We start from the raw sequence: 121,896 nt of genomic DNA, 5'->3' as shown, positions 1-121,896 counted from the left end.
TACTTTCTCTTAAAAGGCTTTTTAAAAAAAGACAAAAAGGACACATGACAACTTCAGTGAATTTCAGATGTCAACTGCAGCTCACAGTTAAAGGTATTTCTCTGTGTATCCATTAAGATCTTGGATTTTACACATATTATTAAATATAAATAAAAGAAAGCTTCTGAGTCTCACAATTTTTGTGTAAATCCAGATAAGACTCCTTTGATGAGCTTAGCATTTCCTTAACAGGAAACTCTTACAGGCGAGAGGAACACTAAAATTATAATTCTTTGTTTCCCTTAATTAGACTAGCACTCCCCATAGATCTTGCTGAAGCTGTGAGAAAATCCAAGCACTAATTCACCTTGTCAGGTCAGCAGAAATGGGCATGGGGTTCAAATATGACTGAAAGATTTGCTTAAGTGATCTATCTGTGAACAGAACAGCTCAGAAGAGGTGCACAGTCTTCATCTGAAATACACCCTCTGAAGATGCTGAGCACAAAGAGCAATGAAAATAAATCCCAGCAAGATTCTTATTCCACCTTTACAGATATCATTCCAGAGGAAATATATAAATCACATTAACACCAAATGATGTGGGGCACTAATTAATAAGTCCCATTAAATTGTGGAGTAATGACATTTAGCATCTAATGATGCCTCATAATCTCTTGATCATTAATATTTCATAGCATAAGAACACAAGAATTGGTATCTCTGGGCTCATGCAGCGTAGTTTTCTGTCTCGGACATGGCCCCAAGGGCATTAAGTGGCACAAGGGTATTGCACCTCTGTTGTAAGACTACACAAGGGCAATTAACTCTTTCAGTACCCCAGGTCCTAACATGTCCTCATTTTAGAAAAAATGGGATTTGCCTGCCTTTCTCAGAATTAACATCTGTAACTGCTGGGTGCTCTAGCAGAACAGAAGGGAGCTGAGATGTGGACTTTGTTGTGTAGCATTGCTTTGTTGTTGACCCTTCCAGCCCATGCATGAAACTTCTGCAGGAGAAAATCATTACTTTGATTTATTACTGGGACTTTCTTTATTCAGAGGCAATAATCACTTGAGGTGCCATCGCAAGGGTTTATTGATCCTATGCTCTTCTAGAAATTCCAGGGGGCCATCACTCTGGAGAGACAGAGGTGGTCAAAGAAAAACAAGTCTGTCTCGGTGCAGGCTGAAGGGAAGTGGGTGAAAATCTCGGGTCATCGTTCTGTAGTGACAATCGGGTGCCTTTTCTTTCGGAAGAGCTGGAGCAGAGAGAACGCTTAGAGGTTGCAATGGGCAAGTGAGAGGGAAGAGCGTCCACACAGAGAGCTGCCAAGGGATGTAAGAGGCTGCATCCTTCAGGCTGCAGGAGCATCGGTCTTCAGCTCCACATCAAGATTCCCAAGAGTTAAATACTACCACGCAGCCCGACCTAGATGGGATTTGCTTCTGGATACAAAACGGGACACTGATCGGAATCAACATGGACAAGTGACAAGACTGAATCTGATGCTGGTGGATAGGGCAGAGGACGGGACTGTGCTCGCGGGTAGATGGAGAAAAGCATCGAGTCCAGGGCACGGATAAAAGGGATACTCAGCCGGGAAACAGAGGCACAAAATGAGGGAGAGAGAGAGGAAGAGTTGAAGTAAAGTAAGGGGAAAGTAGGGACAGGATTAAGGGGAGGAGGATAGGAGAGTGAAGTGAGGGCGGCGAGGAGGGATTCAAAAGGGAAGGGGGCCGCCGAGAGGAGGACGGGCGGGTTGACTGGGAGGCGGGAGGTGGCGAGGGGAGCGAGCGGGCCGGGGGGCAGAGAGCGAGGCGAGGGGGCTGGGGAAGACGAGGGGCAGGAAAGTGCGGGCGGCGCGCGGGTCGGGGGCAAGGCCGGGCGGCCGGGAGGGGCGGGGGCGCCGGGAGGGAGGCAGGGGAAGGGAGCGAGCCGGGCCCGGCGCCCGGGGCGGGGAGGCCGCGGGAGGGAGTGGGGGGCAGGAGGGGGAGCGCGGGAGGGAGCGCGGAGCAGCGCCGAGGCCAAGCGCATTGTGTCTGGCGGCGGCGCGCGAGCCCAGCGGCGGCTGCGGCGGGGCGGGAAGCCATGGGGCCGCGGGCGCTCGTCACCGCGCTCAGCCTCGGCCTCAGCCTCTGCTCCCTGGGGCTGCTCGTCACGGCCATCTTCACCGACCACTGGTACGAGACCGACCCCCGGCGCCACAAGGAGAGCTGCGAGCGCAGCCGCGCCGGCGCCGACCCGCCGGACCAGAAGAACCGCCTGATGCCGCTGTCGCACCTGCCGCTGCGGGACGCGCCCCCCCTGGGGCGCCGGCTGCTGCCAGGCGGCCCCGGGCGCGCCGACCCCGAGTCCTGGCGCTCGCTGCTGGGGCTCGGCGGGCTGGACGCCGAGTGCGGCCGGCCGCTCTTCGCCACCTACTCGGGCCTCTGGAGGAAGTGCTACTTCCTGGGCATCGACCGGGACATCGACACCCTCATCCTGAAAGGTGAGCGGCAGGCGCGCCCCGCATCCCGGGCGCCCGCGCGTCGAGCGCAGCCCGCGGCTCCCGGGGGCGCTGCGGGCCCCGCGGCCGCCTCCCCGCCGCGTCCCCGCGCCCCGCTCCCGGCACGTTCTTTCTTACCCCCCGCCGCCTCCTCTCTTTCTCCCCCTCATCCCACCTCTCTCGCGCGCCTCTGGCTTTCCAGAACTCTTCTCATCCCGCGCTTCCTTCCCTCCCGCACCCCCCACTCCCCACGCCTGTGCGTTAGCCCCCCGCTTTTATCTGCTTCTTCCCCTCCTTCGCCTCCTTTTCCTCTCCTCTCGCCCTCGCTGCCTGCGTACACCTGCCTGACTTGGCATGCCTGGACGCTGCTCCCATGAGGTTAACAATCGAAAAGACCCCACTTTCCCCAAACCGGGCCCCTTCCCTCAAGTTCAGCTTGCCCTTAGAAATACCATTGGGAGAAAAGTGGTGCGAGCCTCAGATGGGGGGCAAAGGGGCTTTCTTGTGTACGGTGCTGGTGTTGGTACCGGACGGAACTGGCGCGGTCATCCCAGGCTGGCAGGCTAACGGGAAGCTAAGGAGGCCCTAGAAACCACCGTTCCTATCCTCAAAGTGCAGGGCTGGTGTAGGTGAGACCTCAGACACCATGAATTCGTTGGTGGGGGCAACCGAATGCACACAGGACACCTACTTTTTTCCAGCCTTCCTGGTCACTGGGCACAGCATCCTCAGCGTCTAGGCACACCAGGGCCAGGAGACAGACCTTCCAAGCCCTTGAATGGAGAGCTCCTCCGAGTTGCACATGGAGTCTACATAATCGCGCCCTCCCGTTGTTGATGCCTTGTAAGGTTGTTTATGTTGTTGTTTGGTTTTTTTGGCACCGAGTTGTAGAGCATCAATTTGCTCTTCTGAAATCCATGCAACACCTGGCTCTCCTGCACGTAATCAGATAGTTGGATTTTTTTTGTAATCTCATTCATGTAAAAATACTCAATGAGACAATCATATTGGTGAAGCTTCTTTCTAATTTTCATAGTTCCACCCTTAATAGAAATTATTTTTCTCTGAGATGAAAACAAAACAAAACCAAACAAACCTTCTTTCCCGTGGACTCATTATTGCAAAACAGAGAAAATCAGTACATTTTAACATTTAGTAGTTCTTCAGAACAGCAAATGAACAGGCTTGTGTTATATTACAGTTTGGAAGGAAATTACACAGAAAGGAGGGGGTTAATAACATGGCCTTCAGAGTCTTGTTAGTTGGCATAGTCTGCATTTCTCAAACATGTCAACTTCCTCCTTCCCATGGCTAGCTCAGCTGGGGACCGTCATCTGAAATCTGCCCTCGCAGGGAAGGACTCTGGCGCTTTTGGGAGGAATAAGATACAGTAACCTTTCTATGGGAAGTGCACCTTTCCCTTTCCTCTTCTAACTCACATTGAAATCTGATTTCTTCCCATGAAGATGCTGCATAATTAATTCTGATGGTCGCATAGTACATGAACAAACTGTAAAAGCTGAATTTGGAGGCTCAGTTATGGAATGCTCATTTAGGCAAGGCAATTTTGAAAGCTAAGCAGTGTAGTGTGTCTTTGGAAATGACGGAGCTGCATTGCCTCACACTCTTTCTATGCCTGGTGTATTTGATGGCATGTAAGTGGGATGTAGAATAATGCCTGAAGCAGCAGGGCAGCATGTAAGCCACCCACAAGAGAGGGACTCTACAAGACAACTGCACATTCCCCACGTCTGAAGGGCCACTAGCTGAGGTGTCCAGCTCCTGGGCCATCAGAATCAAATATCCTAGAAGTGGAAGGGACTTGAGAGGTCAACTAATCCAACTTCTCATTCATTGTTCAAAATCTCTTCTGCAATCTTTCTGACAAATGGTTGTCCAGCCTAGTACTTCCATATAACTGAACTCATAAACCGGTTAAAAGAATGATTATTTTTCCAGTCATGAATGTGATGTTTTAGATTACAACAATCTCAGATTTGTAATATTGATGGTGTTTAACTGGCCCTTTGTGCAAAACACGGAAGAGCTCTAGGTCATAATCAGAAGGCATGGGCTCCATTGCTGGCTCTGCTGCCGAATTGCTGTGTGTCCTTCAACAAGTGTCCAGGCCTCCGAGGCCTTCAGTTTTCTTGTCTGTAGTGTTAGGCAAGCTGTCTCGTCTTCAGGGGACTTTCTAGTTATAAAATTCATCATTGCTGTAATACAACAATGTAAGTTTAGCTTCCTGGGAAGTTAATGAGCTGACTTTATTAAGACATGAGGAGTTTGGAGAAAATAATAGACATCATTTATCAGATCACAATTTGTTGTTTGGGAGATGGCCAAAAATGCCTCAAGTACTTTCAACATTGCTACTAACCTAGCTTGGGCTAATTAAGTAACTCTTCTGGATCTCAGTTTTATCATCTGTGAAATGAATGGGTGAACTAAACAGCTTTAAAGTTCTATGATTCTGTGAATAATTTGAGAAAGGAAAATATCACCAACATTTTCCTTCTCTCAAACATATGATTTTGGTACCCATATTGGTAAACATTATTACCTTTGTTTTGGCATCTGACATTAGGGGCTGAGGTGTGAATTTCTTAAATGAGCTATATATAACTAGCAATTGACATCACATCTAATTAAAAAATTTGAATAACTAGGGTCCCTGATTCCATTCTTTTTTTCTTCTCTGAATTATCTTGCTTAAGTGTCCTAACATTTTGAAATTTTAACTGGAAGAAATGGAAGAAAGTAGACTCAGATGAGAGAGTGGGGAGGGGCTAGAAAGGGCCACAAGAACTGCCTGGAATATTTAGTGAGTTTTTGAGAGGAAACCCATGTGGAAACTCAAAACTCGTCTTTCTTTATGCGGATTTAGAAGGTAAAGCCTGGAGATGAGTGAAAGTTGTAGAGGAATGTGTAGAACTGATAGTAAGGAAAACAGTCTCATAATTGGGATTGTTTGCACTTCATGTTCCTGGAGGCCAGGCAAGTGAGTATTTCTGAGAGATATAGAGGAGATAGAAACATTAAATGAGAGATGAATTTAGAAATGACTTGTGGTGAAGGTCTACATTGGACCTCCATCTGGGACCTTCAATAAGGATGGAGGTAAAGTTACTGATAAGCCATCAAGAACCAAGACTCTAACCCTGATACTCTACCAGGTTGACCAAACAACCATTAACCAACTCAGTTTGAATACAGTTGTTTATCCAGCAGCAAGTCCTCTTACTAGCACTGTATTGTTCAACCCACACTTCACTATCTTGTCTGCTGGGATAACATGGGAATGTACAGGTGCTTTAGATATATTAGGTGCACAGTATATTTCATAGTTTACTATATCTGATGCAATAAATGCCCATGGAAAGCCTACTTTATGCAAGGTAATATTAGGAAGATTTTGGCTACTCACATGGGTTCTTTTGTGTTTGAATTGGTCAGTTGATTCTAAGTTGTTTTTCCATATAGGCCATTCTGGCAGGTAACTATTGATGCCAAGGAAGCTTTGCTGGTCAAAGGGCTGCCTCAGTAAGTATGCAGAAGTCATCCTCAACACAATAATAAAGGGTAAAAAGTTGAGGGAGCCTAGGGGTAGGAACTTGAGAGAATGAACTTAAAGCGCTGAGCCTCAGGCCCCTCCATGTCAAGGGGGCTGTTAGATTTGAAAGAAGCCTTTATATGTAAAAGTCATAGAAAGCTAGTAAAGCAGGTGGGCAGGGCATGGATTATGTAAGGAGCCCAGGAAATGCGAGGAGGTGACCTAAATCTAGGTCCTTCATTCATTCATCTAATTTATTCACTTAACCAATATATATTGAGCATGAGGTATTGTTCTAGGTGTAGAAGATTCGGGAGTGAATAAAATGGATGAGAATGCCTGCCCTCATAGAGTTTATATCAAGTAGTGGAGTTGTTTTCTAGTGGATTAAACAGTAACTACTCTTAGTAGGTTATGGGAAGAGCACTTTGGGAAAGCTGCTAGCACTGGTAGGTAAATGACAGAAAATTCAGTGCCAAAGTCATGGAGTGCTGTGCCGTTTGGGGGATGCCTGGGAATTCTGTTCCAAGTGCAGTTCTTACATTTAAACTACTGGATGAACAGTAAAACAGGAGGACAACTGGAAGGAGACTCAGTTGGAAACATTATATAATGCTTCTTTCAGTTACTGAAAACACTGACTTTAATAAATAAACATTGATGAGACTTGTGAATACATCATGTAGAACTTTGGAGAAATTAATTTTGAATAGGAATTAGTCAATGAAATTATACAAAAAGTTCCAGCTGATCTTACTAGCCTTAACTTCAATTAAAAAAATTCTGAGTTAAAAATATTCATTAAAAACAATTAACATTACTTTTCAAATATATGTACCTTGTTTATATAAATCCAATCTAATATTAGATATTACCTACGATAAATAAAAGGAAAATTAATGTTGTAGTGTTTTGTTTTTATGAAATTAAAAATGATAGAATTTCAGAAATGTGAAGATAGTAATTCTGTGTGCATAATGTTAACTTGTATAGATCATTTGGGACTGAATTCTTGAAACTTGAAATAAAACATCCTTGTGGTTTCAGAAGCATTTTTCCTCTAACGAGATAAACAGAGATATCAAAGACAGTGAGACATAAATACTTTGTCATTTTGTTCTCTGCAAGAAAATGAAAGTAGAAAAATTGGTAGGAATTCATTGGGGCTGCTCTTTACTCTGCTAATGATTTATTTGTTTTTCCCATTGCTTATTTTCCATGAAATTAATAGTCTGTACAGGACCCACCAAGTTCTACCTGACACAGAAATAGATTGATGATTTTCTTTAGCTCACTTGTAGACCAAAGTATCATTTGTGTTGGAATAATTATCTCCCAAGAGCAGATATATCTAGGAAAGCTGAGAGGCTAGCATTCTTTCTTTTCCCTGACCCTGTAGCTCACATATCATTCTCAGACCTTCTCTTGGATGAGAAGATGCTGCTGGCAAAGGGATTCATCAGGTTTGGGGGCCCTGGTTATATCATTAAGACTTCCTTCTTCCTTTATATCTCAAGGCAAGTGGTCTCCACGAATGTTTTGGAACACTACTCTATATAATTCATATTTTTTTCATTTCTAAATGACATGCATGGGCTGTACTAACATATACATTATAAAAGAGACAAATGCAAATTTTGAAGGCATGTGGCAATGAACATATATAACAGAAGTTCAACTCTTTTCACCCCACATTCCAAAGGATTGCCTGTGTACCCCTGGCATGTGCACACTCCACTTGGAAGACTGTTCCTCTCACTGCTCGTTAGCAGAGGCAGGTTTCTCATCTGGGTAGGGGAAGGAGTGATTTTTCCTATCATGGCTCAAATTCATGGTGAGTCTCCCAGGGACACACATTCACTTTGCATGGGGAGGGAACAAGACACATTTTATTTCTGTATCATCTTTGAGGTTAGGCACAGTATTAAATGAGCTCTTTTTGATTAAACAACTGGCAGCTCATACTACACAACTCTTAATGACTAGATTTGTAGTTTTGTCCCACAGTGTTTGGAGGCTGACCGTACCCAAGTGTGATTCTGTGTTTCAACACATTCTAGTGTTAACACTCCTCAAGCTTATCTTGAACAGAAGCTAAATTCTTACTTGCCACTCTGCTATCAAAAAAATACTTCCAACTTTTCCATCTGCACATAGGAATTTTCTTTTAAAAGTAATTTAGAACACAAAAGTGGATGATATTTTAAGTGGCTTGTGATCAAAATTGCCTGAATCAATGACATTTGTACCTTCCATGTCTCGTGGATAACATTTAGCAATGGCTTTGAGGAGAAAAAGAGTTCTTGCTATGTCATGGAAAGTGCACATACAATTACACCCGAGTCACTGTGATTTTTTTCCCTCAGCTACTGATTTTTCTTCTGCAAAGCTCAAAAAGGGCCCTCAAACCCTTGAGAAGCCAGGCAGACTTCTCATAATTGCAAGGTTCTTGATTGCCATAGAAGATAAGCTTTTGTTGGGAGAGCATCTGGGCATTCCATTCCATTGCGGAAGTTACCAAGACTCCCAGGGTCAGTGCCAAGTGGGGTGGGATCACTGGAGGATTTAGGCAGGTCATAGGGTTTTCCCAACAGTTACCAAGAGTGAACTCTCCTTTTCTCTCTGTGGGTGCCTGAAGTGCAGTGGACCCAGATTATTGATCTGTGACCTCTGCCAAGCAAACCATGACCTTGGATTGCCTGGCTCCTCACCCCCTGAGCCCATCTTTCTTGAGTCCAGCATATTTCTTAGGCAGATTCCACTATTCTCTGATACTCAATTGTATGAACATGTGAGTTCCATTGTCTTGTATTATTTGGTTAAAAAAATAAAAATAATGATATTTGATTCTCCTCTTCACTTCCCATCCCCTTGCAAAAGTGGGGAAATTGAAGGGAAAAGTTGGAAACAACCAAATTGGAGGGTTCGCAAATAGTGAATGTGTCCCCTTTGGAGTAAAACATGAGCTTAGTATTTTGGGGTGACTCAGGTAAGATCATTTTAACCACGTAGACTTGTTTTAGGTTTTTAAAATATGTTCTTTAAAAAAAATCACCACACCATTGATATTGTCTAAAGCTTTGCACAACCAGTTGTCAAGATTTTTATCAAAATAAAGGCCTTTCTAAATAGAAAATGGACTTTCTCTTCAAAACCTGGTAAAATTTATGAGTTTATTTTTTTCACTTTCTTACAGAGTTTCCCTGTTGTTAAAAGTGATTGCAGTGATTAATCTGTTTTATTGCAAGTTTTAACTAAAAGGATGTAATTGAACTTTTGGAGCATGAGAGAATCGGTATCACTGTTCTGAGGCTGGCAGCCTGTGTTTGCTGCAGAGCAACGGGAAATTCTGTGCTGCAGTCCATCTTTGTTGTAATTCAGCCAGATAAGCTGACTCTGTAGACCAAACAATAATGTTGGGGGGACACCCATCAGGGAATGCATTAGCAAGTGAAAAATGGGGAATGATACACTCTGTATTTTGGTTTCTGCTCTCTTGAATTACTACAGGCATACTGGATTAGTTTCTGTAACTTGCTGGATGGTCCCCAGTGTTCAGACTTCCTAATATTTTTTTCATAGGTAAAAATCAATCAAGTAATTTCTCCTCTAAGGAGCTAAAGGATGAAATATGTTCCCTTTCAGTTTCTCTAAGTTGTTTGATACTATACAGGTAAACAGGGGAGAAGGAGATACCAGATATGTAAGTGGGAAATTCGGAATGTATAGATAATTCCAGAAGGCTTAATTAGTCATCCCTTTACAACAGGTCACTCAACCGCAAATCAAAGCTGACGCTTCCATCTGCCCTGCCAATAAGCACTGACTGGCAGACTTAGGGGCTCTAACCCCGGTGGAACAGTCAGGGTAGGGAAAGTGGTGAGTAAGGGGTGGGAGGCTGAATTTGGCTTGGATCTCTTTTGTCCACATTAAGAAACTTTTGTTTAGTGTAGGGGTATTTGTATTTGTGTAATAATATTTGTAATAAGTATATGTTTCACTCAATAGTCAACAAATATTGCTAAGTGTTGAAAAGGAAATGCTTTTGAAAATAAGAGGCTGCTTAGTGAAAAACATAGGTGCCCTGTTCTCCTTGACCTGTGCTTTTGTGCTTTCCCTCATCACACCCTGAGTAGTGAGGAAGGTAGTCTCAGTAGGTGAGGGGTGGGCTGTTGGTTAGTTTGAGTGCCATTTTGTAAGTTCTCATAATTTTGAAAACTGCTTACAGTAATGTGTACAGCTGTCATGGAAGGTTAAGCACATGGGTCTTGTTAAATGGTACTCAGTGACATTATCCTGAAAAACAATAGAATTGATCACTTATCACCTGATTGAAAAATCATGAACCAAATCATCAGAGAAGAAGAAACCAAAAATATGATGGGAGACAATTGACTCCAGACCGATTGGAGCTTAGTATTTGTCTTATGCCACTGATACTTAAGAATCACTTCTTCCAGGTGATTTAATCCTTCACCCCTAACACACTGTAGGGAAACTGTTTGGTGTTCACTTAATGGGAATACTGGTTGCAGTAGCTAAAACTAACAAGGACTAGAAAAATAGAGAGGAGCTGGGCTAGAGAGTGGCAGGAAAAGCGACAGTGACTGCTAGCATCAATGTTTCTGAAAAATACTCTTTTTGGTGCAGATGTTTGAAACACACCAAACAAAAGATACATAGAAACTGTTTACTATTCAGCAGTAAAATATAAAATCCAGCCAGAAGATGTCCCCTGAAGGAGCATCAAAGTCATGTTGTATTTCTTTCCTTTTTTTTTCTCAAGGGTTACCTTTTCTTTCTGAAAGAAACTCGAATTGGTAGGAAGAAAATGGGGAAGCACATGTAGAATCAAAGATTCACAGAGTTGAAAGGAACTTTGAGCAGTGATCCTCACCTGTTTTTTTTTACTATGATGCCCTTGATAGATGATTTTCACGTGTGCTACCAATGCCTGTCAGTTATATGCACTTCCTAGCATACCAGCTCGAACTCCCTCCTTTTCTCTCTGAAAGCATATCATCAGAATGGCTGCGAAGGAGGGGATGTTGTTATCAGCATAATTTCAAATCAGTTTTAACTTACAAAACAGAGTCAATTATTGGAGGGGAGTGTGGGGAGGGGTCCTTCAATCTTGTGTAGAAAAGGTTTAGAGACAGTAGTCTGACTGGCATTGGCCAGGAGGGCTTTTTCCAGACTCTGTATTTTTTAGAGGCAGGGGTTGGAAGGGGAGCTGATGGATATTGTGATCATGGGTGCTTCACTCCCCCCAAGTCATCCCCAGGTACCACCACTGATCTGGAAAATTGGGAGCTGTAATAAATAACTCATTACCTGTAATCTTCTGAATTGTTTTCAACACACCTGATGTGAAAAAAAAAATTTTTTTAAGAAGTGACAGGAAAAATCACAGAAGGTCACAGTTTTGTATGCCCTCCCAATATGACAGACTTATTGAAATAAACATTTCTGAGAGCCCCTGAGAAGCATTTCAGCAGAGCAGGTCCCTATTCTCTAAACTACACAGGCAGATGATTCTGGATTAATATTTTGATTATGCCATGGGGGAAAATGAGCGCTTCCTACAAATGGGTCCCAGTTTTCCTTGTGGAAATTTGTGGCATGGGTGTTTTTTAGAACACGTTTTTATTTCTAGATTATCAGAGTTCTTCTTCTAGCACTCTTCCAATTCTATTTGCAGGTTAAAATGGCAGACCTTTTTGTCCCCTGGCCAAGTATTTTCCCACATCTGTAGTTTCCTGGAGTTGTTTTTATTTCTGAAAAGATCAGGTACACCAGCATTTCTGATTAGCTATGAAACAATATAATTTGAGTTGTGAGTCTAATTTTTAAAAATGCAATTAATAAAATACTTAATAAACAATTAAGCACTCATGTAGGTGGTTTTATCAGTTAGGAATCTTTTAGTGCCAAATCATAAAAAGCCCCCCCCAAAATGACTTAACCTGCAAGGAAAATGTATTATCACCCATAGGAAGAAATATGGAGGAGGCCTGTTCCAGGGCTGATTAAAGATTCAGTGCTCTTGAACTTCAGCAGGAGTCCCAACATGGGGGATTTTGCTTTCTGGCTTGTCTCTTCTGGTCACAGCAGTGCCGTGAGTCATTTCCTCACCCAGCAACAGTTCAAAAGCTAGGAAGCAAGGAAGGCTATGCCCCTTTTTTGTGAGCTTCTTTTACAATAAATGTAATTTCCCAGAAATTTCCCAGCTGACTTCCCATAAGTCTCATTGGTCAGAATTATGTCACATGACCATTCCTAAACCAATCCCTGACGAGTGGAATGGAATGATCATCATTCCCTTAGATCAATCAAGTTTCCCCCCTGGTGTTAGGGAAGGGCCTAGTTTCTCCAAGATGCACTTGGCTGCCTGGTACCTGAACGAAATCTGGCCTCTGTTAGGTAAGGAAGAGTGGCTGTTGTGTACACAACCACAGTGCCTGCCACAGCAGAGAAGTTCAAATGGCAGTCCTGTCCACCTGTGGTCATTCTATAGGTAGGACAGAACTGGGAGGAGAACCCAGATTTCCTGCTAACTCTTCCAGCTTTACTGTGTTCTCTGTCCACTTCTCACCCTCATGGGCACAGCGGAGGAAAGAACATCTTCTTCCCTCCACACTTCTAGGTTCTCTGGCTAGGGCCCTATAAACCAGACTCACAAAAGACAGATTACCAAGAGAAAAGCAGAAGTTTAACATGTGCATTGCGCATATACATGGGAACACTCAGAGAAGTAGCTCAAAGTGGAGGTTAGAACTTGAGCTATGTAGCATTAAACAAAAGAGCAATAAATTTTTAGACAAGTGACCATGCAGAGGAAAAGAACTTTGAATTTCCAGGGCTGGCAAATAATGGGAAGGCAAATACAGGTGGAAAACTAATGCTGGCTAGGGACTAGTTCTAGCAATAATTTTTATATAGATCCTTGTGGCATTGTCTCTGGGTTGTTAGGGTCTAGAGTTGTCTCTGGTGATTAACTTCTATCCTTCCTTTTAGAGAGGGGAAGGAGGGGGGTACTTTTATATTTATGTCCTGCTTTTAGACAAATAGGAGGAGGGCAGAGAGCTTTTTTTGTATCCACTTCTTAGCAGATAGCTCACAATAATCCTTAGGCCAAAGTGGCATATTTTGGGGTGGCATATTCTGCCACCCTTCATGACAGTCTTGTGCTTTGCATTTTGAAGTGCTGTTTGTGATTCTTTCATCTCTTGTGACCCAGACACTACATGGTTGTTTCTAAGGAGGCTTATTTAAAATTGCCCTTTAAAAAAATGGAACATAAAGTGTTCAAAATTGTGCACTTGAGGGGATGTAAATGCACTCCAAGATCTGATAGTGCAGTTGCTATAAATGTAATGCATACTGGTTTGGGGAGGCCAGTGTTTCAGTGCTTCCCAGATACACAGCCTCTGTCCCCATCTCCATTTCCCCCACAATATGACTTGTTTTAATTTCTTGTAGGAAAATAACAACAGGAGCAACACATTTCATTCCCATCCCTTGACTGGTAACTGAGTGACCATCACTACAACTTCCAAGCGCATCTGTCACTATGACAACTTTGAGAAAGAGAATGAGCAATTCCCTCTGCTATTGCCTATGTCCTGATGCGCTGATAGAGGCAAATATTCAACATTTGAGAAACCAAGCAATGCTTTATTCATGTCTGTGTTGGGCTTGAATGTCCTTGAAATTCTGTGAAGAACTGTTTGCTTTCAAAATTAGAAACCCGGGAGGCCACCCGAGGAAGCGGTTGTTTGGCCGCGAATGATCCTGTGTTTGGAGGAGTGGGTGGAGGGAAAGGGTGTTCACGTGGAGCCCAGTCATCTTGGCAGGAATGTTCGAGACCAACCACTCCAGTGCACCTCATGTTTCCTGATGGGACGGTTATGCTCCTCTAGGACCTCTCATTTGAAACCAAGAGAGACCTATTTATTGAAGCATTAATATTTATTAAAGTATCTAAAGATACTTCTTTAGAGCAGGAATTTCAAAGCAAGAAAACAATCTGAACCGTTGCATATGGGCTGAGCCAGCAGAATTTTAGCACAGACGCCTCAGAAGATGGTTTAGAGTCACAAGGTATGTGGGTGGACATATATTTGGACCACCAGATTGTATTCCAATTTGTAGGTTTGAAAAGAAAAAAAAGGAGAGAGCAGGCAGGAAAGAAAGGAATGTAGGAAGGAGCAAATGAATAGCTATTTGGTGGATCTTTGAGGAGCTCTGTATGATCTTGTTTCTTAAATATCTATTCAGTACATTTATCTTTCCAAACTAAAATCTTATTCATGCCTTTTCTTCGATTAAAGATCTGTCTGATGGATTCCTCAATATGTTAAACATTGAATTACCAAATGTCCCAGCAGTTCCACTCCTAGGAATATATCCAGAAGAGTGAAAACATACTCAAACTAAATCTTCATGAATGTTCATAGCATCACTATTCGTATTAGCAAAAGGTAGATACAACCCATATGTCCATCAACTGATGACTGGATAAACAAAATGTGGTGTGTCTGTATAATGGAACATTATTTGGCCATCAAAAGAAAAGATGTGCTGGCATATGCTATAATATAGATGAACCATGAACACACATTAAGTGAAAGAAGCCAGACAGAAAAGGCAATGTACTGTATGGTTCTATTTATAGAAATATCCAGAATAGGCCAAGCTATAGAAACAGAAAACAAGGAGGGAGGAATAGGGAGTGACTGCTTAATGAGTCCAAAGTTTTCTTTTGGAAATAGTTGGAATGGCTGCACAACACAATGTACTAAATAAAATTGAATTACACAGTTTAAAATGGTTAAAATGGTTAAAAAAAAAACCACCCAACTCTGATGATTTCCCACTGCCGATAGCTACAAATTTAAACTTCTCAGCAGGTCATAAAATAGCCTTCAGCATGTGAAAGGGGCTCCAACTACTTTTCTGATTAGATACCCAGTCACTTCTCCATGAAATCCAGGACCAGGCTACACCGGCCTGATATTTGCTATTGTCTCAGTGCATACGCCCTTCACTCTCTACGTCATTGTATATCCTCATTCTTCTGCCTGACATACCAACCCCTTGTCCATCTGGCCATTATTCCTTGAAAGCACAACACCATTATTACTCCCTCTGTAAATTTCCTTGACTCTACCTTTAGCCCCTCATTCCCTCATTCAGTGCTTTACTATCTGGAACCCCAGTGCTTTATACATATCTGTAATACAGTACTTTCTACATTATATTGTGGTTTGTTTCCTCATCTATTTTCCTCCCTACCGTAAGACCAGGGACAGATGCCACCCAGCTCAGTACCTGGCACATGGCGACCTTTCTACAGAACGGTTGTTGAACAAATTCCATTGGATTGATTTCAATTGCAGTCATTTTGGGTCCCTTCTCTTCTCACCCACTCCACTGTGTTTCATTTAATTCAAGAACAAGGAGAAGGTAGAATTATTCCCAGTTTTTAAAGACTAGGAAACTAATAATTAATTCAAAACAGATAAAAGTACTTTTTCGCATTTAAAAAAATAGCAATAGTAGTAGATATAAAAAGAAAATCACGGATGCTGTTATTTTTGAAGTAAAATTAACAGAGTGCTTCTTTATGGGAGATTTTCTTTGCAAAATGTTCTTAATCCTTAATTTAAAAATTATATTATTATTGAGGTTTTCTTGTTTTTTTGCTTATCCCCACAGGAAGTCCCTACCCTGTTCCTTCGTCTCTGTTCTCTCACAGAACATAGTAGGGTGGTTTTCAAATACTAGGAACTAAACACACTGGCAGTGTCCCATCAAGTTTATTCTAAGTATCTCTTGGTACAGTTTTGGTGTACTGACTGTTGTTTTTTCGAATAAAATTGTTGAAAGTCCAGTTACAGACTTCCTTTGGCCAGAAAGCAGAATATCTGGAATAAACTGCTGAAACACTCTTGATTGCTGCCCTCCCTCAGGCTGTCAAATGGGCTGTTTGCCTCTGTGTCAGAGCTGCTGGGATGGGTGCCCTCCTAGGCTAGAAAAGCCTGCAGGGTCACGTGGGGTGCAGGAGTGAGCTTCGGCCCCTCCTGGCAGAGGGGACTCTCCCCGGAACTGGTGGCTTTGCTGGTATTCTTTTTTTTTTTGTAGATAATTATTTTTTTATTGAAGGGTAGTTGACACACAGTATTACATTACATTAGTTTCAGGTGTACAACATAGTGATTCAACATTTATATTCATGACAATTCTAGGTACCAGCTATCACCATACCAAGCTGTTACAATATCTTGACTATATTCATTACATCCCGGTTACTTATTATTTTACCATTGGAAGTGTATACATTTTTTTTTTTTTTTTTGTGAGGGCATCTCTCGTATTTATTGATCAAATGGTTGTTAACAACAATAAAATTCTCTATAGGGGAGTCAATGCTCAATGCACAATCATTAATCCACCCCAAGCCTAATTTTTGTCAGTCTCCAATCTTCTGATGCATAACGAACAAGTTCTTACATGGAGAACAAATTCTTACATAGTGAATAAGTTCTTACATGGTGAACAGTACAAGGGCAGCCATCACAGAAACCTTCGGTTTTGCTCACGCATTATGAACTATAAACAGTCAGTTCAAATATGAATACTCATTTGATTTTTATACTTGATTTACATGTGGATACCACATTTCTCTCTTTATTATTATTATTTTTAATAAAATGCTGAAGTGGTAGGTAGATACAAGATAAAGGTAGAAAACATAGTTTAGTGTTGTAAGAGAGCAAATGCAGATGATCAGGTGTGTGCCTGTAGACTATGTGTTAATCCAAGCTAGACAAGGGCAATAAAACATCCACGTATGCAGAAGATTTCTCTCAGAACAGGGGGGGTGAGGTTCTAAGCCTCACCTCTGTTGATCCCCAATTTCTCACCTGATGGCCCCCCTGCGACTGTGCCTGTCTTAGGTTGTTCCTCCCTTGAGGAATCTTACCCGTCTCTGGCTAACCAGTCATCTTCCGGGGCCATGCAGGGAAATGTAAAGTTGGTAAGTGAGAGAGAAGCCTTATTGTTTGAAATGGTTAGCTTTTTATTTCTTTGCATATTATGCCCTGTAGCTTCTATGCCCAGCATTTGTCTTGAGGTATCTTTACCACTTGGAAGAATTATGATACTCGGTAAATTTGATATGAGGCACGAATTCTATTTAAGGGTTGTAATTAGGAAGGAAGAAGAAAAGCTATAGAAGTAGCAGGCGGGAGAAAACATGGGAAGATTGATTATTTCTTTGACATATCTTCTTGTAGAGTAACTTCAGCATATATAGGTTTTAAGCTACTACTTAAATTGCACACACACATTAACATAATAGGAGTATAGTTACCTAACCAAAGCATACCTGTAATTACCAGCCATCTCCAGTGAAACCAAGAAAACCAGTTAGGCACCTTAGGCATTTGTGAAAACTTATCTATGATATGGTGGATATTGTCCAACTGAACTTCAACAGTCTGAGAGAAATCAGACAAATTAAAACAACCCATTCCTGGGGACTGTTCACATGCCATATGTTCTTTTAACAGTAAATAGTCTGTAGTTGTAAGACTTTGGAGCGCTACAATTTGCACTTCTCCAAATTCTTGGTTGAGTTCCAACAGTATAGATCCAGTCAAATTTGTTGTTTTACTGTATGCACAGGCCAGCTTAGATATCTCCTTACTCATTCCCATGGCAAGTCCAGGAACTGGTGGGATGAGTGCATCTACAGCTGTAGCAGTGCGTGGATCTTTGTTGGGGTTTTTTGATGATCATCTTCTGGCATGAGTCTTCCAGAGAGTACAGATGTTGGAAGTTCTTTTTCATATCGTATCTTAGTTCATTTTTGGGGTAGCCCAATTAGGCTTTGATCCTCTGTATAAACACAAACAGACCCTTTGCCTACACTTTTATATGCCCTTTATACCCTTGTGTAGAACTCGTTGGAGGTTACCACACAGGAACTGCCCTTTTTTTTTTTTTTTTTGCTTTGTTTTTGGTATCACTAATCTACACTTACATGACGAATATTATGTTTACTAGGCTCTCCCCTATACCAGGTCTCCCCTATAAACCCCTTTACAGTCACTGTCCATCAGCATAGCAAAATGTTGTAGAATCACTACTTGCCTTCTCTGTGTTGTACAGCCCTCCCTTTTCTCCTACCCCCCCATGCATGCTAATCTTAATACCCCCCTACTTCTCCCTCCCCTTTATCCCTCCCTACCCACCCATCCTCCCCAGTCCCTTTCCCTTTGGTACCTGTTAGTCCATTCTTGAGTTCTGTGATTCTGCTGCTGTTTTGTTCCTTCAGTTTTTCCTTTGTTCTTATATTCCACAGATAAGTGAAATCATTTGGTATTTCTCTTTCTCTGCTTGGCTTGTTTCACTGAGCATAATACCCTCCAGCTCCATCCATGTTGCTGCAAATGGTTGGATTTGCCCTTTTCTTATGGCTGAGTAGTATTCCATTGTGTATATGTACCACATCTTCTTTATCCATTCATCTATCGATGGACATTTAGGTTGCTTCCAATTCTTGGCTATTGTAAATAGTGCTGTGATAAACATAGGGGTGCACTGATCTTTCTCATACTTGATTGCTGTATTCTTAGGGTAAATTCCTGGGAGTGCAATTCCTGGGTCAAATGGTAGGTCTGTTTTGAGCATTTTGATGTACCTCCATACTGCTTTCCACAATGGTTGAACTAACTTACATTCCCACCAGCAGTGTAGGAGGGTTCCCCTTTCTCCACAGCCTCGCCAACATTTGTTGTTGTTTGTCTTTTGGATGGCAGCCATCCTTACTGGTGTGAGGTGATACCTCATTGTAGTTTTAATTTGCATTTCTCTGATAATTAGCGATGTGGAGCATCTTTTCTTGTGTCTGTTGGCCATCTGTATTTCTTTTTTGGAGAACTGTCTGTTCAGTTCCTCTGCCCATTTTTTAATTGGGTTATTTGTTTTTTGTTTGTTGAGGCGTGTGAGCTCTTTATATATTCTGGACATCAAGCCTTTATCGGATGTGTCATTTTCAAATATATTCTCCCATACTGTAGGGTTCCTTTTTGTTCTATTGATGGTGTCTTTTGCTGTACAGAAGCTTTTCAGCTTAATATAGTCCCACTTATTCGTTTTTGCTGTTGTTTTCCTTGCCCGGGGAGATATGTTCAAGAAGAGGTCACTCATGTTTATGTCTAGGAGGTTTTTGCCTATGTTTTCTTCCAAGAGTTTAATGGTTTCATGACTTACATTCAGGTCTTTGATCCATTTTGAGTTTACTTTTGTATATGGGGTTAGACAATGGTCCAGTTTCATTCTCCTACATGTAGCTGTCCAGTTTTGCCAGCACCATCTGTTGAAGAGACTGTCATTTCGCCATTGTATGTCCATGGCTCCTTTATCACATATTAATTGACCATATATGTCTGGGTTAATGTCTGGATTGTCTAGTCTGTTCCATTGGTCTGTGGCTCTGTTCTTGTGCCAGTACCAAATTGTCTTGATTACTATGGCTTTATAGTAGAGCTTGAAGTTGGGGAGTGAGGTCCCCCCTACTTTATTCTTCTTTCTCAGGATTGCTTTGGCTATTCGGGGTCTTTGGTGTTTCCATATGAATTTTTGAATTATTTGTTCCAGTTCATTGAAGAATGTTGCTGGTAGTTTCATAGGGATTGCATCAAATCTGTATATTGCTTTGGGCAGGATGGCCATTTTGATGATATTAATTCTTCCTAGCCACGAGCATGGGATGAGTTTCCATCTGTTAGTGTCCCCTTTAATTTCTCTTAAGAGTGACTTGTAGTTTTCAGAGTATAAGTCTTTCACTTCCTTGGTTAGGTTTATTCCTAGGTATTTTATTTTTTTTGATGCAATTGTGAATGGAGTTGTTTTCCTGATTTCTCTTTCTGTTGGTTCATTGTTAGTGTATAGGAAAGCCACAGATTTCTGTGTGTTGATTTTGTATCCTGCAACTTTGCTGTATTCTGATATCAGTTCTAGTAGTTTTGGGGTGGAGTCTTTAGGGTTTTTTATGTACAATATCATGTCATCTGCAAATAGTGACAGTTTAACTTCTTCTTTACCAATCTGGATTCCTTGTATTTCTTTGTTTTGTCTGATTGCCGTGGCTAGGACCTCCAGTACTATGTTAAATAACAGTGGAGAGAGTGGGCATCCCTGTCTAGTTCCCGATCTCAGAGGAAATACTTTCAAATTCTATATAATGTTGGCTGTGGGTTTATCATAGATGGCCTTTATTATGTTTAGGTACTTGCCCTCTATTCCCATTTTGCTGAGAGTTTTTAACATGAATGGATGTTGAACTTTGTCAAATGCTTTTTCAGCATCTATGGAGATGATCATGTGGTTTTTGTCTTTCTTTTTGTTGATGTGGTGGATGATGTTGATGGACTTTCGAATGTTGTACCATCCTTGCATCCCTGGGATGAATCCCACTTGGTCATGGTGTATGATCCTTTTGATGTATTTTTGAATTTGGTTTGCTAATATTTTGTTGAGTATTTTTGCATCTACCATCAGGGATATTGGTCTGTAGTTTTCTTTTTTGGTGGGGCCTTTGCCTGGTTTTGGTATTAGGGTGATGTTAGCTTCATAGAATGAGTTTGGGAGTATCCCCTCCTCCTCTATTTTTTGGAAAACTCTAAGGAGAATGGGTATTATGTCTTCCCTGTATGTCTGATAAAATTTCGAGGTAAATCCATCTGGCCCGGGGGTTTTGTTCTTGGGTAGTTTTTTGATTACTGCTTCTATTTCGTTGCTGGTAATTGGTCTGTTTAGATTTTCTGTTTCTTTCTGGGTCAATTGTGGAAGGTTGTATTTTTCTAGGAAGTTGTCCATTTCTCCTAGGTTTCCCAGCTTGTTAACATATAGGTTTTCATAGTATTCTCTAATAATTCTTTGTATTTCTGTGGGATCTGTCATGATTTTTCCTTTCTTGTTTCTGATACTGTTGATTTGTGTTGACTCTCTTTTCTTCTTAATAAGTCTGGCTAGAAGCTTATTTATTTTGTTAGTTTCTCGAAGAACCAGCTCTTGGTTTCATTTATTTTTGCTATTGTTTTATTCTTCGAAATTTTATTTATTTCTTCTCTAATCTTTATTATGTCCCTCCTTCTGCTGACTTTAGGCCTCATTTGTTCTTCTTTTTCCAATTTTGATAATTGTGACATTAGACATTTGGGATTGTTCTTCCTTTTTTAAATATGCTTTGGATTACTATATACTTTCCTCTTAAGACTGCTTTTGCTGTGTCCCACAGAAGTTGGGGCTTAGTGTTGTTGTTGTTGTCATTTGTTTCCATATATTGCTGGATCTCCATTTTGATTTTGTCATTGATCCATTGATTATTTAGGAGCGTGTTGTTAAGCCTCCATGTGTTTGTGAGCCTCTTTGCTTTCTTTGTACAGTTTACTTCTAGTTTTATGCCTTTGTGGTCTGAAAAGTTGGTTGGTAGGATTTCAATCTTTTGAAATTTTCTGAGGCTCTTTTTGTGGCCTAGTATGTGGTCTATTCTGGAGAATGTTCCATGTGCACTTGAGAAGAATGTATATCCTGTTGTTTTTGGATGTAGAGTTCTATAGATGTCTATTAGGTCCATCTGCTCTACTGTGTTGTTCAGTGCTTCCGTGTCCTTACTTATTTCCTGCCCAGTGGATCTATCCTTTGGGGTGAGTGGTGTGTTGAAGTCTCCTAGAATGAATGCATTGCAGTCTATTTCCCCCTTTAGTTCTGTTAGTGTTTGTTTCACATATGCTGGTGCTCCTGTGTTGGGTGCATATATATTTAGGATGGTTATATCCTCTTGTTGGACTGAGCCCTTTATCATTATGTAGTGTCCTTCTTTATCTCTTGTTCCTTTCTTTGTTTTGAAGTCTATTTTGTCTGATATTAGTACTGCAACTCCTGCTTTCTTCTCGCTGTTGTTTGCCTGAAATATATTTTTCCATCCCTTGACTTTTAGTCTGTACATGTCTTTGGGTTTGAGGTGAGTTTCTTGTAAGCAGCATATAGATGGGTCTTGCTTTTTTATCCATTCTATTACTCTGTGTCTTTTGATTGGTGCATTCAGTCCATTAACATTTAGGGTGACTATTGAAAGATATGTACTTATTGCCATTGCAGGCTTTAAATTCGTGGTTACCAAAGGTTCAAGGTTAGCCTCTTTAGGATCTTACTGCCTAACTTAGCTCGCTTATTGAGCTGTTATATACACTGTCTGGAGATTCTTTTCTTCTCTCCCTTCTTGTTCCTCCTCCTCGATTCTTCATATGTTGGGTGTTTTGTGCTGTGCTCTTTCTAGGAGTGCTCCCATCTAGAGCAGTCCCTGTAAGATGTTCTGTAGAGGTGGTTTGTGGGAAGCAAATTCCCTCAGCTTTTGTTTGTCTGGGAATTGTTTAATCCCACCATCATATTTGAATGATAGTCGTGCTGGATACAGTATCCTTGGTTCAAGGCCTTTCTGTTTCATTGTATTAAATATATCATGCCATTCTCTTCTGGCCTGTAGGGTTTCTGTCGAGAAGTCTGATGTTAGCGTGATGGGTTTTCCTTTATAGGTGACCTTTTTCTCTCTAGCTGCCTTTAAAATTCTTTCTTTGTCCTTTATCTTTGCCATTTTAATTATTATGTGTCTTGGTGTTGTCCTCCTTCGATCCTTTTTGTTGCGGGTTCTGTGTATTTCCATGGTCTGTTCAATTATTTCCTCCCCCAGTTTGCGGAAGTTTTCAGCAATTATTTCTTCTAAGATACTTTCCATCCCTTTTCCTCTCTCTTCTTCTTCTTCTGGAATCCCTATAATATGGATATTGTTCCTTTTGGATTGGTCACACAGTTCTCTTAACATTGTTTCATTCCTGGAGATCCTTTTATCTCTCTCTATGTCAGCTTCTATGTGTTCCTGTTCTCTGGTTTCAATTCCATCAATGGCCTCTTGCATCCTATCCATTCTGCTTATAAACCCTTCCAGAATTTGTTTCATTTCTGCGATCTCCTTTCTGGCATCTGTGATCTCCCTCCAGACTTCATCCCATTTCTCTTACGTATTTCTCAGCATCTCTGTCAGCATGTTTATGATTCTTATTTTGAATTCTTTATCAGGAAGACTGGTTAGGTCTGTCTCCTTCTCTGGTGCTGTCTCTGTGAACTTTGTCTGCCTGTAACTTTGCCTTTTTGGTGATAGGAATAGTTTGCAGAGCTGGGACGAGTGACGGCTGGAAGAACTTCCCTTCTTGTTGATTTGTGGCCCTCCTCTCCTGGGAGAACAGCGGCCTCTAGTGGCTTGTGCTGGGTAGCTGCGGGCAGACAGGGTTTCTGCTTCCTGCCCGGCTGCTATGGAGTTTATCTCCGCTGTTGCTGTGGGCGTGGCCTGGCTCGGGCAGCTACTCCAAAGTGGTGGAGTCGTGTTGGAGGGAGAGCGGCAGGGAGGCTATTTATCTCCGTAAGGGGCCTCCGTGCTCCCTGCAGCCCAGGGGCTTAGAGTGCCCAGAGATCCCTGGATTCCCTACCTCTGGATTAAGTGTCCCGCCCTGCCCCTTTAAGACTTCCAAAAAGCACCCGCCAAAACAAAACAACGACCACAAGGAAAAAAAAAAAATTTTTTTTAATTAAAAAAAAAAAAAAGTGTCCGCTTGTTCTTCTTTATTCTCCTGCGCCAGCCTCAGGCATCTGCTCACCGGTCTTGCTGCCCTGTTTCCCTAGTACTGGGGTCCCTATCCCTTTAAGACTTCCAAAAAGCGCTCGCCAAAATAAAACAGAAAAAAAAAAAAATGGTCGCGCGCTTTTCTTATGTCCTCCGGCACCCAGCCTCCAGTGCCTGCTCACTGTTCTTGCTGCCCTGTTTTCCTAGTATCGAGCGCCCTGCACTCTGGCCCGGATGGCTGGGGCTGGGTGCTCGGCAGCCCTGTGCTCCGTCTCCCTCCCGCTCTGCTTATTCTTCTCCCGCCGGGAGCTGGGGGGAGGGGCGCTCGGCTCCCGCGGGGCCGGGGCTTGTATCTTACCCCCTTCGCGAGACGCTGGGTTCTCTCAGGTGCGGATGTGGTCTGGATATTGTCCTGTGTCCTCTGGTCTTTATTCTAGGAAGGGTTGTCTTTGTTATATTTTCATAGATATATGTGGTTTTGGGAGGAGATTTCCCCTGCTCTGCTCATGCCGCCATCTTCCACCCCAGGCCTTTGCTGGTATTCTTAAGTGACCTCCCTCCCAGCAAGTCTGTTGTGTAGTTTTTGGCGTGACAGGAGTCAGGAGACCTGGAGCATCATCTCCACTCTGCTGTTAACTAGCCATATGACCTTGGGCAAGTCAGTTCACCTCCCCGGACCTACATTTTCCCTGTGTAAAGATAGAGGTTGGATCAGTGTAACCTGTTGGGTCAGCAAAGTGTAAGGATAGAAAAAAGTCCGTTCTCCCTAGAAGCAGATAAGTGTTAGGAGAATCCAAATTTTAGAGCCTTTTCCTGTTTCAAATTGTTCACCCACATGTCTTTCCTTTGCTCCTTTGAATGTGACATGCTTTCTTAATGCTAATTTCCTTTTTCATTTTCTGAGGGTTTCAAAGGAGAAAGCAGGACTTTCTCTATTGTTTTAGGAATTCTCTTCCATGGGAGCAGTGTTTGCCATTTGGTTGGAAGGACTCAGCTGTGTAATTTTTTTCTTCTTAGATGATTTCATAAGGAATTGGTAATAGTAAGCTATGTCTGGTTTTAGGAACTGGAGTTAGATTCAATAAGGAACAAAAAAGAAGTACCCTTAAGAAAATTGCATTGTAATTTAAATTTGGCCCTACTTGTTTATTTTACATTTCTTTGGAGAAGTTTTGAATAAATTTTGATGAAAGAAAAAAAATCACCTTTCCTTTGTTACTATAGCAAAACATTCTAGGGTTATTCCTTCTTTGCTTCATTAGAGTATTGAATACTCATAATCCACATGAAGTCAATGGAAAGTATACAATGTTATGCTTCCTTTTGGTCCAAAGTTTTAGAGATGTGCTTTCTGAATTTAATAATGCACTGTGTTAAGTACCTGGAAGTTATAGTTGATTACTTTAATTTAGTTCATATTACAGATCTTGTTGCCTTATTTCAGTTTCTGTTTTCCTTGAATGATATTTTAGGTGACTTGCCACAGGCTGTAATTGCCATAATAGCTAACTTCACTGGAAGCCATATTCAAAAAATTTGAACATGATATGACTTTCCTTGACCCCGAATTTCCTCCTTTATGCAGAGGAAGGCTATACACCCAGGTAAACTCTTCAGTCACCCATGGCAACGATTATAATGGCCGACCTGCGGCTCACTTCTTGTCCTTGATAGGACCAGTTTTTACTTAAATCCTTCCATACAAAGCAGAGATTAGATAGATAAGCCAATCATTTGTATCGTGCACATCAGGGTCAGTCTGGATCTTTTGAGAGAGCCGGCATGTGATTCCAGAGGACAGACTGTGCATGATGGGGTAGGGTATTCGACACATCACCTCACCTTCGGCTCTGCCGTATGCATTTTGGTTTTGGTCCTTTGGAGGACTTAGTGAGAAGATTATCTAAGAGGAGGAAAATGAGCCTGTTGAAGGAAGGTTAACTAACCGACATTTAGCAGCGGTAGGGAGGATGAGGGAAAGGCTACTCCGCGGAGAACGAGAGGAGAACCATCACATCATGGCCTTAACTTTGGTCTCTTATTTGGGACTATTTCTCAGGAAGTTTCTTCATTCTTTATTTCCTTGTACAAACAGTAACACCATGGAAGAGTCTTACAAAATTCATGGGAGATTATGATCTAGAAAAGTGAAATTACTCTGTAACAGCCATAGATGACGAGTGCCGTTCTCCTGGGATACACGAAGAAAGCAGCTTAAATGCACACAGCACATTCTTTTCACAAAACTCAGAGCAATTTTTTACAAGGAGAAAAGGGAGGCATGTTCTCTGACTAAGCAGATGTTATTGAGGAGAGCAACACAGGAACTGCTGGTAATTGCTATTTGTATACAGAGGGGATGTGTCCACAGAGAGATGGTGGGGAAGATGAGGAGCCCAGGCTACCAGGCGCTAGAGGCCTGGTCCTGGTTCTTCCTGCTATATGTAGGGCTTTGGCAAGTCATTTTAATGTCTCCAGACCTCAGTTTTTCATTTTCAGAGTGAAGAGTCAAATTTCATGATTTCTAAGAGATTTCCAAATTATTACATTTTATGGTTTATTTAGAACATCGGAGGCAAAGGGTGAGTTTTCCAGACAGCTAAAACCTACCTTTCTGTGGGTCTTGTTTTTATCTATTTGGATATGTTTATTGAATACCTTATGCATATCTCTGCCTTCTGAAATGGAGCACTGAATTTAACTTTTGCTTAATGACTTTAGGTATCATTATGAACTATGGTGCAATACTTAGGTACCCTGAGGGAATACAGAGCTGTGTAGAATGATTTGCCTCATAACTAAATAGCAGTCTACTATCCTTTAAAAAAGAGATTGTGCTTGTTTTAAACTTGCTGATTTTCTAAATATCACCTCCTCCTGCTTCTGTTGTCTGCCTCCAGCTGTCCTTTTTATATTCCGCTTCACTGCTTCTAATGGGCCAGGAACAGGGGGCCATAGATGAAGCAAGTGGGTATTAGGTCTGAACTTAGAGCAAGTAAGTAGTCTCTCGGTGAGGTTTCAGGAGGTGCTCCTGCAAATGAAGACTTTGGGACTTGTCACTGCTTGATGCCTTTGTGGGTGTTATCTGTGGTATAGTAAGTGAGCCTTGGGTAAGTACGGTATCCAGGTATGTGGTACTTCCAATTTATGGAATGTTGTAAAGTTTGTGGCCGTTCTTCCTAGGGGAGAAAATGAGAATGAGAGCAGGGCAAGAATGATGCAGCCTTAGGGACTACAAGAGGGCCCAGAAACAGGAAGGGGCTCCTGGGAGGGTGGAGAGGCGGGCCTGGGAGAGTGTCCAGATGATTGACAGGCATGGTGTGGTCTCATCTGTAGGCCTTGCCACACAGTCATCCTGTTCACCGCCTTGGCTTGCCAGTCATTTGCAGCCATGACAGCCCATTACTACCTCCTTTAGATAAAGCAGATAATACAGGAGGCTTGGCAGTGGCAGGGTTGCATTTGCGCTTATGAATGCTGAACGTCTAGTTCATTGTTATCCTATTGATCCTGAAACCACTTGCAGTAGATTAAGAAAATGTAAATTGGTTATTCATTTTCTGTGTATTTACATGAAAATGCCACTTTATTAGCTTGGAAAATACAGTATCTTCCATTTTGGCATAAATGTGGACACTGACTAATTCGCACTTGTTTAATCTGCAAGCTTGGCAATTTGGGGAAGCCTCTTACCTCTTTTGTCCTGCCTCCTCATAGTCTCACCTCACCAGTCCAACAAAGTCAAGAATGTTATTTTAGGCTATTGGAGCCATATTAAAAAGTACCACTGGTGTCTCTAAACTTCTAGAAGCTTTAAAACAAACAAAGGAGTGTCACATAGGTCTGTCTCTGGTGGGGCTCTCTTTGTTGTGTTTTCTGGGCATATCGTCAGAAAAGCAGTCAGAGCTGGTGCTCTCCTGGGACCGCACCTCCCCTGCCCAGAAGTGGGGCAGGAGTTCAGTCTAGACAAGAGGGAGCTAGGAGGGCCAGTGTCTATAGCTGTGGCTTCTGCAGGATTGTGTTTATGTAACTCCTGAGTGGGGATGGGGAGGTGTGGGGGATAAAAAGATAATCAGTAACAAGAGAAATGGGACTGCATGTAGCACCCCTTTTGGCATGAAGGTTAAGTGTGCCGTGGCTGTGTACCACCGGTATTAGCTTTTTCCTCCCTTTGAACAGTCAGCATGGGTGACCATGGGCATAGCATGGAAGTAACTTCTGCTTTTTTCCCTTCTAATGCTGGCCCCCTCCTCACATCTAGAAAAATGCCGTCATAGGCTCCAGATTTTAGAATTATAGTCCCTGTAGCAGGTGTAGCCTGTGGCCTTATTTATCCAAGGCTTTGGATTGACTTCTTCTTTATTGATTTGGGCTGATAATCACGTAGTCTGTTGGGCTGCTTCTAATTATTTTGGCTACCTTAATTATTGGATTGTGCATGATATGTTCTGTTCAAATAATTTCTCAGCAATAAGAATCAAAGCAGCTGAAGAGTGCATGCATCCACCTAGTTGCTATCTGCTTCTGCCTCTAGCCCTTTGTGTCATATGAAATGAATCATTTTGCTTCCCTGTTTTTCATTTTCCTTCCTGGGAACCTAGAGAGAATGATATTTATCTTGTGGCTTAAGATTTAGGGTGACTAAATATCAGGCACTAGCAAAATGTAAATAAATTGTTGCTATCAGTTTGATAAGACAATTCACACTGACTTCATGTAGTTAAAATCTTTATTTTCTTCTAATTATAAAACTTTCATAAACATTCTCCTTGTAGAAAATGCAGAAAGCTGCAAAGAAAACAAAAATCATCTATAACCCTGCAAATTAGTTATATAACTCTGTTAAAGTTTGATTTATTTTCATCCAGTTTTCATGCAAATTATACACAAAGACATATCTGAGATATGATACCTACTGCTTTGCATCTAGCATTAAGCCACAAGAATTTTCAGATTTTCATCATTTTAAATATCTGCATAGATTTTGATGTGTGGATGCAAAGCCTTCCAGTTAACTAATCTTACTGACTCCTATATCACCTCATATCCCTTTTTTTGCCCAGCTGACAGAATCAGCTATCTGAAATAAAGCTTGATATATCACTTTCCTGCTTAAACCCTTCTGTAGCTCCTCATGAGGCCTTGCAGTGAGGGATTAGGAGCTCTTCCTTGGTCTCTGCCAGCCTCCTGTCCTACCTACTATTCCTCATCACCTGCACCTCCAGCAATACTGAACCTCCTGTCCATCAGTCCCTGGACACACCCCTTGCCTCTACACCTTCACTTTTGCTGTTCTTCTGTCTGGAACGTCCATTCCATCCCCTAACCATCGTCCTTGACCTGGCTGACTTGGACTCAGTTTTAAAATTCACTCTAGGAGGGCTGACTTCCACTCACTAGAAACCTGTTTCTCGGGGCAGTTCCGCAGTGGCCTGCTTGTATCTCCATCACTTACATGAGGGCTGACCTCCTCGAGTCCACACTAGGACAAGAATGAAGTGTTTTATGCTTCTTTGTTTTAAAAAACCAATTCTGACCAAGTCATCAATCCTGATCATTTTCAATCCACATTGACTTCATTGCTGCTCACATAGGGACCAAGTCTCAACCCTCCTTCAGGCCATCCATGGTCTAGCAACATCTTCCTTGAACCCCCTGACCCTCTGAACCCCAGTCCTGCAGGCGTTCCTCTTCATGCCCTTCCTTCTGCCCCACAAAGGCAGGGCTGTTCATCCTTGGACCTCCATCACCTTGGACTGCCTCCCCTTTCCCTCATAGCTCAGGCACTTTGTTCCACTTTGGTCTCAGAGCACTGTGTGCTTCTCCTTTATGTCAGGGTTGTAATTTTATATCTATTTGTGCTATTTCAGTAGTGCCAGCATCTTTCACTAGCCTTAAGCTCCCTGAGGGTAAGGCCTGTGTTATTTTTGTTCACTTTATAGATAGGACTGGATTGGGGGAAGATTTAATAGTTGAGGTTAGACAAGCTTTTCAACAATCAGGCCAGATAAGACCCCTTCAGTTAGATGTGACCAGGTGACAATACGGAGTGTGGATTAAAGCTGCTCATGCATAAAGCATGCCTGGTCTCTTATAGTCCTTCTAGTACCCTATTATATTAATATTATCAGCTCCATTTTACAGATTAAGAGAATTTCATAAAGGTAACAGGTGGTAGGAACATGATCTAATGTTAAGCTAACCTCTGGGATAGGGAGGCGATGTGGAATAAAGAATGTGCTGGTCCAGATTGTCTGGTAGGAAGTGATGGATTGTAGAGCCCCATATGTTTGTTTGCGAGTCTCGGAATGTGTTTTGGCAGCTGGCTGGCTCATTGTGTGGTCTTATACCAGCCAGGCAGAGAAGGGGGTCAGCCAGAAGCAGGGAGTGCTGCGGAAGCTGACTTCATCTCTGCACATGCATACTCCCAATGATGGTGTTCTCTGAGACCTTTGCGTTGTTCTACACAAGTGGGGGCAGCCGCTGGCCAGGCTGCCAGGGTCCTCAGAGGGCACTGTGTAAGTCCCAGGGAAGATGACACCAGGTGCTTGGACTTCGGAAAATAGGTACTTCTGAGCTCTGCCAGGCAACAAAGGTGGGCTTCCCGCTGTTAGTCCAGGGCTTTTGGTTTCCCCTGGAGGAGGCTGAGGACTGTGGGATGTCCTGGGACATTGGCCATCTAGCCCCAGGCTTCAAAATCCGACAAAAGCACCACAGAAATATTCTGCTAGAGAATAATCCATAAAGGATGTTGTTGTCAGAGAGTTTAAAAGATTTTCTTAAGAATTTTCTTAAATTAGGTTCTTCCTTTAATTACCTAGTCATCCTTCAGAAACTTGGAAGAGTCCCATTCCTTATCAACATATTCCCCGTCAATTATGCACAGGCTCAGGCTTATGGCGCCCAGGGTGATGCTTAAGTACCAGGCAGCTGGAAGTTGTTCCTCTTGGGCTGGGGGCAGTGACAGGAATGCTAATATGCTGCAGCCTGGGCTGAGAGTGAAGGAGAGGCCTCACTGAGCACAGTGGGGGACAGGGTGGGGAGCAGAAGAAAGGCTCCTTCCCCGGGCAGGGACAGGGTGAATGGGGACGGGTGTTAACCTTTACATTTGTGGTTCTAATAAACTCTGCCTACTCTCTGACCTCAAATAGCTGATTAAAGCAATGCTTAGCAAAACTGCCTAATGGCACTTACCCACCCCCAGTTGTCTGTCAATCAAGCTACTTGACATAAAATTAGGGCTGGAAATATTTTGTGTGCATGTTCTGAGGAGATGTGGTCAAAATGTGGTGGGCTGTGTGTGTGTAAAAAATGCAGTGAGAACAGTAGAAAGGTGCATTATTATGGATTATATGCAAGTTATCTTGTCCTCTCCTTGTCCTCTGACAAGGGCTTCTTAGAACTACATGTGATAAGCACAGGTGGTAAACAGGAGAATTACAGCTCGGTTTCACACTGTCATTGCAACTGGACCAGAAGTACATTTATATTGCAGGGGCACACACCTGATGGTTGTTTTGACTGTTTGAACCATGTGGGTAGGTGGGTGAGTTCTGGTAGGTGGGAGAATGAGACCAGTTTGGAGCAAGCAACTGCCGGGCGGGCACTGTTCCCACACATGGAGAGATCCACACAGGAGATGGCAGCTCCACTTGGACAAGGGTGACGTTTTCCCTTTGGTTCCTCAGTTTAGGTGTTCAGTCCCCCCATTGTCCCCCAACCTGGGGCTCATGTGTGTCTGGGATTCTGGGCTTACAGAGGCAGGATCTCTCTCCCAACCCTGCCATGGCCCTCCTTCCTCTCCCATCCTTCCCACACCTTCTTTGCTCTCCTCAGTCACTCATGTGCCCCTTCTCTTGTTTTAACTTGGCTGCAGTCAGTGGTTTCAGTAGCTGAAAACCTGCTCATAGGCAGGGAAAGAAATCTGCGTGCGGTTTTGGATGGTGGTTTCCTGGAGTCTTTGTTTCTGCTTCCTTGTGGGTAGAGGGCAGTGTGAGAGCAAAGGGGATGGAAATACACAAATAAATATTATGATAAAAACAATGCTACCCATTAATGCCTGCCTGCCTGCTTTGTCCTTGTCCACGTAAGAGGACTAATTAGGCATGATCAGATGCAGTCATAGTGATTCTCATCTGGCAAAGTCTGTTAAGATATCTAATAACTGGTTTTGGAAGCAGATGCAAATTCAATGCCAACTCTGTCACTTGTTAGCGATGGGACTCCATGCAGATTATTTAACCTCTCTGAGCCTCAGTTTCCTCCTCTGTAAAACAGAGGTAATGATAGAACCTGTCTCTAGGGGGAAATGTAAGTAGAGCTGTCAGCTAAAGCCTGGCTGGCATCGGTAGATTATTATCATTACCATGTAGTTATGTGACCAATCGTAGGCTGGCCACTTAAGTGGTCTGTGCCTTGTTCTCCTAATTTGTAAAAGGGACAGAGTGTCCAATTTATGTAACTTGGCAGGGATGTGTGAGAAGGCACTTTGAATGCAGTGTAACAGGGTATATATAATAAAAGCATGGTTATCATTTTCCTATAATTACAGTAAAGCAATTATGGTGGTCTCAAAGTGTACTATCTGGTTGCAGATTTATGTCATGATTTAGAGATTCCCCTGGAGCTGCTGGAGGAACCAGAACACATGGGAAATGGTGGCAAAAACTGCCCTGGCATTTTTGCCACCCTGACTCTCATCTTCCTGCTGCCGCAGCCAATGGTTTGGGTTCTGGCTTCTTCCTTTCATGAGGTTTTGCCACTGGAAGGTGGTGGTGCCATCCTCAGTTCTTGCTGCAGTGAATCCTTGAGAGTTCACTCAATTTGGAGATTTTATTGCTCCTTTACTTCTTGTCTCCGGTACCCACCAGGCCACCTAGCTTTGGAGGGGTGGGGCATAGACGGAAAAGGCAACGAAACTCAGGCTTGTCACTTGCACTTGATTGTTGCTTAGCCTTGATCATCACTTAGAACAATTTGAAAATATTGTTGAAATTCAGCTTATATATATATTTTTTGAAACTGATTTCAATAACCTACCCAAGCCCAAGAGTGCAACTCTATCAGTTGTTGAGCCAGCACTAGGACAGGCTCTCTGTTTAGGTCCTGAAGGCTGGCTTTAGATGGGGCTTCTAGTTTCCATTTATCTTGATGTGTCTCTGTGACACATCCCGTCATAAATCCCACAGTCCATCTGGTGAAGGGGACACAAGAACATTGTTCACACTGGCAAATATGTTTAAAGTTTTCACAGTCTGTGTGGAGTTACTGCCCTTGTCTGCATTTTCATAAACTAGCTCCACCAAGCGTTGCTTTCCTGATCTCCATGTACAGTGGTAATTCATCAATTCAGCTTGATCCAGGGCTCATCTTCATGAAGGCAACAAACTTCTAAAAGGATAGCTTGATTAGGAAGATTCTATCAAGGCACCTGGAAGGGGCCAACAATATACTATTTTTAAGGATAATTTGCCCTGGATCACGGCCAATCCATTCTAAAATGGACAGCCTTTCTCCAGTAAGTTGCTCTTTCCTGAGTATTTGGAAAACTGCTCAAGCTAGCTGTCAGTGTTCACTGGTCACTATGTGGCAGGTGGGAGATCTCTCTGCTCCTCTCTCTCCCTCTCTCTCCCTCCCTCCCCACTCCTCATTTCAGAGTTATAGTTATTTTGCTTTGTTGGTTTGTTCATTTTCATGGAACCATAGTCTAGATTCAGAAAGTAGGTCTTCCATCTAAAAGGCACTTGCCAAGTAAATTTTTGTTGAACAAATGAATAAATAAATGAGTGAAGGAAAGAATAAATGATGGAATGACTGACCTTTGATGGCAGAAGGTAGTGACTGACACTCAGCCACTGATTTTTTCCCAGATGCTGGAGATGAAATGAGAAGTACTACGGCCCCTCTGGCCAGGGCTCACATTCACCTCTCCTGCTTACTAAGGGGCTAGGGGAGAGAGGGCGGACTCTGCCCTTCATCAAGCATCAACTGTGGGCTAGACACTGTTAGAAGGCATTTTATATATTATCTCATCAGAGCCCCAGGACAGTTCTGTGAGACTGTATTACCCCTCTTTTACAAATGGGGAGATGGGAGCTCAGAGGGGTGGAGTTCCTTGCTCTAAGTCACACAGCTGGTTCCAAAGCCAACATTCTAGTTTACACTCTTGCACACAGCTTTTTATACATACATATTAAATGCAGGAAAAAACCCTCTTTGCCCAAGTCTCTCCCTATATTTGAGAGTACACAGGCTTAACCTCTCGATTAAAAGAATTATATTCATTGATCTTCACACTAACTGCAAAAGTCATACTGGAGAGTGAAGAAAGCTTAAAGAAAGCTCAGGTTTGTTTGGATGCCTTCCTGAGTTCAGATTTTAACTTCAGGTGTGTATTAACAAGAGCTTTTGTTCAGACTTGTATCCTTCTCCCTGAGGTTGGCATGCTGTGGCCAGAGCAGGGTGACTCGCAGCCACTGCTGGCCTGTCCCTGTAACACAGTGACCCCCACGAGAGGGCAAATGCCAGGGTGCTGTGCTGGAGTGCCCACTGAGTCGATGACTGTATCCGTTTCACATGAGATGGGGCTCCGGGTGGTGGTTCTTGCCTGTGCCTGTCCTCTCTCCAATGGCACAGTCATATCTCCTTTTCCCACTTTGGCAACTCTGAGACAGAGAAAAAAAATAGGACCTGTCTCCACGTTGTGGTTCTCCTGTCTCCTGCTAGAGAGAGAAGGTAAGGGGAAGGAGAGGAGGAGAAGGGGAAGGAGAGACAGGCAGAGGGTGCTCAGCTGGGCTGAAATCCCCCTGAAGCCACATAAAATCACATCCTCTCTTTTGTCTCCAATCATGACTCCATGAGGGTTCTGAGAAGTTGAGAATCCCTGGTTTTATTTTTTAAGAATTGCATTACCTTTTATTGCAGATATAACATGGTAATTATATTAAAGGAAATTTAAGAATTAATTCAACAAACCAGTGGTCATCTACTATTTCCACTTTGCACTGGATTATGCCTATTAAACACTATTATTTCTGGTTTGCTCCACCATCACTTTTTTTTAACTTCCTGTGATGATGTTTACTATCACTTGAATCAGTCAGGCTTGTCATAGAACCTGTTCTCTTTGGCCCTTAGAGATCATGTGTTTTCAGTTCAAGGAACCCACCAGAGTTCTACCTTTAAAGAATAGTCCAGTTGTCTGGGTTTGTTCAGGTAAATAAAATAGCAGCAGCAATAGTTGTGGTAGTAATAATAATAATAATAACAATAATGGAAGGTAATACTAATGGTATTGCATGTATCTTGTCTAATCCTCCTATCACACAGATGGACTATCACAGTCCACATATTACAGCCAAGAAAGCTCATGCCCAGAGAACTTAAGTAACTTGAAAGGGTGCACAGCTATTAAGTGGTGAAGCCAGAAGGCATACTCAGCGTTTCTTGCTCCAAGGTTATAGAATGAATGCAAATATAATTCCACACTGCTCACAAGTCAATTCTCCATCGGTAATAAGAAACAGTTATACAGAGGGATTAAAGATGGGGACCTGAGAAGTGAGACAGAGACTTCCTTCTAAAACTGCATATGATATGAAAATATAATTAATACGACTAATCCTGAAACAGCAATAGGAAAGAGGGCTGCACCAAACTGCATACACCTGGAGAAAAGAATAAACCTCATGGAACAGGGTAATGTACCAAAGCCGTGGCCCGGCTGGACCCCAGCCCTTCCCCCACCCCAGCTCACTGGCAGGAGAAAGAGAAATAGAGCAGGGAGGGAGTGGAGGCCTGAGACTGATGAATACTTAACTCCAGAGATTTGTTCTGGGAGCACAAACCTACACTTCATGGTGCTTTCATGGTACACTCATGATGAGGGGGTTGGAAAGCTAAGACAGGCAGAATACCTGGAGAGACTGAGATTCCAGCCACTTGTGGAAAGCAGGGATCCATATCCAGCTGCTATGGGACACTTGTGGAAAGCAGGGAACCATATCTGGCTGCTTTGGGACCAAAGAAAGGCAGGCAGTATGAGAGACTTCCTAACAGCAAGAGGGCTGCTAAAGGGGCAAGGATTTCACAGAGCTTACTGCTCAGGAGAAAGGACAGGTAGACAAAATTGTCTGGGTGCACTCTGCCCAGCAGGTTGGGAACTTTCTTGATCTTCAGGCATTCCAGCATCCTGGCTGGCTACACAGCTTGAAGGACCCCCTCTGTGATATGCAGCCTCCTGCGCCTTTCTCCCAGCCATCCCCACCTGGTTCGCAAACCGGCAAACCCTACCCTGGTGTTAGGCCAGCCAGAGGGAAGCTCCGTCTACAGCAACTAGAAACGCAAAGCATAGAGGCTTATACCTGTGTGCTCGGCCCACTGGTTCTGGCAGTAGAGGCAGACATAGCAGCTGGAAAGCAGGAAACAGCTCTTTCCTCCCCCACAGGCACCAATACTGCTCCCCTGTGACCCCCAACATTGATTCAGAGACTGAGCAGCTCCAGAGAGAAGAGCTTCTGGGCACTAGAGGGCTCCATATACAAATATGAAATGCCAAAGAAACCTGGTTTAAAGTAAAATTATGGCTACATCACTTGAGAAAGATTCAAATGAAATCAACCTCATGAATCTTCCTGAAAGGGATTTCAAAATAAAAATGATTAACATGTTCATGGAGGTACAGAAAAATATTCAAGAACTCAGGAATGAATTCTGGTCAGAGATCCAATCAGTGAAGAGCACAATGGAGGGTATTAAAAGCAGATGAGATACGGTGGAGGAGATGATAAATGAAATAAAAATTAAAGAAGCTGAGGCACAGAGAGAAAAAAGGATCTCTAAGAATGAAAGAATATTAAGAGAACTGTGTGACCAATCCAAATGGAACCATATTCACATTATAGGGGTACCAGAAGAAGAAGAGAGAAAAAAAGAGATAGTGTCTTTGCAGACATAATTGCTGAAAACTCCCCCAATCTGGGGAAGGATATAGACTCTCAGGCCATGGAGGTGCACAGATCTCCCAACACAAGGGACCCAAGGAAGATAACACCAAGACATATAGTAATTAAAATGGCAAAGATCAAGGATAAGGACAGACTGTTAAAAGCAGCCAGAGAGAGAAATAAGATCACATACAAAGGAAAGCCCATCAGGCTATCATCAGACTTCTCAGCAGAAACCTTACAGGCCAGAAGGGAGTGGCATGATGTATTTAATGACATGAAGCAGAAGGGCCTCGAACCAAGATTACTTTAACTGGCAAGATTATCATTTAAATTTGAAGGAGGAACTAAACAATTTCCAGATAAGCAAAAGCTGAAAGAATTTACCTCCCACCAACCATCTCTACAGTGTATTTTGGAGGGACTGCTATAGATGGAAGTGTTCCTAAGGTTTAATAGCTGTCACCAGAGGAAACTAAACCACAGTAAAGAAGATAGAGCAGTTTATTACTAAGCAAATACAAAATTAAATTAATTATTCCCAAAATCAATCAAGGGATAGACAAAGAGTATAGAATATGATACCTAATATATAAAGAATGGAAGAGGAAGAAAAAGGAGAAAAAAAGAACCTTTAGATTGTGTTTGTGATAGCATATTAAGTGAGTTAAGTTAGACTCTTAGATAGTAAGGAAGTTAACCTTGAACCTTTGGTAACCACAAATCTAAAGCCTGCAATGGCAATAAGTACATACCTGTCAATAATCACCCTTAATGTAAATGGACAGAATGCACCAATCAAAAGACATAGAGTCACTGAATGGATAAAAAAACAACACCCATCTATATGCTGCCTACAAGAGACTCACTTCAAACCCAATGACATACACAGACTAAAAGTGAAGGGATGGAAAAAGATATTTCATGCAACTCATAGGGAGAAAAAAGCAGGAGTTGCAGTACTTGTAGAAGACAAAATAGACTTCAAAACAAAGAAAGTCACAAGAGACAAAGAAGGACATTACATAATGATTAAAGAGTCAGTCTAACAAGAAGATATAACCATTATAAATATCTATGCGCCCAACACAGGAGCACCTACATGTGTGAAACAAATACTAACACAATTAAAAGGGGAAATAGAATGTAATGCATTCATTCTAGGAGAATTCAACACTCCACTCACTCTGAAGGACAGATCAACCAGACAGAAGACAAGTAAGGAGGCAGAGGGACTGAACAGCACAATAGAACAGATGGACCTAACAGACATCTATAGAACTCTACACCCAAAAGCAACAGAATACACATTCTTCTCAAGTGCACATAGAACATTTTCAAGAATAGATCATATACTAGGCCACAAAAAGAGCCTCGGTAAATTCAAAAAGATTGAAATTGTACCAACCAGTTTCTCAGACCACAAAAGTATGAAACTAGAAATAAATTATGTAAAGAAAATGAAAAAATCCCACAAACACATGGAGGCTTCACAACATGCTCCTAAATAACCAATGGATCAATAACCAAATAAAAACAGAGATAAAGCAATATATGGAGACAAATGACAATAATGATTCAACACCACAAAATCTGTGGGAAGCATCAAAGGCCATGCTAAGAGGAAAGTATATTGCAACACAGGCCTACCTCAGGAAAGAAGAACAATCCCATATGAACACTCTAAGCTCACAGTTAATGAAACTAGAAAAAGAAGAACAAAGGAGGCCTAAAGTCAGTAGAAGGAGGGACATAATAAAGATCAGAGAAGAAATAAATAAAATTGAGAAGAATAAAACAATAGAAAGAACCAATAAAAGCAGGAGCTGTTTCTTTGAGAAAACAAACAAGATAGATAAACCCCTAGCCAAACTTATCAAGGAAAAAAGAGAGTCTACTCACATAAACAGAATAAAAAATAAGAAAGGAAAAATCACTACAGATACCACAGAAATACAAAGAATAAGGAAAGAATACTATGAAAAATTATATGGTTACAAACTGGATAACCTAGAAGAAATGCACAACTTTCTAGAAAAATACAACCCTCCAAGGCTGACCCAGAAAGAAACAGAAAATCTGAACAGACCAGTTACCAGCAACAAAATTGAATTGGTAATCAAAAAACTACCTAAGAACAAAATGCCTGGACCAGATGTCTTCACTGCTGAATTTTATCAAACATTTAGTGAAGACCTAATACCCATCCTCCTTAAAGTTTTCCAAAGAGTAGAAGAAGAGGGAGTACTTCCAAACTCATTCTATGAGGCCAGCATCAAAACCAGGCAAAGACACCACAAAAAAAGAAAATTACAGACCAGTATCCATGATGAACATAGATGCAAAAATACTCAACAAAATATTAGCAAACCAAATTCAAAAATACATCAAAAAGATCATCCATCATGATCAAGTAGGATTTATTCCAGGGATGCAAGGATGGTACCACATTCGAAAACCCATCAACACCATCCACCACATCAACAAAAAGGAGGACAAAAACCACATATCATCTCCATAGATGCTGAAAAAGCATTTGACAAAATTCACATCCATTCATGATAAAAACTCTCAACAAAATGGGTATAGAGGGTGATACTTCAACATAATACAGGCCATATATGACAAACCCACAGCCAACATTATATTTAACAGCGAGACGCTGAAAGCTTTTCCTTTAAGATCAGGAACAAGACAAGGATGCCCACTCTCCCCACTTCTATTCAACATAGTTCTGGAGGTCCTAGCCATGGCAATGAGACAACACAAAGAAATAAAAGGCATCCACATTGGTAAGGAAGAAGTCAAACTGTCCCTGTTTGCAGATGACATGATATTGTACATTAAAATCCCTAAAGAATCCACTCCTGAACTACTAGATCTAATATCTGACTTCATCAAAGTTGCAGGGTACAAAATTAATACACAGAAATCTGTTGTATTCCTATACACTAACAATGAACTAGCAGAAAGAGAAATCAGGAAAAGAATTCCATTCACAGTTGCATTGAAGAGAGTAAAATACCAGGAATAAACCTAACCAAGGAAGTGAAAGACCTATACTCTGAAAACTACAAGACACTCATGAGAGAAATTAATGAAGATACCAATAAATGGAAATACGTCCCATGCTCATAGATAGGAAGAATTAATATTGTCAAAATGGCCATCCTGCCTAAAGTGATCTACAGATTCAATGCAATTCCTATCAAAATACTAACAGCATTCTTCAACGAACTAGAGCATTCTAAAATTCATATGGAGCCACAAAAGACCCCGAATAGCCAAAGCAATCCTGAAAGGGAAGGATAAAGTTGGGGGGATTAAGTTCCTCAACTTCAAGCTCTACTACAAAGCTACAGTAATCAAGACAATTTGGTACTGGCACAAGAACAGAACTATAGATCAGTGGAACAGACTAGAGAGCCCTGATTTAAAACCAACCATATATGGTCAATTAATATATGATAAAGGAGCCATGTACATACAATGGGGAAATGACAGCCTCTTCAACTGGTATTGGAAAACTGGACAGTTACATGCAAGAGGATGAAACTGGATTATTGTTTAACCCCATACACAAAAGTAAACTCGAAATGGATCAAAGACCTGAATGTAAGTCATGAAACCATAACACTCTTAGAAGACAACATAGGCAAAAATCTCCTGAATATAAACATGAGCAACTTCTTCCTCAATGCATCCTCTCAAGCAAGGGAAACAAAAGCAAAAATGAACTCATGGGACTACATCAAACTTAAAAGCTTCTGTACAGCAAAGGACACCATCAACAGAACAAAAAGGCATCCTACAGTAAGGGAGAATATATTTGTAAATGACATATCGGACAAGGGGTTAACATCGAAAATATATAAAGAACTCACATGCCTCAACATACAAAAAGCAAATAACCCAATTAAGAAATGGGCAGAGGATATGAAGAGACAATTCTCCAAAGGAGAGATTCAGATGGTCAATAGGCACATGAAAAGATGCTCCACATCACTAATCATCAGGGAAATGCAAATTAAAACTGCAATGAGACATCACCTCACACCAGTAAGGATGGCCAGCATCGAAAAGACTAAGAACAGCAAATGCTGGTGAGGATGTGGAGAAAGGGGAACCCTCCTACACTGCTGGTGGGAATGTAAGCTTATTCAACCATTGTGGAAAGCAATATGGAGGTTCCTCAAAAAACTAAAAATAGAAATACCATTTGACCCGGGAATCCCACTCTTTGGAATTTACCGAAAGAATACAACTTCTCAGAGTCAAAAAGACATATGCACCCCTATATTTATTGCAGCACTATTTACAATAGCCAAGAAATGGAAGCAACCTGTATCCATCAATAGATGAATGAATTAAGAAGATGTAAGGTACATATAAACAATGGAATGCTATTCAGCTGTAAGAAAGAAACAAATCCTACCATTTGCAACAACATGGATGGAGCTGGAGGACATTATGCTCAGTGAAATACGCCAGGCAGAGAAAGACAAGTGTCAAATGATTTCCCTCATTTGGAGTATAACAATGAAGCAAAACTGAAGGAACAAAATAGCAGGAGACTCACAACCTCCAAGAAGGGACTAGAGGTTACCAAAGGGGAGGGGTCTGGGAGGGCGGGTCAGGAGGGAGGGAGAAGGAGACTGAAGGGTACTATGTTTAGTACTCATGGTATGGGGGGTCACAGGGAAAACAGTGTAGCACAGAGAAGGCAAACAGTGAATCTGTGGCATCTGACTACACTGATGGACATTGTCTGCATTGGGGTGTGGGTGGGGACTTGATAATATGAGTAAATGTAGTAACCACATTGTTTTTTCATGTGAAACCATAAGAGTGTATATCAATAATACCTTAATAAAAATTTTTTAAAAAAGAAAAAATTATAGTAGAACAAGCCAGTATGTTGTGGAGAGAGACTCTAAACCAAGAATACCTTTCATCTCTCTCAGGCACTTTCTATATCAAACACTTTTCTCAGTTCCTTTTACTTTACTTGGAGTCTTATTTACCTTGGTCTGGAAATCTCTCTCCAGTACAGTAGCCACCAGCCACAAGAGACTGTTGAGCGCTTGAGAAGACACTTGTCTGGATAGAGGTGTGCTATAAGAGGAAAATACCAGATTTCAAAGACTCAGTGTGAAAAACAGTATGTAAAATATCTTATTAGTGAATTTCAAAATATTGGTTGCATATTAAATTAAAATATAATAGAGTAAATCATACCTGTTTTTGTAGTGTGACTATTAGAAAATTTAAAAGTAGTTATGCCTCATATTTCCACTGGACAGCTCCATTCTAGATTTACTAATTTTGCACCTCCCTCTTCTCAATTCTGGAGACTTGATGATGGGTTTGCCCTCAGGGCTTGACCTTCAGAACTGGTTTTGGCCATTCAAGGCTTAAAAGCCAGTGTTAAGTCACTAAACTTACTGTGCTTGGTTTGTTTATCTAAGTGAGGGCTTTTCATACTCATTAAAGAGGGTGACCAGGGAAACATTTTCTTTTGTCCAGTTAGCACCTGATTCCCTTCGAAATTAAATCTCTCTGACCAGAACATGGCAGCCAGCCTGCCCTTTGACCCTACAAATTATCTTTCTGTTCAAACTGGGACATGTGCAGGAACAGCTGGGGGGTAAAAGTTCTTTCTATTTCTTCCCATGGGGCAGTTATGGAATTCCAAGTTGCCTTTCAAATGTTTTAGGAAACGATGCAGACTGTACACTGACCCTGTCATCTGCTAGAGAACCTGACCCATTAATCATACTGCCGTTATCGACAACTGTGGCTGACATATCTCTAAAATGTCATGGAGCCAGAAAGAAGCCACAGCCTCAGCTTTTAAGGCATTTGGGACATTCAGAGGGAGGCAGATTTTCTGATCTCCTAGGAAGTGATGAAGACTGAGTAATCAAGAGCCAGATTGTGTGGCTCTCACATCAAAATAAAGCTAGAGGAGGGCCTGAGCAACATGGACTGTAATGTTCAGGGAGGAGACTTTCTGAGTGCAGGCAGGGGGCCTGAGGGCTTAGTAGGTGTGGGGTTGTTCTAAGGTAAAGGCTGTAGGTGTAGGAAGAAATGGCACAACACTGCCTGGGGGCGTATCTGGGAAGGGTGGGGACAGTCACAGGTTAAGTGTAAGTGAGGCAGGGGATAAGGATAGATGGCAGAGCCCAGAGCCTGGCTTTGATTCAGGGGAGACCCCATGGTGTGTTCTGGGCGGGGGCAAGACAGAGCTGTGTGGTGAAAACCTCAGGCTTATTGCTTTCAGCGTCCACTGGAGATTTCTCATCTCTTTCCCTAAGTGTGGAAGTTGGCACACTGGCACAGCATTAAGGCTATTTAATAAACAATTGCATAGTACTTACTGTGTGTCAGGCACTTTATTTTTAAATAAATACATAATTATGGCAAATAAAACTGTATCTCACTTGTAGTAATCAATTAAAAGAAACATATTAAGTTAATGACATTCTAAAAGGCAGGTGCATATTGCAAAAACCCTAAAGGTTTTCATATTCTATATTACAGATGGGTAACTGAAGCTCCAGAGGCCCCAGACAGCAGATTTGTCTAATAGTGGTCTGCAGTGTAGGTCAGAGGAGAGCAAGGAGGCCAGCCAGTCATCTCTTGTGGAGTGAAGTGTTGGGAGTCTTACACCGAGGTGGCAAGCATGGGAGCTGCTGGATAGCCCCTGTTCAGGCAGCTGTTGCCCATGTCTGTTTTCTTTCTGCATACTTGTGTTAACCTGCGATGCCCTTTTAGGGTACAGACTCCTACTGCGGCAATCGTTCTGTATGGGGAATGTGAGCCAGTGCCAAGAGATAGCTCATGATCAAATTCTGACATCTGTTAACTGCTTAGAGTGGGCCACATCTTATGCTAAGTCCTTGAGTAACCTCTTTCATTCCTCTTAATAACCCCATAAGGTATCTGCCATTATTTCCCCTCTTTTACAGAAGAGGGAAGGGAGGCACAGAGAGCTTGTAATTTGCCAAAAGTCACACAGCTGGGATTCAAATCCAAGGCTGTCTGACTGCAAGGCCTTTAGCCCCTACATATACTTCCTCATCATTGACTGGTGCTAATAACTTCTTTCAGCATCTTCTGCTGTTTCTGACATTTCTTTTTCATTTAACCTAGAGTATGGGTTTCTATGACTTAGCTTTGAATTTGATTCCTCTCTCTAAGCACCAGAAATAACAGAAATTCACCAGCCCTTGAGCCCCCTTCCTAGCCCCTGTGCAGCAAATTTTTATATCTTACTTTGTGATTTATATCATCATTAAAGTGAATCTACTTGGCCCTTTAAGAAGCTAATCAATCACTAAATATAGACCACAACTTGTTCTTTCCAACCCTCTGCATGTTTCTTCCCCCCGTTGTGTGATGCCATCTGGTGCAATGAGCTCATGCTTTTTGTGTTCCTTTTCAGAGAGCCAGATTCATTGCTCTCTAAACTCAGAAAGCCAGTTAATTTCAAAGTTTGCACGCATGGCTTTGAAAACATTTGAATCTAATGCCTCCTTGTGGATGTTCACAGTATCACTCTCTAGTGTAACACCACATGGACCTTTGTCTTTACCACCGTCTATGTATATATGTACACTTACCTTTCTATCAAAAGGACCTTTTCTGTCTTTGGCAAGCCATCAAGCAACTACAGGTCTTTTCCTATGTGGTTTTTATCAAGTTTCATTTTGTCTGTTTCATATGTATGCTGTAGGAAGCCAAACCTTAATAACATACTTTCCCTTTCAAGTCTGTTTGACTTTCTGCTATGACAGTGGAACAAGTGCTTCAGAACAAGGGAATAAAATAGCTAATGGCAGGCCTCTGACACTGCTGCTCATCTGTCCTTCACTCCCACTTGCTCTTGTAATTCTGCCTGACGTCTCTAATCACCTTCCAAAAGAGTAGAGTGCCGGGGCTGTAGCATATTTTCTTGCAAACTCAGCTGAGATGCTCTGGGCTCACCACCAGATGCGCAATCACCGGGATCTTTGAGTACTACTTTTACTGTCCAGGCCAGACCTTGCCACCCTCCTCACCTCCTTTCTCTTCTTATTTCAGAATTCTGGGCAGTTTAAATTTAGCTTGAGAGCCTAGTGGGGAAGGAAAGGTAATTTTGGTGATGTGTGCACTGTTACCTCATTGTGGGCACACACCAGACTCTCCCCGGGGAAGCAGGAGAGCACTGGGCCAGCTGCCTACCTCCTTTCTGCAGCTCTCCCTACCCATTGGGGTCATGCCATTCCCAGCAAGAGACAGAGGAGGAGATGGGTCTGAGAATATTTACAGAAATCTAAAAGGATCCACGGATTCCCCTGGCACACGAGTTCTAGGGCCAACCCTCTGAGTCTGTGAGCACAATGTCTTTCCAGTCCACAGCTCATTTCCAGCCTTAAGCGGCTTCTGTGAGGTGCGGGTATGATGAAGTCATTGAGTTAGCCATGCAGCCAATCCAATCTCCAAATGACATGTATTGAAAGGTATGGATAACATAAAATTAGGTATCAGCTTTGTTTCCAAAAGAATATATGTTGGCATTAAGCTAAAAAAAAAAAGTGCTTTTCACTTCAAATTGATAGTTTAATAACTATAGTTCTAACCACCCATAAGATTAAGATGCATTTCTAAACGATTAAGGATTTCTAACTTCCCTGAATGAGCAGTATACAAAGTTTGGGTAGCAGCATGTATGTTAAAGCTAGGTTACTACTTTGCACTGTGGCTTTGGGCTAGTTGCTCAACCTCTCTGAGCTTCAGATTTTTCTATCTATTAAACAGAGCTAGTAACACCTATTTTCTGTCTGGCTGATAGGGTTGTTGATGAGTATCAGATGGACTTTGTCAAATGCTTTTTCTGCATCTATGAGATGATCTTGTGGTTTCTGTGCTTTATTTTATTGATACGGTATATTACACTAATTGATTTTTAAATGTTGAACCAATCTTGCATTCCTGACATAAATCCCACTTGGTCATGATGTACAATCCTTTTTATTTTTGATGAATTCAGTTTGCTAGTACTTTGTTGAGGATTTTTGCAAACATATTCATAAGGAAAATTTGTAATATTCTTTCCTTGTGATGATTTTGGTTTTTGTGTCAGGTTAATACTGGCCTTATAAAATTATTTGAGAATTGTTGCCTCCTCTTTTTTTAAGAGTTTATATAGGATTGTTAATTCTTTAAGTATTTGGTAAAATTCATCAGTGAAGATACCTGGACCTGGCATTTTCTTTGTCAGAAGTTTTTTAGTAACTTAATTACTAACTCAATCTCTTAACCTATGATAGATCTGTTCAGATTTTCTATTTCTTCTTGAGTAAGTTTTGGTAGTTTGTATCTTTCTAGAGTTTTCCATTTCATTTGTATAATTTCACAGTATTTTCTTATATTCCTTTTTATTTCTTTAAGATTGTTAGTGATGGCCTCTATTTTAGTTTGACTCAATAAGACTTGAGTCTTCTCTTTTTGTGTCTTGGATAGTCTATCTAAGGATTTGTCAATTTTATTAATCTTTTCAAAGAACTGATTTTTGTTTGTATTTTTTCCTCTGTTTTTCTATTCCCTATTTCATTTATTTCCACTGTAACTATATAATCTCCTTCCTTCTGTTTGGGGTTTAGTTTGCTCTTCTTTTTTTAGTTCCTGAAGGTAGAAAGCTAGGTTATTGATTTGAGATATCTTCTTTTTTAATGTAGTCATTTGTAGGTATAAATTTCCCTATAAGCACTGCATTAGCTGAATCCCATACATGTTGGTATGTTGTGATTTTTTTTCATTAATCTCAAAGTGTTTTTAAATTTCTCTTGTGATTTCTCCTTCTACCCAATGGTTATTTAGGCATTACTTAATTTCCATAATTTGTGAATTTCTCAAATTTCCTTCTGTTACTGATATCTGATTTCATGGTATTATGGTCAGAGAATATACTTTGAAGGACTTTAATAATTATTTTAAATTTACTGAGATTTGTTTTATTGCTTAACGTATGGTCTATCTTGGAGAATGTTCTATGTGCAGTAAAAAAGAGTATATATCTGGCTGTTGGGTGAAACAGAGATTAGAAAAATAGAGAAAATAATAGGTGTCTATTTGGTCTATTGGTTTATATTTTTGCTCAAGTCTTCTGTTTTCTTGATCTGTCTAGTACTGAAGTCTCCAACTGTTATTGTTGAAATGTCTATTTCTCCCTTCAGTTTTGCTTCATGTATTTTGGGGACTTGATTAGTAGGTAGGTGCAAATATATTTATAATTCCTATAAATTCTCAATGTAGTGGCCCTTTTATCATTATAAAATCTCTTTCTTTGTTACTAGCAACAATTTTTTTGTCTGAAAGTCTATTTTTTTCTGATATGAGTATAGCCATTCCATCTCTCTTTTGATGAGTGCATGGTATACCTTTTTCCATCCTTTTACTTTCAACTTCTTTGTGTCTTTGGATCTCAAGTGTGTCTCTTGTGAATGTCATATAGATGGATATGTTGTTTTATTTGCAATGCCAATCTCTGCCTTTTGATTGGAGTGTTTGATCTACTTAGAGTCAATGTAATTCCTGATAAGTTAGAATTTATACCTGCCATTTGCTGTTTGTTTTCTTTATGCTTTATGTCTCTTTTGTTTTTCAATTCCTCCACCACTATCTTCTTTTGTGTTAAAAAGATATTTCCTACTAATATTAATTCCCTTTTTGTTTTGTTCATTATATTAAAAAAATTATTGTCTTAAATCGTTATCCTGTGAATTACAATTAACATATTAATTTATAAAAATTTAGTTTGGATTAATCCCAACTGAATTTCATTGGTATAAAAACTTTGATCTTCTATAGCTCCATTCCCTCTCCTCTTCTTTACAGTTATTATCATACAAATTACATTGTATGCCCATCAACACAGACATATAATTATTGCTTTGTGCCTTTAAAATCAGGTATAAGAAAAAAAGTTACAAAATACATTTATATTGTCTTTTATGTTTACTCATGTCATGACCTTCACAAATGTTATTTCTTCATGTAGATTCAGCACCTGTCCTTTGATTTCAGCCTGAAGGACTTCCTTTAATATTTCTTGTAGGACATGCCTATGAGTGAGAAGCTCTCTCAATTACTGTTTAATTGAGGAGCCTTAATTTTTCCTTCATCTCTGAAGGATGACTTTGCTGTGTAAAGAATTCTTGGTTGATAATCTTTCTTTCAATGCCTAGAATATTTCATCCCACTCCCTTCTGGCTTCCATGGTTTCTGAAGATAAGTCAGTTACTAATCTTTTGAGGATCCCTTATATATTACAAATTGCTTTTTTCTTGCTGCTTCCAAGCTTCTCTCTCTCTCTCTGGCTTTCAATAGTTTGGTTATGCTGTATCTGGTGTAAACTTCTTTGAGTTTATCCTATTCAGAGTCATGAAACATCTTGGATATGTAGATAGATGTTTTTTTAAATCAAACTTGGGAAGTTTTTGACAGTTATTTCTTCAATGATTCCTTTTGTTCCCTTCTTCTCTCCCCCTTTCTGGGACTGTCAAACTTATATTGGTATGATTTATGGTGTCTCACAGATTTCTTAGGTTGTGTTCATTTTCTTCATTCTTTTTTTCTTATTTTTCTCAGACTAGGTAATCTTAATTCACCTATTTTCAAGTTTGCTGATTTGTTCTTCTGCCTGCTCAAAATTCTGTTGAGTCCCTCTAGTGAATTTTTCATTTCCGTTATTGTACTTTTCAACTCCAGAGTTATTATTTGGTTTTTCTTTTTCTTTTCATACTTTCTATATATTACTTATATTTTCTATTTGATGAGACATCATTTTCTTACTTGCTTTTAGTTCTTTGAACATATTTAAAACAGCAAATTTAAAGTATTTGTCAGGTAAGTCCAATGTCTGGGCTTCCTCAGTGACAGTTTCTACTGATTGGCTTTTTTCCCCTGTGTATGGGACGTATGCTCTTGTTTCTTTGTATGTTTTGTAATTTTTTGTGGAAAACTGGGCATTTAAAATCATATAATGTAGTGTTGCTCTGGGAAAAGGGGGTTCCTTGCCCGGGCCGAATACCTTATGAATGCAGTGAGACCAAATAAAGGCAAGGGCAAGAAGTTGGGAGCTCGAAGGGGGTACCACACTTAGTTTCACAGCAGTAGGTCTTGGTCTCTCCTGACTCCGGTGCTGATGCTCCCTCCTGCTCCCCAGCTTGGGCTTACTCCTCTCCTAGCACTGGGGCTCCATGGCTTCCCTCCGCCAGCCACTGTTCTCTCCTATTTCTCCCTCCAGGACCCCCTGCTGGCACTGCTCTCTCCCTGCTCTCCTGGCTCTCCCACTTACCTGGCAGCCCTCCACTTCCTCACTTCTAGCACCAGGAGGAAGTCTGTGGGCAGGTCTCTGGTGATTGGCAGATGCCTGACCAATTATGTCCCAGGAACTGAGGAGAGGAGAGAATGAGTGTTTCCTCTCCACATATACAGTGGGTACAGTTAAGACTACGTAGGAATTCTGGTCAGAAATTTCCATTTTCTCCACATGTAGCAACCCTAGAAATAATTTTCTTCCTCCTCCACAGAGTTTGTTATTGTTTTTATGTTGTTGCTGTTTGTTTCTTTAGTGACTTTCCTGAACTAATCTGTAAAGGCCATATTCTTTGTCATATGTGGCCTCTGAAGTCTCTTTTTGGTGGGCTTAGAGGGAAACTATTGATTGGACAGACATGCCCTTAATTATATGGACCCAGTAAGTCTCCCAGCCTTTGCTGACGGGCATCTATGTGTGTGTGTTGGGGCACGCCTTCAACTCTGCTTTAGCCTTCACTGTCTGCTTACACAGAGCCTCAAGGTCAGCCTGGGGATGAGTAGCAAGTGGAATGATAGTTTTGAAAAATACAAATGTAAGCTATTAAAACATTTGTAGTCTGTTATCTTTTACTATTCTCCTATCAGATTGTTTGCTCTTTGTTAACAGGCATTTCTGATTTATAAATGTCTGACTTACATGCCTTAGACCTCACAACCACTGCCATGGGCCCATGCCGAAAAAACAATGAGAAAAATAAAAGAGCTTGAGTTTTTGGAAAATCTGTGATTTCGTAAGAAAAAAAAACTTAGAAAAGCAGAGATAGTCTTAGGCAGTGTATCTCAAAGTGAGATTCAAGGGGTGAATGCCTCACAATTATTTGGGATGTTTATTAAAATTCAGGTTCCTGGCTCCATCCCAAATCTTGATTTAGAATACCTTGGTTGAGGTCCAGGAACCTACATTTTTAACTAGCATGCCCAGGTGATTCTTAATGCATGCTAATGTCTGAGAAATGCTTTAGAGATGATCCTGAAGGTACCTTCACATCAGGGACTGACTGGCTCATGATACAAACTGTGCTCAAATATTAATCTCTCCTCTTCAATGCCGGATTTTTAAAAAATCACTCTATTTTTATTCTTTTTCAAATTCCACCAACTAGAGATTTACTTGCATCGATGAGAATATTTTTTAAGCAGCTTCCAGGGTCTTCATGGGATTCAGAAGATTTTAGGGGAAAAATAGGCCTGTATTAATTTATACAATAAAAATATGGGTTTGGAGGGATGGTAGAAGAAGGTACTAGATTTCAAGATATTGTGCCTGTGCTGACCATGCAACCAAAAAAGTGAGAAAGTTTTTTTTTCTTTCTCTTCTCTACTTTCAATATTAACCTTTCTCTCAGGACCCAAAATCTAGGTCAGTAAAATTCGTGTTAAGTAATTACATCAGCTGCCCTGGGTTAAATAAGCTCTTGTGGGTTGTCTAATCACTACCTAAACCACAATGTAGAAAGTAGTTTTTCTGCAAAAATATCTTCTGGTCCAAATAGCACACTTCCTAATCAACTTTTTGATGCAAGCCATTTGAGGGTTTGAGAATGGGTCAGTTTCAGACACATGTAATTTATTTTAAAAATTCCAAGTTGATTTCTCCCAACCATCTGTAATATTTTTTAGGCCATTTCTCCTTGAGGAGTTTTGTGTTTAGTTCATACAAACTCCATTGAAAACAATTAGGGGATTTTAGGCCCTTATAATTTAATACATTCAAAAGTGAACATGTTTTTAAACATTATTTCATGTTTTAGGTTTTCACTGCTCTGATTTGCTTCTATTAATGAGAGTAAATCAAGAGCTTCCTATCCCTTCCTATTCCTTCCTGTCCCATTCAGTGCAGTTTTGAATACACTTCTCTGCATTTGGTCTCCAGGATTCTATTACATATGCATAGACCAGTAAATTGCATTTCGTATTTCCTTCAAGGTATTGCACAGCGGTGCACAGCTATCAAGTACCACTTTTCTCAGCCAATCCGCTTACGGAACATTCCTTTCAATTTAACGAAGACAATACAGCAAGATGAATGGCACCTACTTCGTGAGTATTTCTGGGAAAGGGTCAGAGGGAAATGATGTCTTTCTGAACCAAAAGTATTCCTATCAGCCCTCTCAGGTTTGGACGGAAAGATGCTGCACCGATTATATGTGGGCCCTTGGGCCCAATACAACTTGATCAGAGACTTAGAGAGTCATTTCACTACACTGTGGTTACAACCTGTTTGCAAATCAAATGTCTGAAAATAGGCAGGAGGCTTTATGAGACAGTGTAGTGTATGTGTCTGCCCTGGTGACATCTGTGCATAAGTGGCCTCCTGAGTCCTTTCTTTACGAAGTCGTGGATCACAAGGAACTGTGCTGCCACTTATCTCAGTAGACCAAGGAGATTATACCTTAGGTACTTACTGTTGTTTTGTTTACACAATATTCATTTTTGCTACTGTGACTATCTCAGACGTTGGTATTTCTACTAAAGTATCTTTATGAGTGTATGTCATAATTTTCTCAGAGGTTGTCTGTTACCTCTACATCTCGATGTAGGAATTGCTGTTTTTCACTGTCAGGAAAATGTGAAACTCTAAAGGGGATCTTGTGATGTGACACTAAAGAGGCCTGATATTTTCCTGAAAACTGTTAATACATAATGCCTGGTGACAGATAACTTAGGAAAGCAAAAACTAGACCAAATTCTTTGCAGTGTTTACCCTAATTAGAGGTTGACATTTTCATTATCCAACAAAATGAGCAGCAAGGACTTCATCAGTCTCGTTTGGTGACCAAAGAAAGCCACCGCAGAAAACCAAGCAGAGTCTCCCTTTGTAAGTGAATCTTTCTGCAGATCAAAAGACTCTGTTTTGAATTGCAAACATGTAAATGGAAGCTCTTATGATATTGCCACAGCAGTGATCTAATATTACAAATATTATGACTGGCAAATTAAGGGCTTGGAGTGTCATTGGTTGAAATGTGGTTTATTTCTTAATAGTATGGCTTCTTGAGAATTGTTCCCGCTGGCTGACCTTAATGATTATTTCTCAGCAGATCTGAGAGCCTTATCTAAGCATTCTTACATCTGCATTCTTTGTGAACTTGTTTGTAGTTCTTTGCCTTAATCATCTGTCCAGAAAGCCACAGAGCCCCTGGTTTCAGTCAGGAGAGGGAAAGCCAACACGGGATCCAGAAAAAGACCCTCATCTCTTTAAGAGTTTGTACCTTGTTTTGTCAAGCAAGATGTATTTGAGTGTTCTCCTCTTAAATCCTTTTTGAGATTCTCCTGGAAAGAGGCTTTTAGCAGCCTCCTGCATGGCTCTTTCTTAGAAAGTCACACCTGGCAATCTGTGCTATGTTTACCAGGTAAGCTTAATATGTCTGGTACAAATGCAAATGCCGTGTGGATTATATCTGAATATGGTATCTATTAATGATCGTAGATCACTTAAACCACAGGGAATTTAAGGGGTTGTGAGAAACACTGACTGAACTACTACATTTCCCCTGCTCAGATGTGGCTACCTCAAAATGACTTATACCCTTAATATTAAACTCAGCCCTTTAAAATTATCACTTCCTCCAACCCCTCCTCTGTGATGTCTATATTTCCTCTTCAAGGCAGCAATGCCAAGCTTTGATTTAGGTGCTCTGAGCTGGAAATAAGAAATCCCTTTAAAAGAAAGGGGTGGTCCACGTGTAACCAAGAACAATCCTGGAGGCTACTGTAAGCCACCCTCTGTACAGCACCTGTAGGATGTCCAGGAGCCACATGAACATTTAATGAGGTGGCAGCCTTCTGGGCACTTCTACTGTAGGAGCAGCCCAACAGTGGGGCCCGTACATGTGCATAGGAGTGCATGATTCACGTGCACTTGTCCAGACCTGCTGACTGGCCTCAGAGGCTACAAACCTATATCTGGGATCTACCATTTTAAGAAGGATCATAGAAATTTAACTAACAATTTTTAAAATTGTCCAAATAAATAAATAAATAAAAAGGAAGGAAGGAAATAGAAGAAGTAAAATAGCAGGAGGGTGGCAATCAGAATGCTACCAGAGGGTAGTGATCAGAGTGAAGGTATGTTCAGGTACATGTAGTCAGTCCAGCTCTTGGTTTTGCCTAGAACGTTCCGGAGGGATGAGGTCCTGGCCCAGTGATCACAACTTAATTTTTACGTTGTGACCTAACCTGACAGTTGTGTGTGCAGTGGACGCTTGAATCTTGGAAACAGTCGTCCCTCCTTAACCTGGGTAAACGGGTATGTGGGTTGTGGGACATATGATCAGGGGAGAGGATGTTTATGAACAGATGCCTTGTATGTAAATTTGGGGCCCATTTCAGTCACCATGGTTGCTCTTACTTTCTCAAATCCTTTTTGAAAATAGGCAGTACATGTAAATGAAACATTAAATAATTGGCACCCATGGTGTTCAGGTAAAACCGTATTTCACTATAGCTCACCTTTCAGGCAACTTCTCCAAAGCCAGATTAATTATACCACTAGAAGGTGGTAACCTACATTTATATTGCTCTTTTCAAGGTTAATAAAGAAATGTCTCAATTCTACCTCACTCTCAGTTTACTAAATAACTGGCTGCCTTGAACCCAAGTTTACCCTGGCCGTGTCCCCTGGTGTGTTCTCTCCTCGGTGTGGGCCTCTCCACAGACCCAGAGAGGGTAGACTCTGGCCCTCGGTTTGTTGTACCCCATCTGTCCTCTTAGGACGTATCTGGGGAGAGAATTCCCTAAACCACTTTGGCCCTCTAGGCCCTAAGCCTGCCCGTGTAACTTAACTGATTTTCACAATGCATATGACCTCGTCATTCTCTAATTCTCAGTAACTTTCCTGCTTATCACTTGGAATGTCTGTGTTCTGAGACTAGACCTGAGGAGAATCACTGCCGGCTTCCTGGGCATGGCTGTGGCCGTCCTGCTCTGCGGCTGCATTGTGGCGACGGTCAGCTTCTTCTGGGAGGAGAGCCTCACCCGGCACGTGGCCGGGCTCCTCTTCCTCATGACAGGTATGTGCAACGGCTCACGTACTTCTCCCGGCAGGAGTGAAGGCTGCTCTCTAGGTGGCTAGCTTCACTTTGTCATCTCCCTGTTGATTTTGTCTTCACTTGTGAGAAAAGCAACCAGAAGGTCCTCTGATTTTGGTGGATAATACAGAATTTAAAGAAAACACCGGTATGAAAAATATAGCCCTGATTTCTCCATTGTTGAAAGGTTAGGTGGAAATGTCTTGGGTTTAATCTCCATGTGAACCAGCTCTGCTTTTTCTGTCCCATCTTTCATACTATGCCCCTAACCCTGGCCTGGACTCTAGGCAAACATGGCCCATTGCTTATCAGGAGCCCTGGAGGAGAGAGGATGATAGATCACAGTGTGGCCTACATGTGGGGCTAAGGTCAACTCAAAGTGCATCTCTTAGTGCTGGTGTCATTGTGTCCTTTTTACACACCAAACATTTATTCATTTCCCTCCACAGATATTTTTTGAGGACATACCATATACCAGGCCTTGCTCTAGACACTAGAGCACAGGGAATAAGGCAGACCAAACCCCTTTCCAGATTTTGTGGTGGGGAGACATGAACAATGGCTGTGATAGTGATAAAAGCTGTGAGGAGATAAACACAGCGAACTAGGGGACTCAGGGAACCTCTTGCTGAGGCAGCAGTTTGTGAGCTACAGGTGACAAGCAGTCAGCCCGGGAACATGCTGCAGGCGGAGGAGGCCGAGACAGCCAAGCCTGAAGGTGGGGGTGGGTGGAAAGAAGACAGAGTGGTTGGAGGGCAGGCCAGGAAAAGATGGTCACTTGAGGTGGGAAAAGCAGGCAGTGGATTGGACTTTAATCTAAGGGGAGGGAAGCCACCAGAAGGTTTTCAGCAGAGTGGGTTGATCTTAAAGCAGGGAACTGGGAGGGGGTGTGTGGAGACATGACTGGTCTTTTTCATTAGCAAATGAAGGATATTTTTGTTTTAAAAGGAGTCAGGAGCTGAGTTGACAGGTAACACTGACTGAAGGTAGCTGCAGGGCAGAAATCTTTCCTTCCCTTTGCTTCTTCACAACAAATTAATATTTTAGTGATTAGTGAATGCCAAATTAACAGTTTCACCAAGTATCCTCACTGTCAGAACTAATGTCACTCTGGATGGAATAGCCTGTTTCCACTTCCCTGGAGTTCAGTTCCTCAAGTGTCCACACCTGGGTTTTCCAGCATTTCTCACTGCAGCGGTCACTCACTCAAACCCGTGCTCTGGAGGCCGCGTACCCCTCTGGGTGACACCACTTTCTGTCTGTCTTTCGGGGCTGACAGGCAGGGGCTGACAACACTGACAAGCTGCTTCTGAGGCTTAGAACCGAACAAAAGTGTTAGAATGAGTCATACTGAACATTTATATGTCCTGAGAGAGAGGTGGATGTGTCCTCTGAGGGAGGACACATGTTTTCAGGCGGGGTCATCCTGCTGCCTAAATAAGCCAATTTGCAGGCAGAGGCCCCTCCTTCCACCTCACACCCACCCCTTTGCCCCTGTCCCCTCTGAAAGTAACATGGGCTGTCACTGTGAGCATCCTGGCAGAGTATTCAGATGTCACAGGGTCTCTGAATAGTTCTGAGCAGGAAACCAACAAGTTTTCTGGATTTTGGTGCATGTACCCAAATGGAATAGCTATATTCCTATACTACTGCAGCACAAGGAGGCTAAAATTCTAGCTCCTGAGGTTTTGGAGGAGGATTTGAACTATCAAGACCAGCTGTGGGATGCCCACCTAAGGGGTTCATTTAAAATCCAAATTGTAGAATGAGCAGGCCAAGGCAGCAAAGGATCAGAGAGGCCTGCATGGCCTGGAGGATCCCGGAAGCTGAGCTTCGTGGCCATTAAAATTCTCCTCCATCTTCTTCCCTCCCTGTATTAGTTGAGCTCCCATTTTTTGACTCTTGTCTCCAAATACATGAAAGAGGTACAGAGTTACTTCTCCCCACCCGAGACAGGCTTGCATCACATCCCCTTGTCAGGAAGATATGCAGAACTGTGGACAACAAAAGCTTCAGTAGAAGTAGTATTTAAAGGACACTTGTGATATGGATACTGCATGAACAGTTGGGGATGCTCTTAGATATAAAACAATTGCAGGCCATAAAAGCCAGGCCTAGTGAGTATTCCTTGGGAGGCCAAAGAGTGGGTTTGGTTTTAAATGAAAGGAAGGTGGGGGCTCAGGTCCACAAGTGGCCTGCAGCTCCTGGCCAGGCTGGCTCAGGGGCTCAGGGTATCCTGCTGAAAGTGCACTTGTTAGATGGAAACAAAACAAGCAAAGGCAAACCCCACCACCTGAAAAACTTGAGGTTGGTGACACATTCCGAAGGACTAACAGACACCATAACACTGTTATGTTTCTTTGCTTTTGGTTGTCCAGATATTTTTTGGAGTAAAGGGAAAATCCATGTAGAGATCCTGCCACTTGAAAAATTAGGTTTTTAAGTATTTTCCTTATCCAGATCGAGTCTTGCCCATGTTGTCTCATTAAAAAAAAAAAAAAAAGAAAAAGAAGAGAAAAATGGTTTGTGACCATCATCACACAGAAAGTGTTTAGTTTTTCTGGGCTTCCATTTAACATTATACCATAAGCATTCCCCATGCACTACACTGTTCTTCTGCTCAGTTTTTAATAGTGTTTAAAAGCTGTATGTTCTTCCATGGAGTGGATCTGCTGTGTTGTGTTCATCTGTTCTCTTACTTGGGTTTGGGGAGGTTTGTTTTATTTTTGCTCCTTCAAATAATGCCTTCATAGTGCCTTTGTAAATACCGAGATGTGTAATTATTCTGAATGAGATAAATTAGCTGTAGGACATTCACTCGTAGCAGATAAGAGCAACTAAGGGTTAAAAGTATTGATTCTAATTAAGCAGAAGTGTCTTCAGCAGCCCTTGTCAGCGTCTCCCCTACAGATTTTTGATGCTAAACATAGCCCCTTCTAATGTGCCAGCATCTTCATTCTCTGCCTGAACTTATTAGCCAAACCTTCATTGAAGAGCATCAGTGATGTGACAATTTGAGATGTTAAAATGGAAACTTTGAAAAGTCTTTCTCCTTCTGCCTTACTGCACACAGACAGCTCTTGATTGCCACATGTGGAACAGGAGTGCTGCCAATTGTCAGTTTGCATATGGGAGCCAGGTTCTCCTCTGTCCCCTTCTGCTTCCCTGGGGCCTTTCAAAGGGCCTTCCAGCAGGACCAGGGGCAGGCCTCACATCCTCCACGGATCCCAAATGCAGCCTTTTGACTTCATGCCTCGGACGTTACACACAGGGTCAAAGAGGCTCATACAGAGGACTGAAGTAAGACACTCCTCTTCCGGCTGTAGTAGCTGCCCGGTACTGGACCACACCACTCTGGGGGCACTGTGATTGAGTATCTCCATCAACAACCAGCAATTCATTTTGTTAGGTTGCTATAGGGGTAGAATTTAGTGATTATAATTTGTTATACAAATTTGAAAGGGTCAATTTATTCAATGCAAACATTTTTTAACTACAATGTTTATGTCTCTGCTGTAGGGTTTTACTATCTTTGAATATACTAGGAGTCTCAAAATTGGATAAAGTTTGGGCCTCCCTTGATGGGGGCCTCACTGTGTACTGTATCCATTCCCTTTCATAAGCTGTGCTCTGAGGCAGGGCCTTCCAGTGAGTGTTGTGATAGCAGATAAAAAGGAGACAGTTCCAAGGCTGCCCCAGCAAAGCTCAGGGACACTGAACAACTGTGTTGGTTATCCACTCCTTTGCTTCAGTGTATTCAAATGAAAAAAGACTCTACTGTAGTAGATGAATTATCGGGTTATCCATTGACTATGACCTCAAACTACAGATTCCTAATACTTTATTTGAAACCCTTAGAGCCAGATATGTTTTGGAATTCAAGAATTTAAAGTTTTGTTTTAGAAAGGTAATATGGTGCATATATCTTATGTCATCTAACACCCTTAGTGGGGTCTGAAATCAAATACATTAACATTTCTGCAACAAAACATATGAATATTCACACTGATTGGGATCAATAAGGACTATAAATAGCCTTATGTCACATCAGGTCAGGCTTTGCCATTTAATGAGATTACTGCAATCTTTCAGAAGATTGGACTTTTTTTGGATTTAATAATTATAGATGTTGGGTCTTTTATTTTATTTTATTTCTTGAAGTCTTACTTGTCTCTATTAGTCCTGCACAGTCATTTAGTGAAGACAACTTAGGAATGGCTTTTTGAGCAATCTCTGTGAAAAGTAGCACAAGGCATTTTGGCTTGAAGAGCAGAGATCAGAATGATGGGCAGGCCATCTTTTGAAGGAGTGGGGGAAAAAAAAAATCGATGTTTATGCCTTTGGGTGTTGCAGTATGTTATTTATCAAGCAGGCTAACCAGGATGAAGTAACTTTCAGTCCTTTCATCCTCTTAAGCACATCAAAGGAGGACAGTCAAAAGAGTGGGTCCAGTGACCCTAATTACATCTTACCAGTGAGCCACAGGCACCACAAGATTTTAGGGAGGGAAATTAGGTTGGTGATCTGGGATGGCAGCATAAATTTATTTCTGTTCTAATCCGAAACTATCCCCTCCAGCCTTGTAATTCTGTGATTTGGTATCTTCCAATTAAGAGTATTGGCAGAAAACCTTTTAATATTTTATAAGAAAAATAGCTGCGCCTAGGGCTTTTCAGAACCAGTAATTATTCACTTTTTTGAAGCTGCTACCAGCAATAGTCAGGACCAACCTTGGGACTCAAAAGCCTCTTTCTGCTGGTGCCACCAGCTGGGCTGAAGAGTCTCAGTGGTCCTGGTCAGGGAAGAAGTAAAAGGGAAGAGAAATCCCAGGAGAATGGAGAGGCGACCTCTCTCCCCATGAGTTTTCAGAAGGACCATTAGATGTTGAACTTTCTGAATGCAGGGATGGTACCTTATTTATATTTTCGTACCTCTGGCCTTTCATTAACTAGACTGCTACTGACAAAAATACAGCAGTATCTGAAATGACTTGCTAAATAGGTAATTCCCACAAGGGTACTTTGGGATGAAGTGGTTCTTAGGGTGACAGAACTGTGTATTGCAGAACTCAGTTTCATTCAATATGTTTTACTGACTTCATGTGCTCAGCTCTGCTAGATTCTATGAGGAACTTAGAGGAAGTCTAGGAGGTCTCTGCTATCCTCCCCTGAGATGCACAGTGGAAAGTGGAATGGGAAGAACACTTGGGGTTCCTAGTCACATCGACTTCAAACCGTTTCAAATCTCTCTGTGACCAACGAGAACTCAGTAAACTACCTCTAAGATAATTGGAACTGGGTCTGGGACATGCTTGATAAATAATTGTTGAATAACTGATTAAATAATATTTAAGGTAGTAAAATCTTGCTAAGACCTATAAAGGGACCAGAAATATACTTTGTACGTTGAGTACACATACATACACACAAGATGTTAGGGTTGAGTTGTATCCCCCCCAAATTTGTATGTTGAAGTCCTAACCCCCAGGACCTCAGAAAATGACTGTATTTGGAGACAGGGCCTTTAACAAGATGATTAAGGGAAAGTGAGATCATTAGGTGGGCCGATCCTGTAGTACGACTGGTGTTCTTATATGAAGGGAAAATTGGGACACAGCCACAAAGGAAGCACCATGTGAAGACAGGGAAAAGAGCTCCATCTACAAACCAGGGAGAGAGGCCTTGGAAGAAACCAACCCTGCGAGCAGCTTGATCTGAGACTTCCAGCCTCTAGAACTGTGAGAAAATACATTTCTGTTGTTTCAGACACCAGGCCGTAGTACTTTGTTACTGCAGCCTGAGCTAAGTAATACAATACAATACGAGTATTGTAAGGTATGTGGATGGCACTCAAATAGTATCAAACTGACCTTAGACTAATAATCCAGCTACAACAAAAATGTTCTCATCACTTAAACATTTTTTCTTGGTATCTTTGAAGTTAGGAGGGTCTTTTTTTGTCTTTCCTTTTTAAAGTCTCTTGAATGGGTTAGGCCTCTCTTACAAAAGCTTGTTGGAAAAGCTGGAAACAGTTCATGGTCTCCTCCAGTGCATTTCCTTATGATAATCAGGAACAGTCATGCATATTCTATGAAGAGTGGTGGCAGCTATATATTTGCAAACTTTTTAGAGAGGTGAGGGTCTGAAAAGGAGGAACTCTTAGATATGTTCTGTTGTTTATCTTTGCTTTCCTCTCACTCAGAACAACTTCAAAAGCATCTTGGAAGGGGGAAAGATGTCATTAGGCAGCCCCTGGGAGCATTTATGGGGAGGGGGAAGGGCAAATGGTGGCATATTTGTGGGCTCAGAGTAACCCTATGAGTAAAGGCAGAAAATAAAACAGGTTTCAGCAAGTTTCAACGAGTGCCCTATTTCAAAAGAACTTAAGTGGCACACAGATGCATATAATATTTCACGAAAAAATTAATGCACATAAGTAATAAGAATAAGACAAAGGAGCAATCAGGTTTGCAAAGCAAAATGGATCCAAGGTGAGATCAGTAGCCAAAGGCATGATATGAAGTCTCAGACTTCTGCCCATGGGGGGCCACTGACGTAACTTTAGGGAGTTTCTGCTTTCTGGCATTTCTATTCAATGTGAACTGGTAGTGTTATGCTAAAATTTACTACACCAAAAGCAATTTTATGAAGTTGGTAGGAGAAAGGTGCTAATAAAATCAATGTGTAGTATAAAATCAAAAAGAGTATGTACAGAAGAAAAATCCCTGGCATTCTATTTTTTATTTAGTTGCATAACACTGAGTACTAGATTCACTAGGAAGTTTGGGGCAATGTTGTTGCTCCCTGTCTTGTTTTGGAATATCAGAATCACAGACATTTGACATTATCACAGACTTCAGTAACCAAGTCCCCTATTGTTTTCCCAGATGAAAAAATTAAGGTTCAGAGAGGTCAGGCAATTTCAAGGTCACACAGTGATATTTGTAGGTTTGGGACCAGAATATACATTTCCTGCTCTTCAATCAAGTGCATTTGAACATTAAAGGATGCTTAAAAGTCTTAGGTTGAAGTCAAGTTTTCAGAGGCCATTAAAACTATGTTACTTAGAAAAAGCCTTGGGTTTAGGTATCCAGCTGTGTGCAGACAGTTAAATAAAGAATAGAGTTGTTTTTCCCGTGAATTGGTCATTGTTCTATTATTATATTTTACCTGTTGATACTCCAGAGATCAATTTTTTTCTGGCTGCCTTAATGTTGTATTATCACCATTCATTAGAAAGACCTTGTTATATATAAACACTGTCTTTGTTTTGGTGCCAGTGAAAACATTCATGTGGAAGTAAGAACAATTGCTCTTCGCAAGGTTGGAAAAAAGCAGTATTCTTTTCTGACTGATCCATTCCATTCTGAAAGAATTATTCCCATCAGGATTTTTCTTTGAACTCAAAGTGATGTTTGCTGAAGCAAGAAGTCAGAAGATAAGACTTTATCCTTTTTAGAAAACAATCACTTTAGTTTAAAAACAGAATTAGGCAAAAGGTAGGAATTATCAAATTATCTCAGATCAAGTGTCCTTTTTAATTTAAAACATTCCTTTTCTAAAGGCACATTTGCAAAAGGATTCAGGCAATGTACCGTTAGTTTTCAAGTACAGGCAGACTTGTAGCACTTAAAAAAATGACATTAAGGTGAACCTTATTTCGTTCCAAATATTGACTGCTTTGAGTTTATTTTTCTGCTAGTGTTTCTGATCCCCAAAGCTCTATCAAAAAGGGGCGGGGGATTTCGTTACTTTCAGCCGTCTCTTGTCAGTCCTCAAATCTGAGTCTTGTTTTCGTATGGAGATGCTGAATATATCCCTCAGATTACCAAAGCAATTTTTCCAGCAAATAGATGCAACCCCCACTGCACACAGGGATCAAGCAAAGTAAGAAGAGATGTATAGGACTTGCAACAGAACAGGGACACTCCCATACTTCACTGGGTGTCAGTTTCTGTTTTCATTCTCTGTCATCAGCTAAGCAACTGCCTCATTCTGACCTCCCACCCATCCAAAAGGAGCATCCTTGGGGTCCACTGTGGTAGAAAGAAGCCTCTACATCCTTGGAACAGCATCTGAGTACTAAAAATTCTGTGCGTTGAACATTTGTATCAGACTCCTGATTTTAGTGTCCTGGAAGGACAGTTATACATACATGTGTTGATAGAAAAAAGTAAAATTTGGGGTCTGTCCATTTTCTTTATGTCACCCAAATCACCCACATTCTGAGTGGGTGAAGTATATGACCTCCTTACTCAGCTATTTCACATCTATTCCAACTTCCTGGATTTAATTTATATTATTTAAAAGCTCTTACTCATTCATCACAAAAACATTTTAAAAACTGCATAATTATTTGTTGAGGTCCTAGTATGTGTCAGGCTTTGTGCCTTAAAATATGATTTAGTACTTGAAAAACTCATTTAAAATATTATTTGCAGGCAACATGATAAATACTAATGATAATGGTAATTGAAAAAGAAATATATCTACCATTCAAGCAATTGTGAATAGTTCCAATTATTAGAATTTTCCTCTGCGCTCTTGCCCAAGTTATCTCCAATACCTTGCATACGGTCTGGCATGTCAAGGTTTTGCCAGTGTTTGTTGAATGAAGTAATTCAAGTGAAAGAATTATAGATCCTTGATTAATTTTGGAGTGATCGCTTCATTGGTTGATCTGATTTTCACAAAGGCCTGTCTGGCATTTGCCTTGCAGCAGGCCAACTGTAACCAATTATTCTGTTCTTTTTGTATTATTTATAGGGATATTTTGCACCATTTCCCTCTGCACTTACGCTGCCAGTATCTCGTATGATTTGAACCGGCTCCCGAAACTAATTTATAGCCTGCCTGATGATGTGGAACATGGCTACAGCTGGTCCATCTTTTGTGCCTGGTGCAGTTTAGGCTTTATTGTGGCAGCTGGAGGTCTCTGCATTGCTTATCCGTTCATTAGCCGGACCAAGATTGCACATCTAAAGTCTGGCAGGGACTCTACAGTATGACTGTCCGCATTCAAGGCCACTTCTCGGTGACCAGTCCACAGTGCAGATGACTCCTGAGGGAAACAGAGCCGAGTTTGAGTCAGGATCCCAAGCACAAGACAGTCTTTTACATTCCAACCTGTTGCCTGCCAGCCCTTTCTGGATGATGGATATAAAATCATGCAAAACCTCCAGACCTTTATAAGGACAAGACTACTGTGGATTCAAGTGCTTTAATGACTATTTATGCTTTTACTGTGAGACTGAGGGAGCAGTGCCATGGAACATTTCTAGGTTTAGGAAAAGAGGAAATTGCAATGGAAAAATTTGTATGATGCCATTATTTCAGAAAGTTTGTAAATAACAATTACCTGAGAGTCATTTCTATTTGCAAAAGGATTCCTAACAAAGCAAGTATAATTTTCTTGTCATTGTACCATGCTTGTTAGATTTTAATGCAGCATCTTTGGAACTTGTCCTGAATGGTGTCTTTGTCGTGTCAGCACCAAATATTTGTGCATTACTTGTGGATGTTCCTTGTCACAGGAAGATTCTTCTTCTGTTGCCTTTTTTTGAAAGTCCCTTCTCTGTTTTTGTACTGGAATCAAAATGATTAGAAAAACAGATCAACCGTGTAAGAGCTAATCTATGACACTATGCAGTATTGTTTGGAGTCCTATCTGTTGTTCAACCTCTGTCTCTTTATGTTAATGGATTTCTGCATTAAATGACTGCCCCTTGTTAATCGGCGTGTGTTTTCCTGTCTTTCAGCTGTGGTAACAGGTCTCCTTAGTCATATGGGCAGATGAGAACTCTGTTGTTTTAATAAGGTTCTTATTCAGCCTTACTAATTGTTTCATTTCAATTAGGTTGGTCATTATTATTTATCTTTTGTAGCAACCACACAATTGCTATTGACAAAAGATGTTATTCAAACATCTTTTAAAACCTTGCCATAGTATTATAAGATTTTTCCGTGCCCATTGCTCCCCCACAAACCCCTGCTCCATTCCCCTTTACCATCTGCCTGGTATCTAGCCAGTACTAAGAATACATGGTCTCTGCCCTTGTCCCTGGACCTCCTAGGCCAGGGGTTTTGACCTTGGCTACACATTAGAATCCTGGTGAATTCTTCAACTGTACCTAAACTGGCCCCACCCCAGACCAATCGACTCAGAATGTCTGAAGCTGGGCCTAGGCTTGAGTAGTTTTGAAAAAACATCCAGAAAATTCTGATGTACAGCTGGGATTGAGAGCCACTGTGTTGGGCAAGAAATGCAGTAATCTCCTTAGTTGCTAACATTTATTTAGCACTTACTGTGTGCCAGTAACTGGGCTATGTTTTTTCCAGGTATGTTTTATTTAATACTCTTCAAAAGATCTATGAGGTAGGTACTATTTTTCCATTTTACTGATAAGGAAGCTGAGGATCAGACTCAGAACATTTGCTTTATTTTTCTCAAGCCTCTTCCTATGTGTGGGTATAGGACGAATGTTAAAATCCTTTCATTGTGTTCCATTATCTTTAAATGCAAGGGTGGGCACTAGCTAACTGAAGCTTTTCCTTTTAACTCCAGTTTTATTCTGTATTCTACACACAACATGTGATAAAGATGCTCTGTAAAATAGGAGAAGATGCCAGATCCAGAAATAAGGCACTGTTTCAGAATTTAATTCTGTAAAAGATACTTGCTTTGCTATAAAAACTGACTTGGTACTCATAAAAGGATAATGATAATCTACCCCCATCCCCTCAAATAAAGCCTGATTGCCAAGTGATTGTCCACATTTTGTCACCAGTCCTTTAGGAAGAGTCAGCTGGTCCTGGTGGCCACACAAGCTCTTGCTGAGGCCTGTGGGTATATTCCCTAGCAATCTCTCAGGCCTGTTTAATAAACCTGTCCCTCTGGATGAGATCAGAGACCCATAGAAAGGGGAATTATTCTCATTTATTACTTATGTGGGAAATTCTCAAAGCAGGAGAGCTGTTTCTTTGAAGTCTTCTTTAAAGATTCTTGTATTAAATGTCAAGACTCGTGAGCATTTATATTCCAGCCACCAAAGCAGTATCTGAGTGAGTGACTTTTGAAGTTTCTGAGAAGCTTCTTAGGGGTTTGAGGTGAGAATGGAAAAAAGCCGCAGAGTGACAGAAGGTTGAAGGGTTCACGTACCAGAAAGATTTGCCCAGCAGCCAGGGGAGTTCATTTAGGATTCAAACATGTGCTGGCAAGAATAGAGCCTTCCTGCTTTCCAGCCAAAGAGAACTCAGAGCAAGGAGCACCAGTGCCCAAGGCCCTTCACTTTCTCTCATGGGAGTGTAGCAAATTTTGCCGAAGATGGGCATTTGGCCCCCAGTCCTTGGGCCTCTAGTAAGGGTGTTTTCTTAATTGCCTTGTGCATGAGGAATGATTGACATGGACACACAGTACTGCAGGGGGCAGAATAACTTGTTGAGACCATGTGCTTGTTTATCCTGTGTCCCTCTGTCCCACTTCTAGTTGCATGCTTGCAGCCAGACTGTATTTCCTTGTCTCAGAGATTTTTTGCAGGGCAGAAAGCAGGAGTGGCTGAGTTCACTGAAGTGAGACTGCAGTGGGTCCAGAAGGGAGCACAGGCCAGAGGACTGACTTCAAGGGCCAGAAGTGCTCAAAGGCATCCCAGAGACTGGAAACATGACTGGATGACAATCACATGATTAGCTGGGCTGCAACTCACTGAAGGTACCAGGACCTCAGATAAGATGGCTGTGGGGCACACAGGGATACTGGGGCACTTAGCACAGTGGATCCCATACTCGGTCAGGGTTTCAGAATAGCAGCATTGGGAGGCACCAAGCCCTGGAAAAATGGGCTTCTCAGTGGTAGCCAGTCTGCCCCTTGGAAGGCCCAGGGTCATGGGCACAACTGTGTGTGTGTGTGTCCCCAGTAATGACTGAAGGCAAATTCCCCCCAGTCTTGTAAGACAGGACTTTGAATAGAAAGTAAGTGAATTTACAGCACACCTGGTATTGGAGACCAAGAGTCATGTCCATCTGCCACATAGAGGCAACATTTACAAAAAAAGACAGCTTTACCCAAGACCTGGATGAGATAACCACAGGCCCTATGCACCCCCACCCCCCACCCCACCATTTGCAAAGTCTATTTGCAATGTTAGAGCCATTGCTGCCCACTGAAGGAACCCCACCACCTCCTTCTTTGAAGAGCCACGAACTCTTGAAAGTCAAGAGTTTAGGATGTAGGAAACTTACACAGAATGTAATTCCTCCATAAAAGTCATTATATCTTTCAAAAAATATTTATTGAATGCCTACTATAGTCTAAGCACTATGTGGGGACATTTAGGAATACTGGGGCCCTTGGGAAACAATGTGCCGCCTATTCTAGGCACTTGGGAAACATTAACCAAGCAAAATAGACAAGGTTCTTGCCCTTCTGAAGCTCACTCTAGTAAAATGCAGTAAAATACAAGTAAAAAATTAGTTACCCTTTCAAACCCGAAGTGACTTAATAAATCCAGGATTAAAGTAATTCAATACAGTTATTAAAATAAGTTTCTTTTGAATTACATTTTCATTGGTTGTCCATTTCACTTCATATCATTCTTTTGAATCTCTCTTCAGTAACATAAAAGACACATTGTTGACTTTTTGGGGTGGAGGGGGAGGTTGCTTTTCAAAGACTTCCCATTTGAAACTTAAATCTGAGAATGACAAAGGTATGCCTCAGTTATCTGAGCTAAGGAACCTGGGTTCCTGGGTTCCTAAGGTTAGCTGAGCTAGGAATGAAGAGGAACCTGGGATCCTGGAAACTCAGAAGGCCACAGGGTCCAGATAAATTCCACAGTGGAGGCCAGTGCATGTGGGATGCTAATGTTGCCTGGTCACTCCTTCCAGATCTCTGCTCAGGCTATTTCCTTGCTGGGGATGCCCACTCACACTCTGTCTGGCTCACACTGACTTTACCTTGTGTCTCAGCTTCAGCATAACACTCCTGGAAGCCTGCCTTGAACACGCTGCACTGCTTGAACCCTGGTCCTCACCAGTGACCCTCTGCATGCTAATCACCTGTTCACTGCTAACTGGATCAGAGATTCTTGCAAGGTGGAAACCGTGTCTTGTTCGTGCTTTGTCTCCAGTACTTCGCCCCAGAACATAATAATAGATGCTCATAAATCTTTGTGGAATAAATGCATGAGTTCAGAGTCACAAAGATAAACTCTCATTTTCCCTGGACAGTACTGACTCTTTTAGCACTCACTTTAGGAAGCCCATAAAAAAATATGCAGTAGTGTAATAGGCTAAATGGAATGAGAATATAGCTTGGCAAGCAAGTAAGCTTCATTAGAAAAATTAAAGGGACTATTAACCCAGACTAACCCAGATATAACTTGAAATGTCTTATGAACCAAGTACGATGGAACATTTATTTGATGGCTCAAACAGTATTAAGTTAGTAACCTTAATATGGCTCTACACCTCAATTTAAAGCTTTCCCGTTTATGTGCGGGGATGTTTTAAATCTCTAATTGGAATTCTGAAAGGAATGCTTCAAAAATGACATCCTTTGAATGCAAGTAGCTCTTCTGACCAAGAACCCTGTTGAACTGCATTATTTGAATTTCTTTGGGGCCCTGTCCCTTGGCAGGAAGGAGAGGAATTTCTCCTGGCTGCAGGACAACCACAAAGCTTGGAGAGGCACAGGCCACCCCACTGAGTACTGGGAATACGGTTATCCAAAATACTTCCTCTCTGGATACAACCTATGTTTTGCCAGCCTTCAAAGCAAGATTTCTAATTGTTTGAAGCCTATCAGAATATGTCTTTTTGTAGCCTCTGTTAGAAGAAAACAAATTGGTTGGCTATAAAATAAGATGCTTTCTGGCTCTGTCGTCATCTACTGTAAAATACTGCCTGCTATGTAGAAGGCCTCGGGCTGTGCAGGGCCGTCTGCAGACAGGAGCCGAGAGAAGACTGAGGCTGGAGTGGCAAGAGCCAGGGGCCAGTGGTGCTGGTGGGACTGCCAGGATAGGCCGAGCCTCTCTGGCCACGGTGTGGAGGCGGGCCTCATCCTGGCTACGGAAAGCAATGGAAGCATTTAAGGAAGGACAATGATGTGATCTGGTTTCCACTTCAAGATTATCAGTGTTGCTGCTGGACGGAGAAAGGATTGGGAGGAGCAGAGACGAGGAAGAGAAGCCAGCTGAGGAGGAGGGTGCCGTGGGGTCCGGGTGACACTGTGGACCTGGACAGAGAGGGTAGCCAGGAAGGTGAAGAGAAGGAGGCATGGATATTTTAAAGATGGGATTGACAAGACTCGATGGTAAATTGGATGGAGAGGGAAAAAGGAAGGGACGTTATCAAGGATGACAACTAAGCAATTCTTAGAGTTAGGTTATTTACTAAGGAAATTATGTTTTCTGTGTCAAAAAGGAGACACGCATAATTTGAAAAAAAGGAAAAAAGAAAAATAATACTAAGTTTCGTGGTAAACCCAGTGTCACATAGGAGGCATTTATCCTTAACTGAGTGGGGCCCAGGATTAAAAAGCTGTATGTGGATAATGTGGTCCAATGACCCCAATGTGCCAAGGTTGCAAATAGGATTCAGTTTGCATGTGAACTTGATCAATTAGTGGTAGCTGGGAAGATTTCAGTCCAGCCACAAGGGGAAAGAATGAAGTGGTTGTGAGTGAATGGGAAAGGCAGACGTCACATGCTGGCCACCCCCAGCTGAAATCACACCTGCTGGACTATTGACCTGCTTTCATTAAGCCCCCATCATGCCTTTGGGCTGGCATGGCAGACACTCACAAATGCCCCGTGACCTGCTCATTTTGGGTGGCCTAGACTCTGATGACGCCTTGAGCATGGGCTGTGAGGATGAACTGCACTCTCAGGTTCTTTAGGAAATGTCCCAACTCTACACAGGCCTTTAGAGGTAAATTCCCTCAATATCTGCATTGGTATGGAGTGACATTCTCTAGGAATTCCGGAAAGTACACGGAAGCCTTGTGAGAGCAGGGGTTCACGGAGGCTCTGTTACATCCTGAGAAGTAGGGCCTGGGACTCCATTGACTATGCTCCTAGGACACAACAGGTGCCTCACAATCACAGACAGTTGTCAACTCAGAACACTGAGTTCTTGAATCGTAAAACACCTTTTACTTTTATCCTCTTGGCTTTGCCTGTCAGTTGTGTTGACTTTGATGAGCATATAAATACTTGCTTTAGGAACTTGCTTTACTGAGCTGAACTTTAATCAGCTGTGGCTTCAGTGGTCTTCATACTCATTCCCCACATGTAAAACACATCACTTCTCATCATACTGGTTGAAACTGTTAAGCATAAGAATGCAAAACCTAGAGACCTGCATAAATTGTTGAAGTTTTTTCATTTCTCCCTAAGCCCTGGTTTTCCATTTGTTAGTTTTAGACTCTACTGAGGGCTCAAAAATCATCTCTCTTTTTCAAAGCACTTGATTCTAAGAGGATGGTGCTGGAGTTCCATTCCTGTTCATTCTTAGGTCTCCTATATTCTTGTAAATGTCAGATGTAAATAAATAAGTAGAAAAGAAAGCTCTGATTCTCAAAGTCTTCTTCCAAACTGTGTCTGAGATGCTAAAAGGACTGAGTCAGCATTTCCTTAGTGAATGTTCCAGGCCAGGCCCTTTACAAACTTATATATATTATTATTGCCCCTAATTTATGGATGGAGAAAATCAGACTCATAGAGGTGAAATAACCTTCCCTAAGGTACTGAGTGGCAGAGCCAAGCTTGGATTCTGGCCTGCTCACTCCAAAGTCATTATTCTTTCCACTTTCTCATGCAGCATTCCCATCACCTACCCGAGACCCAGCACAAACACCAATAGTGCATTTTTAGCCATATCTGAGCTTATTTCCCCAAATTATATACATCTAGATAGATTCATATTCCCCCATGTTTTTCATGGTTCCCCTTGGAAGTTACTCCTCTGCAGTTTTTAATCAAGCTGCTGTATTTCTAAACCAGAGCTCACACTGTCCTTTGTAATTCAATAAAGAATGCCAGACCCATTTTTAAAAGCATAGAACCTCTCCTCACATGATTGACCTTCAGGAGACCCTGTCCTCTGCAGTAGCCTAAAGGTATGACAGCAATTTTAATTACTTTCTTGGAACTGCCCCCAGAAAAGATTTTGAGAAATCCCTATTTCACCAAGGCTGTTCAAACAGTAATATTTAGGTGGGTAGCTCCTCCTTATTTTGTCCTGTGAAAGCACCCCTGATGACTTTTTAAAAATTATTAAATGAAAGCAATTACTGAAAAAAGGGGGCTACATAGTTTTGTGGTTAGAGATAGGATAGGAACTCAGAGACTCATGCCTTTGAGTCCTTCTTTTGTGACTGGCTGTGTGGTTCTGAAAGTCAACCATCTCTTCCGGACTTCTGGAGACATTCATGAGCTGATACCCTTTCCAAGGATAATGACAATAAGCCACACATTTGAGAAGCTCAGGAAATACCTTGAACACTTCTAAAACTGTTATTTTCTTTATTCAGGTTGAATGTGAACTAATTATTTTTAATGTGAACTAATTTTAAAAACATAGCATGTAAATTACACAAACAATAAAATAAAGCCATCTGATGTTGAATCAATACAAGGAGATTTTCCAAGTCTTTTATTACTCATCAAAGTACTTCATTTTAATTTTTCTTTTTGAGAGGTTGGTCACTGTGCAGTGACTTCAAAACAAAACGTCAAGACAGCTTTGGGAGGTATATGAAGGCTCTGACTGGCACTGCTGTGGACAATAGAGAAACTGACACTCTGAGCATTAATCCAAGATCTCAGCCAGTCTCTCTAAATCCCAGTAAATGAGCTGATGAAGTTTCGGGGTTGACGTATCGGTTGACGTATCTGAGTAAGTATAAGTATTTCTGCAAACATGTCGATGGAGCGTTAGCCTCAGCTTTCTCTGCTTGTGCTATGACTACAGTAAATCGCTATCACGCCAACATGTTTCTCAAATAAAATGGACTCGGGAATTGAAACCAAACCAGCTGTGAAAGGTAATCTGGGGAAGATAACACGAGTGATTAATGCAGTATTGATTCAAAGGATGAGCCAGTTCTTAAAGAATTTTCCAAATAAAGTAACAGTATAAAGAATGTTCACAGGAATGTGGAAGGTTTCCAAGAGAACTGGAGTGTGAGGGAAGATGTGGGAGGGCAGAGTGAGGCGGGTTGAGGGGCAAAGGTCCACGTGGAGCTGCGCCAGGGGGACATGGGTAATGCCCTCTTCTCCCTCCCAACCTTGTCAAAACAATACCAGTTACTGCAGGAGCCAGATGAGTGAAGAATGCAATGGGTTAAGATGAAATTTCATTATTTCTTAAAGCAATCAGCCAGTGGGTCTGTGATACGCCTACATAATCAAGAAGGGTGTCACAGAAAATGTCAAGCTCTTACGTAGGAACGATTGAGCAGTTGCTTCTGTGTTGCATGATTCCATATATCCCAGTGTCACGAAGGAAAAAAGGAAAAGTCTTCCTTCAAGGAATAATGGTGGAACATGTTTTGTTTTTTCCTTTGTGACACTGGAATGCATGCTGGGTCAAAGCAAGAGGGAATTTGGTCTAGCATCCTGGGACTTTCTGGCTCTGCTCACTTGGTTGGCAGATGGCCACAAAGAGTAACTTGCATGTGGTCATTGGTTTATCTGATCTGTACTGAGTGCCTATTCTGTGCCAGAGCAAGTCCACAAAGCTACTCCCCTAGGAGGTCTCACTGGAATGGCCAAGAGAGACAGTGAGCAAGTATGTCATTTATCCTGGGAATAGGTGCTCTGAAGAGAAATGGGGACAGGCAGAATAGAGTGTGAAGTTGAGGTGGTGGCTCCTTTAGATAGGGAGGCCAGGGAGGCCTTGCTAATAAGGTGACACTTGAACAGACAGCCTGAGCCAGAATAGGTATGTGGGGAAATGTCCAGGGAGAGGTGACAGTAAGTATAAAGGCCTGAGATGGGACTGAGCTTTGCATATTCCAGGGTCAATCAGGGAGCAGAATGAAAAGAGAGCATGCTACCGATGCTGTTAGAGGTGTACAGGGGCTGGATCAAGACTTTGGGTTTTATACAGAGTAAAATTGAAAATCATTGAAGGGTTTTTGAACAGGAGAATAATATAACCTCACTTAAATGAAAACAAAAACACAGACTCTCTGGTTTAGTGAATTAATTTTCCTTGGTTCCATGTTAATACCCAGAGGCCAGTATTGGAACTTGGGGCATGAAGCAAAACACATGGCTAATATGCCTACTCTTCCAAGGTGAACTCAATCTCATTAGTGTAGACATATCATGGGCATGAATCACAAAAGGGCAGCCAGAAGGGTGACCACTCAGTGTAGAAGCAATGAGTAAGAGTGAGGGCGGCAGGCAGCGAGGGGACCTGGAGTGATTGCTCTCATTTGTTCCACCCCCGAGGAGGCAGTTACTCACTGAAGGAACCTGATGAAAATGGCAACGGTAAATGATTGTGGCATTCAGTTGGCAATTCTACTTCAAATCTCCTGATCTCTTGACTATCACAAATTCATGGAGTTTAACTAAAAGACAGAGCTGCCCTTTTCCTGTACCTAGGCAAGTTTTCAGTCATGTCTTTAAACTCCCCACAAATCCATTACTTTTCACTCTCAGATTATTTTCCTGGGCTCTGTTCATCTTTCTCTCTCTGTCAAGCTTTTCCTGAGAGTGGTTTCATTCCCCCATTTCCAGCGGTGAGGGAAAATCCTCTCTCTCATAAATTTGGACTTCTGGCTGGCTGCTTACCTTTCTTTCCAGAGGACTGTCATAGCAGCATCTCAGGCAAGGCCAGTTTCCCAAGGAGCATGCCCAGCACCTGACACATACCAAGTACTCAGGAAATAGCAGTCACTGAGCTTAATACCTGAATAAATGAATGAATAAACAAATGAGTAAAAGAATAAGAGAACTGAGAAGGCTACAAACAATACGGGGAAATAGTGGTGGTATAACGTGTGCAAAAATGTTCACTTGAGACTTCTTAATTACCAGGATTTCTGTGAGGAACTTCCCTCTCACCTAATTTTAATCTGAAGGCTTTCTTACACAGCTCCTTAAGCAATCATATTTACCTGTATCTAAGTGAGCTGGTCTTCTCGAGAAATCAATGAATTTTGAATCCCTGATGGGAGTTAGCTTTCTAGGTTATGTAGGAAGCAGGTGTCTCTCCTGACAGCTGTCTGTCTCTTGCATGGCTCTGAGTGTCCCTTTGATTTACTGGCCTCAGATCCACAAGCATTTTTTTCTTCCTTTCTAACAGGAACCCATTCAATTTCATTTAAGAAATAATCATTGTTCTTGTGTGCCACATCCTGTGCCAAAGGAAAAAGAACTACCATAAAATACTCCAACTTGAAGACATCCTCAAATTTTGGAAAATTCTCAAAAGCTTTATTGTGTTATGCATTTGATAGTAAAGATAGTTTAGCAGAAACTGAAACCATGATTTACTTCTGCAAAGTACACTAATTAGAACCACTGCCTCTATGGTCTCCACCACCATCATTCAAGTCAGTGAAGCATTTTTCTAACAGCCATTTGCTGCTTCTGGTTACATATGCAAAGATGTCCATCCCACACATTTTTTTTATCTTCTAAAGATGCAAGTAAGGCATAGAATGAAAAAGGCTGTATTGTTCAAAATCTTTGAGGGGCTGAAATATTAAAAGTAATTCTGTGGGGAGCGGGGTGCTGCAAAAAAATATAAAATTGAGACCTGGACAATATGGCAGAAAGGAAAATGGGAAACAGGGGAGTGCTCCACTGAGAATGAGCGAGGTTGTGCCTGGACCACAGGAATGTGCTTCAGTAATGTAGGTGTGTGGGACAGGGTTCCCAGCTGCCATCAATAGAAGCTACTCTAAGTAGTTTAGCAGAAAAGGAGCTTATTACAAATATATTAAGGTGTTTAAGAGGGCCATAATATTAGTCTGGGTGACTATACAACCAGCAACACCATCAAAACCATAGGACGGGACTGTTGCTCCATTGCAGTCTCTGCAAGGCACCCACATGCAGCTTGCAGTCCTGCCCTCTGTCTCTGCTAATCCCTGAGGCCAGAGGCTTCTGCTGCCAACCTTCTAGAAGGTTGGGTTCCCTTATGGTGCCTGCTTAATTAGAGGTGCTTTGGCTGGTAACAGGTATCCCTCCCACTTTCACCCATTGGCCCCTTTATTCTGACGTTGGGAGAAAGAGCACCATCTATTGTTCACTGGTTCATAGCAGCCTGTAGGAAGGCATCTCACCCTCCGATTCTGTCTCTGCTGGCACAGTAATTGGGTGTTCAATAGGCTGGTCCACCATGCCATAGGCGTTCTGTATCAGGTGATGGGGGACATGGTAAGACTAGATACCCTGTGAGCACAGGTCTATTGTCTCACTCACTGCACTCTAACTTAACTCTGAGAAGCACAGTGGCCATGGAAATACATGATGGTGAATAAGGCAATTTGGTTAAGTCTGTGAAAGTTGCTGCTGGCCTGAATATCCAAATCCAGAATGAGTAGTTACTCCACTGAGGAGAAACTACTGCCCTCTTCCCAAAGGAAAGGTCACTATGATAATGCCTCTCCTGGATGTGGTTGTAACATGTGTCAGGGTCGGTCACTGCTGATGAAAATCAGTCAGCTGTGACAGCAGGCATACCAGCCTTGGTGAGAAGTCCTGTCGGGCCAGTGTGTTATCTGTATCCCTGAAGCCATGGCTACTTTGTCTGTGAGGCCACTGAGCAGGGGTGGCTGGGGATGGGGAAGGCACCAGGTGGGTCATCTTCCCCCAGCATACTTAGGACCTTCTCCACAGTGGGGACTCCTGGCCACCCCAGCGGGACACAAATATTCTCCCATCCTGGGACCTGTTCTGAGACGTCCATCCATAATCCTCTTCTCCACACCACCTTTCATGTCACTGACAGTCCTCTCAAACTGGTAGCTCCTGCCCGTGACATGGTGAGCATATATGCCTCACAGGCCATCTCTCCTTCCAGGTGCCATTTCAGGTCTTGCTCCCTGGGAGGGTTTTTCTTCCTACTGTCCCTTGACCCTAAGTGGGGCCGAAATGCCCCAACAGTTAAATTCCAGCAGGTGCACGCTGAACTTGCAGAGTCATTGGTAAACCAGGTTTGACTTTTTTCCATTTTGGTGGGCTGCTCATTGGAAATGCCTCATGGGACCACAGTGGTGAGGGAGGGAGGCGGTGTGGCACCTCGGCCTGATGAGGTGTGTGTTGCTAGGCTGGGCCCACTGAACTCTGGCGTGGTGGGTCAGATCACTCCCAGTTCAAGATGGGCCATTTAGGTCACATGGTCAAGCCTGTGGGGTGTTCTGTGGTCAAGCCCTCAGTAGCAAGCCAAGAGTTATTTCTGAAATGAGAATAATGACTTGTATAAGAGAGCTTGACTTTGCTCCAAAAGCTAAGAGGCTGTGATTGTACTTCTGTTAGGAGTCGCTGCAGGCTGTCCACAGCATCCAGGTCAGCCTCACACGCTCTGAGCAGTTAGATCTCCTGGGCCGTAAGGGCAGAAATGCAGAGCTGCTCACAGGGGGCCTGGGCCAGCTGGAGGGCTGTCTCTTGCTCAGGTGTCCAACAAAATAAATGAGCCAGAGCAGCAAACCCAGAGGTGACATAGGTTGCCTTCAGATGCCAAAGAATTCTGTCAAGCATCTGTGCCTCCTTTTCCTTGGTGGTATCAACAGCTGCAGTTCCTACAAAGATACTGTATTGCTTTCGCTTGGTGGTGGGAGGGGGAGCCCAGGCAGTGTGCCCGGGGCCCTCCTGTAACAGACACCCTTACTCCGTGGTTTGGAAGCTTCCTGGGGGTTCTACAGTCGCTAAGGGAGCTATTCCAACTCTAGACTAAGGAACTGGGGAAGTTAGCACGTTACTATTCATGGAGAAAACTGAAGCCTTCAGCGGGGAACTAACTCCCCCAGTCTACCAGCACCACACCCAGCCCCCTCCAGCAGCTGCTCCCACTTGCCAGCTGCCCTACAGTGTTTCTGGAATGGGCACTAACACAAATACTATCACTAAGTCGAGGGATGATGTCACTAGTGTGAACACTGGGTCGGTTCCTAGGTGATGCTCCCCCCCAGCACATGAATATTTGGTGCCACCAGGTAAGAGTAGCCGAATGTGACGGATGCCAACGGAATGAGCTGAATGTGCAAAGGCTGCAGGACGATGAGGTACTTCACATTATGCCCTTCAGTGGGCCACAGATGGTCTCGGGAGTTGCTTATTGAATAACTCAGCAACTTCTCCCCTTCCACCAAGTTTAACAAGCTGCCTTTGCTTTGTTCTGGGAAAGGCGAAATGCTTTATTTACTAATGTATTTATTTATTAGGAATATAGCTTATTTTTAAAAACTATGTTAATTGGTGTTTTCTTTAATGTGCAGGTTGCAAAGTTGAATAGGCTTGAAATGGCCTGCCCCAACCCTATTTTCCCCACAAATTCTGTTATTTTTAGTGCATGAATTTGAGAATGAAAAAATTTCAGGAGCACATTTATCATGTTATTGCAGAAGTGCCTATATACTGCATTCCCACTTGTAACCATGGAGAAACATTATTCACGCTCTTATCTAAAGCTAATTCCTCTGCATGTGGACTGCATTCCATCCCTTATTCAAGGGTAGGACACTGCTCCAGTGTTTATCTCCCTTTTCCTACCTCATCAGTTTTTCGTCTTTCCTGAACATTCTCTTTAGCATAAAGAACATGCTGCTACTTCTCCCAACTTAAAAAAATCCTTCTCTCGATTCCTTATCTCCGAACAACCTACTAACTCCATTCTTAGCTCCCTTCTCAGGGAGTTGTCCATACTCACCACCTGCAGCTCTTTTACTATTTCCTCTTAACCCTTTCCAGTCTGGTTTTGCCCCTGCTCTACCCACACTCCCACTGTCAAGGCCACTAAGCAACTCCAGGGTTAATCCAGTGCAGCATTTGGTAACCGATCACTGCCTCTTCTGCACTCTTTGTTCATTTGCCATCCAGGCAACCACTCCTGTATTCCTCCTACCTCACTAGCTGTTCCGTCCTAGAGTGTGTCAGTCCTATGTGGACATCTTTGCTTGGGTGCTCCGAGGGCTTAGAACAGCGCCTTGGCAGACAGCAGTATGAAGCAGGTATTTGCTGTGTGAATACAGGATAGGCACAGGTCCCACTGGGCTTGCGGTGAGGTGCTCACAGGTAAAAATTCTCCTTGTGCCCCACTAGCTCCACTCTGACCAGTGGCCCTAGATACTGGGCCTAGGTTACACGCCACTCCCCAGCTGGAAAACAAGCTCTCTGTTCTATTTTACAAAGATGGGGCTTACAGGTGAGAAGTTTCCCAGACATGGAAAGGCTATTCAAATGGAACTAAAGTAGTCCCAAAGCTAAGTCACTACACTAGGCCACTGAAAAACTGAGATCATATTTTCATCAACTTCCTGTTTCTTCTCAAATAGTGAACACAAGGAATGCATTTAAGTAAGAGTGACAGTTTACTAATGCTTTCAGAATAAAAGCAAACCTTTATTTTCCACCACGTTGGAGGATATTAGTTTAATTCATATTGTTATGTTCCCATAAATGTTTTTCATAATATGGAACATATCAAATGTACCACAAATAAAAATCATTTTCATCCCAATGGAGAAGAAAATTACGGGTTCCATAAAACCAAGTTTAATATCAAAAGAAGTAACATAAAAATTTCTGCATTCAAAAAAAATCTGATAGCTATCATGTTACCAACCTTGTGAGGACTGCCATACATTTTCTGTGATCCCTCATAGTTTACGTGAAAACTTTTGTTTGGAGTTGAAGCTTCTGCTCAGAAACAGTGGGGGAAGAGCAGAACTTTCCACATTCTGACAGAACAGAAAGTTGACGAGTCCTTTCGTTTAAATATCCACTAAATGTCCTGTGTCAGAAACATTAAGCCCTTTTAAGTATAAAGCAGAAACTCTAAAGCACCTGTGGCCCGCAGCCATGCCTCCCGTCTTCAGGGGCGTTTACTTCAGAGACGGCCACCTTCTGGGGCCGTGCAGCTGACACAGGATCGCACCTGGCGCGCAGCGGCAGCCCTGCTAGCGCGCACAAGAGTGGGACTTCTTATACTTGTATATGAATGCGCCTGTTTTCCCAAGGCTAACTTTGTAGCGCTCCACTGGCACTAACGAGCCAAACGGAGGCATTCTGTCGAAGCGTTCCTGGTTACTGGCTTCAGATGAAGGTGACACTGACTCTGACGGACCGGCATTCTCTTTAGGAGTCAGGCACTTCTCAAGGCCAGGCTTCTTCTCTGTGTGGCTGCCCTTGGAAGTCAAAGGGATGCTTCCGTCTTCACAACCTTTAAGGCACCTGTCGTGATCTTCGCTAAGCAGCAATACAATCGTCCCACCAATATGAAGCACCCTGTGACAAAAAGTACTTGGTATGAGGGTTTCTTTCTTTTTGGACAACAAACGATTCCACTTGATTTAAAATATTTGGTGTTTTAATTTGAAATTTAATTTTATCTATTTAAACACAAGGATTTTGATAATTAGGAGGTATGTTCTATAATGCATATTCATTATAGTAATTATGGAATCACTAGTACAAATCTGCTTTAATTATCTATTTTTACTCTACTTAAAAGGCAAGCCTCAAAGTAATTTGTAGTCACATTCTAACATGACTGAACAAAGGAAAAGGCAAATGAAAGGATCCTAAAGCATCAGCGCCTAATAAAGGCAGTTGGCTGATGGCAGAAGAAAGTCACCAGGAAAGAGTGGGGACATGAGATAGGAATGGCAAAAGGGAAGATGAGAAAAAGAGAGAGAGACCTTGAAGTGTCAGCTTGCTGAGGAGAATTCACTTAATCATTTGACTAAATTCTGTACAGCACTTCTGTGGAAAAAGTGATGAATCACACACAGTCCTCTGAGTTGCTCAAGAGATTACTGAGCAGGTGGGGAGAGGCAAGTAAAGAGGTGAAGAGTTTGGCAATCCACCCTCCAGGCAAGTATGAGGTGCTGGGAAACACACTAGGTGGGTCCCCAAGCCAGGAACAGGAGAGCAGGGGGATCCTGGCAGACGAGAGCTCCTGTACTGAGGTAAAGACAGGCGAGAGTGGGCAGGCTGCGTGGAGCGACGCGCCGGAGCAAGGCGGGGTGCTGGTGGCAGAGAAAGCAGCTGACGGGAAGCGAGGGGGAGGTGGCCCTGGAAGAAGTTCAGGGCAAGGGTGAGTCAGGGTGGTGGTGGGCGGAGTTCTGTTTGCAACGGCTGAAGTGCCCGAGGAACTCGTGGATCCCGGTGGGCAGCTGGAGCCGCGGCCTGGAGATAATGAGAAAGACTAGGGCTCAAGGGAGAGATTCCAGTTTTCAACAGATGTGGCTGTATGACGAGACATAAACAATACAACACACAAATCTCTCTAAAAAAATAGAAGAAAATATAATTAAAATAATGACTTACAACTTTTTACCTACCATATTAACAAAAATAAGGATTGCCATACTAAGGATGGCAAGATTTTGAGAAAATGAATACTCCTAAGATGAAAATTGGTGTAACTTTGTTGGGACAGCAATTTAATAATAACATATTAAAAATTTGACATGTATATAGACTTTGAATCAGTAATTTTAATTTTGGGAAATTATCCTAGAAGATAAAACAGTAGATATAAAAAGATACAACAGTAGAAGTAGTAGTAATGGAGTAATAGTGACAATGGTAATGCCAGATAATACTTATTGAGCATTTATTATGTGCCAGGCACTCTTTTAAATGCTTTCTATTATGTCACTTAATCCCCAGGACATACATTGTCATTTTGCCAATGAAGAAACTGAGGCATTGTGGTTTTAAATAAGTGATACAGTAAGTTTGAAAGTCATATAATAAGTCTGAAAACTGTACAAGGATGTTCAGAGCATTGTTCTTTACTAAAATGAAATATTGGGAATTGTCTAAATGCTCATCCATAGGTATCAGTTACAGAATGGTATATACACATAATACTGTATCCACCACTGAAAATTATAATGTGCAACTTATCAGAAAGGAGAGTCATGGCATATTGTTGAGTGAAGAGAATAGGTTACAGTAAATTAAGGATTATTATATTTATGAAAATTGAAAACATGTATCCATTTGTATATACACACATGGGAAGATGCCTAGCAGGATACTCACCAAGTTACTTGTTGTAATTTTTTTTCAAATAATGGAGAAAATAAGAAACTAAAAATCACCTGAAATCCTGATATTCAAAAATGAAAGTCTGAAAAAAATGTCTTTCTAGGCATCTTTCCATGTTCATATACATATTAATTTTGTACAAGAAAGCTATTCAGAAATTATAAAGCAACATTTCCCAAATTATCTCTCTGAACACCACTGTAGTATGAGATATTATTTCTTATTAAAAGAATTCTGTCATCAATAAGTTGGGGAAACTGTATCAAACAACATAAGGATTTCTTTTCTATATGTCAACTTGCAAGACTAGGGATAGATGCTATAAGCAGTCCCAAATTATTTGACCTTGGAACACATTAGGCCTTTACCTTCTACCACCCATCTCTGTTCCAAGCAGGCTGGTGTATTCATTGTTCCTGAACAATGTTTATTTGATAAATAATTACTGAATATCTGTGTATAAAACATGCTGTGGTCTCCTTTTTTATTTTTTTCAAATTTCTAAATTTCACTGAAATCCTACTTTCTCAATGAATCCTCTTGAACACAGAGTGACTTCTCTCAGCTTAAGAAGACGAATTTCTAATTTTGTTCACATTTTATATGGTTATACTTGGGAGGAAAGCTCAAATATTTTACCTCTCTCAGTTCCTCACAATGCTCTGTACTCATGAAATGGAGATGCTAAGGCAATGTAAAGGAGGAAATAATTGAGCTGAAAGTGCATAGCTCATGCTACCAGAGCAATCATTTGTTTGACAGACAATCTTTAATTCTGACTTCAAGTTCTTTCTCAAAGAATCCAATTCTGTATTCCATTCAGTACCAACTATTCCCATTTGCCTATTGTGTACATGTTTACTGACCTCTTGTATTTTCTCTTATTTTTACTTTGACAATTTCCCTTCCCTTCCATTTTTATTTAGAGCCATTAATTATTCATAAGCCAGTGGGAGAAAAATTATGTATATTTAGATATGTTCATATATATTCTCACCTACTTCCCAAAAGGATTTGGAGTGTTTTACACTTAAAAATCAGGTAAGAGCTAATAGCTATTGAGCACTTTCTAGGTGCCCAGCACTGTTCTAAGAGTTTTAAATCCACTGAATTCTCAGCACAATGCCACGATGTGGGTACTTACTTAAAGATGAGGCACCAAGTGGTTAAGCAATGTGCCTGTGACTGAAGAACTATGAAGTGATAGAGCCAAGATTAGAACTCGGGTATTTGGGCTTCAATGCCTGTCCTCTTCACCTGACACTGCTTGCATAAAACCTCAAACCGTAAAAAATGAAAAGTCAAACCATAAAGGCTGTGGGCAGGTGGCAAGGAAGTTCAGTCACAGGAGAAGTTCCTTATGTCCAAAATACATACACTTCCACCTGGTCCTACTGAGGCATACGAATTATGTGGGACATCTTGAATATTTTCGTAATTCTTAGGTACATATTTAAATTTGCTGCTACCATGTGAAGGCAGTTGTATCTATTACTGTCTTATTTTCAATTACTTAAAATAAAAACCAAAACTAGCCTAGAGAAAGTTGGGCTGGTACAATCTTACTAGAACTGAGAGAACTGTCTTCTCCAAATACTGTCCTTCACTGTCTGGTGGGGATGTCTGAAATACGCAACAGTAGATTGTCAGGTTAAGCCATTACTTTGGAAAGTTTCAGGTTATGTGTAAGTCACGACTCACACATACCAGTATCCCCCATGGGTTGGCTGCTGAGTTAACTAGTAAGGTGCACAGGCCATGGCTATTAACCCTGGCTGTGCAACAGAATCCACGTTGGGAGTGGTTAATAAACACTGACCCCAGTCAAATCGGAGCCTCAGTCGGAGGGGTGGAGAATGGGCATTAGTGCTTTTCAAAATCTCCCGAAATGATTTTAATATGAAGTCAGGGTTGCAAAATCTGCTTGAGGACAGGCAGGAGGAGGACAGGAGCTCAGGAACTATCTGAGTTATAGGTGCTACTTAGGCAGAGATATTAGGCAATATACCAAGACTTAGGTAACTGCCTATCAGGGGAAGTTGTTTAGAAATAAGGTAATCCCAAGAGAAGTGTGGAGCACCCAGTTCACAGGATGGAGGTGAGGTGGCTCTAAGTTGGGCTCAGACTTCATGTCAAGCTTTCATTTTCCTTACAGGATCAGGCTTGACACTGAATTTCCTCCACCCAAGACACATGGCTCATTTCTTCAATTGGTGACATTATCATAAATAATGTTTTCCTATTACACAGGTTTTTGAACGTTTACATTGTCCTGCTCTATCAAATGAGCAGCTGTGAAATTTTAATTTGAACTGACCTCTTATTTGTGTCTTCCCCCAAGCATTCTATGTTCGCTCCTTTATCAACTTAAGTGATCAGAAAAACATATACTCAGGCCTTACTGTTGGAACCTCTCCAAGAAATGCTTTCACTGAATCATATTCCCAGAGGTCAACTTTAGATACCATAACATGAAGAACACTTCTGCATTTTCATTTCACAATCAACATCGAAGCTGCTGTCCATTCTGTTACTCAATGTTCCTTATGTGAATTCTGTTCTGTTGTTAAGCTGTGTGAGCTTGAGAAAGTTAATCTTTCTGGAGCCCAGTTTTTCATCTGTAAAGTGTAAGGGATTAACATGTAGGGTTTTTTTTTTTTGTGAGGATTAGAAGCAAATATGTATTCAAATTTCAGGCAATAATTAAACATTATTTTTTTTCTGAATAAGACATAATATAAGATGATAGGGAGTAATTTTTTTTCAATTACAAACTTCTGATTTGAAACCTTAGAAAATGAAAGTACAAAAACTCTAAAATACTAGCAAAAGGTAATCTAATCTTAACCAAAGAGCTATGAAACATTTTGGTTAAGTTCCCAATAGCTCAAAATTATAGAAACAAATCCAACAGTTTACCTTTCCATTTCTTGTAGAATGCTTTTGATGTCTTTTCCTAACTTAAACTTTTTCCCGAATGGAATGTCAGAAATAATAGTGTTGACACTTTCTGAAGGTAATGGCAATTCTGAAATACAGAAATCAAAGAACCCTATTACAGTAAGCTCAAATATTTACAACATAAATATGACAAAATTGAACTGTATGGGATTATTTTTGCATGTTAAATAAAATCTGGGGGTGCTAAATAGTTTCTAAAGAATTACAAGTTCCTGAAAGGCTTTCAGCGTCACTAAAGATAAAGGGTACAGTCATTGTATTCTGTTCTTTGAACACTGGTTTTTCAGTTAGGATAAAATATGAAATGAGGAGAATTTAAAATTAACCAGAAAATTCAATTCTCTAAACATATTACATGAATAGGAAGTTGGCAGATGTAAGAAGAAATATTTAGTTGTCTAGAAAGACCTTTCACAAAATTATATTCTGTAACTTTCATTTACCTTTCATAGTTATATGTAAAGGTCTGCATGTGTAGATCTATTTGTTTTTAAGGAAGATGACCCATAGCTTTTACTGAATTTTTAAAGGGGTATATAATCAATAGTCAACAAAATGAAGAGTATCACTAAGCAAATTTCAATACACTGTGTGATTACAAAATTTAAATTTCTTTCTCCTCCTTACATTTTTATAAGGTCATACACCCAATCTTAACTTTGACATTTTCTGAGTATACTTTCCACTTTCTATTTATTATACTGTTTCCCATCATCTAAATTTTGATATTGATAATTTAGAAAATGTCCCAATCTTCATTTTGAATAGTATCTAATTCTGTAGAAATGCAAAGAAATTTAAATAATCTTCACTATCCTAAATACCATGTAAATTTTTATTGGGAGGAAATTTAAAAACAAAATAAAAAATCTTGTTATCTGGTTAAGTCTAAGGAACACTTGATAATCCCAGTTCTAACCTTTACTTAAGATTAGTAGAGAAAAGGAGTAGGTTGTTAGGGAACAAAGTAACAAGATAATAATTCTTTTAAAGGTAGGCAGTAATTCTTTTTTGGCAAGCCATGTTTTAACTTGATGTACTTGGTTTTAGGGTGTTGATACAGGACACATCCATTTGAATACTATTTTTCTACTTTTTGAAAAACTACTGAAGACAATGAATAGACAATGAAGGCAAGCCTGGTTATCAAATGTTTTTTTCTTCATGAGGATCCATGCAGTAGTTTACTCTTTAGTTTGGGCCTAAGGCTTTTCTTCTGCCTTATACCCACATACTCACGAATTAGCTGCCCAATTTGTTCAGGTTTGGTAACCATGTTTTTTTTCTACTTTTATTAGCAACTTTCCTACTCTACATTATATAATTTGCTAAACTGCCTTAAATAATTTTAGAAGTTGTAGGCACAAACTCACATAGAATAGTATTTTGGAAGTTTTACCACTAAGCAGTGCTGTCTCCCCACAGAGCATACAATGAGCTTTATTGAAAGCTTTAGTGCAGGCTCTCGTGTCAGACAGCTTGCACTTGGCTCTGCCACTCACCAGCTATGAGACTTTGGGAATGACTGCTTCATTTTCCTCATCTGTAAAATGGGATGAGAGCACCTGCCTCAGAAGTTATCAAGCGAGGTCATTATGGAAGCATTTAGAACAGTGCCTGGCACACAGGGAGCACTCGGTAGTGGTTAGTTGTGGTTATTATTTACAATGTCCTTTCCGATGTGTACAGGGAGATGACAGCCAGGTCTCCACCTGGGCCAGAATCCCTCAAAGCAGCTCTGCAAATCATGGTATTTCCCTCTTGTGGCTCCTTGAAGGCCAGGCAGGGCAAATGCCTGCAGGTGTGGCTCTTTTCTACTCTCCTTTCCTCTAGGAATGGTTTGTCAAGTGCAGCCTGCAAACCGGCAGCTTCACCTGCCAAGGACAAGTGCAAATTCATGCCCCTCGCCCCAAACCTACTGCTTAGGGTGTCATCACAATCAATTGAAGGGCTTGGTGAAACATACTGCTGGCCCCACCTCTAGTCTCTGAGGCAGCTTCTCTATCCCTTAGTTTATTCACCTCTTAAATGTTTGGATTTTATTCATTTTCCCCAAAAGGCCTTATTAGTGAAACATGGCCTGAATTTTTTTATTTGAAAAGGTCTCTGTACTAAATGATAACGTGATGAGCATAATATTTTTGGGTCACGCTTGGCCTCAGCAACCTTGAGAAGAGCCACTGTTCTTTGACCACTGCTTCTGTTTCTTTCCATTGTGGCTGTACTTCTAGGTTTACTGCATTGGATGCTCTTCCCTTGTTTGGTTGCTGCTGGTGAATTTTTTTCCTTCCATTTTTCCTTTTTTTTTCTTACTTCACTACATTTAGAAAACTGCAAATCCTTCAAATGAAGCTTCAATCTGTTGTCATAATCCAGAAGTCCATAATTAGTCTTAAATATGCAAAATGTATTCGGCATCTGGATCTGGTCACCATTCAATTTGTAGTCTAAACAGGAACACTTTTGAGAACAAGGGAGTTAGAATTAAGATTATAAACTTTTTGAAATATTTATTATCTGACAAACTAGTTTATAATTTATGGTAGACCTAAGAAAAACACCTGTGCACACTGAAGATTTTTTTTTTAAAACCCACAAACTTTCAAAATGTTAACATCAAAACAAGTGAAAGGATTTTTTGTGATGTGTATTCTTATAATGATCAGTTTCTTAAATGTATCAGTCTCTAATTCCATGTCATCACTGGTATTTTTCTGAAGACTGTAGTATTTTTTAATATGGATTTTGATTATTTTTCATGAAATTGCCTGCATCATTCTTGAAAGTTTTCATGTTTATTAACTTTTCTGTATTATAATATGTTACCTTAAGAAAATGCTTTCTCTATAGATGCTAAAGTAATAGGAGAGCTCAGAGCAAACTGCTACATGGAAGATACTCTCAGCTCTATTTCTTTCATAGGGAAAGTGTAAATATTTCAGACTTCCATCTCAGTCTCTCCATTCAGAGTGCCTCTGACAAATACTTTCACAGGACTAAACTCACATATGTTCTCCCTTATTCTTTTAATTGTTATATGAAATTTAGAGGCAGCAAAAATCTAAGCCCTTCTAACTCTGATTCCATTCCATTCTAGGATATACATTTATCTCATTAATGTAAAGAAAGCCATTAGAAGATTTTTCCCATAAGATATTCAAGGTGTATTTACAAAATTTCAGAATTAAATCTTGTGCATTATTTAGCTCTCACTGTTTTCATTTGTTCGTCTCTTCCTTGGTGTTTTTTAGGGATTTTAATGCCCTCCTGTTGCTAGCTTTGTTTTCAATAACTACAACTCATCAACAGTTTAAAATACTTACCTGTTCACACCATGTCAAAAGAATACAATTTTCTTAGCCGGAAATTAAATGTGCTCATTTTTAAGGGAGAAAGGTATACTAAGGGAAGGGGAAAGAAATAAGGAATGTAAGTCTTTTCTAAAGTAGTCTAAACACCATGAGTCTTAGGGAAGTATTATTTTGACTGGACTCAGTAGACCTGATTCTTAGTCATGTTTGTGACTGCTGATTCCCCATAGTAAACAAGGGGTAATGGTTTCCCTCTGCCTAATGGGGTGGCCACTGTCCTGGTTTGCCCCAGACTTCCCAGTTTGAGCACTGAAAGTACTGGTTTAGTAAACAGGGATAGTTGGTTTCCTATATATCACAGGAGTAATGCCCAGTGTAAGCCAAGGGGAGGGTAAGATAATTCAGAACACTTCATACAGTTTATCTGAAAGAAACCCAAAAAGTTTTATTATTATTATTACACTGTTCTCTGTATTTTATGCTTATATTAAGTGATCACTCATTACAAAATGAGAAATAGTTCAGAAACAAGAAACGCATCTTAAAAAGGCAGGCTTTTATTTAAATGCTTAAGGAAACTATAGAAATGTTGTTCCCAATCATGAATCTTTTGAAAAATAAAAAAAGCATAATTAAAATACTGGAAGCAAACTGACATATTACAGCGTATAAATGATTTAACCTTTATGTATGAGAAATGAGTCTTGTTTTATATATGATTCTAAAAATATTTACATATGTTCATTTTTCCAAATGTTTGCATTTTTAGTATCTTACCTATAACAGAGACCTTGAGTAACTCAATTTTATCCTTGAGGCCTGCAGCTTTCAGATTGTCAGATGCACCTTGCAACTGTGAGTCACTGACATCAGCACCCACATAATACACATCCTATGAGGAAAGAAATTCATATTTTAAGTATAAGTAAAACCATCAGATATTTATGCAGTTAAGAAAACTTACTTTCATTTTCTCAAATTGTGAAAATGAAATTAATAGATTTGTTAATTCACGTTAAAACAAACTATAGTATTTCTTTAAAATGATATTCAATAGCAAAAAATTAAAGTTTCGAATCACAATTTAAAAACTGTTAAAAATATTTTACGATTACAAATGCCAAAAGAATTTGGGGAATAGCCTAATCCATCATGACTAATTATTGGAATTATTCATATTTTCCTACATTTATCATAAAGTTTTCAGAAATAACATAGTAATTTAATTGACCCTTCATAATCCTTTTTGCCAACAGTAAATAGCAGCTCAAATGATTAAGAATAACAACTCCCCCAAAGAGACTCTATTTATAAATAACTGGAAAGTAAATATTTTGCTTGGTTTACCAAATTTTAGAACTTACTGGCCATTCTTTAGCAGCTTCCAAAAGTATTGTTCCAAGTCCACACATTGGATCTAAAAGAAATGCACCAGCCTATAGACAGAAATACTGATTGAGTGTTATCAAGTTTATTATATTATAAAAGAAAATGAAAACTTGAGGAATCAATATTTCAAGAGTAAAGATTCTTCTTTACACTTTACTAGGAATTTCAGGTGGTTAAAGCTCCAGGAATGAGACCAGTATAGTCAAAGCAGAATGAACAAGGGGGAAAGTTGGTGGTGACATGAGAGAGGCAGCCTGGTGAGTCTATAAGAGGCACTGGGGTTTATACCATGTGTAGTGACAACCCCAAATCTTAAAGGTTTAAAACAACACATGGCTCATGCTACATGAAAGAGTGCCTAAGATAGAGAAATAATAATTTTTATAATTACTATATATTCCAAATAATTATTATAACTATTATTATTATTACTACTACAGCAGCAGCTAATACACATTTTGTATATGACAGGCACTGTTCTAATCACTTGGATTTTAATTTACTTAATTTATAATAATCTCATAATCTACATGACTATATGAGATTATTTTCATTTTGCAAGTGAGAAACTGAGGCACAGTGATGTTAAGTCAGTTTGCCAGCCAGTAAGTGGTGGGGCCAGAATTAGAACTCAGGTAGTCAGACTCACCAAATTCTGGGCTGAATAGAGAAGACACACACATGAGCAGATCAGGGTAATATTCCTGAACTGGGATTAAAGAAAAAAGTCTTACAAGCTTACAAGCAGAAAGAACCAGGGAAATATAATGGAAAAGAAAAATCACACTGGCATGTGCCTCATGTTTATACTGCTGGAAGCTAAAGACAGTGGGGTAGCATCCACAGAGCTCTGAGAGCAAAGGAAAGCAACTCAGGAACCTTACACCCAGTCAAGATGGATATGTACAACCAGGATGAAAGGAACGACTTTGAGGATACATAGGAATTCAGACTGTGTATTACTTAGATACCACTTTGAAGAAAAAAACCTATGAAAAGACTTTAACCATGCAACAAATAAATCAAAGTAGAGACTTCAAATGGGGAAAGAGAAAGTTGAAGAACAATGGTGAGGAGTGACACAGTACACCTTGCAATATACCTCTGTGTGTTTACACAGAAGTATGTGTGTTATATACAGTTAAATCTTAATGATTAAGGATAGGTAATATAAGTGCTGAGTAAGAAATTTTGAAAAAAGGAGGGACATACTTTAAGGGAAATTCTGATAGATAATAATTTAGTTCGGTCTCCAAGTTGGGGGTTGAGAGTGGAAGTAGGTAAAAATGTTTCAAAAGTCTCACTGTAGGGAGGCGGAGTAAGTGTAGGGGTGGAGAAGAGGCAAAAAGCACTCTAAAGACTTCATCTTCTGATAGGGAAGAGGGGGAAGATTAGAGTGCCTTGGTGATAAAAACTGTCTTGATGGAGGAAAGAATTGGTATCTTATTTTAAAGTAAGAGCAGAATCCTATGGGTTTAATTAACAGAGCTGGGGAAGGGAACCATTAATTGAACAGAACAATAAAGTAAAATCAACAACCTCAAGGAGAGCAATGAAATAATTATCAAGTAACTTGATCAAACTGGTAAAAATAAAAAGAGGAAACAATGTAAGGAGTTATAAACAGTAAAATAGGAGGAATACAATCAAGTGTGTCTGCTAATACTGAATTCTCTCATTGAAAGAGACCATCAGAGCAGGATGAAAACAGAGCTGTGTGTCTGTAAAAAACACACTGAAAATGAAGTAAAAAATAAAGCAGTGGCAAAGAAATCTTAGGCAAATGAGAGAAAAGAAAGGAGAGACAATACTGATGAGAAATGGTGAAGTTTAACTTTAAATTAGCTAATCAAGATGAAGAGATATAATAATAAAAAGGATACAACTCATGATGAGGCAATAGCAGGCAGAAATGTGTGTACACCAAACTAGACAGCAGCTGAATAAGGCTAATAAAAACATAAAAACTTAAAAATACATAAATAACATAATAATATAATGAGATTTTGAAATACCTTTTTCAGAATTGAGCAGGTAGTAAAATAGCAAGCAAAGATACAGCGGAGATTTCTTGATTAGAAAATAAATTATTTTCTTATGTCCATGGGACATATATGAAAATTAAGAGCTTGGTCACAGATAAAAACTTAAATTTTAAGAAGTAAAGGTTTTTTTTTTCCTATTAATGTGATATATGTGTTTTTTTAATTAAAGTATCACTGATATACAATCTTATGAAGATTTCACAAAACAGTGGTTTCAACATTCTCCCATATTATCAAGTCCTCACCCCTCCCATTGCAGTCACTGTCTATCAGCATAGTAAGATGAGTCGTTACTTGTCTTCTCACGCTGTACTGCCTTACCTGTGACCTACCTATACTGTGATTGCCAATTATAATGCCCCTTAATCCCCTTCTTCTGACCCACATACCCTTTCCAACCCCTCCCCTTTGGTAACTGCTAGTCCCTTCTCAGAGTCTGTGTGTGTGTGTGCTCCTATTTTGTTCAAGAAGTAGAGGTTTTATAGGATACCTGATCATGACACAAAAAATTAGAAATAACAAAATACAGCTATCTTTGACTCAGCTTTTTCATGGTCAAAATACTTTCAGAAGCTCAACAATATATAAAAATATATCACTGCAGTTCATAAGTGTGATGCCAACAACAACAAAAAAGAGCAAAGAAAAGGATAAAAGAAAGAAGTGAAAAGATTCCCTTTGATAATTACAGAAAGGTCCTTGCTATTAATAAGAATTAAAACATTTTCCTTACCTTAATTTCAGCAAGAGAGGCCATTGCCCATGCTATGGTGGATCTCAGTCCTGCTGTCTTGATGTAAGCTCTGCTGGCTAAAGGAACCCTACCAAGATACAAAGATAAAAGATATCCTCTTAGTTAGAGAATATTTTAAACTTATTTCAAAAATACCTTCTCTAATTGGCAATTGGCACCTTGTCTAACCAGCCAGTGTGGTACTTTAGAAAGGTCAATTTTTCAGACAAATGAAATTTAAACACTTAAGGGTTTAACTTATAAAAATCTAATAATTTATAGAGAAATCTTTTTCAAATTTTTAGATACTTCCCTGTCCTCTCATACAGAAAGACCTTTTCTTGCTGATCTGGGGTCATCAAGAAGAACATGCTGTTTATGATTTAGATGTAGCACTGGAAATAGGGCTGAATAAATGCTAACCCTTGAAATCTATTTTCTAGAAAAAGTCCCTTTGTATGTTTGCTTTTCTGCTCATTTGCATCTTTCTCAAAAGATTAAATGAAGCATGACATTGCATTGTCAAAAATAATTTATGGAATTAAGGGTTAAAGCAGACATCTCCCAAATGAGTTCACTAGCCTCCATTATGTATCACTTCAAATTTTATCTGCCACCAAGGGTTTCCAGACTTGACAGAAATTTTCAAAACATTATTTCTACCTTTCTAATGCAACACACAAGCATTTCTTTGGAAATTTCAATGCACTTTTCTGTTTTATTTATACTGTTTGTTGGTAAGATACGAAGATACAATTTCAAGGATTGGTGCAGTTGATTGGGCCAGACTTATTCCAAAACTACTAAGAGGGTTTTTCTATGAACATTACACAAAGGCACAGTGTTTTCCAGATGCTATTTCTTTCATCTTTCACTGCCTTTAAGTCATAAGGGAACTCTGCCTGGTAAACCCACGGAGTTTGTTTTTTTTAAAGGATTTTTTAGGAAATAAAAATTCACATTGTAAATAGTACTATATCCATAGATTGGAATCTGGGGTATAAACTTTGCAAGGGGAAGACTATAAAAATATTTTGTTCTCTGAACCTTAATTCTACAGGCTAGTTTCGACAATCATCTTGTTACAAACCACATTAGTTAAAACCAGAACTGGGAGATTATTTTTTACTCTAAATACCAAAAAAAAGAAGCTTGGTATGGAAAACTGTCTTTGCCTGTATGTATTACACAGTGTTTTTCTAAGCCTCAGGAATTTACGTAGACCTTTTGAGAGTTTTGACAGTTGTGTGTATATTTTTACTAATGGAGGTTTTATTTTATGGGAGCAGACCCTATTAATATGTGACAGAAGTGAGTGTGTTATTTTGGGTAAACCTGGGCAAACTGATCTGCTGTTACTTCAACAAAAGGGCCCCACCATATCAGTATTATAAAATTATTCCAGGGAAGGAAGTGTTCAGAAATAAACTCTTTGAAATAAAAACAATTCTGTACATTAGAATCTGGCTAATGTGTTTAATCATATTTTAGCTGGTTTTTATGTAATACAAAAATTAATTCAGCTTTTGATCCTCTTCTCCACATACAGGCATTTCTTCTTTATTTTCTTACACATTATCTACAGGCAAAGAGAAGACACTCTGATCTACATCTCTAGCCTAGACCTCTCACTTGAATCCCAGATCTTCATCTACAGACATGTGTTTGGATACTTCTAGCTTGGAGTTCACTCATGTACTGAAAATTCAACAGGTATAAACTGAGCATATACTCTCCTTTTCCAGTCTTTCTTATTTTGATGTTTCTTCAAGTAAAGAACTCAAATGCTTTGCCTTTACCCCCTCTGTTGTATCAATGTTTCATGCTATAAATAAAAAGCATAATGATCTTAATTTTACAATCTCTCCTAAGGGACAAACCTGAAACTTAGAATACATTATCTACCTGAGCACAGGAATTCCCACCACAGAGTAAACATCGTTCAGATGTATGAAGATCTGAAAGAACAAATGCAGAGATTAGAATGGAACAGGAAATATATTACCAAATTATTGGCAATCTGAAAGCTTCCATTTTGAGCCTATATAACCCATACATTAGTAAAAAATTCCAAGGCCTTGTTTGTTATATGTGGAAAAATGTCCCATAATATTTTTTCTTGAGCAGGGGCAAAGTGAATTTTAAATATATTTCATAGAAAAATTTTTGGATCAATTTGATATACAAGTTATATAGAGAATTATGTTATGAAGAACTCAAGATCAACTTTTTTTTCCCAGAGATTCTCTGAATTATCCTGGATCGGACTTCCCATTTTGGGGTAGAGAAGGCTTCCTAAATCCACCCTAATTCTAATCTCAAGTAAGACTTGAAGCCATACAGGACCATCACAGGCTACACATATTCTCAGAGTAACAGAAAACTTTCTTCAGGCCAAATGCATTATAGCAAAGGTAACCTTTTCTCCCTCTACTATCCATAGGTGGGCTTCTAACTCTCTATTACCTTTCTTTGGTTAGGCCATAAAGAGGATTTAAATGTCGCAAGTTATAATTAGGTAACCCATGTGAATTTTAAAAGTTAGAATCTTACTTTTCTAGTCTGATGAGGTTTATGGGACATTCTAACTGCTGTTTGACCTCAGGAGAATTTGACCCCTTATACTTTCACCACAAGATTTTTTTTTAATGTATAGTTTAGTCAGAATTACTCCAATACTGATACATTTTTATTAAGAAAAGAATGATCTGGAATGAACTCCCTTTAGTCAATGTAATACCTTGATCATTGAAGCCAAACTTTCCAGTTTTTTATATTATTCAATTTAGCAAAATTGTTTATTGGGATTCTTTTCCATTTAATATTTACACTAAAGATACGATATATTGACATTCTTATATGTCAAACGTTAAGAAGAGTTTCTCCCACTACAATTTTTTTCTATTAATTTTGTAAAATAAAATTTGTTAAGAATTGATACTTCTGTCAATTTTGATCATAAATTTTACTATGTGTGATTTTAGTGTTGTCAATTTTGTTTTATGTTGATTACTTCCACCAATAATAGGTATTACTAATTGCATTAAATGGCTGACAGGAGAGGCTAACAGGAATTATTTGGGAGCTAAACTACAAAGAAGACTGCAATTTTGAGACAGTACGATGGAGTCGGGGGATGGAAAGAAAGAAACTCACAGGGCAGAAGATAAGAGATCTGGACAGAGGAGATGAAAAGGGCATTATGTCAAAATGTCCTGGGGGTCAAAACATTTTGCATGACAGTAATGAAGGAATATACACCAGGAATTACTTTGTAAAAGTAAAAATATCAGATATAAAATATATGAATGAAACAACACAAAATGTTCTGATTTGACTAGCTATTACTCCACTTAAAATCACATAACAATAAATTTATGAATTAATGAATCATTAAAATGACTAAACTACTCATCGAATTTTTTTCTAAAAGTAGTAGAGAATATTTTTTATAGCTAGCATTTGTTTCTCCATGTGTTTTACTTTGTCCAATTAAAATAAGTGTAACTGTTCATAATGCATGAGCAAAACCGAAGGCTTCTGTGATGGCTGCCCTTGTACTGTTCACCATGTAAGAACTTATTCACTATGTAAGAATTTGTTCTCCATGTAAGAACTTGTTTGTTATGCCTCAGAAGATTGGAGACTGACGAAAATTAGGCTTGGGGTGGATTAATGGTTGTGCATTGAGCATTGACTCCCCTATACAGAATTTTATTGTTGTTAACAACCATTTGATCAATAAATATGAGAGATGCCCTCACAAAAAAAAAAAAAAAAGTATACACTTCCAATGGTAAAATAATAAGTAACCGGGGTGTAATGAATATAGTCAAGATATTGTAACAGCTTGGTATGGTGATAGCTGGTACCTAGAATTGTCATGTATATAAATGTTGAATCACTATGTTGTACACCTGAAACTAATGTAATGTAATACTGTGTGTCAACTACCCTTCAATAAAAAATAATTATCTACAAAAAAAAAAAAATAAGTGTAACTGCATTAAATCAATTTTGAAAATAGAAGAAAAGAAAAACATAATCCCAACAACCCTAAGGAAGCCACTATTGACATACTATTGAATTTTGTGGAGGCCTTTTTGTTTTCTATTCATTTTTCTTTTTCTTTAAACATTAGCTAGATAATTTCTTATTACAGAGACTTATTATATATTATAATGATTGTAGAGAGTGCTTCTGCAACCTTACAATAAATGTTTTTTAGTTCAACTAAGTCCATTCCAAAATGTCTTATTTGGGTAAGACATTTCCCAGTGAAAACTACTAGCAGATTATCTGTATTCTATTGCTAAGAGAAAAGACACTGCTGAACCTATGTAGACAAGCTTTTTAAAACTCTAAAGCAAAATGGAAAAGTACAATAAGAACAGCTGACATTCTTTGCAGAATTAAGTTACAAGCACATAAAATAAAATGAACACTCAGTACCTCTACATTTGGAGTCCTCAAATCTGCTTTCCATCCAAACTGTTTCTTCAGAGCAATGCCAATTATTCTTCCTACCTCCTGGAAAAGCAGCAAGTTATAGAAAAGATGAGAATACTAAAAATGAGAATGTTAAGTCTAAATGCAAGCAAAAATGAAGAGAGTCTGTAGGAAAATCATATCAGACTATTTGGTGGTAATTTAGGGTTACAATTTTAAAATATGACACCAAAACATAGTCTATTCAAGGCAATAAGACTGCATTTTAACTCTTGCACCCAACTTATCCTACAGTGTTGATGTCTATTCATATCTAACCTCTATTCTTAATAAACTTTAGATATACATGAGATACCCAGATCATGCATGACCTGATAAAAATGGTCATTTTGGATTTCAGGAAGCAGATGTAAGTGGAAAGACGAATTATTTTAGCTACTACAATATGATGTTTAAATGTTACCGGATCAGCAGCATTAGACTCAAACTTTGGGGTCTGTCTGGTTTTAAGGTTGACTAAAGGACCCAGACCTATGCTCTTTTATCATGAACTATATAAGGTGTTTTGAAGGAAACTGTGGTGTTCACTCTCCCCTAGATCGTTGAGGCCTCGAGGGCATTTGTGTTTTTGCAGTCTGGATCCTGGTGCCAATCACACACACAGGGCCTGCCTGTGCAGAGCAACCACTTAGTAACACAGATATGAAGAGACACCCAGAAAGCTAAGGACAATGACTTAGGGTTTCCAAATGCAAAGGGTATCTATGGATTTAAGGAAACTTTTAGGGAGAAAATAGAAGGAGATCATTGCATGCAATGGCATACTACTTACTCTCAAGCCCTCAGAGGTAGAGATAAGAAAAATGCATTTTTAAAGATATTTAACTATATGACTTTAGGCACAGTTACCTCTTCTGTGTAAGGTTTACATCGCATTTTAAATCTAAGGAGTAGTTGATTCTTGAAGAACATGGGACCCGCGTCAGGAGGTAAACATACCTGTGCAGTGCAGGTCTGGGCAACAGCTCCGCTGCAGCGGCAGGACACTCTGAAGGTCAAGGCGTTCTGGTCATGGGCGTCAATGGCTTTTGCTACATTATTCTGTGATTGTGCTTGAAATCTTTCTCTTTCAGTGATAAAATCTCCTTGTTCCAGTGTTTCCTTTTCTATTTGTTTTTCCAGCAGGCATTCCCTATTTTCTTGTATCTCGTGGATTTGTTCTGCTTTTAATATCTTAGCAACGATGGTGCCATTTTCTTCCGTTTTTCTTTTTAGCGGGTTAGCATCCCTTTGAGAAACTTTTTCCTTTTCTGCATCAAGTTGGAGCAGATTTTTCCAAATTGTAATGGCATTCAACCAACTTTCTGGATCATCATTGACAAGTCTTTGGATTTCATTAAATATTTTTCCTAAATAAATAAAATCTGTTAAATCCTATATTGAAGTTCTAAAGGCAGTCTATTACATTCATCATCCCCAAACTTCATTGTTTCTTTAAGTTTTATTAATTGCTTCATGAATAGTGACTCCACCTTCATCTGGAATTTATATAATTCAAGAACATTGTACACAATGAAGTTCATTCTTATAATCTATACTTATCATCAAAACTGTTTTAAAATATACTTTACCAAGACCATTTGCCCTATGATAATATATGTGTCTTTTCAATATATGCATAGACCTGGAGTGTGTATCAGCCTTTAAAGCAATGCTGATCTTGCCCATCAAAATTAAGTTAAAAGAATAAATTGTAAAACATAGTGCTCAGAAACAGATCAACTGAATCTTGGAACTATTTTTGACCATACAATATTAAGACACATCATAAAGTTGCCATAATGCCACACTTCAGATATACAATCCCATTTATAACTTAGGGACTGCCAGCATGCACAATTAAATTAATCTTTTCTTGATGAACAAGGGTCATCAAGATGACTCAACAGTTAATTACTGTAGTTGTCTAAAGATGAGAGGGCAGAATACTGGGATGAAATTATACTGACCCTGCAGTATAATACTTTAGGATTTGCTTTAAAACAATTTTCCTGTCCTGTCTTTATTTCTAGCCATTTGTATCTTTCTTGGCTCCGTTTATTACAGACTACATGATTATATGATTTCTTGTACACAACCAGCAATCAAAATGAAGTTTAAGGCAATATTTATTCCAGCGGTGTCTGACTCTTGTTTGTTGCTTTTATCAAGATCCTTACATTATTTTAGTAGCATATATATAAAACTAGGAAGTAGACAAGAAATCTCTTAAATTCCCTTGAACACTCCTGCTTTATAAATGGGTATAACTTTATTCAAAACACTCAAGTTACCCAAAGCAAGAAATTTTACTATATAGTATTTTTCCAATTAATATCACTCATCAATTAAAATACACAAGGTGACATGTTTTGAACAATTGTTAAAACAATGCATTTTGGGTAATTAATACTCTGACATCTAAATAAATGCAACTGACCATATGTCTCTCTAGTTAAGATGTATGATCATCATTCTCAAGGGAAAACATGGCTTAGGATGCTAAAATCTCAGAAAATACACAGCAGATTGCAAAGAGAATACACACAATTAGGTGACAGTACAATTAGGTAACAATATTCAGGAAATACAGAAATATACATAATTAAAGGTCCCATAGGTATAAGTGAATTTTAAAAATGTGAAATGGCTACACGTGAATCATCAAGTAGGAAACTTAGAGGAGGGTAATATATTGTGTGGGTAAAAGCAATAGGCATACACTGTACCTTTACTTCTAGAAGAAACTGTAAGTGGGAACTGCTTTTTGATCAGCAAAAATAATCTTTCTGCAGATTTTAATTTTTTCAGCATATTCAAATCAGAACAGGTGGTGAAAAAAACTTTTCCTGAAATATATTCAACCTAGAAATAGAAAAGGTATTAATGAAGTACAGTATCAGAGTAAGAATTATTTCCCCTTTTTCTCCCTCAGTGAACTAAAACATAACATCAAGATTAACAATAATATAAACGACTATTTCTGAAGTGTCCTATTTGTTAGACACTGTACTAGGCACCATGAATATATTTTTTCTTTCATCCTAATAGTAAGCCTCTAAGGTAGATTTTATCACCCCCATTTTACAGATTGGGAAACTGAGGTTTACACAGGTTTAATAATTTGTATTAAGTCATGTAGTCAATGACCAAGATCATAAACTTTCTACATTATGTTACTTTTTGTAAAGTGTATGTGCATACACTGCTGGAAAAATAGAACACAAAATACTCAGTAATTATGTTACAAATCTCACACAGTATTTAAAAGTAGGCAAAGGAAAGGGATAATGCAAAGGACAAATTAGGTGTCTAGCCTAAGGTTAACATCATCAGTAGGTATTTATTAAATCCCCACCTTGTGGTCTACCAGGTGGCATACAGCATACATCCTAAAGAGGAATAATAATGTAATAGACATACACTGGTACGCAAATTAAAATGTAAACTTACAAGATGACTTGAATTATACCCAGAAGGAAACTACAAAGTTAATACAATAAGCATACTATAAGCTTAGGTACCATCGGTAACAATAAATATGGAAGCCATCATTAGTAAAAGTTTCAGGGAAGAATCCTGTAAGAATTGGGAAAAGGAATTTTAACACAAGAACAAAGGGCAAGAGGTGGGAGAGACAGTCTGGCTGATGTAAAGTTTAAGTCAGCATGGCAACATTTGCTGTGTTATGCTGATGGAGAGTGGCAGGTGGATGGACAGTGTAGCTCGGGCTGGCTTGATAAATGGTCATGAAATTTTGAGTACCACAGATGGTAATGATCAACCATTATAGGCTTCTGATGAAAACTGTGACAGCACTGAATTAGCTGGCAGAAAAAATTACTTTGGAAGAGGCATAAAGGACTGATGTACACTACTGAGGTAGAAATAATGAGATGGTGGGCTGCGGGAGCTGGAAAATGAATAGAAGCAAGAAATATGCATCAAACAGAGAGGATTTGGAGACACGATGGATATGTGGTCAAAGTCTGAGAAGGAAGGAAAATGAAAAAAGCACTCCTAGAGAGTCTGATGAGGAATGGCAAATGGTGCTTGATATTGACGGAATCCTAAATTGTCTTGGGTCACCTCAGCACTCCCAAGGTCAGAATGGGTGTGCATTGTCCTACAGTTCTTTCAGCAGTGGCCATGGCTGGCTACCATGGTTCTAAGTCATCTTCTAGAACTGAGGCAACAGGGAATTTGGGGTATCCCATATGTTTAGGCAGCTCCTATTCAATGGGAACTTGGAATGCCAAGTGTTTGCGGTTTTTTTTTTACTTGATGTGGTCTAATTAAGATTTGGGGATGGTAATTTGGGGGTTACCATCTGATGAAGAAGAATCTCTGCCAAAGAAGCCCAAGGTTGACACCAATTAAAACCCAAACTCTTCTAGTTGTAAGATTAACAAGCTCTGGGGATCTAATGTATGGCATGGTAATTAGCTAATAATACTGTATTATATACTTCAAAGTTGCTAAGGGACTGTATCTTAAATATTCTTACAATAAAAAGGTAATGGTAATTATGTGATGGGATGGAGGGTGTTAGCTAATACTATGGTGGTAATCATTTTGCAATATATAAACATATTAAATCAACATGTTGTAAACCTTAAACTTACATTATGTTCTATGTCAATTATACCTCAATAAAGCTGGAAAGATAAATAAAAAAGAAAACCCAAATAGCTTAGGTACCTGCAATGCAGCTGACCAAGATAGATAGAGAATGTGGGGAATGGGAAGGATGTTTAGGAGTCAGTATGTAAGGGGATAATGAAGTAACTAAAACAAGAACTGGTTTCTTTCCCACCAAAATCAAAGCTAAACATATACCTGAAAGTGCTTAGAACTTGAAAACATTGAAAAATGTTTAAAAGTAAGTTTAAAAAAATGTAGATTTTATGTCACTTGACATAAAAATAAAGCTGATATTAAAATGATCACAAAACAAGTTAACAGACAAGAACACCTTGTCAAGATTCTGGGGGAATTGAAATAAGTATTTTACTGAAAATGTGTGGTTTTTAAGATTCAAGTCCTATAAACAAACTGATAAAATATCTTGACAAGGTGCAAACATCTCTAGACCAGTGACTTTAACCTAAGTAGTTAGTGATCTAGACATTAATTTATAGTTATTCAATTGTACAAAGATCTTAACTTTTCGAACTTAAATATTAAGGGAAACATTTTAAACAATTACCATTTTCTAAAAATGTCATATTTTTGTTATGGGGGATAAGGGAGAGAACAATAGAAAAGAACATGTCTGAAAATCAAGTTCTAAAAGGTTTAAGTTATTTCGGGTTGTCAAATCATAAGGATAATATTTGTTGAGGCATTAAAATGCTAAGTACATTCTTAAAACCAAAAACATAAGGGCTCCATTCCGTTTGTAAGTAATAAGCATGCAATATGTGATCAGTAGTAGTTTACTAAATTATGAAACAGTTACTGTGACAATCATATAATTGTATGTATGACAGCACTTTTAATGTTTTACCCTTTGTGAAGATGGTGTCTTAAAGTAGTAGGCAGAATGAATTTTGGTGCTTATTTGGAAGTTAGTATTACCTTTTTTCTTTAGTTTACTGCTTATAACTGACCACATCAATTACAGTCCTTAGGGAGAAGTGTAGCATTTAGACTATTTCTTCCTAGTATTTGTTACTTGAACATTTATTTACATATACAATCTGTATTTTCCATTTGTAATAAAATCTTTAGTTTCTAAAACTAGCTCATTTTATGTCTAACACTTGAAAAGATGAACTCAAAGCCTTTATTAAAGTAGAAACAGCTCCCTTATCTGCCAGCATACATAAACAGTATTTTTTGCCTTTCTTTTAAAATTCAGGCATTCCAGTCTAACACAAAGATTAAAAGTTTAAGTCTAGGCAAAAATATAGTAATATAAGGAGATACCAAAGTCATCTGAATTCTACAGATGCCATTTACTTTCAGAATTAATTTTAAAGTTTTAAGTGGAGAGTTGAGGTGATAGGTGAGCTTCTTGGTTCATTTAGAAGACAGAATTTTAAGGTATATTTCCCTTAATTTTTAAAAAGGCATTCAATCTATAAGGAATGCAGAGAATCTTCAAAAAATGTTGACCTCAAGCAATCACCCCATTAAATAACTGAAATAACATGACTACCTGCTTAGCTCTACACCACTACCCTCTATCATCACAACCCCATTAAAAAAATAATAATTGTTTGACTTTTTTAGGACTTAGGTTAATAGGCTTTGCTATGTAGATTTATAAAGACTGATTATTCCATTGACAGGGCCTTTCTGGCTAGGTGGCAATATGGACACCTCTATTACACTGAATTTTATCTTAAAAATGACTTTGTACAACTTCTGTTACAATAAATAACAGTATTTAATATATTAAACATTGTTATAAAGCTTAATTTTTCCCAATAAAGTTCTTTAAAGTAGTCTAAATGAAAAAATACATATTATGTATGGCTCTAAAATGTTATATATATAATATAAATTATATATATAATTTATATATAAATGTATATATAAATAAATAAAGTATTTAGAAATACCAGGAAACCTATAAATAATGGCCCCACCCCCAGGAGGAAAAAATCGAACCTGAATCTAACCAAGCTCTAGATACAATTTACAGGATTCCAGTTCACAGGAAATACAGATAAAAGAAGATGTTAAATTAAACCATGAAGATGCAATTGGCAATACCTAGCCCAGGGGACACTCTAGCATTGCTGTCCAACAACTTCCAGAGATAACAGTGCTCCACACTTGTGCTGTTTCAATACCATCCCCCTAGGGCATGTGGCTTCTGAGCACTGGCAATGTGACTAATGCGCCTGAGGAAGTGAATTTTTAAATTAACTTTGATTTAAATAGCCATTGTGGCTAGTGATGGCCTTATTGGACAGCACAGCTCTGAATGAGGGGTCAGAAAACTCGGCCTGGAGGGCTAAGAATGGTTTTTACATTTTTAGAGGGATTTAAACCAGACAATAACAACAGACCATGTAACAGAAACCACAAAGTGCTCCACATATGTGACCTACAAAATCTAAAATATTTATCTGGCCCTTTAAAGAAGAAGTTAGCTGGGCCCTGCTGTAGGCTGCAGGACAAACACTTAGCTTCTTTAACAAATCACTAGGGGGAAGAAGAGAGATGGAGGGGAAAATCTACAGATTAATTTAAGACTAAAAAAAGAGAGAAAGAGATTTAAAAGAATACCAGCCAATCACAATGTGTGTACCTTATTTGAATTCTGATTCAAATAAACAAACTTAAAAGACAAAAGTGACATTTATGAGACAAGTTTAAATTTGAACACTGACTAGTTATCTGATAGGGAACTATTAATTTTTAGATGTGATGATATTGTGGTTTATATATTTAAAAATATATATGTATTAAATATATTATTTTATATAAATATAAAAATATATACATATTTTAAAATGATATATGTATTAAACCTTTCATAGTATAGTACATATATTATACCATAAGAGTCCTTATAGATATACAGTACCGTCCTTTACCCGGTGTTTTGCTTTGCGGGGCTTTGCTTTCCAAGGTTTCAGCAGCCCTAGGGGTCAACCACAGTCCTGGAAGCTCCTCCTCTTGACATAGCGTCAGAAGGTACGTCACTATGTCATTTACTTCACTTCCTCTTACCCCATAGGGTGGTTTATCATTTCAAGTCATCACAAGAAGGGTGAGTACAGTACCATAAAATATTATTTTAAAGAGAGGCCACATTCACATGACTTTTATTACAGCACTGTGACTGTTCTGTTTTATTATTATCATGGTTAATCTCTTACTGTGCCTAATCGATAGATTAACCTTTATCACAGGTATGTAAGGGAAAAAAAAGTATTTATAGGGTTCAGTCCTATCTGCATTTTCAGGCATCCACTGGGCATCTTTGAACAGATCCCCCATGGATAAGGGGGGGACTACAGTACAAATATTTACAGGTGAAGTGATATATGGGGTTTACTTCAAAATAACATGGGGTGGGGAGTGGGAGGAACGTGAATGGAGCAGAATTCATTGTGGATTGATCATAGTTGCAGCTGGTTGATGAGTACTTTAGGTGCATCACATTATTTTACTTTTGTGTATGTTTGAAATTCTCCATGATAAAAAGAATGCACAGAGCATTTTCTATTGCAAGCTGTGTGCTGGAGGAAGTACCTACATCAAAGTCACCCAGAGAGAGTTTGCAAGTTAAAATGTAAACACCTGGGTTTATCCTCAGCTCTACTCAAAGAAAAGCTTTTGGGGTGGCAACTAAGGATATACATTTTCCAAGCTCGCTAGGTGACTTGTATGTTCACTGAAATTGAAAAAACACTGATTAAAACAGAGTGATTGCTTGGTGAAAGTAAACAGTCACTTCTGAGTTAACTTATTTTGTGAATTCAGATTTTACAATATTAATTTTCTTCAGTGAACCAAAGTTTCTAACAGACTCTCATCATTGCAAGAATTTTAAGTATTCCTGTCCAACTCATTCTTTGGGAACATTTATCAAGCACCTAGTATTTGCCATACACTCTACTGTTTGTGCTATCAATCTTTATCTCAAGGAATTGCACTAGTCTTTTAAAGTGGGTATTATCATCTCCATTTATATCCCAGGAAAGTCAGCCTCAGAAACTTGAGTAATTTGCCTAAATTTAAAAAACCTGTTAAAAGATGATATAAGGTGTGAACACATGCTTTTGACTCCAAAACCTACAGACACTCCTTACCATTCTGTAGCAGAAATAATCTACATCCCATGTTCCAGGAGGGTTTCCCATGGTAACTGAGTGCTGTCACAGGGCTTCAAAGCGCGGGAGAGTCAGATATAAGTCCTAACTCCACCACTTAGCATTCTTTGTAAAATAGAGATAAAAAATGACCTATCATAGAAGATTCCTTTGAGGATCAAATCATATTATGTACATAAAGCATCTGACACACTCTAAATGCTTATAAATGTTAAATGTTATTACTGTTTTAGGATTGTCTTAACTTTGAGGGTCTACATTGTGAAACTGTGATGGAATTTCGGAGGTTACTTGTTCAGATCCCCTTTCCAGGCATGTCTATCCCTAAAATATACACATCAAAATATGGAAATTTCCAAGTCTCTTGGTATTTCATTCATCTCATTGCCAAGAAGTTTTTCCCTATAATTAACTATATTTTTTGTGCTATGATTAAAATCCTGGCCACCTCCCCAACCCCCCACTTTGTCTTTAGAGAAGGAGTACAAGCAGAGAAGGTCTCTTTTTTCTAATCAACTAACGTGCTCTGTTTAGGTCAAGCCTTCTATTTTTCATACCAAGAACTCTTAAGATAACTTAAAAAACAAATAGTATAGCACGTCATGGCCACACAGTGGTCAGGAACTGGACCCAGGTGCCAGCCTGCCTTAGTTGAACATGATTACACTCATGCCTGATTTTACAGACAGCTTGGGTTTGAATCCCAGCTCTGCCAATTTCTGGTTATGACTTGAATAATTTATTGGATTTACTGTGCTTTATTTCCCTTTTCAGTTAAATATGGAGCCTACCTCATACTCATACAGTTGTGAAAATTATACAAGAGACTACAGAATAAGGACTTAAGTACCTGTGCCTGACACCTATTAAATGCTTAATCAAGTGTTCTGATATTGTTACTTTTTTGGATTAGTTACATTTAACACTATTAAAATATGTGATCAAAACTACAAATGGTGGGTAGTCTAGTCTAATAAGACAGATGCCATTCTTCACGACCTCTTCTATCTGCGCCCCCTGCACTGCACAAACTCTTTTTTGCAGGTTTCCCAAACAGTAGAAGCTGTCGGGGTGGCGTGGTCAATTTCATTAGTAGGCTTTCCTTTTCCAAAAACATGTCATTTACACTGTCATACATACCCCATTAAGATACTGGAATCTTTTTCTACCACCTATTTTTCCTCTGCTTTCAAGAAACCAGCTCAGCATGTTTTAGAACTTCAACTGCTGTTTAAAATCTTGTTCATTTCATTGAAATTAACAACAGGTAATGTAGCAGCAAAGGTTAACTTCCTCCGGAAGTTGTAGTAGGAGGCCTCCAAGGGTGCATTACTTTTCTAACTGCTATACCGTACGTGTTTAAGTATATTTTACTTACCCTGTATCATTTAATCCTCCCAATAATCCTATGAGCTAAATATAGTCAGGGAACTGACAAGAGTCAAGTAACTGAACCTGAAGAGTACCGTTTGCATTTAAAGTAAAGAGAACGGAATCTAACTCTGACGGCTCTAATTACTGCTTAGGCACTATCAACTATTTTCTCGTAAATCTAGGAAATAACTTGCCTCAACGCCCTTAAAAAAAAAATGTCAGCCAGGAGATATGCGGTATTGGATGTGTAGGGAAAAACGACTGGCGGTTTTTTCCCAGCAATAATTAAAGCACCTCCGAGGGCGGGCACCATCGCCTCGGTCAGTTTGGGGACTGAGAATGGGGGGCGCTCCGGGTGCGTTCCCGGGTCGAAGCCCCTGAGGGGGGAGGTCGCCGGCTTGGCGGGGCAGGGCCGCCCCTCTTCCCGCCCCGGCGCTCAGCGAGGCCGACTCACCTGCGTGGCCGCCAGCCGCGCCCGCACCTCCCGCATCAGGAAGGGCTCCAGGCCGCGGCCCGCGGTGCAGAAGAACCGGGCGCCTGCGGCCCCAGCCGACCGGGGATCTCCCGGAACCGCCATGGCAGCTCGGGCGCGGCCCCGCGGCGCCAGGGTCACGTGGTCTCGGGCGTGCGCGGCGCGTCCCCGCGCGCCACCAGAGATGCCGAGTGGCACCAAAGGCGAGCGCGGGTGTGGAGAACCCAGGTCAGCAGGGAGAGGCCCCGGGGGAAGGTGGCGGGTCCCCTTGGCAATAAGCGTATTACTTGGGAAGAATAGAATCCGTATGACCAAATGAACAGCTTTAAGTTAGCTATGTAGAAACTATTACGGGAACGACTTTCTGGCAAGTGCACTCACGTGCTTTACGACGAAATGCCTCGGTGAACGACAGGGTACCCCCTGCCCTCCTCCCCTCCGTCTCCCCAGCTCACGGTCGACTGGGACAGTGCTATGAAAATCCTCATGGAGTCATGTAACCTGAGCTTTTCAAAAGTTCAGTCCTACAGCTTCTCAGACCCTTCATTTTAGTGAAATCTTTAAATTTTCTTTTTCCCCGTCCAGACTTACCTTCTCATTCTCTCAGTTGCCATAGCTAATTTCAGCTCCTCTCTGCTCTGGGGCTGCTGACTCTCAGGTCTGTCTTGTTCCCTTTAGGGGGTCAAGAGTATTTGCTCATCTTTGGTCCCTGTTGTTGCAGAGGACATAATGCCTTTCACACGATGCTTGAGATGAGATGAAATAGGTGGAGTTCTGCCTCTTTAGGAAGAAAATAATTGTTTTTCTGAGGAGAGAGTTGCCTGGAATTCCCTCCCCATTACATACTCTTTCCTCCATCATTTCTGCTTCTCATTAAAAAAAAAAATCTCTATTGAAAAGGAACCACTGCTCCCATCAATGTTCAGCACATCTAGCTGAGTTTTGCTGTTCGAATAGTGCATATTCAACATGTAGGAAGTTGGCAGAAGCAGTTTTGGAAGATACACTTCAAACTGGGGTGTTTTAAGAATTTAGGGCAAGGTCATTTGCTTCAAAATCTCCCCCTATTTTGGTGCAATTGGCAATTCCTCTAGTTCTTAAATGTGTTTGATGTATGTATTCAGGTATTAAAATGCAAATGCTTTACACTGTGAGATCTTTGAGGATGGGATGAGCTCATTCATCTGGGCATTTGTAGAGGGCACACTGGCTTGCTTATGGTAGGCTCTCTCAGTCAGTATTGCTGAATTGGATGGAATGTAAGAAAAAAGCCCACTCACTAAGTAAGTCCCCTCAGCTAGGAGGGATTGCCATAACCACCGTATCAGCAGGGGCCTTTGTGAGTGAGATATGGGGATAAGGGTAGAGTATCAAGACCAATGGAGGAGAACCACAAAGATAACCTTCTTCACAACTTTGCCTACTACCTCCTGTCCTCATCACCACCACCCTCCCCCTCCCCCGTCTTCCCTACATACTTCATAAAGAATTTTCTTAACCAGGAATATGCCTCAGAATGACTGGGGAGCCTTTGCAATATGTCATGCTTGCCATCCCCTTCTCCCCTGTGTTCTCGTACAGTTGAACAGACTTGGTGGTGGGCAATGACCCCTTCTCCCCAGGAGATCAGGAACCAACTAATTCAACTGCCAACTTTCCAAAATGCCTACTCTTTCCCTCCTCCTAGGCACTTGCTTACACTGTTCCCTTTGTCTGGAGCTCTCTTCTCTTCTATTTCTTTTCTTTAAGTCTAAGGTAGAATGCCACATCTGTGATGCCTTCTCCTGCCTTTCTAGCACCCTTCTACTTACAAATTATTTTATATTTTATCGTTTATTGTTTCACTCATAAATATAGCTTGAGTCCATGGCAAGGTGTCGCTTATTATGACAACATCCCAGTCTTTGAGAAACTTGCAGGTTAATGGGAGGTAATGGTGATGATGCTGGATTGCTGAAAAAGATGTGTCAAGTGACAGTACAGTGTGATATATGGAAAAGAAAACAACTGGGCCTGGCATCTAGTAGCCACTTAATAAGTAAGGTTGAATAAATGACCTTATGAAGTTGAGTGAGCATTTGCCTATTTGTGGCTTCTCATTTCTCTTTGAGCATCTTTTCCAAGTTGGGACATTTTCTGCCTTCTGAAGTCCACCTACCCAAGGTAGATATACAGTTTGTAAGCACCGTGGAGGTATTTTGAACTCTTTCTTACACAACCCAGTATTGTAACTTGTAAAAAGTAGGATTTTATAAATATTTTAGAATTCAATTGAGTTGTGGCACTGTGGTAAAATCTACAAATACAGGCAGAAGATTCTGTTACACATATCTCTAACCAAGTCAGTGCAGATTGTGAAACAAAGATCAACATATTTTATGGTTGCAGTTGCAAAAGCAGTTTGGGGACTATTGGCTCAATTGTTTAAACCAGTTTCATGCATACATTAATCATCTTGAATGGTGCTTTTTTGAAAATACCAAAATTTAGCAAAAAAGTCCAAATTTAACAGAAAATTGTCACATTTGTATGTAAATACTACCTTTAAAACATTATTTATTCATTAGTGTTTGTATCACTGTAATTTTAATGCAACATCAAAATTCAAAAGATGCAGCTTCCATGCTTTGATCTAGAGAAACAATTCTTTTATATGTATTATCTCACTTTAGTTATGCAGTGCATGAATTGCATGAATTATTTGGATGTACAAATAGAGTCTATGTATATCCAGTGCATTTCTGAAAGAGTAAGTCATGTATTTAATGCACATTTCAAAACACTGGGGTATTTGATGTTATTTTATTTGTTTAAATATATTTTGAGCCCATAAAATCATACTTATATCTGATAGACTCTTGGAATGTCCCAGGTGGAAGAGGGCATGAAAATTATTTCTTGGATACATTTGCTGACTGAACCAATGACTGAATCTACAATTTTCTCCAATTTACTTGAATGTATTATATTGCCTAAATAAAGCCATTTTCTTCTTGCTATTATTTTCACCTCACTCATGCTGTTGTTTTAATATTCCTTTTCTCATGCTGCATTTATGTGTACATTTAATATGAGCTATTTTACTTTAGAGGCTCGCTAACCTATCTTGCTATTTCTTAGTCCACAGAAAATGCCAGAAATGTTCAAAATTAGCTCGGATACCTATATTTTGATATTTCCCCCTCTCATTTCATTTTTTTGTCTTATTCTTTTCTAATGAATGATTATTTTGCCTGTTTTATCAGTGGTAGTTGAAAAAAAATTACCTTAAAACTCAAACAAATATAATTGGTGAAGAAACAAAAACAACCAAGGACAATTTTATTTTCTCAAAAATATAGAGTATCTTGTTTTAATGTGAATGGTATTTGGCAGAATAGAATGTGAAGATTTTATTAGAATATTGCCTTAATTCAGTTAACTTTTCTCCCATTGTTGGCGTAAAGAGTTGCAAGTGGACTGTGGAAAGGCAAACTTACTGTATCATGTATTAATCTCTTTCTATTTTTCTTTTTGTTTAAGGGTGGTAACTCTTTGCTTCCCATGGATATTTTGTACTCTTTGGGAAAATAGGTTTTTCTTGAAAAGTTCTATCTGGTATATATCCACATACAATCAGGCTTGTCTTCCAACAATTTTCTTTTTAAATGTTTGAACTTTAATAATTAATATACAAATGACATTTAATGCTTTATTTTTTTTAATAATATGGTATTACTTGGCTAAACAGAAAAACAATATAGATACAAAATAGAAGCATGCAACCTGCAGCACCAGCTTTGACAATCATCTGCTCTCACAAAATACCTTCAGAGTGGGACATAATGCCAGAAATGATTTGGTACCAGTTGAGATTCTAGATTGCAGACAGATAATAATACTTGTTTCTTGAGTCATGGTATGTTGCCTTAATTGCCTGTCATTCAGACTAATCTAGTTGATACACATCTTCTGCCTTACAAATTTCAAATTTTAAATGTAGCCAGCTGGGAAAAATAATCTTAAGATCTGGCTTCAGAATTCATTTTAGGTACAGAATAGTCTTTAAGAAAATTCCTTGATGGAGTTCAATGAGGTTTCGTGTCACCAAATGGAGAAACAGATAATTAAAACTGTTCTGCATAAGAAATCAACAGGAGGTAGGGAATATCCCGAGGGAGAAAGATCAAAGAAGAAAAGGGAATGTGTGGGACAGCATTGTGCTAAACTGAGGCTAAGGGGGATAGAGAACCAGTGAGAGATTGCCTGTGGTGTGGTAGCTGAAGAAATTCTAAAAAGGATTTCAATACTCTAGTTTATTTCTGGTGCTGCCATGTTAAACCCTCTCCAGTGACCCAAGCTTTCAGTAAAACAAATAAACGAAACATAGCTTCAGGTATTTTAGTATTTAAAGTATCAGGGTGTTGTGATGTGGAAAAGAGACAGCACCTTTTATATGCATTGTGGACATCTTTGAGTAAATTCAGTGGAAGCAGGGACTCAGAGAAGAGCTGGTAAGGGAAACCTGAGTGTGTGAGTCTATTACCAGGGAATGTACAGAGAGATGTGCTGGGTCATCCCTGCCGTAGGATGGGGTGCAGGCCAGTTTCAGATGAAGGTAATCCAGTCGACCTCTGGGTTCCTCTGAGTTTATCCCTCACTTGGAACAATAGACTTTATATACACCAAATGTCTAATATTTGAGAGCTTATTTTTTATTGTTCATAGGTGTAGGCATTGCAGTCTTGGGACAACCCAGGGCAGGGTCACTAATAGGGATTATAATCAGGGGTTAAATCCAACATTCTCAATTTTCTTTTTTTGGATGACCACTTCCTTCTAGTTTTTTAAATTTAAAATAGTACTAGCTTTGCACTAGCATGTGGATTAATGAATCTGTCACCTAGACATTGTATGTAGTTTGCCCTGGATGTTGTATTGGTTGTTTACGCTGGATATAAATTATACTGCTGAGTTCCCAGATTTTCTAGGCTGGGCACACACTTTAAATTAGCAGCATTCTTCTTCACTGTGGCGCTAAACTTGGCTTCTTTCTCTCGAGTTCCTAAAGTTGTGGAAGCCGTGTGTGTTGGGGGAGGGGAGAAATACTGTTACGAACCTTGAGGTTCTTTGTGGCTGAGAATGGCAGCTACAGTTTTGGAGAGTTGGATTTCCTGGAAGGCAGCTTTGATCCTGGGCATCCCGCAGAAGGGAGCTGGGAGACAAAGGAAGTAGAACATACTGGAAATCATTGTTAATCCCAACGGCTCCAGATAAATTTGACACCCATGTTTTAACCGTATGGCTCAATTATGGTTAAGTATTTGCTTTCAAACTGTATACACACAGAATTAAAAACATTCACAGACACAACTTTGCTGAAAACTGTTTTGGATGATAACTTGATTTGGAAATTCCTTGCTCTTCTTCAAATTACAGTTGGCCTTCTATACCTAGGTGCTGTCAAAAGTGATATTCAAAGACTTGAGAAACATTTCTCAAAAATAAGATAAATCTGATGGAGGCAAAGGCAAGGAAAAAATGGGGAAAGACTGGCTCGGCACAAGTTTAATCCAAACTTAGCTGTTATAAATGTAATTAATAAAAGACTGCAAACTGACCTCAAATTTTGTATTTATTAATTAACATAGTATTTCTTTGACATTTATTACAATAATTTCATTTTTGACATGACTACAAATGTAGAGAATTCAGGGAAAAAATATAAAAAGGAAGTAAGGAAAATAAATCTTATGTGAAAGGTTGAAAAGAGTTGAAATTGTTTAACTTGCTAAAAAGAAGGAAGATTTAAGAAAAGCCTTAAATATCCTCAAATATATGTATAGGATCATTTGTGTGATACTGGCCTGTAAATAAAGAGGACTGAAAAAGGCACGGGCTTAACCCTTCACAGCCTTTTGAGATTTCTAAATCTCATGGTCTGAAGTTCTGGCTGACTGGCCTGCTGATCCTCTCCCATTAAAGTATTTTCTGGGTGGACCAAAGGACAGCACCTGCTGGTTACCATTTGTCGATCACATTCTAAGCAAGGTTGGTGTCCAAGAGCAGGTCCTAGAAGGTGAAATTAAGGAGCAGAGACAGATGGATACTGAAAAGGATAATAATAAATAGATGGGCCATTATCCCCTTCCAAAGATTTTGATTAATGAAAAAAATAATCCTCTGTTCTCCCATGAGGACTTTATTCTTATTTCCCAGGTAGGATATACCATATTGCCTTTTGTTTTATTTTCTTTTTGTTTTTTTTCACTGTGGTAAAAAACACTTAACATAAAATTTACCATCTTAACTATTTATTTTTATTTTTCTTATTAAGATATCATTGATATACAATCTTACAAAGGTTTCACATGAGCAACACTGATTATTACATTCACCCACATTATTAAGTTCTCACCCCCAAACCCTGTTTTAGTCACTGTCCATCAGCATAGTAAGATGCTATAGAGTCTCTACTTGTCTTCTTGGTGCTGTATTGCCTTCCCTGTGACCCCCCTACATTATGTGTGTTAATCATAATGCCCCTTAATCCCATTCTCCCTCCCTCCTCACCCACCGTCCCCATCCCCTTCCCTTTGGAAACTGCTGGTCCCTTCTTGGAGTCTGTGAGTCTGCTGCTGTTTTGTTCCTTCAGTTTTTCTTTGTTCTTATACTGCACAGATAAGTGAAATCATTTGGTACTTGTCTTTCACGGCCTGGCTTATTTCACTGAATATAATACCCTCTAGCTCCATCCATGTTGTTGCAAATAGTAGGATTTGTTTTATTCTTATGACTGAATAGTATTCCATTGTGTATATGTACCACCTCTTCTTTATCCATTCATCTACTAATGGACACTTAGGTTGCTTCCATATCTTGACTATTGTAAATAGTGCTGTGATAAACATAGGGGTGCATATGTCTTTTTGAATCTGGAATCTTGTTTTCATTGGGTAAATTCCTAGGAGTGGAATTCCTGGGTCAAATGGTATTTCTATTTTAGTTTTTTGAGGAACCTCTATATTGCTTTCCACAATGGTTGAACTAATTTACATTCTCCCAACAGTGTAGGAGGGTTCCCCTTTCTTCGCATCTTAGCCAGCATTTGTTGTTCCTTGTCTTTTGGATGTTGGCCATCCTAACTGGTGTGAGGTGATATCTCATTGTGGTTTTACTTTGCATTTCCCTGATGATTAGCGATGGGGAGCATCTTTTCATGTGTCTTTTGGCCATCTGAATTTCTTCTTTGGAGAAGTGTCTCTTCATATCCTCTACTCATTTTTTAATTGGGTTATTTACTATTTTGGTGTTGAGGTATGTGAGCTCTTCATATATTTTGGATGTTAACCCATTATGGGATAAGTTATTTATGAATATATTCTCCCATACTGTAGGATGCCTTTTTGTTCTACAGATGGTGTCCTTTGCTGTACAGAAGCTTTCTGTTTTGATGTAGTCCCATTTGTTCATTTTGCTTTGGTTTCCCTTGCCTGAGCAGATGTGTTCAGGAAGAAGTTGCTCATGTTTATATACAAGAGATTTTTGCCTATGTTTTCTTCTAAGAGTTTTATGGTATCATGACTTATATTCAAGTCTTTGATCCATTTTGAGTTTACTTTTGTGTATGGAGTTAGACGATAATTGTTTCCTTCTCTTGCACGTAGCTGTTTAGTTTTGCCAACACAAGTTGTTGAAGAGGCTGCCATTACCCCATTTTATATCCATGGCTCCTTTATCACATATTAATTGACCACATATGCTTAGATTTGTATCAGGGCTCCCTATTCTGTTCCATTGAACTATGGGTCTGTTCTTGTGCCAGTATCAAATTGTCTCAATTACTGTGGCTTTGTACTAGAGCTTGAAGTTGGGGAATGTAATCCTCCCTGCTTTATTCTTCCTTCTCAGGATTGCTGTGGCTATTTGGGGTCTTTTTTGGTTCCATATGAATTTTAGAACTCTTTGTTCTAGTTCGTTGAAGAATGCCATTGGTATTTTGATAGGGATTGCATTGAACCTGTATAGATTGCTTTAGGTAGGATGGCCATTTTGACAGTATTAATTCCTCCTGTCTATGAGCGTGGAATGCATTTCCATTTATTGGTGTCTTCTTTAATTTCTCTCCAGTGTCTTGTAGTTTTCAGGGTATAGGTCTTTCACATCCTTGGTTAGGTTTATTTCTAGGTATTTTATGCTTTTTGATGCAATTGTAAATGGAATTGTTTTCCTGATTTCCCTTTCTACTAGTTACAGGAATGCAACAGATTTCTGTGTATTAATTTTGTATCCTGCAACTTTGCTGAATTCAGTTATTAGTTCTAGTAGTTTTGGGTGGATTCTTTAGGGTTTTTTATGTACAATGTCATGTCGTCTGCAAACAGTGACAGTTCAACTTCTTCCTTACCGATCTGGACGCCTTTTATTTCTTTGTGTTGTGTGATTGCCATGGCTAGGACCTCCAGTACTATATTAGATAAAAGTGGGGAGAGTGGGCATCTTTGTCTTGTTCCCAATCTTAAAGGAAAAGCTTTGAGCTTTTTGCTGTTAAGTATGATGTTGACTGTGGATTTGTTGTATATGGCCTGTATTATGTTGAGGTACTCACCCTCTATACCCATTTTGTTGAGAGTTTTTATCATGAGTAGATGTTGAATTTTGTCAATGCTTTTTTTGGCATCTATGGAGATGATCATGTGATTTTGTCCTTTTTGTTGATGTGGTGTATGATATTGATAGATTTTCAAATATTGTACTATCCTTGTATCCCTGGAATAAATCCTACTTGATCATGATGGATGATCTTTTTGATGTATTTTTGAATTTGGTTTGCTAATATTTTGTTGAGTATTTTTGCATCTATGTTCATCAGGGATATTGGTCTGTCATTTTTTTTTTGTGGTGTCTTTGCCTGGTTTTGCTATTAGAATGATGTTGGCCTCATAGAATGAGTTTGGAAGTATTCCCTTCTCTTCTACTTTTTGGAAAACTTAAAGGAGGATGGGTATTAGGTCTTCTCTAAATGTCTGATGAAATTCAGTGGTGAAGCCATCTGGTTTAGGGATTTTGTTCTTAGGTAGTTTTTTGATTACCAATTCAATTTCATTGCTGGCAATTGGTCTGTTCAGATTTTCTGTTTCTTCCTGGGTCAGTCTTGGAAGATTGTATATTTCTAGAAAATTGTCCATTTCTTCTAGGTTATCCAAGGTGTTAGCATATAATTTTTCATAGTATTCTGTAATAACTCTTCGTATTCCTGTGGTATCCATAGTGATTTTTCCTTTCTCATTTCCGATTCTGTTTATGTGTGTACACTGTCTTTTTTTCTTCATAAATGTGGCTCTGGATTTATCTCTTTTGTTTATTTTCTCTAAGAACAAGCTTCTGGTTTCACTGATTCTTTCTATTGTTTTTTTCTTCTCGAGTTTATTTATCCTCTGATCTTTATTTATTTATTTTTCTCAGCTCAATTATTTTTTATTGAAGGGTAGTTGACGCACAGTATTACATTACATTAGTTTCAAATGTACAACACAGTGATAAAACATTTATATACATAATTCTAGGTTCCAGCTATCACCCTACCAAGCTGTTACAATATCTTGACTATATTCCTTATGCTATACATTACATCCCGGTTACTTATTTATTTTACCATTGGAAGTCTGTCCTTTTTTTTTTTTTTTTTTTGTGAGGGCATCTCTCATATTTATTGATCAAATGGTTGTTAATGACAATAAAATTCTGTATAGGGGAGTCAATGCTCAATGCACAATCATTAATCCACCCCAAGCCTAATTTTTGTCAGTCTCCAATCTTCTGAGGCATAACAAACAAGTTCTTACATGGAGAACAAATTCTTACATAATGAATAAGTTACATAGTGAACAGTACAAGGGCAGTCATCACAGAAACTTTCGGTTTTGCTCATGCATTATGAACTCTAAACAGTCAGTTCAAATATGAATACTCATTTGGTTTTTATACTTGATTTATATGTGGATACCACATTTGTCTCTTTATTATTATTATTTTTAATAAATTGCTGAAGTGGTAGGTAGATACAAGATAAAGGTAGAAAACATAGTTTAGTGTTGTAAGAGAGCAAATGTAGATGATCAGGTGTGTGCCTGTAGACTATGTGTTAATCCAAGCTAGACCAGGGCAATAAAACATCCACGTATGCAGAAGATTTCTCTCAGAACGGGGGGGTGAGGTTCTAAGCCTCACCTCTGTTGATCCCCAATTTCTCACCTGATGGCCCCCCTGCGACTGTGCCTGTCTTAGGTTGTTCCTCCCTTGAGGAATCTTACCTGTCTCTGGCTAACCAGTCATCTTCCGGGGCCATACAGGGAAATGTGAAGTTGGTAAGTGAGAGAGAAGCCTTATTGTTTGAAAAAGTTAGCTTTTTACTTCTTTGCATATTTATGCCCTGTGGCTTCTATGCCCAGCATTTGTCTTGAGGTATCTTTACCACTTGGAAGAATTATGATACTCGGTAAATTTGATATGAGGCACGAATTCTATTTAAGGGTTGTAATTAGGAAGGAAGAAGAAAAGCTATAGAAGTAGCAGGCGGCAGAAAACATGGGAAGATTGATTATTTCTTTGACATATTTTCTTGTAGAGTAACTTCAGCATGTATAGGTTTTAAGCTACTACTTAAATTGCGCACACACATTAACATAATAGGAGTATAGTTACATAACCAAAGCATACCTGTAATTACCAGCCATCTCCAGTGAAACCAAGAAAACCAGTTAGGCACCTTAGGCATTTGTGAAAACTTATCTATGATATGGTGGATATTGTCCAACTGAACTTGAACAGTCTGAGAGAAATCAGACAAATTAAAACAACCCATTCCTGGGGACTGTTCACATCCCATATGTTCTTTTAACAGTGAATAGTCTGTAGTTGTAAGATTTTGGAGCGCTACAATTTGCACTTCTCCTAATTCTTGGTTGAGTTGCAACAGTATAGATCCAGTCAAATTTGTTGTTTTACTGTATGCACAGGCCAGCTTAGATATCTCCTTCCTCATTCCCATGGCAAGTCCAGGAACTGGTGGGATGAGTGCATCTACAGCTGTAGCAGTGCGTGGATCTTTGTTGGGGTTTTTTGATGATCATCTTCTGGCATGAGTCTTCCAGAGAGTGCTGATGTTGGAAGTTCTCTTTCATATCCTCTGATCTTTATTATGTCTCTCCTTCTACTGACTTTGGGCCTCATTTGTTCTTCTTTTTCTAGTTTCATTAATTATGAGTTTAGACTGTTAATTTAGTATTGTTCTTCTTTTTTGAGGTTAGCCTGTTTTGCAATATACTTCCCTCCTAGTACTGCCTTGGCTGTGTCTCACAGATTTTATGTTAGTTGTTGTTTTCATTTGTCTCCATATATTGCTTGATTGTTTTTATTTGGTTATTGTTCCATTGATTATTTAGGAGTATGTTTTAAGCCTCCATGCATTTGTGGGCTTTTGTGTTTTCTTTGTGTAATTTATTTCTAGTTTCAAATCTTTGTGGTCTGAGAAGCTGGTTGGTATAATTTCAATCCTTCTGAATCTACTGAGGCTCTTTTTATGTTATAGCATGTGATCTATTTTTGAAAATGTTCCATGTGCACTTGAGAAGAATGTGTATCCTGCTGCTTTTGGGTAGAGTGTTATATAGATGTCTGTTAGGACCATCTAATGGACTTATTGTATTATTCTAATGTGTTGTTCAGTTTCTCTGTCTCCTGACTAATTTCTGTCTTGTTGATCTGTCCTTTGAAGTGAGTGGTGTGTTGATGTCTCCTAAAATGAATGCACTGCATTCTATTTCCCTCTTTAATTCTGTTAGTATTTGTTTCACATATATAGTTGCTCTTGTGTAGGGTGCATAGATATTTATAATGGTTATATCCTCTTGATGGACTGGGCCCTTTATCATTGCATAATGTCCTTTTTTGTCTCTTGTGACTTTCTTTGTTTTGAAGTCTATTTTTTCTGATACAAGTACTGCAACCACTGCTTTTTTCTCACTATTATTTGCATGAAATATTTTTTTCCATTCCTTCACTTTTAGTCTGTGTACATCTTGGGTTTGAAATGAGTCTCTTTTAGGCACCATATAGATGGGTCTTGTTTTTTCATTCATTCAGTGACTCTGTGTCTTTTGATTGGTGCATTCAGTCTATTTATATTTAGGGTGATTATCGATAGGTATGTACTTATTGCCATTGCAGGCTTTAGATTCATGGTTACCAAAAGTTCAAGGGTAGCTTCTTTACTATCTAGCGGTCTAACTTAACTCATTTATTATGCTATTTCAAACACAATCTAAAGGTCCTTTTTTTTCCCCTCCCTTCTTTTTCTTCCTGCGCCACTCTTTATATATTAGGTGTCATATTCTGTACGCTTTGTGTATCCCTTGATTGACTTTGTGGGTGGTTGATTTAATTTTCATTTGTTTAGTAGTTAATCGGTCTACTTCCTTTACTGTGGTTTTATTTTGTTTGGTGACAGCTATTTAGCCTTAGGAATGCTTCCATCTATAGCAGTCCCTTCAAAATATACTGTAGAGATGGTCTGTGGTAGGTAAATTCCCTCAACTTTTGCTTATCTGGAAATTGTTTAATGCCTGCTTCAAATGTAAATCATAATCTTTCCAGATACAGTATTCTTGGTTTGAGGCCCTTCTGTTTCATTGCATTAAATATATCATACCACTCCCTTCTGGCCTGAAGGTTTCTGCTATGAAGTCTGCTGATAGCCCAATGGGTTTTCCTTTGTATGTGGTCTTTTTCCTCTCTGTGGCTGCTTTTAGTATTCTGTCCTTGTCCTTGGTCTTTGCCATTTTAATTATTTATATCTTGATTTTGTCTTCCTTGGGTCCCTTGTTTTGGGAGATCTGTGCATTTCAATGTCCTGAGAGACTATCTCCTTCCCCAGGTTGGGGAAGTTATAAGCAATTATTTCTTCAAAGACACTTTCTATCCCTCTTTCTCTTTCTTCTTCTTCTGGTGTCCCTCTAATGTGAATATTGTTCTGTTTGGATTGGTCACACAGTTCTCTCAATATTCTTTCACTCCTAGAGATCCTTTTTCTCACTTTGCCTCAACTTTTTTGTATTCCTGTTCTCTAATTTCTATTTCACTTACTGTCTCCTCTGCCTCATCTAATTGCTTTTAAATCCCTCCATTGTATTTCATTTTGGACACTGTATTTTTCATCTTGATGTCCTCCCTGAGGTCTTGAATATTTTTCTGCAGCTCAGTGAGCATGTTTATGATATTTTTTTTGAAATCTTTGTCAGGAAGATTGGTGATTTCAGTTTCAGTTAGCCCTCTTTTTGGTGTTTAAGGGGTTTTCTGGTGTTTGAGGTTCTTTTGACATTTAATTATTTGTAATAACTTGTAGATGGCGCCCTCTAGTGCCCAGTAGCTCTACTCTCTGGAGCTTCCCAGCCCTGGAATGATGTTGGAGGTTTCAGGCACATGGCACCAGTGCCTACTGGGAGGAAAGAACTCTTTCCTGCTTCCCTGCTGCAGTGCCTGCCTCAACTGCCAGGGCCTTTGGGCTGAGTGTGCAGGAAAGATCCTCTATGTTATGACCCTGTAGCTGCCAGAGGGAGGGCCACCCTCTGGTTGGCCTGGTGCGATGGTGGTGGCAGCAGGTTTGTGAACCAGTTCCAGTCTGGAGGAAGGAGCGTCAGGTTGCATATTGCAGTGAGGGGCCTTGGTGCTGCATTGTCTTTCGGGGGATGGAGCACCTGATGCTCCTGAAAGTTCTCAACCTGCAGTGCTAAGTGTTCAGAAATGATTTTGTCCACCTGTCATTTCTCCCAAGCAGCAAAGTTTGTGTAATCCTTGCCCCTTTAGCAGTCGTCTTTCAAAGTGCCCCTCTTTCTTTTGTCCTAGAGTGGCTGGTAGTGGGTAACTGTTCTCAACAAGCACCTTGAATCTCAGTATCTCTGAGTATTCTCCCTGTCTTTCCTTTCCAACCCCTCTAATCTCCAGAGGACCATGTAATGTTGGTTTGTGTTCCCAGAGCAGATCTCCAGGGGTGGGTACTTAGCAGTCCTGGGATTACACTCCCTCCCTACTCTGTTTCTCTTCCTCCTGTTGGTGAGCTGGGGTGGTGGGAGGCCTTGGGTCCTGCCAGATCATGGTTGTGTTGCTTTACCCTTTTCCATGAGGTCTTCTCTTTCCCCCATATGTAGGCCATCTTTTGCATCTTCTTTCTGTTCATTCTTTCAGGATTAGTTGTATTTGCTATATTTTCATTTTATATGTTGTTTTGGGAGGGGGTTTCTGCCTCACATCTCACACTGCCATCTTGTTTAATCCTGATACTCTTGCCTCTTCCCATCTTAACTGTTTTTAAATGTGAAGTTCAGTAGTGTTAACTGTAGTCACTTTTTTGTGCTACCAACCTCTAGAATTTTTTTATCATGCAAAACTGAACTACTCCCCATTTCCCTGTTCCTTCTAGCCTGTGGTGCATTGGATTTTGATGGATATATTTTTCTTGTTTGTCTTCTTTACTAGTCTCTAAGTTATGGAACTTAAACATCTTTTGCCTCATGGCTTGTCACTTAGAGAAGCTTAATAAATGTCTGCTGACTGATTGCAAGAATCAACAACAGAATGAGTCTTTTTAAGTAGAGTTGTAATAATAATAGTAAGTTGAAATATGTGGCTGGCATTGTTATTTGCTTTTCTAAACCATTCCCTTTACTTCTTCCCTTCATACCATAACCCAGATTTCATTCATGATGACAACATGCCTAGTCCTGAGAATGACTCTTGAATGGTCCAGCCAACATGGTCCTCAACTTTACTTGTTCTTACAGATTCCTGTCCCTACTCCATAATTCTGAATCATTTGGTCTGAAGGAAGGCCTAGGCATTAGGTCTTTTAAATCTACCACTAGGGTAGAGAACTACTGTCAAATTATTCTGTTCTGTGACAGATAGTTGCTGTTCCAAGCTTTTTAGTCCCTGGGGATGGCCAGATGGCTCATGAAACTTTGCCAAGTCTTCTGGAAAACTTTTAACTTTTCTTATAAATGGGACAAATAAATACCAGACAATTCAGTGGTACGGCATCTTCCTCCTTTTTCTTTCTGGGATGCAGTGCAATGCCCTATTCCATGGTAGCAGCCTAGCAACCACACGACAACAGCATTAAGAACAAAAACCTACTAAGTTAAGAAATGGGAAACAAAGTTGAAAATAGCCTGAATCCTTAATAACATTGCTGAACACTAGGACTATCTACTTTTCTTGTTAAGTAAATAATAAATGTCTTTACAGTTTAATGCCCCTAACAGTGGCTCTTCTATTTTACTTGCTGACAAAAGAATTCTGAACTAAAAAAAAGGGTGTCATAGGTCACACTCAAGCTGGATGCAGGTAAATCCCCAAGATGAAATGTTTTCAGAAAACCTGGTTAAAACTCTAAAAGTAGTTGCTTAAGTGTGTAACTGCTATCACAAAGGTCTGCGATACTTTCATGAACCACATCTGAAACAGTTACCAAAAATAGACCAACACTGGGTATACTGTAATTCTTACTCAGTTTTTCATTGATGTTTTTATATCCCAGTCATTAATATAAGCATGGTCAAATGATATTTAATTTAAAATATAACATTAGTTTATTGTAACAGATTCTTATTGAGCATCAACTCTGTAGAAGGTGCGATTTTAGCTGAACATTTGGGAAACAGCACTAAACAAAACTAATAGTTCCATCTTTAAAAATATCCCAGTGGCACTTGTATTCTAGTTGGGGACTGACAGATGCAGGCAAAGAAACTGTCATCATAATAAATAAGATATGTGGTGTGTTAGAAGATGAAAAGTGCTATAAAAAAATAGAAGAGGCTGAGATGGGCTAGGAGTGCAGGACAGAATGTGACTCTAAGTCAAGTAGAGAAGGCAGGCCTCCTTGATTTTACTTTTGACACTTGATATATTTTTACTTTGATAAAAACATCATTACAGAGAATGAAGTATAACCTTAAATAGTAGATCTGTTTTCTGAATATGTACTGTAACCAATAAGGGCTCTGCAAAGGG

General features: G+C 39.9%; 2 protein-coding genes across 9 annotated transcripts; one reads left to right on the top strand and one right to left on the bottom strand.

Annotated features, from left to right (window-relative positions):
• Positions 1-1,927: 1,927 nt before the first annotated feature.
• Positions 1,928-63,779, top strand: TMEM178A (transmembrane protein 178A). 2 transcript variants are annotated; one of them, XM_036925563.2, is made up of 4 exons: positions 1,928-2,469; positions 50,945-51,058; positions 53,848-54,030; positions 62,814-63,779. In XM_036925563.2, exons 1-4 carry the CDS (start codon positions 2,070-2,072, stop codon positions 63,053-63,055), a joined length of 939 nt encoding a protein of 312 aa, XP_036781458.1. In that variant the 5' UTR covers positions 1,928-2,069; the 3' UTR covers positions 63,056-63,779. The 2 variants fall into 2 exon arrangements, with proteins under 2 accessions (XP_036781458.1, XP_036781459.1); XM_036925564.2 differs by having other exon boundaries at positions 1,930-2,469; positions 53,893-54,030.
• Positions 63,780-77,602: 13,823 nt separating this feature from the next.
• THUMPD2 (THUMP domain containing 2) lies at positions 77,603-106,072 on the bottom strand. Of its 7 annotated transcripts, none has more exons than XM_036925557.2 (11): positions 105,832-106,072; positions 97,938-98,073; positions 96,169-96,578; positions 95,173-95,250; positions 92,626-92,678; positions 90,721-90,808; positions 88,592-88,651; positions 87,918-87,989; positions 87,331-87,445; positions 83,201-83,309; positions 77,603-78,508 (listed from the first exon to the last, which is right to left on the bottom strand). In XM_036925557.2, exons 1-11 carry the CDS (start codon positions 105,952-105,954, stop codon positions 78,181-78,183), a joined length of 1,572 nt encoding a protein of 523 aa, XP_036781452.2. In that variant the 5' UTR covers positions 105,955-106,072; the 3' UTR covers positions 77,603-78,180. The 7 variants fall into 7 exon arrangements, with proteins under 7 accessions (XP_036781452.2, XP_057353247.1, XP_036781453.2 ...); XM_057497264.1 differs by lacking the exon at positions 105,832-106,072 and adding an exon at positions 103,983-104,129; XM_036925560.2 differs by lacking the exon at positions 77,603-78,508 and adding an exon at positions 78,570-79,411.
• Positions 106,073-121,896: the final 15,824 nt, after the last annotated feature.

Source organism: Manis pentadactyla, chromosome 2, assembly GCF_030020395.1.
Source record: "Manis pentadactyla isolate mManPen7 chromosome 2, mManPen7.hap1, whole genome shotgun sequence".
Classification (NCBI taxonomy): domain Eukaryota; kingdom Metazoa; phylum Chordata; class Mammalia; order Pholidota; family Manidae; genus Manis; species Manis pentadactyla.
Note: the sequence above shows the minus strand (reverse complement) of the source record. Positions and strands in the feature narration are given on the sequence as shown.

What these genes read in the sequence shown, in the direction of transcription:
- TMEM178A (XM_036925563.2), top strand. Translation starts at nt 2,070, where the DNA reads ATGGGGCCGCGGGCGCTCGTCACCGCGCTCAGCCTCGGCCTCAGCCTC. An exon ending in AGATGAATGGCACCTACTTC is followed by an intron (nt 51,059 to 53,847) that starts GTGAGTATTTCT and finishes TCTAATTCTCAG; the next exon opens with TAACTTTCCTGCTTATCACT. An exon ending in GCTCCTCTTCCTCATGACAG is followed by an intron (nt 54,031 to 62,813) that starts GTATGTGCAACG and finishes TATTATTTATAG; the next exon opens with GGATATTTTGCACCATTTCC.
- THUMPD2 (XM_036925557.2), bottom strand. Translation starts at nt 105,954, where the DNA reads ATGGCGGTTCCGGGAGATCCCCGGTCGGCTGGGGCCGCAGGCGCCCGG. An exon ending in GTGGGAATTCCTGTGCTCAG is followed by an intron (nt 90,809 to 92,625) that starts GTAGATAATGTA and finishes GTATCTTGGTAG; the next exon opens with GGTTCCTTTAGCCAGCAGAG. An exon ending in TCTATTCAGCCCAGAATTTG is followed by an intron (nt 87,990 to 88,591) that starts GTGAGTCTGACT and finishes TTCTGTCTATAG; the next exon opens with GCTGGTGCATTTCTTTTAGA.